This window comes from Neolamprologus brichardi, chromosome 10, assembly GCF_056152115.1.
Source record: "Neolamprologus brichardi isolate AB-2024 chromosome 10, ASM5615211v1, whole genome shotgun sequence".
In the NCBI taxonomy this organism is placed as follows: domain Eukaryota; kingdom Metazoa; phylum Chordata; class Actinopteri; order Cichliformes; family Cichlidae; genus Neolamprologus; species Neolamprologus brichardi.
Window position 1 is genome coordinate 21,846,274 of NC_142113.1, and position 133,300 is coordinate 21,979,573.

The following is a 133,300-nucleotide window of genomic DNA, read 5'->3' on the forward strand; positions in this document are numbered from 1 at the left end:
GTTAAAAACAGAGTTTGTTCAATTCTGACAAATTTGCTTGATTTCTTTTTTGTCAGCCTTTCTTGTAATTTCTTTAAGTGGTCTTTGGGAATCTTTTCTTAGCTTCTTTAAGGACATTCAAAGCTCTTTTTTGGATTCTGGCTGCCGTTTGTGACATTCTCTGTCAGGATGATCCCACAATGCTTTAATAATGCTGAGGTCTGGGGAGTTGTGTTCTTCTGTTCAGGTGTACAAAGATCCCAAACACATTAGGAGTGTGCTTGGGTCATTGTTATGAAGCCGACACCTATCAGATGCTTTCCAGATGATATGGTAATAGTGAATCAAAATCCTAATGTACTTTTCTGCATTCATGATTTTACCAATTTTGACCAGACCTCCAACACCACAGGTTGAAATGGAAACTAAACCATGACAGAGCTCCACATTGTTTTACAGATGGCTTAGATGCTGACTATTAATAATTTTGAGTAAAATGCAACTGAAATATATGTATATAGATTAGTTCAGTTCTTGTGTAATTTGGCACCCCTCAGTCTTTTCAGATTGTTTCCCTTCCCACTTCTTGACAGCCACCCATCCTTTGAGATGTTTTCCAGTGAGACTTTGGTTAACAGTGAATGGATTTTTTTTTTTTTTTTGCATATTTCTTATGGACAGCACTTTCAAATACTATTGAGCTGCTATAGATAGGTTTTTTTGAAAGCCTGCCATTTCATCTTTGTCCTCCACTTGTCCAGATTTTTTTTAAGAACACATTTCACACAATGGGAAGATATACATATTTTAGGTAATAGCTCTTCAGCAAACATCTCTGTTGTGGAAAAATACTTTTTTTTTATTCCTATCAAGCAGTGATATCTTTGGCATTGGCATTTGACAGCAAAATACACAAGGTACTTTTTTTCCCACTGGTTCACATAGTCACTGGTTCATTCCTTGAGTTAGTTGCCTTTTTAAGTGTGGATGCATCACAAGTCAGTTCAACAAATAAACAAATTATTCTTCTGAAAATGATCAGGTACAAGAACTGCACTGAAAAGAGTGAAAAAGCAGCAGTGCTCAAATATCACTTTAAAAATGCCAAAAGTCTTGCTCTTTGGAAACAAAATATAAAGAAATGAAACTGCATGTCACACTGCTGCACAGTAAGCTGTGGTGTTCATGGACAGGGGTAGGTTGGCACGCAGTACAGCCAGCAGAGTCACGTGAATAGCTCTACCTACTGTGACCTATGTGACCCACAACCCACCATCAAGACTCTGTGTATGAGTGATGTGTTGCATGAGGGTGTAGGGGAAAGAGAGGGCCGGGACATGCAGAGGCGACCACCAGAAGGTGAGAGCCAGGAAACATCTTGCTCTGCAGGCACCCTCATTTCCCACATGCTGACACAGGGTGATGTAGTGTTCGCAATGACAATGTTCCAGAGCACCACCAAGTCCTGGACAGTGCCAACCTTCCCCACTACAGGCATCCACTACAGGCATCATTGGGCAGCAAAATGTCAACCATGTCACAGTTTTGTGGAGAAGCTGGCTTCAGTGAGTATTCGAGGCTGATGTTCCCCCATCTTCCAAATCCCACTGCAAATAAAAAACACAACTTCTATGGAGGTCTCATTATTGGCATAATGTGATATTTTGAGACCTCTGGGTCTCTCCGTCAGTCCCCTGAGTGAAACTATGTAAAGTGCCTGTGTACAGGCTAGAATTAGTTAACGTTATTCTCGGCCACCGCCTCAGAAATTATGCAATATGTGGTGATGCATTATTTACATGTGTAGATGTGCTCCAATTAAAGTCCGTTTCAAGAATGAGTTTAGGACTATGATAGAAGGGCTGCATGTTAATGAGAAAACCCAATATTCTAGATGCCCCTAAGTTTTACTAGAAAGAGACAGCGTAACCTAACACAAAATGGGCAGATAGAGAACTAACGCAATGTACCATAAGGTCCATGCATTTAAATTGTTGCCAAATTTAACAAAGAGACATCAATTTAGGACATCATTTTGAGAATGGCAAAGACATAAAAGAACTTGCTTTTCATCTGCAAATTACAGTGTTATTCTACAGTATAAATGCTTGTCAGGCCAGGAGAAGTAAAACAAGCCTCGCTGGCCATTTGACTGGCAGCTGGAATAAAGGCGCACACAAAATCTGAGACAGTCCAAGTGACCGTGACAAATGCAGAATCTGTAAAACAAGAAGAGCGGAGGTTTTTACAGTTGGTGTTTGAGTGGGGACGGTGAAAACACATTTGTGTTTCTGCCAGCAGAGACTTGAGTTCTCACACAGCCAGATGGCTGGTACTGGTGCTGTCTTCATTCTCCTATCTGGGGCAGCTAAAATAGATAATTACACACCTTGGTGCCAGTAACTGGCTGCTACACATCAACTGAAGTGGATGAGTGTGACTGCTACCCATCAGTAGCACACTAAATGAGATATCTAGTTTATTACATTTAGCAACAATTAGTAAAGTGTTTTCAAGGTTTGTTAGAAATTGCATCTGTACACTTTCTTGTGTGTACATGTCTATACATAGGAATAGTAGTGGTACAATAGCTATATCAAGCTATATAGTTTATGTCTTCCATATTTCCAACTATATCCATAATCACATACTGTGTATGCTACCATTGTATATAGTGTATTATCTTACTTTTTTTTTTCTTCATTGATTGTACTTATTTGTATTTTTGTATTTCCTTCTGATATCTGTACCTGAGCTGAGGTGACGCAAAAATTTCCCCGTTGTGGGATCAATAAAGTCTTATCTTATCTTATCTTATCTTTCATTGAGCCTTTGCATTGATCTGGCCAGTCTGCAGCTTTTAAAGATGTTTACTCCCGAAGACATATACACAGTTAATGTGTTGATAATGGTGGTGAAGAGCAATGTCTAACATATTAGTGGTAAATCTCCAATAGGTTTTCAGTTGGGTTTGAGATCTGACCCCTTGTGTCTTATGGATGTGGCCATTAATATACTGGAAGAGCTGACTTCCATAAGGAGCCATTCAATAAAACCGATAACTCAGAATAACTTTGCATTGATTTACAGAGACATGGTCCCAAAGCATAACATAGCTACAAAATCACCAGTCTAGGGATAAAGGTTTCAGTTTTTTCCCCTGTCTCCAGTCTGTACATTGTGTACAAATAATCTGAAATAACCTTAAATACTTAAGGAGTAACCTTAAATACTTAAGGATAATTATAGGGTTAAAATCTACAATAACAACCAAGTACACAAACTAACACATTATTTCTCAACATGTAGAGTGGCAATTTAGAAAAAAAACTCCCTATACTACATTCAACAGAAAACTATAAATGCAATGGGTTGGAGCTGACTGAGCTGTAACAGTGTGCAGTGTCAAAGCACTGCAGGTACACTGTTCAAATGGAAACAAAATGTCTATGAGATGAAACTTCAGGACATATATGTTATTTTTCTTCCTACAACAAAAGATTTGAGCTATTTCCCATTTTAAGCATGTTTACTTGTGCTGGAAGAGTGCTGTTGGAAGTTTGTGTATACAGTGTAGGGTGCACTGCTAAATCAGTCTGCAGGTCAGAAAGGTGTCTCTCGAAGCCTCCCTACTGTCAGCCTGGAAGACAATTGAGCCTCATAAATACCCTCCTACAAGTCCACCATCTCTGTTATGAATTTATGGTAAGGTTTCTTTTTAGGCCCAGAGTCCATCGGGCTAAAATGAGCTGTGGGTCAGGAGGTGCTGCGTGTATTTTCCCAGTGGGAAAGGACACAGAACGTAATAAATGGCTTGTTAACCACAGGAGAAACCACATGGAAAGGAACAGCATGAGGAAAAAAGCCTGAGACTTAACAACAAAAATGGTGCAAAGGTCAGGAGGTCTGCAGCTACATTTCTCCTGTGGATAGCTAATAAATGAATAGCTAAGGAGAAATAGGTCAGGGGACATAAAAAACTCACATAGTCCTTTTGCATTCTGGCTAGCCTGGCCAATGCAAAATCATAAGGGAAGAAATGTTTTGATTTTCTAAATAGATAAATAAAATTCTTACTAATCTGCAGAAACCCCATTTTGACCAGCCAGTTTAAAAGCTGTGATTTTTAACCCCAGTTCATTTCCATAATATCGAAGTGTGCCAGTTACCTTGAGAGGAAAAAGACATGTAATTCTTTAGTCCAATAGCAGAACAGGTTAAGATTTAGTTTCCCAGCCTCTCAGTTACAGAGCATTTGATAAATAACCAGTCGACCTGCTGCTCTGTCTCAGTTATTAGTGTGTCTCAGAGGTGAAGTCACCAGAGGAAGACAAAAGGCTGCCAGATAGCTGTCACCAACACATCTGTCTTACCAGGTGTGACTCTTAATGCCATTTTATTTTGAGCCTCAGAGGGAAATAACACAGCTAATTGATAAGGTCTTTGGGTTCAAGCTGTTCTCATATCTTGATGGGCTTTTGCATTTAACCCTTTGGAGAAGGGGCAAGCACTGCAAGCATGCTATTAATTAAAGCCTGTGTCTGTGACTTTAAAGATGATACATTACAGCAAGTGGAGTTACACTTTGATTAATAAGCTTCCAGATACACAAACTGACAATCGTTAATCATCATTATTTTACGGCATCTCAATTGGAGTTTAATATAACACTCCACTAGGAGCTTAGCCATTAGTCACAGTATTTGTAGATAAAATAAAATATGATGTAAAATTTAATTATAGTTGTTTATCGTGCTTTGGGCATGTTCTCGTTTGACAAAACAATTCTATTTTCATGTCCACATGAAGTTTTTTTTTTTGCAGAGCTAAAACCAATAGAGAAAAATACATGTGAAAATGGCTACATGATGAGTTTTTCTCAATGCAATATGTGTTCTTTTTTTTTTTTTTTTTTAATAATAACCTGCTTAGCTGAGTGGTTTATTATTGTGACAACTTGTTCATTAAATTTATTTAGTTAAAAAAAAATCAGCTCTTGATTGATGGTTATCCAGTTGTTCCCATTATAGGTGACAGGTGTTCACATTCAACAATTTTAACTCCCTGCAGGCAAAATTTGTTTTGTTCATGAATGAATAGAGAGACATGCCACAGACCTGCTCCCCTTTTCCAAAAGTTATCGGTGACATTTTTAATTCATGTACCTTCCTTGCTTCTCCCTGAGGACAACTCTTTTTCTCTCTTTTATTGATATTTATGGTGTGATGCTGTCTGGGTGCGGGGACTGTGACAGCTCACTCTCCAAAGCAGCACTTGGATTGTTTGCTGCTGTGCGCAAAGCAATAACGTATTTGTCACCAAATGCCAAATGCAATACACTGCACTGTTCATCTTTTTGCGTTCCATTTTCTGTACAACAAAGTAAAAACATGTCCTACTTTCCCATGGCAGGTAAGAGATTATGTGGGGAAATCTGAAATATTTGGTAAAACTACAAGCCATTGCCCACAGGAACAAGTGGCTTAATGTTTCATTCATGAACGTAAATGAAAACATTAAACTTTTATCGTTACATGAGATTCAGAGAAATCTAGGACAATGCACCTATACCGCAACACAGATATGGAAACAAACTGATGTAACTAAAAAGAGACATTAAAGAATAAGGTTGAGGATAGAATGCTAGCACTTAAGTTTTAGAAAGAAAACGGGACAGTGTATCGCTCTATTTTATGTCTGAAATTCGGTGATTATCTGAACTTCCATGTATTTCGTTATATAGATAACATACTTACTGTGGAGTTTGTGAATTTTTTTAAAAATGCCTTATTTTAGACTGAATGCAGCAAGTCATTTACCAGTCAGTTGTTAAGCTAGTAGCTGTATTGTGTGAATAGGCTTTGACTGCATGCATAATACTGAGTTCTTCTAGAATAAAAGTTACACACTCACATGCATAAACACCAAAGTATACCCCGACACATTTAAATCTGAACAAACCCTGGCCCACCTATAGCTAGCTAGGAGTAGCAGTAGCATTAGAATCAGCAAATCACCATGGAGCTCATCTATTTACCAGACTTCCATGGTAAACTATCTTAGCCATGTAAAATCATGGATGGAAATAAACTTTGTTAACCTGAACAATTAAAAATGTATGTTATTTGGAGAACCCTCTTACATCGGTAAAATGGTGCATTCAGTTTTTTAGCTTCTCATTGTCACTCAGTTGCAAGGAACCTTGGTGCTCCTTAATGTTGCTGTTGTGAGCTGCTACCATATAAATAAAACTGAACTGAGCTGAATTTACTTGATTTTAACTGTGCTTTTAGAACTTGATAAACAGATGATATAGACAAGCTTTTTTTCAGTTAAGTCTTTAAGTTGCTTCAATGTTGGCCTTGATCAATCTTGATCAGTGCCTGTAGGTTGTACAAATTAGAGTAAAGAATCAATGAGATCACATCACACATATACTGGTCTCCCTGCACTGGCTTCCAGTCCATTTCAGGATCCAGTTTATAATTGTATTACTTGGTCTTTATAGACTCAATAATTTGGTGCCACACCTGTACTGTGAAGTAGTTGGACTTGAACGTCAAGGAAGGTGGTAGGGAAGCAGACTATGCAGACATTTCAGATTTCCAGAGGTGAGCAATTTATTTACAGTGAACTCAATTTAATGTGTAACTTAACAAAACTTCCCCCCCAAAGTAACTCAATTAACAAAACTCAACAGTACATGAATCTGATAACACAGCTCACCTCTCCTCTCTTAGCTGAATCTGGCTTTAAATAGGGCCATCAATTTCCCTTCAATTAGCCAGCCAGTACCACTCACTTGAACTGAGGGATCTAAAACTCTACACAGATGATTCAAAAAAGACACAAACCTCACACTTCTAATTAGCACATTTACACAACTAAATGGCTGTATTAACGAAAAGAAAAAGATCCAACAAATCCCTTTAGACCTCGAAACAAACAAATGGAAGCATTTCTATGGAAAAAGAAACCCCTCCACTTGGTTCGACCTGCTGATGTCATGTGTGACATCATCAGAACTTAAAATGAGGAAATGCTAGGCGGGCGTTTCCCCACACCTGACCCACATGAAGACTGAAAAGAAAGAACAAAGTAAGTATGAACAAATGACTTAATCTTTAACATAATAAAATATAAAGAAACATGTAACTGAGTGTTTGCCTTAATTTACAGACCGTTTGATTTGCCGGCATCAGAACGCTTACACAAACAAACCCGGGATAGTGAGTGCAGCAATGTGACCTGACAAATAGCAAATCATAGTCTCAGTCTCTTTGAGACTGAAGAAGTCACTTGGATGAGTGACGAAACGTTTCTCCCACTCAAAACGCTGTGTCCAGATAAACAGAATCAACCTTTTGGGATTTACTTATCTGGATGATTGAGGATGCATCAAGGCAAAATATACTAAAATGTACTAAAATATTTTCAGGCTTGTGCATTTTGGTTCACTTTAGGAAAAGTCATAACATTTCAGGCAAAATGAATTAAATTTAGGTTATTTTTGTAAAATCTGTAAACAGGTCAAATTTGACCTGTTTATTTTTGTAAGGGTTAAACCACTGTTAAAAATGTACTTGTTCTTGCTTGATTTCACATCTAGTTGAATAGGGTATTCTGACTTTTGTCGTGCAAACAGTCTTCTTTATTTCTACTATTGTTTATCAGATGATGATTTATTAAGCTTTATTGCATATTTTAGTGTACTTATTGGAGTTTTAGTGATTGTTAATTATATGTATATTTGACATAACTTGCAAAGCACTTTGGTCATCTGAGGTCATTTCAGACGTTTTATTGAAATAAACTTTCACTTGAGTTTTCCTTCATTTTTCATAGACTACCAATTACGTTGGTAATTAAAACATCAAACAAAACAAAAACACAAAACTATAAAAATAAGGACCATTAAGTAATAAACCACAGTTATTTAAAAAGGTAGATTTTATTGAAACCATTTGCTCTGGCATCTAAGAAAGGATTGTCATCTATCTGATACATATCTAAACGCTCGGAAATTGTGCATTGAATAATGATAAGTCTTTTTATAAATGGCTGTGTTACATGGGGCTATTACTGTTTGGCATAGTGCATTGGTGTCCTACAGTAGTTGGCAGAAACATTGGGAAAGATAGCTTGAAATGGAATCAGAACCATGAAAATAATATCCTTTTAACAACCCAGGCATCTGGATTGGGGAGATCATGGGGTTAAGCCTTGTTTAATATTTCTCCCACAACACTGAAGCCTTGTCAACAGAAATGTCTGTTCCATTCATTTATATCTCTTTAGGGTACAGACCTAATCACTGAATACATTAAATGTGATTGGCTGAATTTGTGCAGATAAATCTAACTTCTCGTAGATCTCATTCCTGACTAAGCCAATTTAATCGGATGGATGAAAATGAGAGCTCAGCCATGCTTTCGTAATAGTTTGCACTGTTATGTCCGATTTGTCACTCAGTGGTAGCAAGAAAGCATCACATGTCGGAGGTGCCTGGGGTTGGTTTGCCATTAAAAAGCTTCATTTTTATCAGCATTACACTGAGGGCAGTGAAACCACTGAATGGAATAAACCTAATTGGTATTTCCAAGGGTTTAATGGTGTGGCACTGTAGCTGTCCAGTCTTGTCTATTTTCAAATGAAAACACATTGTTCATTGTTAATACCGAAACAACCTAGGATTGGTGAATGTCAAAAAAAGCAGGTTTTGTTTTGTACTTGTAAACTTAACCAAGCCAAATGTGGTTAATGTGTGGAAAATGCCTCTTTGCTAATGCTTCAGTGTTATGTGGTAATTAGGGTTGGGAATTGATAAGATTTCGATTTCATGATCAATATCACTAATCAAATCAATTCCTTATCAATTCTCTTGTCAATTCTCATTGGGTTTTCATTGAGTTCTCTTTGGCTCTACTTTGAGAGTCACCATCATCACTAAGCAGCATATTAAAGACTTTACATTCGTTCAAATGAATTACATGCTGTGTGGTCAAATGTGTTTGTTGGAGGTATTTCCCCCTTTTTGTTGTGATCAGTGTTGGGGTCAATACTCAAAAGAGCTAATGTATTACCAATATTGCACAGAACACTTTTCTTAAAATCAGTGTAGAAACAGAGGCTTCAGTCTGACTGCTCACCAAAACTTTTGTTGCTCATTAAAGTTCAGGGTTTTAGCTGCTGGGCTGGGCTCGGTATGCACTCAGCTAACATCACAATGGGTCTTTGGCTAGCTTAGCATTAGCATGCAGATACTTGCAAATACCTGAAGTTGTGTTAGCAGCAAAATCCCATTCTTTCTGTCCCGAATGCAGTTTGCACTTTACCATTGCTGCTTCCTCGTGATGATACAATAAAAATAAAAGTAATGTCAATATCCACGCTGTAGACTAGGCAGCTATGTTCCTCTTTCAGCACAGCTGATTGGCAAGTGGAACCTATAAGCAGAATTGAAAGGCAAGCAGACTAACAATCCAGAAGAATTAAACTATTGGGAACTTGTTTTTCTAGAGAACAGCACAGATTACAGAAACACGTTATACCCAACACTGCTTATATACTTACAACAGTTTTACTCAATGACATGCAAATCAGTTTATAACTTTTATGTAATGTATAATGTGTTTTTGTTTTTATCTTTGGTTGATATCCTATATCTCGCCATTAAAATAAAATTACCATAAAAATTAGACTGTTTATGTCTGTGTGAGCAAACTTGCAAATTCAGCAGGGAATCAAATTATTATTCTCTCCACTCTATAGTTAAGTCCAAAAATATTTGGACAAAGACAACTTTTTTCAAATTTTGGTTCTGTACATTACCACAATGAATTTTAAATGAAACAACTCAGATGCAGTTGAAGTGGAGATGTTCAGCTTTAATTCAGTGGATTAAACAAAAAGATTGCATAAAAATGTGAGGAACTAAACCATTTTTAACACAATCTCGTCATTTCAGGGGCTCAAAGTAATTGGACAAATTAAGTAACTGAAACTAAAATGGTCTTTTCTAATACTTGATTGAAAACCATTTGCTGGAAATGACAACCTGAAGTCTTGAACTCATGGATATCACCAGATGTTGGGTTTCCTCTTTTTTAATGCTCTACCAGGCCTTTACTGCAGCGGCTTTCAGTTGCTTTTTGTTTGTGGGCATTTCTGTCCGAAGTGTAGTCTTTAATAAGTAAAATGCGTGCTCAGCTGGGTCAGGATCAGTGACTGACTTGGCCATTCAGGAATATTACACTTCTTTGCTGTATGTGTTGGGTCATTGTCCGTTTGCATTATGAAACGCGCCCAATCAATTTGACTGCATTTAACTGCACTTGAGCAGATAGTATGTCTCTGAACACCCCAGAATTAATTCGGCTGCTTCTGTCCATCGTCATTTTACATGTTTTTAGCAAAGTCCAATCTAGCTTTTTTTTATTCTGGAGGCTTATGAGTGACTTGTACGTCATTGTAGCAATTTCTCAGGTTTTTCCTGTTTTTTCATCACTTAAGGCTGGCTTGTTTCACCTACATGGAGAACTCCTTTGACTGCATGTTGTCTGTTCACAGCAAAATCTTCTAAATACAAGCACCACACCTTAAATCAATTCCAGGCCTTTTGTCTGCTTAAACCATGATGGCATAATGAAAGAATTGCCACACGTGCTCATGAAAGCATTAAGTCAATTGTCCAATTACTTTAGTCCCTTTAAAGAGAGGGTGGAACATGTTAAGGAGCTGAAACCTTTAAACACTTCATCCAATTTGAATGTGGATACCATCAAATGAAAGCTGAGCGTCTACACATTATGTCTATTTCTATTATATAACTATAACTGGAATATGTTTCAGTAAACAGGTAAAAAAAACTAAATTTGTGTCAGTGTCCAAATTCATATGGACCTAACTGCAGCTCTCCCAAAGTTTTCCAGCAATTTGGGATTGGCTTGCAATTCAGAAATTACTTAAATGGGCTCAAGCATGAGGTCATTTTAAAATCAATGTGAAAACATTCACTCAGTACTTTTAGTAACAAAAAAAAAGAGAAGTGGAAGCTGAAATTTCTGTTACATGGCTGACTGGCATAAAGGGCTGTCAGCTAAATTACACAAGGCAGCAAGCCGGCATTCAAAACAAAATTGCCATTTTGTATTTTTTCTTGAATTTAGTAGCAAAAAATATGGAATGATAAAAAAAAGAACTTCTGCTGTGATTACAATTTGTAAGGATTTCAGTTGACATTAATTTTGTATTTCTTACCACTATACAACAGGTTAAGGAACTAATGAGCTCTACGCATGAAAAAGTAACACATTTGTCTGCTTGAAGCTGTCTGCCCTGAGCTGCTGACCCTGATTTGATGCTTGGGGAGTTGAGTGTATCTTATTCTCAACAGCACTCACCTTGCCAACCTAACAACGACCCCTTACGCTCTCCACAGAGCCACACTAAGCTTTCAGGTTTCATAAACGGCAATAACTGGGCTGCCATGTTGGCAGGCTCCAGTGTTCTCCATCCTTAAAATCACTGGTGGCCTTCTTGGCAGCAGTTAACAGGTCTGCACAAAGAGAACAGACTGTTTCCAGATTTCTCTTGTCAGAGTCTCTCTATTTTCTGTGTGGTGGCTATTCATCATTATTAGCTAGAATTCAATTTGATGTTGCTCTCACTGTTCCCATTATTGACAACATAGCCTATTTCAGACTTTGCAGCAACTAGTTTGGATTATTTACTGCTGGGAGCTGTAGAAAGGTGCCAAATGGATCAAGCAGTGTAAAATACTTCTCAGCTGCACTGATTTTTGTAAAGTGGAACATCCTCAATGATCATAAAGTCTTGAACTGAAATCTAAATTCAGCAATTTAAAAAAAAACCCAGAAAAACAACTTTAATAAGTAAGTGGTTGAACTGTTGTATATGTAATAGACCTTAGTAAGAGTTACCACAGCTCTTACTTGCTCTGTGAGAATCACAGCAGTATGAAAGCAACCTAACACGCAGAAGGAGGAAATAATTGATCTTCTCAAAATCTATCAAATCTGGTGTCAGTGTATATCATCAGACCCTTTTTGAATGATGTGTAATCACAAAGTTTCACAAATCTGCCAGTAATAATATGATAACCATATCTGGTTTAAAATTATCCTATGTGTTCCTGATAGGTTTCCTCAGTTGTGGCTTTCACTGGAGATTATCTTCTTACATCTTTTGATAGCTATGTGGAAATTTCTTTCTGACCACTTACACTTTGCATCTTCTGCAGAAAGGCACAAAAAGTGTCATAAAAGCAAACCCCGCAATTGGATTTTATTGTGACAGAGAATGGAGTGAGTTAGTATCGTTTGTACCCTCTAAAAAAGTCCTGTAACTTCATAATACCATGTGAACCCACTGGTACTCACCATAGTTCAGCTCGTTCTTCCTCAGATTCCTCGGGGTGCTGAAGTGGAACATAAGAAGTCACGGTTCTGGTTGCATTCATGATGCACCTTCCTTGAAGGTTGCCACTGCAGACTGTTCTGAAAACTCCTGTCTGGTTTCTGGTCCATAACTGGAAAAAATGTATGACAAGGTATCCACACCATGAAAGTTGGAGATAGTAGGCAAACATAATGAATCATAATTATGGATCATTTGAGGAGTACTCTAAGGGTAGCTGTCATGCTAACAGTGTTCCACAAGGACATGGCCTTGAAGGCAAAACAAACCGAAAATCTTATTGTTTTTACCCCTCAACAATAAAAGGCTGATGGGGTATTCTTGTCACCCTGTCAGATGGGTGGCATGTACACCCAAGTTTGCAAATGCGATAACTCAATAACCAGGTGAAGCAGGATTTTCAACTTCATCCCATAGCTGCAACTACTAAAAATCTCATATAAATTTGTGAGCTCGACCTCAAGGTCAAGGTTAATATGTAAAGTTTATTGAAAATCTTGTGACTGCAAAACCCAAGATGTAAATCACCTAGGATTTTGATATTGATACCATAGGTGCATCAAGAATTTCAGACTAGTTTGAATTGCAGTCACCTCGACCTCAAGGTCAAGGTCACATATTACTAACTCGAGAAAGGAGCAATGTAGGATTTTCAAATTCATCCCACAGGTACAGATACTGAGAAGCTTTCACGAGTTTTCTGAAAAAAACCTAAGACTTTCCAATTTATACCACAGGCCAATGCCAGTATTTTTTTATGTCTATGGTTAAAGTCATGGAACTTTTTGATTGCACTTTGATAGGAAATAATATCTGGAAATTATTAAGATGTCTGGAAACCAGTAGGTGTTGAGGGCAATCGCCATCTCTGTTCTTTTAGATTACACAGGAGCAGCCTGCTCTGTGCAGTCAACTGAAACAAAACTGGGCATAAACTAAAGTGACAGAACTGCTATTGACTTTCATGGGAACAGAATTAACTTAAGTCTGTGCAATTTATTCCCCCCATGTAAGCTTTACTCCAGGCCTCGAGTGATCCCTCAAAGTCAGTTACAAAGTTTGGTAAGTAGCATAGCTAATGTCATTTGGAAATCAGTGCCAAACTGCTGAATTCAAGACTAATGTCAGCTAGTTAAACAGGTCTATGGACGATCAAATTCATCTAAATAATTAAAAAATAAACCAAGACCTGCAATTTTGAGCCTTTTTTGTGTCTTTAAGCTAACTGTTGTTGATGTTTCTCAACATTTTGCATTATGTGTTTGTATTGTTTAGTTATATGGTTGATAGGCAATATTTTTAGATTATAGTAACAAATAATAAAGGTTATATTTAAAAAAATATTAAGGTAAAATTAAAAATGTGGATTATCTATTATACATACATAATTCATTGAGCAACATATGACATTGCTTACCTGTGTCATCCTGTATTTGTTTTCCAAACATGCCATGCATAGAACAATTAATTTCACTGCTTGTATTAATAAGCATCCTATATTAATACAACAGGGGGTTACATTAATAGTCACAGCATTGTAGCGTGGCTAACGGGGTCTGATCGCAATGTGTAAAACCAACACAAAATTTATCACACAATGATGCACATACACAATGATGATTATACACATGTAGCTGTGTGTGTGAACAGACCTTGCTGTGTTAAAAGATGGTGATTTTGCACTGGTTTGATGAAGCATGTTTAAGCCTCTATTCCCACAGGGCACTTTAATTAACGTATTAAATATTACAAGATGGTGCAATATTAATGTCTCAGACATAGCGCCGTCCCATTTTCTTTTCCCAGTGTATACAAAAACACTACATAACATGCATGTATGTTTGCTTACATGTTTGCATTTATGCGCATAAAATATGCTTTCATGCGTTTGTGTATGTGGAGTGCATTTGAGGATTAATTTCATAGTTCGTACTAATGAAGTGTTGGAAGCATGTCTCTTTCAGTTGCAGCCAACTGCCAAAAGCACTGCAGAAAAGACGAATGATTTTTGTTTGTTTTGGGGTTTTTTTTTTTCATTTTGTTTTGGCACTTAAAATTTGGCATCCTGACTTGGGATTGAAAAATAGATGCTTCTGGAACTGATTCTGTGGAATAACAATCCAGTCTACTATCCAAGACCTTCAAACGGCACTGATGACACATTTTTCTGATTGAGTTGTCATGAGTTGACTGGCTTTATTGCTCTTGTAACAGCAGCAAAGATGCACAAGCTGTTGACAGCAGAAGCAGCCAAATATGAGTCAATATATCTAAATATATATCAGGTCAACAGAGACAAAAATAGATTCTGGTTTGGAATGTAACTGGAAAAAGATGACAGCATACTTTCACAGGGGCTCTTTTTCAGTTTTCCCAATACACTGATGTACTTATTTATTACAGTTTACATTTTCATTTATTACATTTTCATTTTCTTACATTTTCTAAACTTCCTAAATTCTAGAGAGACTTTAAAGTGAAAATAAAATCCTGATGGCCCTTATTTTTCACAAAGTGTTATGAAATTCTTTATTCACCCTTAGGCTTGTACTGTTTACAAACAGCTTTCCACTTGTGCCTCACAGAACTACACATGAACTTGTGCTCAATTTGAAAGTGTTGATACGTGAAATGAAATCAGATAAATTTATTTAACTACTGTAATTAATCCATGTAATTTATTTAAAAAGGAAATAGTGTACTATTAATTCCATTAAATCTAGCAGTGCTATTTTGCATTATTTTATTTACATTTACCATGCAAAAAAAAAAAAATCTGATACCATGCCACCCACTGATGGATGCAACAGGAAAAGTACCTGTTCGATCAGTCAAAGCTATGCCCCCAGCTTCTCTGTAAGGCAGTAACCTTTAATGTTTAAATGTATCCGGTTTCAGAAAGTGCAATTTGAATTAGCTTGAATTAAAATGTTAGTTTTACCACTCACTGCACTAAATCACTAGATTAGTTTTCTGCAGCATTAATCTCTAGTCTTGTTTGCAAAAGTGTTGTATTTTACTGTTTTATCTTCTTTATACATTTTTAATCACCATTTTATCATCGTCATCTGTTAATGTAAATGACTGGAATGCGGCACTAATTTTGTGGAGCGTACCCCGAAGCCAACTTCACAGAAAAAGTTGAAAAACACTGTTTTTCGACTGGGACTACAGGATTTGTTGAGCTAGCTAAGCAAAGAAAGCTTAGCTGTATTGAACTTCCTTTATAGAATACAACTCTGAAGGTGAGGGGGAACCACACCACAACCTCAACGAAATGCTTTTATATCACTTTCATTTTGGATTTTTTTTTTTTATCTTAAGCTCTAAACTGGAGCTAAGCTGCAGTTTAATTTTCACAGTAAGCTACAGAAGAATGGAAAGAAAGTCAATCAGGAACTGCACCAGAGAAAAAGTTATGTGTCAAGTGCTGCGGGACACAATTTTTAAAAATCCATGTAGAAATATGGCGAGTGGAGCTCTGAGCTCATCTTACCTCAAGTGATGCTCAGTGCTCATCATGCTTGACTGTCATTTGTTGACTGTCAGAATGAGCAGGAACTCATGATAGCAGTTTTTGAACAGCACTCAAAATGCACAACCATGCAGTAAGTTTAAAAATTGCATCATTATGTTTTTATGCCTCACAAATGATCAACTCATGCAAGAGCTCACTAAGTGATAAAAAATCAAACTCACCTATGCAACCGAGAGGTCAGTACTGGGTTGCTAAATGCTAATATGCTCATGAATGCTGCAGCTATGACTTCCACCCACAATGATGTGTGCTTGACCTTTTGCTTTTTCTGACAATCCATGCTGTGACTGCAAAAGGCCTATTGAGTTCAGTGTTTGAAAGGGGATGCACGGTGCAAGTTGAATGGTTATATTCACATTCAGTGTATGAAAAATGAATGTGAATGCTTAAAAACTGCTTTCTTTGTAATTGACAGCAGGGGGTAACTCTTGTGGTTGCAAAAAAGATCGCACAGTAGTTTATTAGAAGCAATCCTATTTCTCACTTGTTCAGTGCCAGATTGTCAGCATTTTAGTTTTTTTGTGGATCATCAAATAAATGTTTATATTAAGATAAAATGACCAAAACAAATATGTGGTTTTCAAATTCATCAATTAAAAGGAAAATGCTACCCAAACTTATCTGGCCCTATATAAAAAAAAAATCACTTTCCTTCCTTGTTAAGCAATGAATTAACTGCGATTTACCACATTTGTTGAAAAGCTGAGTTCAAGCTCATTAACCACACACATATCTGATCACTGTTAAACCTACTAAATCAAGAAATCGCTTAAATGAAACCTGTCTCACTAAGTGAAGTATTCTAAAGGTTAACACACAACGCCATGATCTAAAGAAACTGAGGAATAGCTGAGTCATTGACATCTATCAGTCTGGAATGGATTACAAAGCTAGAAAGCCACAAGAAACTATGCTATAGAGTCAATCAGTTAATGGACTGCAAGTATCACAGAAAGATGTACAGATAAACCAAAAGAACTTGGGGGTTTTAAACTCACTTGTTAGCCCCCTGTCCTGAGGAAACCAGATGACCAAAAATACTATAATTTTTTCAAGTTTATTTTACTGTTTACTAGTTATTAAATCATTTGATACTATGTTTCACTGGAATAAAGGACAATTCCAGCTAACTTTGTACCACTAGTAAAGTTTAGATGAGGCAATGTCTTTTATCCATCCATCACACTTAGCTCACTCTTCATTACAATAGACTCATACAGCATCTGCATCACTGCAGACATTGATTGACTATCTGTCAATCTCATGTTGCCTCTTCAGGCTGCGCCCAACTGGGCTCCATGGGCTAAGACCTGACTGCCAGGCACTCTCTCTTGAGTCCCTTTCCCAAAGCCTAGCTAATTCAATGAGATGTTTTTATATCATTTCTTTCATTTTATGCATTATCCCTCTCATCTATTACTACCAAATGTATACCACTAAGACACATAGCACTGACATGTAACAATTACAAAAACAGTTCTAAAAGCACCAACTTAAAATTTACTGATTTTAACAGATCAATGCTGACATCTAACTTCCTGATATTGCTAATCAAGTGCATTGATTTGAATAATTTAGTGATAAACACTTTTAATGGTTCTCATAACTGTACGCTGGTTTGTTGCAAATGAAGGAAATGTCATTTCCATTACCAAATACCAACCCCAGTCCATTAGCCTGTAGTTGCTCAGATTGATGTGTAAATTATAGGGTGAAGTGCTCAAGTGTTAACCATATCTGCAGCGTTGGTGCTGTGTGAATGAAAACATGATTATTCTTTTATGCTACTGAGCACTCATAACTGAAACAGTTGAGTCAAAATGTAGTTTGAGTGGACTTGCAGGGGCGTGAACATCATCAGGCCAGTTACACCCTTTATGCATCAAATATCCACTGCAACTTATAAAAAGAACTGTCCACCATCTTCTTGGAGTCACTAGGTGGGGAACAGTTGGGTGCGCCATCTGGTGATTGTGTTGTCCTGGATGATCTGATATCGTCGTGTTGGTGTTGTTCCCACATCATCATGAAAATGTTGTTACAGGTTCAACATTGCAAGTGACCAATCACATTGTTGTGACGTTATTCTTTTGCGCGCCAAGCCATTCGTGCATTTATGAAATTCCAATGTTGCAAGGATAATATCAATTCTGCTTACCGTTTATTAAACGGTTACAGTTATGGTTAGGGTCAGGGTCCGTTGATCAGCGGACAGAGGCAGTTTCTTGCAGCTTAAGTACAGTTTTTTGTTTTACGGCGGTTTGTCCCGAAGTCGCAAAAGTATGACGTCACAACATTCTGATTGGTCACTTGCAATGTTGATCCTGGAACAACATTTAGTATGATGATCTGGGAACAACACCAATACGACAATATCAGATCGTGCGTGTTGTCCTACTTGGGGACTTTAGCACGAGAACTGAAAGACTGAACTGCTGCTCAGCAGACAAAGTTCTCTTTTCAGATGAAAAGAAAATTGCCTCTTTTTGGGAACTCATGGTCCTAGTCTGTGGTGATTTAAGGTGAGTATATTTTAGAGCACTTCTATCTGCTGACAACTTTTACGGAAATGCCTATTTCTTTTTCCCACCAGGAATTAGCACCTACCCATGGTCTTAAAAGTACTATGAAATGGTTTGCTGACCATGTAATTACTGTGCTTAATTGGCCAGCTAATTCACCTCACATGTAACCCACAGAGACTGTATGGAGTATTGTCCAGAGGAATTTTTATATTAAAAAGTATAATCACCCAATGGAAAAACACAGACGACCTGTATTTGGGTTTCACTCTCTGCAGCAGCTTCAGCCTGCTCACTCCATGCCATCCTACATTGATACAACTGATGCAATTCATGGTAAAAGAACTCCAACCAAGTACTGAGTGTGTAAATGAACATGCTTTTCAGAAGTTGGACATTGCTGTATTGAAAATACTTGACTGATCTTAGAAAATATTCTAATAGCCTACCGTAAGGAGGTAGGAAAATCTCAGAAATATTATTCTTATTTTGTTACTTATTCAAATGACTTCCTTAGTCTTCCTCTTGGATGAGAAATGAAACGTTCCTCCCACCGATTCTGTTCATCCAGATGAACAGAATCAACTTTCTGGGAGGAGCTATAAGACACAGTCATCTAAATTAATGTGGAAAAAACAAAACAAACAAAAGAAACCTTTGATATATTTCACTTATTTACAATGAACATAGATTATATAAAGTTTTTAACCTTTTGAATTTAATTGTGAAAATTTTTCCCAATTTTCTATTTTTTTTAAGACACGTATGTAAATTGTAGCTAGAGAACAGCATGCTACGTTGTCGTTGTTTCAGTCAATTTACATGGTCAGCATGAACTTAACAGCTCTAAAATGTTATGTGTTATAGTTACTGTTACCAGTTGACATTCCGTGAGTTTGCTTTGTGACATTCCTGGAATGACAAGACCTCAAAAAATCTTTGGCTTACTTCAGTTAACAGAGATATAGCATTATATGTCTATTTACTAATCTTGTCAGTGTGATTGCAGAACCATGACACAGCTGAAGCTGGATCAGCCTTTTGTGCACAAAGACTTGTACCATTGTTTGCTCCACAATGCTTGGCAGTGTGCATCATTCAGCTGTGTTGCTGAGAAAATCATCCCGGCTAGTGGCAACAATGGCGATACACACGGCTGATCTGATTGCCGCGCAGGAGCGCTCGCTTTCATCTGTAATGCTGGAAAACAGATCATGTAGCTGCAGCTCTTATCTTAAAGATGGATGCTGACAGCCAACACAGGCTTTGTGTGCTTATTCCTGCTTTCTCCCCTAATCTCTATTTTCTCTTATGCACCTCTTGCTCATTGCTGCTGTTCTCTTCCCCATTACGTTTCTCTTCCACCTGTCTCTACACCTGCTTCATGTGTTAGCATGCCTTCTCTACCTGTAAAGTTCCTTTTCCTATCAGTAATAGCTAGTATTTAGTTATTTTGTCTCCTTATTTCCTCTTCTCCTTTCTGTCTTTATTCCTTCCCTCTATGCAGACATCCAGACTACTCATTTTTTCCATCCTCTAACCTCTCCCACTCTTTCCGCTCATTGCCTCGACCTCATCCTGCTCCCTTTCTCTCCTTTCATCCTAATTCAATACCTTTCCCTCTCTCAACACTGTTTATCACCTCTCCCTTACACTTCTATTCACACCCCATCAACCCATTTCTTATTTTATCTGTCTCTTTATCGCAGACTTTGTCCAGCTCAAAGAGTCACATGCAGACCCCATTCCCTGATCTTGAGAAGATAGCTGATCCCACTGATGCTATTTTAGGACCTGTCATGCATATTCTCCACCCTCTTCCTTTCCATGGAGAACTGGCAGCCACAAAGAGAGACATGAAACATGCATTCTTCCCTCCCAGCCAGACATTTTCCTTCTGACTGTGACTTTGAAATCAGTATAATTAACTGTATTGTCCGGGGGATGAGCTAGTCTGGCAGAAATAGCAGATTTGTCTCCATATGCCTTTTGGAAATAGATGATTTAATTGTCTTGAAGTTTTGTCAGAGGACCTGAAGTAGGTAGATGAGAAGTTTTTTGAGTTTTTTTAATGATTTTTTTAAACATTGCATATCTACATCCTTCACTGAGTACATAAAGGTCACCATAATTCTCATTTCCTATAACTGATTAGTCTCTGATCAAACCCCAGTCGGCACTCTAAGAACTAAATCATCACTATAATAGACATCGGCTGCATGAAAGTCCCCATAGTGCAATTGGTTACTTTATAAAGATTGGGAATATTACTGAGGACAGAGACCTTTACATGATGAAGCACACAAATTGCTTCTATATGATAACTGAAAACACATCCAATTTTTCACTTCCATTTCATTTATATGGTACCAAATCACAACAGCAGTTGCCTCACAATGCTTTATATTATAAGGTAAAGACCCTACAATAATGATAATAATGTAAAATATAAACATAGTTGTGCTAAAACACTGTGCTAAAACATTGTTGTGCTAAACATTGTTGTGCTAAACATTGTGTGCGTGTGGGTGTGTGTGTTTGTACTCACCTGTCATTTAAAGTCTTGACTTGCCCAACAGCAAGCATTGCCAGGTTTCTTGCTGATCACTGGCATGCTTGTTCAGCTCCTTCAGATGTCCTCATTAGCCTCATAGCCAGTGTTGGGGAGTAACGGAATACATGTACCGCCGTTACGTATTTAAAATACAAAATATGAGTAACTGTATTCCATTACAGTTACCGTTTAAAAAGGTGGTACAGTTACTTTGTTGAAATAAATGGATTACATGGCGGTACTTCCCTGTTTCATATTGTGGCGGGTCAGGCCTGTTTGGGTTTTGTTTAACAGCTACGTTCTGTTGTTCCAGGTGGCAGCGTTACGGTTGCCATGGCTACAGGGTGACGCTCTCTCTCTGTGTGTTTCCTGAGTGAGAGAGGCCTTTTTGTTGTTGTTCTGCTAAGCTAATAGGCAGAATGCTACCGGTATAGCTCTAAAGAATGTAGCATCATAGGCAGTGTAGTCCGTGCTGCAGGGAGAATGGACTGCCATACACGTTATGTGTCTGTGAGCAGGGAGGGAGAAAAAGAAAAAGTAGAGCTGTCATTGAGCAAAAACGGGAGCTGGAAGCATATAAATATAATAATAACCACTGCAGACAAGAAGAGTGCCTGACGAGCCCAGTTGTAAGTAAGCTATTAAGACTCGACTGTACACCGTGTTCGTGTTTTCCTCCGAAACAATAAGTTCCGTTGGAGCAGCCTTTCAATGCCTCTCTCTGTCTCTTGCTAGCAAAGTTGACCCAGACAACAAAGTAAAGCTAGTTTTCGGCTACGAGCCCAACACAGAACCCACCGTATTAGCCAGAGGTCCTTTACTACGGTTCGGAGCCGCGGACCTTCAGTAACAGTAATAAATCACAGCAATAGTACATTCATGTAGTTGTAAACAGCATGATAATATATTAAGTAATCCAAAGTATTCAGAATACGTTACTCTCATTGAGTAACATAACGGAATACGTTATAGAATACATTTTGGGGCATGTATTCTGTATTCTGTAATGGAATACATTTTAAAAGTAACCTTCCCAACACTGCTCATAGCACATGTTGTGTAGTGGGATGTGTACCTGGGTTATGGATTTTTTGTTTTCTTTACAGCATTTTTGCTTGTCATAGTCTTAAGAGCACAGGTGAGAGCATTAAATATGACTGTATTCTAGTTGAATCTGAAGAACTTTAGGTATGGTATGCAGTGAGCCCACTGTCATGGTTTTCCTGGTATACATGAAGGAACAAAACCATCAAGAACCATTTGCTTTGACCAGTAATTTTTCTACTTTGACATATCAAAATGTCAGGTGTAAAAACAGCTCAATTAACAGGGCAGCTATGGTTCAGGTGGTAAAGCAAACCATCTACCAGTAAATTGAATTTATCCCTGGTTTCTACAAACCATGTGTCGAAGTATCATAGTGAACCCTGACTTGCCATCGGAGTGTGTGTGTGTGTGTTAGCTAAAAGTGCTAAGATATAAATATAACCATATGTGTGTGATTGGATGACTAGGACTATGGGCGCTCAAACTAAGTAAAAATGTGCTACATAATTACCAGTCCATTCGTATTGGTGGTTAAGCTGATAATTTTTTCTTGACAACACCAGGATAAGTAATGTAATTTATCAAAATCATAAGAAAAAATCATCCTTTTGGGCTATATGTAAATCTTTTCTGCAGCTTTGGGACAAAAACAACTTTATATACTAGTCAGTAAATAGTGTTTAACAAATGGAGTGGAGTTAATTGAAATTTTTTCGGGACTATGGTACGATACTATATGTAGATTTGTGCTGTTTGGTGTCAAGTAGAAAAAAGAATGCATTGCACATAAGCAATGGATTTTTTTTTTCAATCCATTGTGGGTCTTTAGAAATAGTGCATATTAATATTAATTTTACTCTTTGCCATTTGCCTCCAAATTAAATTATAGAGTAACTCCAGAGAGAAGTAGTTCCACGAGTTATTTTAGTTATCACACTGTAGAAAAAACAGTGTTACAGAACTCCAGACTGGGTTGTTATCAGCCTTTATTAATCCCATATACAGGACCAGAGGCATCTTTCTATATCTTGTAGCGGAATCATTGAGCATCATTATCGTCTGTTGTAATCAGGGGTTAAAGTGGGCTGGAACATTTCAAAGACATTCTGGCACCTTCAGTTAATGACCAATTAAATCTGATGGGCAGGTTAATGCATATTACTGCGGAATGAGTTAATTTTTCATGTGCTGCAGTCTAGCCTTGCTTCAGTGACAGTATGGAGATTCTTGTTCGGTAATGTGAAAATAACCCCATCCCACAGTCCACATACACCCTCATCGCCCTTTTCTTCTCCCCCTGAATGTTTTATGGTGCAGATATAAAAAAAGTTACTTTCTGTAGAGAAAAGGAACAAGCATCAGTGGCGTCGGATTTTAAAATCAGATACTGGATCTATATGCGAAGTGTTGCTCAATTATGTCTTTGTGAGAAGTCCTGCAAAACTAACTAGACTATACAAATGTTCTGTTATTTAAAGGTTATATCAAGATGTTGTAATGTTAATATTAGCAGTATAAGTGCAGGTTAAATTGATTAGTTCACAGTACTTTGGTGAAGTTTATAGTAATATGTTATACTGGGCTGGTCGAGAGCAGCTGTGGTGTTCATGGTCAGTGTTAGTTTACATCAAGGGTAGCCAAAATCAGATTATATTAAAGGTGATGAGTGCAAATAAATTCACTCATTAAATTCTACCTTTTATACTAGTTTTAGTATAAAAGCCACAAAAGCTTGTGAAGCATCTGCTTATATCTTGTTGAATTCAGCTAGCTAAACCCACAAAGAACAGTGACTAGCAGCTTGGGTCAAATGATAGACACAAAGTAAAGCCTACAGGAGCTCACAAAGCAAGATATTATGTGACTTTCTAATCAATTTTTCCCACATTGCACCAGTGCACCAGATTTTATGATACCCCAAGCTGCTAAATCCCACTTTAACTCCTGGTTATAATGAGTGATAAATGGAAAGCAAGACAAATTATATGACTGACAATCTCAGGTGGTAAATACTACAGGAAGCTGGCAAATGGAGCTTTGTTCTGATGCCTAAATCTCTCTAAACTCGCAAATAACTTGTGTGCCACTGTCAATAGCTCAACTATCACTAGGTAGAAAGAAAGCATCACCTGCTAGGCCTCCTGGGCTGATAACGTTCATAGCTCGTTTTCAGAGCTAGCATCCAAACGCCCTGCAAAAATGTACAGCAAATCAGGGTGATGCTAAAAAATACTTTTAGTGTGATGCCACTGAAATGCACATAAGGAGCTGCTGGCCACTCAAGTGCTCATCCATGAAGCTTTAATATCAACTGAATACTGAAGATTTGAATATATCACTGCTGCTTTTAATAATGCCACAGAAGCTTATGAGAACCCAAACAAGTGAAATGTGCTGAAAACGTTGAACTCTGTAAGATTTTGAGAATAAATGAAACTCATAGAACACTGTACAGAATGTCTGGTTTATTGGTTGTACTCATACATTTTTAAAATTACTATATGCTTCGTATCTAAAGACTCTCAGATGAACTGTACTGTCTCTAAAGGCAGACATAAGTGACGCCTTGAATACAGAGCAACTCTCACCAGCAGTGATTGTTTGACAATTCAATTTGATGAACTCTGAAAAGTAAATCTATAATTTATATAATAAAGACTTTCGTAATGCCACGGTTACTAAAGCAGGATTTAACCTTTCAGGAGAATTTGTGGTGAAGTTTTATTCCATGAGCTATGTGCTCCTGATGAGAGTTGCTTTGTTTTGCCAGAGCTCAGTCAAACTGCAGTTTAGTTTTTATTTGATAATGTTATACACCGGTGGAGGAACAACAGACACTATCAACACAGTTGTGCTTATCTTTTTTCATTTTTTTCTTTTTTTTTTTCTGTCAAATATCAGTTTTTAACATAATCTTTTTCACAAGAACAGACTAAGTCAAATCTGTTATAAGTTTTGTATACCAACATGCTCACAATGCTTCTGAACCATTTTTTCTTTTTTTTAATTTTCATTTGTTGTTTTTCTGTATGTGTGTGTGTATGTGTGTGTGTGTCAGATCAACATACATCAAAACCGACGCCTCTTTTTGTTTCGTACAGTATCTGCCGGGTCTGCCATGTTGTATTAGAATATTATGATATTCTTTGCGATTAGCAGGCTTATAAAGGCAGGAGGAAAATAAAAAGAACTGCAGTCATGTACACAGGCTTCACTTCACACAGGCAAGAAAATCACAAACCGTAATAGGTGCAATCCAAAATAATCTCAGTCAACAAACATATAAACAATTCATTCTCCCATCCTTTACATACGTCTGTCTGAAAACAAGATTGCAGTCATTCTTTATCAAAAAATTTACATTTCTACTGAACTGAAAATCACCTCTTGTGCTTCGAAGATGAAAACTGACCAGACAAATCTACAAAAACAACAAATGCTTGAATAATGACAGACACCTTATTTGTGACTGTGATCTACGTGTAAGTTAATTAACTTTCTTTCATTTAAAATACTTTCTTGCGTATGTTTCTGTATTACATTATATTTTTTTGTAAATTGTGCAACAACGTCTTTAGTCTACTCTAGAAGGCCACCAGGTGTCTTGGTATATGTCTCCCTCTTTGTCCGTTCAGCAACGTTTCGAATCACAGCTTATGAAAATCTGTGCTTGGAAATGCTCTTAGGTTTTCATGACAGTTGACCTTGTTGTTGAATCATCTCTAAGTAAGAAAAAAACGATGTACTGATGGGTAGAGTCAAGCAAACAGAATCCATAAAGTCAACTTATTTTTGCACTTCAGCGTAGCTGAATATGGACAGCAAAACCCAAACTATTGCACATGTTAAAATATATTAAACATATTAAAAAATTACAAACAATATGCTAAAAACTAAAAGCTAGACCCTCACATTACACATAAACTATGTTTGCTCTTGTGTTTTAGTTCGATGATAATTGTACCAGCAATTAAAAACACACAATTTATGGGTTAAATGTGAATCAGTCTTAAGTATGCTACCTACTCTAAAAAATTTAAATCAGCCAGAGACAAAACTGTTTTTCTGTCTATATGTATGGATGTACGTTTGGTTCACACCAAGCAAACATATACAAAGATTTATACATAAATTCTCTCATCTATGTACGCCGTGAACTGGCTTTGTACTCAGCTAATCTTGGATCGCCTTGCATTGATTAGCCAGACTATGACAAGAAGTCGTGATCTTCAGCTTTATCTTCTGGGTGTTTACGTCCTCATGAAAAGAACAGTATCAGAAATTTATGGTACGATCATAAACCTTCCCAGCTCACCCCATACAACTCAAATGCTACAATACCTGATTTAAATTTGACATTTTTCCACCTTTAAGGTCATCTCCTTAGTTCCAGTACTGGTTTTAGATCACTCCTTTGACTCTCCTATCTGACCACTTGTAATGTATCCTGCTGTGAGTTCACAATGTGCCAACATCAAATCAATGTCATTAATCAAACACATAGTGTTGATGTCTTAGGTATGCTCAGAACTATGCTCACCATTTTTTAACATTGATTGGGTTTTGTACTTTGTCCACCGGGGTTAGACGACATTGAGTTTTAACAAGTTCCGCAGTGATGCCCAAACGATGATCTATAAGCGTAGCTCAGCCAAATTTAAATAGGGGATGGTTTGAGAATTCCAAGGTTGCGCTAAGGAGTAGTGGGATCGTATGTTTGAATGTATAATTTTTAATCAGTGTCACCCTTTTTGTCAGGCTTTTAATGCAGTAGACATAGCGGCTTGATAGGTTTTATCCTAAAATTTACCCGAAAAGAAGCCACACTATCAACTCAAGTCCTCAAATTACAATTATTAGTAAGTGGTTCTTAAAGGTTGCCAGGTAAATCTGTCGCAACGATGATGTTGCACCTAAAATCTCCTTGTGGTTGCTTTGGTATCTCATATATTGCTGAAGTAGTGATGCCTACTTTTCTGCAAACACTCACGAACTACTAGCCGAGTGCAAATGGGAAACAGAGAATGTACAAATAACCTTTAAGTTATGCCTCACTGCTGCAGCTAACATGTTTCAAAAGGCACAACTTTTAATTTGAAGGCAACCATCTCCATTTTTACTTTGTGTTGCACTTTTCACAGTTTCTTTCAGCACTCAGAGATTATTTGGCAGGCATTTGTAAACAAGTCAGCATCCTCCATGCGTTCATCTGCTAGCAACCAAAGCAATTGCAAGGACGTTTTCAGTGGCATATCATATACCTCTTTCCAACCAGTTTCACCTACCAACCTCTATCATCTGGACTACCCACCAGTCTGGTATTACACATTTTTCCCTAAAAACCTGCTTGCTAGGGTGTTATTAAACAGGCTGTAGGTCTGCATGACTTGGGCTTTAGCAACTAATTTCACAGCGACTGCCATCACCCTCCAACAACCATTTGCTAGTCCGAATTTTTACCACATATAGGCCCAGTAGTTACCAGATGGTCACTGCCCCAGGTCCCAGTCACACATTCACACGTTTCTAGGCCGTGTGAGTGGGACCTGAGACTACCATGACCCAAGACCTACTGAAGCAGTTTCTTGTGATCTTCAGACTGTATATTCTTGGGGGGGAAATCCTCAGTTTTGCTTGGGACAAATGATAAGTCAAGAACATAAAATTCTTTGATGAAAAGTTTTTTGTTGTTGTTGTGTGGGTTTAGAACTACTGTCCTGCTGCATTTTCCTGCATCTGCTAAAGGGGATTTATACACTGTTCTTCTGAAATGGAAAAATGGATGTAAACACCCTCAAAGTACTTTTATAGTCACTGTTTCATTTCAAATCAAGTTCAGAACCAAAACAGCAAAAACATATGACTATTCTAACACTCCATTGTATTCTGGTTGAAAATCAGCATCATAATCGTCAGTGATTGTGACACAGATGAGTGTGCTAGAGAAGTCCATTTATGACACTGTTGTTTGGAAAAAAAAAACAATATAAATATGAGATCTGTTATAGATATATCTTATATTTCCCTAATCCCTGATAGCCCAACGCTAAATGACAAAACAATAAAAACAATAATGGCTGTATTACATTAGTGTCAGTCTACTGCACATTAAGAACAGAGTAGCAGCAATGCCTCATGGATTTGCATGTTATATACAGAGAGCATAATACATTTTTCTGGTTAGGTATGATTTATGGTGTTTATTTACATATGATATGTAGCCTGGATTAACATATTTCAACTTCAACGCAAAAGATCAATGACTTCAAAATGAAAATGTAATATTCCAGTAATGTAGAAAAATAAATTATATTACTTGTATTGACATGAGGAGAATGATTGGTTTATATCTAGCACCTATTGCAACCACTTACTCTATACTATAATGAGCTTTAGCAGACATATGGTTATGACTATCCCTGGCACTCTTACTCCCACTTAACTTCTCTCACAGGAAATACATTATATGGGCAGAATAAGTGCTCGACGGTGTATTAAATTAAAGGGCATTTGATAAAAAAATAAGTGTAATAAAACATTTTAAATCATCCTTCTTATTAACATATCAGGGATTGTTTTAAATTAACTGAAATTTGACAAGTATACATTATGCATATTTTACTCTTAGTTGTGTGTGCTTTTTTTTCTAGCTTTGCAAAAAGCTGTGATTGTTTATAGATCGCACTCCTCTGCACTTTTATAACCCTCAAAGATAAATACAAGTCCAGCCAAGTCTGTGTAATATAATTATTTTCATTTTCACCTCTGTTTTAATATATATATATATATAATTTTATTTTTTTAATCAAAAGGTCAATCTGAAATTTCAACAATATAAAGAAACTCATTTAGATGTATAGCTTCCTAATGCTAACATCTTTTATCACAGCTACCCAACTATTCAGAAAAACTGTGATTTTATTGAATGCCTTGACCAACACATGTACCAATTTATCAGCTACTTCCTCATGAAGGAAAATACCTTCATGACAAAAATAGAATAATTCTGTCTCATAATCAGAAGCCTTCTCATCGATGTGAATCCCACCACTTTTAATACATATCTACAAAAACAGTGATATATAGTTATCAACTCTTCTTTTACATTTGCAGTTAGTATTGTAATAATAATGAACTAACCTGGCAATGAAAAAGTAAACGGCAGCTTTAAATGACCAATAACAATATGAAATCTAAAGACAAATGCCTTATAATTGCACCATCAGTGAACGTTTCTGTGCTTTTGCCATTGCTGTCCATCATAAATTTTGCACCCTGACATAATTGGTATATGACTCTGGCAGTAACTTTTTATTCAGCAAGGACTTTGAAGGAATAACAATCATCTTCCAGGGGATATTAACTCATGTTTTTAAATTGTGTTGCTTTAATATAGCAGTTGACTGTCTACACTGCAATACATCCCGCAGACCCTGACAGAGCCAAGTAGTAGGTAAATGAATACATGATAATGACTAATTTTGACTGAATAGAAGAGCAGCTTGTCTTTGTCAGTAACCCAGGAGCTTCATTAGTAATTGTAAACAAGAGTCACATCTATCAGCTCTATCAACAGACTCTATCATCAATAACTATTGATTAGCTTGTCAACAGTCAGTGTAGAAGGCATCTGTCTGTGTTCACTGGGTAAGCAAATACAGCAGGCCCCTTTCATCCTTTCCATATTTATTGTGCCATATTAAGCGTAGTTTAAATGACACCGTGCTTGATTGCTCTGTGTCAGTATGTGAATAAAAGTTTGACTGCTTTGTTCATTTTGGAATGTAATTATGCTGCAGTGAATATGATTTTCAGTACATGGGAAAAAATGTGTATGTGTGTGCTATATTTTTATTGACCTTCACTGAACCTCTGGTACCTTCACTCTTCTGCTTCCCCTTCACACAGTAATGTGGGTATTGCTCTACATCTAACCAACATTGTGAAGATCTATGCAAAAGTTACTTGCTGATAAAACTGTGCCTACACCAGCTCGGACGTCTCCAGAAGTTGTTTAAAAGTAATTAACCCAGATTTTCATGCCATCCTGTCATTAGACATTTTTGCGTGCATTTATAGTGAGAGCACTGTTGGAACAGTATGAAGTGTTTTTGGGTCCCAATGTGGACTTATGTGTGACCTCTAGGCCACCCGGGTGCAAACAGACACAAAACACGCACACTCACATAAACACACACATCTAAGGAGCTTGGAAAGAAAACCTTTCACCTTTCATCCAAGAAGCTTCTTCAGTTTGACACTTCTCGCTTTTCTTTCAACCTCCTTAGATTACCATGACCTGGATGACTGAGAACCTTCACAGACATAAACACATACAATCACATACTAGACCAGTGCTTATCTGCTTTGACTAAAACCGTGGCTCTTGCGATGGTTTTTCAGTGAATGATGACCGATTACAGCATGTGCAGTCCAGCAGCCATCAATAGCCCCAAGTGTAGCCATCAGCAAGCCTTCTGGTGGTTGATCATTTCATGGACATTGTCTTTATCCACTTGTATTGGTCCTCTGGGATAAATTATTCAAAGTTCTGAAGGCATTCAGTTAGTTACAGCACACCTACAGTACATACAGTAGGCCTAATCTACATAAACACACATACAAAGCCTACTACCATACATACGTCAATAATAGAACAGTCTCTTGTTTCTTTATCATTCCTTCGAGCTTCTGTTTAGACTCTCAGCGCACTGGCATAAAAGTAAGGTTTCTTCCAGAAACTTGATTTAAATAAGTTTAGTGTTCTCTCCCCTTTGTTGCAAAATTTATGATCAAAAAACACTTGAACTGATTCTTGGCCTCATGTGTTTGCTCCTTCAGCTGTGTTTCCTGCCTCAGAGACGATATTTTCTCAGCAGGTCAGCCTGCCACATGTACTTCCTCTCGGGGAACCTCTCTGGGATCTTAATCTTGCGGAAGTCTTGAATGCACTTTTCCAACTCCTCCTCAACTGTGAGCTTCTCTTTTGTGGGCCTCTTCTTGCAGCTGCTGGTGTCACGGGAGCTGGTTGTGAGAGTGCGCAGCAAGTCACTCTTGCGTCGTTGTTCAGACTGCTGGACCATGGTGACAGGGCCCTTTTTCAGCGGCCTGTCCAGGGTTTGGACATTGGCACGGGGATGCGACTGGCGACTTACTGGGCCACAGATGACTGTTCCCTGGGGAGAGCTGGCCTCTGACTGGCTCTCAGAGCTAGAGGTGGAGAGCTCATTAAAGGAGGTGCCGCTCTCGCCCTCGCCGTCACCTTTGTGGTTCTTGCAGCAGCAGTCACATGGAGGGGACGACCAACGTGATGGACCACCTGGAGAGAGAGGGAAGCAGAGCGGGAGCTAATATTAGATGCTACTTTTTCCACCTTTTCTTTTCTTTTAAGACCAATCATTGTGAAGAGAAAAATGAGACAGTGGCACAAAGAGTGGCACAAATTACAGAGACAGGAGAAGAAAGGAAAAGTAACAAGCGCTACAGACAGACAAAGACGAAAAGTCAGCTAATGCCAAATGGCAATCACATTAGGACAAAGTGACATGACATCGGGGACAGCTGGCTGGCCTCCAGTCATAGAAGTGAGTTGGCTGACTATGTGACAAGCTTGTATTGTTCAGAGAACTACCCTCATAGATTCCCACTGTCATATGAAACAAGTGGAGGAGCTAAAGCCTTTTGAAAACAGACAATGAAGGTCCAGATTTACACGTTGTAGCCTACATGTATTCATACTAAAACAGTAGGAAGAAGAGCCAGGACAATAAACAATCTTCTACACTGCAAATATGTGTGTAACCGAGGAAGAAAAAAAACAATGTGAGCAATGGTCAGTTTTAAGACAAACAGATAGCAGATTGCACAAGTTTGATTCCCGTGAAATGTGTAGTCTTATTTGCCATCATACTGTATTAATCTCTTTAACAATGAAACCAAGGGACAATGCACAGTTGTGGTTAGTTTAAACAGTGAAAACCACAATTAAACCAAATTTATGTAGCACATTGGAATCAATGTGAGCCAATCTACATCAATAAAGTACAACTTGTATGTAGACACATTGTATTCTGGTTATATTCCTATATAAAAAGGAGATTTTACAACACAACACCAGTTTAGCTCAGCGGGTTAGCAGGTGCCCATCTGCTGTGTGGCCAGAGACCAGCAGCCTGGGTTTGAGTCTGACCTCTGGCCCTTTACTGCATGTCTTCTTTACTGTCACTATCCAATAGTGACCAAAAAATAATATTAACCTCCTAAGACCCAAACTCTTCCATGGCATGCGTTTTTAATTTCTCTTTGATATTTGGGTTGATTGGGACCTGATGAATGTAAAAACAAAGTTATACCAGATTTTTTTTTTCCTAATTTTTGTTTCTAAGAAAAATGAGAGCCACATATGAGGATATTCATTTAAAATTTCAATAGAACAGTTGCAGTATAATTTTCTCGTAAGTGGATATCAGGCCATTGTAGAGCAAGATTTAGTATTTTGGTCTAAATAACCCAAAATGTAATGTCCACATATGTGGACGCCAGGTCCTAGAAGGTTAAAAAAAATAGGTTCTAAGAATCTATAAAGGAAATTCTACTTTAAGTCAAAGTTTTGGCCTGACTCTGAATGCAAGCAGTGATTTTGAAGGTGAATTTCTGTGTATATAGATGGCAACAGACAACAGATTTTTGGTGATTTATGATACTTGTTTTTTCCATTATCTCCAGCGGACTGCATGTAATGGCAAACTGCAGACAGTTATCAGACTGACACCGTTTTATTGCCATTTTATAATTGTCTTGATGCACATAGACACATTGAAGGCAGGAACTGACAGTGAGTGCTCTCAGACCTGGTTCTTATCTTTGAAGTAACCATGTCAACCCTGACTGACAACCAACAAGCCATGTCTCATTGTCAATCATGGCAACAAAATTGCAAGTTTATTGTACTCGGTCATAATAATTTTTGTTGTGGTGTGTCCACTTTTTTCCCTGGTGTGACTGTAGCATGAAAGACCCCATATTTAGTATTTCCTCTTTCACCTTTTTGTGTATTTGAAAGCTCCACAAAGTTACAGGTCCAAAACGTGTAACTTCTCACTTTCTGTCATTGTTTCTGTTGTACGAAGACAAATCTTCATGCACTTCATGAACTAAAATCCAAGTTGGCTTTTATTATTATATAACTGTTGGAAAATTGTTAGTTAGCGACGCTAGCCACTTTGCATATGGCTAACATTACCTTTAGCTTTGATGGATTCCTGTGAAGAATGCTGCAAAGCTAAGGAGCTATCAGAAACTGTAGAAACTTTAAGATAATTTAACAATGAGTATTGACTGGATGTGGGTTATTGTATTTTCCTGCTTTGTTTTGATTCACTCTAATTTAAGCTGATGTTGTTTGAAACACGTATTAAGAAAATTGTGGACTTTATTAGTGTTAATGGGGTTAAGCGAGCGGTCTCACATAATTGATTGACTCCAGAATGGAAGCAGTTCCTCAATTTAACCTCTGCGAGAGCGTACAATAACCTGAAACACTCAGGAACCAGAGCAGTGCCACACCTCTCCCTGCAGGAAGCAGCCATTTATTTTTCATGCTAACCTCCTGAATAATTGAACGGGTATCTGTTGCTGATGGACTTCTCTCTGTTTAGCGAAGCAAGAGATCAAAACCCTCGAGGCTAACACACACATGCCCCCACCTCCCTTTCTGATTTTGAGCCCCACCCCTCACCTCCCCTCAGCTCCACACACGAGCTCTGACAGGACTCAGCTTTCCACGCATCTTCTGCTCATCACATTCAATAATACCATTGTTTCTTTTCATGCTGCTGAGCATTTCACTTCAAACAAGATTGTAGAAGACTATAAATAACTCTGCTTAAAATAAATGCCCCCCTGCTTTTAATACCCTTTATACTCAGCAGCATACTTGGCTTGTTTCTAGACAGCAGAATGGAAAACAATTGATCCATCCAAGATTTGTTCCTTCTATTGTTCCTCATAAATAGTCGCAGCTCATCATAACTACATTTTTGTGAGTATAGTTAGAATAGAAATTTATAGTAGAAGTTATATTTTGCTGTGTATGTTGTAAACAGCTTTGACACTGAATCCAAAGCGCACACACAAATACACTGCTGCCTGCTGTATATTAAACAAAATTCACCTTTCAAAGTCCTTGACAGAAATGGAACACAACACTCTACCAGCAGTGAATCTCTTTAATTACCACTGGCATTTAGAGATTTAAACTTCCATGTGCACAAACACGATGCTATGCACACATTCACAGAAAAGATAGAACATATGATATTTCATTTCAACTTGCAGTTTTACAGGTATAAACACAATTAGAATGAGATCAGAAGAAATAAAAAAGATGCACTCCTGGCTGCAACGTAGAGGATTTAACCCCGTGATAGCCATCTCGTCCCAGCTTTTTTACTGGACACATGAGTTAATTTATGTCACTCTGAGTGAAAGGCTCCCCCCAATCAGTGAGATGCAGGCTTGTAATTGGTGACATGAAAAATGCCCTTATACCCTGGAGAATTGTCAAATCTGCTAGTAGCCAATCTGCCTGTCCACATAAATTTAACACAATGGGCACCACTGTTACAACAAATCAGTAAAAGAGTGTGTCGTGTGTGTGTTTGTGTGTGTCCCTGTGGCTTTGCGTCTGTGCATTTGATATATGACATTCTGTTTAATCTTTGGCATTTGGTAATTATATCCAGGTCTATTTAGCTTTTTATCCTGTAAGTCTTGACATTGACATGGTGCTTTAATTCACAGGTATTGTGAGTAGCTATTAGCCTTGCGATCATTAAAGACTACAAGGAGGAATCTGATTTATCACTTTGACTAGCTGCATTTCCTGTCAAAGCTTTTACTTCAGAGAGAAATTGGTTGGCCAAAAAATCTAATTGAAGACACTGCTTATAAGAACTTACAAGAACAATCCAAACCCTGGTCATCAAAATTAAGGAAATAAATTCACGGTATGTCTCTTATCGTCATGTGAGCACTGTAATTACATGTAATTACATTACTTTCTCCTTTTTTGCACTTGCTCCTAGCCATTGATTTGTATTACATATGTAAACTACAGGGTGGGCCATTTATATGGATACACCGTAATAACATGGGAATGGTTGGTGATATTAAAGTCCTGTTTGTGGCACATTAGTATATGTGAGGGGGCAAACTCCTCCAGATGGGTGGTGACCATGGTGGCCATTTAGAAGTCGGCCATCTTGGATACAACTTTTGTTTTTTCAATAGGAAGAGGGCCATGTGACACATCAAACTTATTGGTAATGTCACAAGAAAAACAATGGTGTGCTTGGTTTCAACGTAACTTTATTCTTTCATGAGTTATTTACAAGTTTCTGACCACTTATAAAATGTGTTCAATGTGCTGCCCATTGTGTTGGATTGTCAATGCAACCCTCTTCTCCCACTCTTCACACACTGATAGCAACACCTCAGGAGAAATGCCAGCACTGGCATCCAGTATCCGTAGTTTCAGGTGCTGCACATCTCGTATCTTCACACCATAGACAATTGCCTTCAGATTACTCCAAAGATAAAAGTCTAAGGGGGTCAGATCGGAAGACCTTGGGGGTCATTCAACTGGCCCACGACAACCAATCCACTTTCCAGGAAACTGTTCATCTAGGAATGCTCGGACCTGGCACCCATAATGTGGTGGTGCACCATCTTGCTGGAAAAACTCAACGTGCCAGCTTCAGTGGATAAAGAGGGAAACACATCATCATGTAGCAATTTCAAATATCTAGTGGCCTTGAGGTTGGTTGGTTTCAACATAACTTCTCTTTGTTCACAGCCATTGACATGTCGAAGAGGTTAACATGTGAGGAGCGGATCGAAATTGTGTTGATATCTGGTGAACGCAGTAACCGGGTCATTGCAGCAGATTTCAATGCAAGACACCCTACGAGATGTGCAGCACCTGAAACTACGGATACTGGATGCCTGTGCTGGCATTTCTCCTGCAGTGTTGCTATCAGTGTGTGAAGGGTGGGAGAAGAGGGTTGCGTTGACAATCCAACACAATGGGCAGCACATTGAACACATTTTACAAGTGGTCACCAGCTGTCAACACAGAGAAACTTGTAAATAACTCATGAAAGAATAAAGTTACGTTGAAACCAAGCACACCATTGTTTTTCTTGTGACATTACCAATAAGTTTGATGTGTCACATGGCCCTCTTCCTATTGAAAAAACAAAAGTTGTATCCAAGATGGCCGACTTCTAAATGGCCACCATGGTCACCACCCATCTGGAGGAGTTTGCCCCCTCACATATACTAATGTGCCACAAACAGGACTTTAATATCACCAAACATTCCCATGTTATTACGGTGTATCCATATAAATGGCCCACCCTGTACATCTTTGCATCACACTATAAAAACTTGGCAGTGTAACTGATCCAAGCACATTGTCACAACCCTGTGAGGTCAGACTTCATTCATATAGAACTGGGTTAATATTTCTGTTAATTCTCTGTTAATACCACGATCATTTATGGGTTTTTTTTTCCAATGAGTATTGCACTGATTTCCAAGTTTTCTCTGATCTGCAAATAAGAGCAATCTCATTTACCTTAAGTGTGATATCTCAGATGCCCTCAGTCCAATTTTGCATCACCATAGATGCATTTTGACAGTGTGTTCTACAGCTTCAAAATTTACACTGATGGAAGCGTTATAATTAAAGGTCAAGGTTTTAGTGTTTGAAAGGCTAGAGCTGCTACACAAACTGATTTTAATTATACTGGGTAGGAGTGATTCATCTTGTTGCTGATTGTCCCAAAGGATGCTTGCATCCATCACTCGGGTTAAAATTTGTAATTAAAAGTTTGCTTGTTCTTTTTTGCCTGAGGTTGTCTGAACCGTACGAGCTGAGATAAATATCCTTGCATCATCTACCTAATGAGCAATGACCATGTAGAGTGAGTCTTTAAGCCAATGGTGTGACCTATTGTAATGTGATGACATCTGTGCTGTATAACGGGTGACCTTGCATGAGTTGTATTCAACTCTAACCTAATTTCATCGTAAAAAAAAGGCCAGGTACGATTATTGTCACCTTAGATGAGTTAAGTTAGTGAGACGTTCTCTCCATGGTTACATGAAACTCTTCTAAATGAGCCTCGCTGTCAAAACCTAACCAGAAATGCATGCATTCCCACCTATCCCAGCTGTTACAGGACAAACCAGTCTATTTCAGGGTCAGCTGACCCAACATTCATATCTTTAGATTGTGAGAGGAAACTAGACAAAAGTTGTCAAGTCCACACAGAAAGGCCAGCTGGTGGATTTGCGCTATAGACCTGGAGGTGACGGTGCTACCCACATGCCACCAAAAGAGAGAAGAAAAGAAAACATCTTCCATTCAGTGCTTTTTCAATCCACATGAAAATAAAAGCAGAAAATTATACTTTTAACTTCGTTGAGGAAATAATAAAATAGGTTAGGCCTATAAATTAGACTCACTAACAGGACAAAAAGAAAACTACTGACTTTATTTGTACCAAAATAATACAAATTATCATGTGCATTCTCAACATTTCTCTCACCATAAAATATGTGAAATGGTGTCAGAATCGTGGTGCTGGGCACATCTTAAGGCTGATTTATAAAATCCACTCTTTACACTCAATTAATTCATGCAGCTGTTGTTTTCACAGAAGATAGACACAGAAATGGAATATGCAGTACAATGTGTAGTATTAGAGTCCAGCTGCACAGTTAGATCAAAAAACAAAATAAATTAAATTAAATTAAAAACAGGTCAGAGAGGTGGCCATGTTACCCAGTATAAACTCGTATCCTGGGTTGAGTTTGTGAATTAGAAGTAATCGAGAAAAGGGCCTTGATCGCCAAACAGCTCCAGTGACAGACAGTAAAACTGTTGTGTTATTGAGCCTCTTCTGATCGTGTTAAACTAATAAATCGAAAGCAGAGAAATTTCTGTTATTTCCTCAAAGGTACCTTGGGTTAAAAAGAAATTTGTTTTCAGTAACGCCGACTCAGATATAAGTCACAAAATATTATCTTTAAACCATGCACTCCTTCAGTCAGTTGAAGCATGTGTAATCCATGAGACAATATGTATGTAAATGCTATCTATATTATCCTGTGCAGTATACGTTTGGCATTGTGTGAACTAACGTAAGCCTCATACATACATTGCTTCAGGGCTGAGTGCATGATGGTGTGTGCTTCTGTTAGTGCAGATAGAATTCCGTACTTTGTGTGTTAATGCTAATAAGTAACATGCAATATATGGTATACTGACTAGTGCGTATGTGTGTGTGTGTGTGTGTGTGTGTGTGTGTGTGTGTGTGTCTGAGGGAGAGAGGTATACATCAACAGTTCGCATGCCCGCCTTTGGTCATCCCTCAGTGTGTAAGCGATATTGGCCTTGGAACTAATATCTGTACACTGTTGGGCAGAAAAGGGGATTCTGGTGTCAGGGCGGGCTCCCATTCAAGTCATCAGAGGTGTCAGGCTGTCAGCTATGCCTCTGGCCAGAGTCACTCAGAACACACACTGCTTTGGGTGTGTGTCTGCAGGAGACGTATTCTATGTGAAGCAGATGATTTATGTGATCTCGTGTTGTTTCTTTTCCGGGCAGGTGGGCAGGAGGTCGGACCAAAGTCTAATGACTGTCACATGGTATTACATGCACACACAAACACACCGTGCTTCCTGACAGGTGCCTGATGTATTAATCTCAGCAGGGCCCTCCACAACTTGTGTTAGCTCTGGCCAGTAAAAAGACTGAGCTTGTCACAGCACACACAGCACATATAAAATGAAATTAATGTTCTTATTACTAATCCATACATTATCTATAATTTATTTCCAACAGCAATTATTTAAAAAGGCTTGCTCATTTTCTTTATCAAGCAGAATTACAACATGTTTTCTAATGTGGTTTTGTTGAAGGGTCCAGTAATTATGTTTTAACAGTTAGGGTGGTCATGCAAGCATACAGTACTGTGCAAGATGACCTCATACTGCTTGAATAATGTTGAAATCTGGGGCTTTGTAGAGTAAAGTCCATGACTGATAGTATTCCAATGTGTGTTTTTCTACCCAGGTATGCTTTAACTGCAAAGGCAGTCTGTTCAGGATCATTGTCATGCTGAGAAATGAAGCTGGTGCCAATCAAATGCTCTACAGATAGTATTGTATGGTGGATCAAAATCTGACAGTACTTTTCTGTGTTAATAATTCCATCAATTTTGACAAGATCCCCAATATCACTGGCTGAAATACAGCTACAAACCACAACATCTCTCAGTTTCTCTGTCAGGTCTTTGCTGGATTATCACCAAAAAAAAAGAAAAAGAAATTCTGAAAATGGTACAAAGTACAAGGACTAAACTAAAGATGTAGTCGATTTCCTAAGAAACGCATTGGAAGCCCTTTATAAAGCCTGGAGAACTACTTCTGAAGACCACTTTAAAAAATTACAAAAAACTCTGGCTCCTTGGAAGCAAAATATGAGGAAATAAGGGGTGACTCAAGACGTTGGCACACTACTGCAGTATAAGCTGAGATATTCTAAAATAGAACATTACCATATATACCTAATCATTTTTCATGTAATTTGTCTTTACTGAGAAAATCTTAGTTGGCATTTTGCACACCGCACTTAGTGACAGGTGGTGCTTCATCACCCTGATGAAGAGAATAGCAGTCCAAAAACACATAAACATACTTTTAAATGTCTCTAACAGCCCATGCAGCAGCATTCAGTGCCATTGTTTCCAAATATGCGTGACATGTTCAAACAGCCTCGGATATTTACCCAAATATGCTGGTTTGCTTTTGAAAAATACAAATCTGCTCTTCTTAAACAGAGCTCCAAGCACACAAGGCAGAGGCTGTTGGAGTATTTGGTGGTCATAAAAATATGAAAGGACTTTTTAATGACTCTTGAATGAGCAGATAGAGACATGCTGCACATTCATTTTGGAGCCTTTGGAGCCAAAAAGCATTCTCTTTTAATTTGTTTTCTTGTTGCATCTCCATTTTTCTCTGCACTTCCTTCCCTTCTCTCCTTCTCTTGCCATGCCTCCCTCCTTTACTCTCTCTCCTAAAGCCTGTATCGATGGGTTGGCGCATCAGTGGAAGTGTATGGACGATTGCCCTCGGATTGATTTCTGTCATATAGCCTCTCAGCACTGGGAGGCTGTTCACTGGAGATAAATGATGTTGGCACAACAAAAGCAAATAAACCTCTTCTATCTATCACTCCCTCACTCTGTCAGTTTTTTCTGCCTCCCACCTCCCCTCTGCTGTCTGCATCACTCTGTTTCTGTGTCATGCTCCCTACCTGGGTCTCTCTCTCTCTCTCTGTCCTCCCTTTGCTTTATTAGTTCCCCCGCCTTCTTCTATCAGTCTTTCTGTCTCAGAATAAGGCTTCTGCTATTTCCATAAGTTTTTGTAGTATTTTGTTTATTCTCTCTAATTATAGTGCTTCGCACCACATCTTGGCATATCAGCTGCCCCTTGACAAAAGGTTTTCTGTCAGATACCTGTATGGTTCCTCAACCTTTCTAATGGAGCGCTTCAGTGAAGCGTTACAGCCAAGTTACTTAACAAACAACAAACAAATGATTAAATCTTTATGGAATTATAACAGCAGAAAATACATGAGCAGCTCGAAATGAAAACTCACTCATTCGAGTTGAAACACATTAATCACAGTCTTTTTGACTGAGATTGTAATTTTACACATTATGTCTTTAAGGGGTATTTTAACAAGGAACTGCCCCAACAAGTTCTTTTGGTGTACCCACCTCCACTCCTCCTCTTACATCTCTTCTAATTCTTTTTGGTTAAAGTTTTCAGAAATGCCTGAATGCTTCTAGTTGAATTCTCTTGAGAAATGGGAGTCAGAATGCATCATGGTCACACCCATTAATCCTTTGTGATGGATGTTCCTCTGTATGAAAGTTGAGCGCTGGTACAAAATGGAAGCGACGTCAAAGACTGACAGTGACGGTTTGCGAGTCGCTTGGAACGGCCCTGTGCTCTAATCGTCTCTGAGATCATTTTAATTTTGCAAACTAAACTTTTTTTACTTTAACTGAGACCAAAATCTAGTCAGCCGAGGCAGTTTTTGGTGTCTAGAGCACGAAGAACATTATGCCAAATAGCAAGTAGGAGTAATGCAATAATGAACTGTGTGTAATATAGCACTGTAATGTGCTATATTACACACACTCATTGTGTATGTGTGTTTTTTTTAATATGATGCATGGATTCAGCCTGTAATTCGATCACAAACTCAGCCGTTTACTTTCACTCAGTGTCAGATAATTTCCTCACAAGAGCACTCAAATAAGCTGAAATAATCCCACAAAGTTGATTCAGTTCATCTGGATGCAGCATTTTCCATGAGAGAAATGTTCCATCACTCATCCAAGTCACTTATTCAGTCTCAGCTGACTGCTGGTTTCCCCAGACTGCATAACGACTGCATAACAAAACTAGCACCATTGCCTAACAATGAGTCACAAGATCAGTTTCGTGATTATTAATATGCAAATTATTATGACTACTGATCAGTGGCCATGAGTGCTATTCACAGAGAGTTGGGGAAGTGCTCTAATGGCAGCACGGTACAATGGTGAATCTCTTCCTCAGTTCAAATAAGTTGTTCCCTTCTTCCATGCATGATCTCCGTGACTCCCCATCCAGGTTGTGCAGGTTCTCATCAGTGAAAGAGTGGCTACAGTAAGTAGACTGTAGATCTCTAGCTGGACAAGGTGGCTCTTATATGTTGTACCACCCATTAGCATCGTTTGTTTTCCCAGGTGTATAATTTACAGCAATCCTCTTGGCATTTAACTGCGTATGCTATATTGCTCTGTTTGTGCCAGGGATCTTGATCCTTGGTGTTGATCCATTTTTGGCATATTGTGTTTTGGGATTTTGAGGCCACCAAGATGTTGTTTTTTGTAAATATGTGTCTCATTCCTTTCCTATGAAAAACACTCGGTACATGAACCAAATACACTGAGCCAAATAAATTATTGATCATGCATCAAGACAACACACCCTGGCTGATTGGGACCCACACCCAGTTTCACACCTTGGCTCAGGCGATTAGAGGATCATCAGGGGGTCCTTTTGTCCCTCTGTGGGGGGATACTCCCACTAGGTTTAAATCTGGGACTCCCCACCATTTGACCTTAGAACTGGAGAAGCATCTCGGATGAGAGGTGAAACGTCTTCAAGCAACTTAAAGAAGTCCAGACGCTTTTCTTTGCAAGCTCCTTTGACTACGATGACCTGGATGACTGAGAACCTTCACAGACAACACACCATAACAGTGGGAGCAGCTCACAGCTGAAGATATTTACGTGTCAGCAGCCTAACTTAAAGGCAAAGAAAGCTTAAACTGCTGTAAGTGCTTTAAAACTTGCACAACTTAGTGACAATAACCGGTGAAGTGTCACCTTCAATCCATGCTGATACTTTGTTTTTGCGTGTTTTGATTTCTAACCATTTATATGTCTTTTCAGAAATGTAAAATAAATACAACCTATAAGCTAAATGTACCATTCAGAATAAAAATGTTAAATAACAAATGTTTACTTATGAGTAGTATGCAGACATTGGATTAGATGTTTTCTTTTCTAAAGCTCTACTGGGAAAGTTTGGCTTAACACGAGCTTCACCAGGCACGCTGAGTTTTTAAAATAAATGCCTTTTCCTTTCAGCTAGCCCTCGAGTTCATGTTTCTCTACAATTGAATTGGTTGGAATTTCAGTCTGTCATGGTCACTGATTTTGGTCTCCGGGTTTTCACTTTAGGTTTTTTGCACTGTTTAATGTTAAATGTTTTCTGTTTGGTGTCTCTGTTGTTCTAATGTTGTAAGTATTTGAATTACTGCGTTTCCGATGACTATTTTGATTTTGTTATCATTAAAGTATCTTGAGCTAAAGTTGTATTTATGTTTTTGTGTCCAGCGTTCGTGGAGATTGAATTCCTGTTAAGAAGATTTGCTTTTCTTGTGTTAGTTTTTATCCTTGGCTCTTTCATTCAGCTTCAGTTCCCACTTTGTGTTTGTTATTTGTGTTTCGTTCTGGCTGCATCTCTTCACTTGGCTTAAGTACTCTGGTCTTTGTTTCCTTTTGGATTTACGTTTTGATTTAGCTATTATGGCTCACTTTTTGTTGCACCTCCAGCATCCTGTATTTGGGGTCTTAACTAAACACTAAATGCAAATATATGAGACTACTGTGCATAACCGTGCGGTATTCATGCAAGACAGTTTATTTCCGCACGAAGTTTCAAGACTGAAATTCGGACTGCAGGCTTAGGATGCTGCATATCGTTCTCTCTTTTTTCTTTTTTTTTTGTTCGTGCCATTGGTCCACCCGATGAAAATGGATCATATATTTTAGTGCACAATGTCACAAGGATAAGTTACAAGTGTCTGTATCAGAAGGCTTACACTGCCACGCTGCCAAGAACCTCAGCAATCAGGAGACGAGTGGTTTGAACGGCTGATAATTCATTATGTAGTTTCAAACTGAATTACTAATGTTTCTCAACCCAGCATTACTGCAATCCCTGGGAAAGTAGAGATTATATAACTGAGGCGATCCAAGCAAAAACAAAGCTAAGAGAAAGTAAGAGTTTGCTCTTCCTTTGAGCATCAAACCGATCTGAGGCACCATAGAGAATCAATCAGAAAATAGGGGAAAATGAGACTCTGGCTGCACTCTTTGCGATTTTCTGGGGATGTGAGTCTATTTTCTGGTTCAGAGTTGGCATCACTGTTATATAGTGTATGTTATTTTAGCTCAGAAGCTCAGACAAATGCGTTTTTGGATCCACAAGTCAGTCGGCTTTTCATCGTTAGTAGAGAAGCTTCTGGTGCTCTCATGGCTTCCCAAGAAAGTTCTGTCCCTTAGAAACTAAGTAAGTAATTGTTTTCCCAATCACCTTTAGGTGACAAACATAATCGCTGGCTAAAATATTTACAATACTGATTTTTTACTGTGTTTTTTTTTTTTTTGCTGGGTAATTGCTGTCAACGTGTTTTACTATTACATCTTACTTAATTTATAAGTTTTACAAGAAGCACATATTTAAATGAAGAGTTTCTGTCTGGTTAGATGTTTTAAAAATATGTGCACAAGATTTTTTTTTTCTTGGCTCCATGCGGAGGTCAATAGAACAACAATTACAGTTGGCAGTGATTCAGCATCTTGCTCAAGGACGCTTCAGCGCGATAGATGCTGGTCAAGTCAGGAGTCCGGACCTGCAGCAGCCTGCTTTACATCTCTGTCTAGCTATTAGCTGTGGGAAGAAGCTTGGTTGGTCAGATATTGATTAAACTCTTCCTGGCCCCAGGAATGAGCTCTTGGTAAAGATGTCAGCTGTCAAATGAAAATTCAGCATATTCTGAATTAAAGAGGCATTCTTCCTTAACTGTGCTGTTTGTTCAAAGAATATTTGCAAGGTTAGCACAGTAGATAATTGGAATGAAGCGTTTCTCCTCCATCTCCGTCTTTCTCATAATGCAGCATTATTAGTCCCTTGCAAAGCAGTGTGAGCTGATGCATTTGACTATCCTCTTAAACAGGCCTCTTCTTTAATGCCAGCATTTTCTTACCCCTTCATTTTCAGACTCTGTCTCTTTGTGAGTGCGTTTCTGCACTCATTTTTGTTTTGTGTGTCTGCCGGGTGGAAACGCTCGTCTTACCGAGCAGGTGTTACATTTGGCTTCTGAGAGTGACACTACATGCTGACAGGAGTTTCCATTTCTTGCAGCACCCCCTGAAGGGTTTTTGTGTCCCTCATTCTTCCCGCTTATTTCCTCGCTCTCTTTCTCTTAGAGTGTCTGTAAATTCCATATTATAAAATACAGTGTGTCTATTGTTAGACTGCAGTCATCGAAAAGTGCATATATAACACAAAGCCAGAGACTTCTGCAGATGAGAAAAAACTTAAAGGATTAATTATTCTAGATTACAAAAGGTATTTCTGCAAATTGATTAAACTTCTTGTTGCACTTACTTTTTCTCCTTTCAGTTTCATCTCAAATGTAAAATTTGAGATGCAAAGAGTATTTGCAGAATGAAGGAGAATGAGAAATTGAAATCTGACATAAACTAGTGGTGCCCTGTACTAACATGCTCTAGAACTAATTGTAGCAATGGGCACTTGAGTAATTTGAAATACTTCAGAGTAGCTGTGCTGACGCAGGCACAGTGAAACTTTCCTCTTGAAGACCAGTCCTACTGATTACTAATCAAGCCTCCTCCTCCTCTCCAAATGTTCAAAAAGGTTAAATTTGAGAGATTTCTTTTTTAAAACAGACACCAGCCTATGCTAGCATTCATTAATAACCACCACATCCAGACTGCCCTCTTAAACTTTCATCATGATGCAAACTAATGATCCCTCTCTGAGACTCTGTGTTTCCCAGCTCATGCTGAATGCCAGGCCATCAGTGCTCATACACTTACTGTTTATATTTACAAGTTTAATTAGCCTGCCTACATTAATAAATATGAAAAAGGACAAACTCAAAGCACAGACTGCAAGTTAGTAGCTTCTACTAATTCTACGTTACATTCTACCTTGCCTTCCAATTATGGCTACATACAGCTCACATATCAAAGTAATGTACGTAGTGTTAGGCACTCAGACTTTCACTGACATAACAGGCTTTTGCATGCATGTCACAAGTAAAAAAAAAACAACAATTAAAACTTTAAAGCACTGACAGAGCTGAATAACATTGTCCAGTAACAACACAGTTGTCTGCTGGGAAACCTAATCTCCTAATCCAGTTTTTTCTGGTTCAGATCTGATACCAATACCCTGGCTGTAGGTATCTGTGGATATGGAGTGCAATACCAGTGCAGTACCAGCCTTAATTAATAATCTTTGTTTCTCACACTGAGGAAGATATTCACTAGGCTGGACTTAAAGGCGTTAGTATCTTTGTAGCACAAAATGGAATAAGTAAATAAATCCAACAATATAAGTTCACTGCATTTTTTGGTATTCGGTAATGAAATAAGTAATGAAAGCATACCCAGGATAAACATGGTGAAAAAAATTAATGTGTCAGTGTCATTCATCCGATTTATTTCTACTGATCTTATTTTGGATCAAGGTGAGATTCATTAAGCAGCAAACTGCTCTCATTTACACAGTAGTTTCTCCTTTTTCATCCTCACACACAGGTGTGCAGCTAATAGGACACAGCTGAAGTGAGATATTTAATCACACTGACAACAGTGTGCTTTCTTAGCATAAGCATAATAAAAGCCTACAAATGAGCATCAAACTGAAAGAACGCTCTTCTAGCTTTTACATCAGCACAGCCCAAACACGATGAGAAATGAAGAGACAGAAAGCATTGTTGTTCTATGTTCGTTCACTTTGATCACAGTTTGTAGTCAAGTAAAAACATTTCCCAACATATAAGTAGAATTTTTCTGAAATAGCCTTCCACCAAACTACTGTCCCTCTGCTGCTTGCTTCTTCTTTTGTATGTTAGCTCTGCTGCTTGTTGCTGGTAGGATGTAGTAAGCTCAGAACAACATAATGTTGAACTGAATGGATCAGGTGATAAACTGTCACTGATATCCAATCCTGCTTTTTGAGTCAGTGTCAGATCAATGCCTATTCAAATCACAGATCACTGCATTCCTAGTACTGACATATTATTTGACACATGACATCCACCGAAACATTGATGCCGACCAGTGGATCCACCCATAGCACCAGCTTGTGGCAGCTGGCAGCTTGAATGAATCAGTATTTTTAAAATATGTATTGCATTTCTCATACATAATGAATTATTTTGGTTACTTATGTGCAGATACAGTTACAGCAGTCAATAAATACACAATTATTATTAAATACTTTTGACCCATTTGCTGATTTTCCACAAATCTAGCCTTCATTCATGTACTGCCATGCTTTTAAAAATAACAACTTAAAACACAACATTGACACAAAGGGTAAAAATATCTCTCAGACTTAGAAAATGGCTCGTAAGACAAAAAAACTGTGGCAGTAATGACCGCAGCAGTTTATGCAAATCAGGATTTTATTTATATGATTTGAAAAAAGCTAAGCTAATTCCCAGTGACTGCAAACATCCACATGAATGTGGAAATAAAGTCACAGGTGACTAATGGGAGCCTATGAAAAAATAGAGTGGTTTTTAATCTGAATCCATCCAAGCAGAGCAGCATGAAGCAGCGGAAAATGTTGCAAGCATGCAGTAGGCATTAAGAGGAAATGCAGCGCATGCAGATGATGACACACGGCATTAAAAGTCAAACTAATCATCTGAGAGGAAGGTAAAGTACAAATGTTTGACAGACAAAGGGGTGCAAAACAATGATGCAGACAATGCAAAAGTCATCATTATCTGGTCCTTGATGTCCTTTGGAAAAGATGATTTTTCTATGGCTAAAAAGTCACAGAATTAGCAAATGTTGGATGTTTATTAAATATTTAGATAAAGTACACTGCTGGCATTTGTTTACTCTGAATACACAGCTACAGGCAAAGGTTTGTGGCAGTAAGTGTACACGGGATAGTGCAGCCAGTGAACCAAAATGCCGTGGCACAGTGCAGATCTGTGCAGATGATATCTGTACCAACAAACTAGCTGTAATCTGCAAACAATTGTTTTGGCATTATCGCCTCCCAGGAGGAGACCCGCAGTCCACTATATCTGTCCCTCTGTCATACACAGTCTCATTATCAATCTACGACACAGACAAGGCTTTTAAAATGTAATTGCTTATAGATTGCTCAACGTTTCTGTTGTAATACTGACATTATCTCGACTCTGGCATTGTTTCAGTTGCATCTGGATGACTGCAAACTCGAGGTTAAATGGCACTTCGTTTAATTTTAACTCCTCTATTAGCAACATCATTTGCACAGGTGGACATTCATTTTTCATCTTCCTGAAGATGACTACTATTTTTCCATCATTACCAACATCAACTCTTTCCTTTTCTCACATAAGTCATCAGTCTTGTTCAGCTATCATCCACTTGCTTCATCCATCTTCAATCAGTTTCCTCCTTTGTCTCGCAAATCTGTCATCTAACCCCATGCCTTTCTGCCAACAAAATCAAATGTCTGTGCATACTTCGTCCTCTGTTTTTTTTTCTATGTGCTGTCACTATTTTTTCTTCCCTCTTTTCATTTTACTTGTTTTTGTTGATGGCCAGAGTAAATGAGTGATGGTAATGTTTTAGTAGCATTTTTACTTTGATGCTGGATCCTGTAGTCTGACAGCACTTTTGGGGGTCCATAATAAAGAGCATTAACCTTGGTCTAGGCCTTAAGATCAATGACAAAGTTTTCTACACTGTCTGTACATGTGATGCAAGACAATAGCCACATGCTAGTTCACCTCAACTTGTAAAATTACAGTAATTTCACCCTTCTGAGAGGCCTATTTATCAGTTACACCCGCTATAGGGCTCAGTTTTTGCTGGCAGGCACTAAAGATTTTTTTAAAAGCTTAAAATTGTGAAAAGTTTAGCAAGAATTATGGCTTCCATTGCTGACATTTTTCTTTATGTTTTCATCAACAAGACTGCTCAGGAGGCTAAAGACAGCGTGCAGCAGTAACATCCCAGGAGACTGGTTCTTTTTGAGCAGCAATAATAATAAAAAGTATTGTAAATTAAACTACCATCTTGGGGGGGGGGGGGGGGTTGTTTTTTTTTTAAGTCATGAAGGTTCCCAGCAGTTAAACTGGTGAATTGTGTTTTTTATTTCTCCAAACCCAGTTCCAATAATGCTGTATGATTCTCTGTAAAAATGTAAATAAAAAAGAATTAAATGATCATTAAATATCTGCATTTTATTCATAATAGAACATAAAAACAATATACAACGTTTTAGCAAATAAAAGTCATTTAGAGCTTGATGGCACCAACATATTTCAAAATAGTTAAGACAGGGCCATGATTACCACTGTGTAGCATCCCCTCTTTTAAACAGTAGTCTGTATATGTCTGGGAACTGAGGTGACCAGCTGCTGGAAAAGAAATGTTGTACCGTTCTTGTCTGATATAGGAATCTATAGAGTTCAAGATCTGGACTGCAGGCAGTCGTCATCTGGACAGGAGCAGATGTTGCTCTAAATCCTCTATACACTTTTCAGCATTGATGTGCAAGCTGTCAATTCCATACACTAACACATCCCAATCAGATTTGCACTGGGCATTAACAACAAGCTGGATAGACCCTGTCCTCTTTAGTCCAGAGGAACTAGTGTCAATGTTTTCCAAAAATAATTTCACATTGCAATTTTCATCTGACGACGGAACAGTTTTTCACTTCAGTCCATTCTGAAAGAGCTTTGGCCCAGAGAAGCTTTGGCATCCAATATTGACTTTTAACCTTGATCCTGGCGCACAGAGATTTCTCCAGATTCTCCGAACCTTTTGATGATGTTCTGTACTGTAGATGATAACATATTCAAACTCAAACCGAGGAAGATTATTCTGAAACAACTTCACAATATATAGATGCTTTTTTTTTTTTTTTTTTACCGATTAGTAAACCTTTGCCCAGCTTGACTTCTGAAAAACTCTGCCTCTCTAAGAAGCTCTTTTAGATCCAATCATCTTACTGACCTGTTGCCAATTAACCTACATAGTTGTAAAATGAGTTTAGCAGTTCACATGACTGGCACTAATTTCCCCTGTGCGGTCTGCGGAAGGGCGTTTAAAGTCTTTGGGCAATGAATGTGTTGCATGTGTGAACAGTAGATGAATAAAGCAAATACGCGAAATGGTGGACGGTCAAATCTGAAATAAATTTTTTCAAAATCAGTTCAGAAAATGAATTGCAGCAACACTTCTGCCCCATCTCTGAATTACAAATAATTCAAAGATCAGACAAGAGTTTAAAACAAACATGAGCAATTCTGGATTCAGACAGAATCAATGTAGATGTCCGTGGCAGACGGTTGGAGTGATGAAAGGGCTGACTCAAAAGTAGAAACATCAAAAGATTTAAGAAAGACTGTTGGCTCTGAAAGGTATACAGACTGATCAATATAGCCGTGGTGTTTAATCCTTTCGCGTCCTGGCAGGGTTCTCTGTATTTGGCCTCTTTATCTTTCATTCCATCATCATCTCTTTTTACTCGATCTGTTTTACTCTTTCTAAGCGGGTTGCCACATGGCGATTGTCTTTCTTTACTGGGAGGAAAAGCTGAGATAGGAAACAGATGCGATGAGCTCTGGAGAGATTTGGTATGAGGCCAGCCAGGATAATTTTCAATTGAGGCATTTAGGCAGGGTGTTAGCACTACATCACTTCATATTGTGAATATCTCTCTTCTGTGCTTTCGCTCCTTGCAGGTGGCTGTGAGACGGCAAGCTTTCGAGAGTTTACCATCTTATCCCCACGAACTCTCTGAAAACAAAACACTACTCGAGAATTGCTTTTCCCCCTTTACACACCACTTCAAGCATCCATTTCACATTAAGAGCCTCCGTCTGGAGCACCATCTGTAAACGGCTCATCGCTGTTGTCCCATCTCACCTGGAGTATTCCCGGCAGGGATGATTTAAAGAAAACAGCACAGGATAGAGTGTGCAAGAAAACGAGTGTTTGGTGGACCAAAAGGAATTTTTCCCTCGTAGGGACGTGACAGTCTTTAGCGTAACCTACTGTAAATCTCAGCATGTTGATGTTCTCACTGCACGTAGCTTTTATCTTATCATTCTGTTTCCTTGCTTCTCTGTCAGTCATTCATTATGTTGAGAATGTGCTGGCATTTTATCAAAGCAGGAGGCATCAGTGTTCCCTGTGTGAGGCCACTCTTTTTTTAAAAAAAAAAAAAAGTAAACACAGTTTCTACTGTAGCACCACTCATAAAGAAAAATTAGAGAAAAATGGAAGTGGAACAGCCTGGGCAAGCAAACCCCAGTTCATGCACGTATTGGCTTGTCTGAAAGGGCACTTTTTATCGGCTTGTGCAAATGTGTGTAAACAAATGGGTATACATCATTATTTGAAATATTTAGGTGTACAGGCCGGATCTAATGATGTTATTATCAGTAGGATAGTGACAAAGCTGGACTGCTGTTTACCAACCATGCCAGTTCAAAGGCTGTACAGCCTTCAAGGCAGCAGCTTTGAAATAGAATTGGAACTGGAGCATTTTTTGGAGAACCGAAAGCCCTGGACAGCTTCCCAGGGGCCTCATTAGGGACTATGTATGATGGGTAGTTGGAGTAAGTAGGGCACAGCTACCGAAAGCACAGACAGCACAAAATCACACATGTATGTTTCTCTTTTTACCCACACACATTCATACAAGTACGTTCAGGCACACAGCAGGTGCCGGGAGAGAGCCTGACAGAGCACAGAAGTAATTGGCAGTAAAATGATATGTCAGGTCTTCTGTGTGCAGAAAGTGTCAGGCAAATCGCAGAAACAAATTTAGACAGATGAAAAGATAAACAAACTGTGTGATTGACACTTCTTGACAGAAAGATGAGCGAACTGAAGTGAGTGTTTGCAGTTCTCTGATGGTATTTTTTTTTTCTCAGTTTAGTTTAATAATTTCAAGTGCTTAGTTTTTTGTTTCCTTCATGAGTTTGTATTATGTGTATACATTTAAGTGTCTTTGAGTGTGTGGTGGATCATTAGCTGCAACAGCTTTGGCTTATTGTGACTTTTAGAGCATCTCCAGAGTTGATCTCATGTTAAGTGTCATTAAGCCACTCGTCTTTTCACACAGCTGGGGTGAGCCTGAATGTGTATATCTCAATGTGTGACTGAGAGGGAGCATGTTTGTGAGCTGCAGTGTGTGTGTACGTGTGTGTGTGTGGGTGGGTGGGTGTGTGTGGGTGTGTGAATATAGTGGAAGCAGGCTGTGTTCCGTCATCCTACATTTAGCTCTTCTACAGCTCACTGGCAGAGCTCCATATGGTGTCTTTCAGTTTCTACCTCATACACCCATCACATTGTGTGATTTATGCTTTTTTAATAGGTAGCCCACCATACATACACACACAAACAGGACCCAAAGCAGTCACACTTCACAGTCACGCACGTCTCTCTGAAAGTAGACATTTAGTCAAAACTGCTGAATGAGGTACGTACGTGATTTTCAATACATGAGCAAGCCTTTTATTTTCAGTAAACCACATAGAATATGATATGGTAGAGAAAGAGATACTGAACAATTATAATACATTTATTATGATGATGTTGCAGATTTTAAGCTAATGGTAAAAGCATCACAAGTTAAATTATAATATGAATTTTAGAACTTTATCGGTTTTAGTCTAATTGATCTGTCTGTCTGTGCTCGACATGCAGCTGGGACTGCTCAGCACATGCAGCTGAGACACCAGCAGCACAGAGGTTTTTTATGCCTTTGAGCTACTCAGTCATCTGGCATCCATTTAGAGCTGCAGCATAACAGACACAGAGGCATTGTTTATGCAAATGCATTCTAATGCATATATACTGTGTGCCACCAGTTATTTCTGACACACAGTAGCGCTTGTTTGCCATCGAATCCTTGGTTAACTCCACCTTTCTGTGCTGAATATAAAAATATAAGTTTTAACATATAACATAGTCGTTGTAGATATTTTAGCTTTTAGACTGTGGCTGCCATTTTTGACAGGTGCTTATTGAATTATCTCATTCCGTCGTGTCCTTTTCTTCTGAATGCCTGTTGATTGGATTAGGCAGGGGAATTAAAGCTATTGTTTCAACGCATTCACACTCCCAGCCTGTAACATGGGGATACTTATTCGGGTCATTTTGACACACAAGACACACCATTGGCCTAATTTTTATACTATAGCATAGTGCTCCAAAATAACATCTTTGTAGGTGAGGAAGTACAAAAAAAAAAATAAATAAAAAATGTCCACAAAGGAAGCAACAGAGATGTCAGTCACAAGGATCACACGAGTGTCACCTGAAGAGACGGGAGTTTGTGAACCATGTAGGGTTTTTAAGTTTCATTTTCAGTCACTGTTTAAGCACTGAAACTAAACAATGAACCATGATGACAATAACAAGAAAAACACAGGAAAAAAAATTGTCTATCTATCTCAAATTTTGAAGACTGGTTTAAACTTTGAAAAGAAAAAAGTAAAGAGTGCCTAAAAACATAGAATCAAGGAGTCCTGATGAAGTGGCTACACATGACAAATTAACTGTTTATTCATGGCAGTTCACTCAACTTCTAATATTTGCACATTAAATGTGTGCTAATGGAAATGAGTATTAATTTGTAATAGTATAAAAGGCAAAAGTGGACCGGAATGATCAAGAATGGCGTTCTAGCACCTCAAATCAATAAATAATTAAATCTGATTAGCATATTCATACATGTGTTCTGCAGCCTGGTGTTGCTTCCAGTTGACTACGTATATGGGGATGCTTGCTCCATAATGAGAAAATGGCACCCCTTGCAACCTCAACACATTCTTTTCTCCATGTGTCCCTGTTATGTGTTCTTGGTGCAGATGTCAAAGTTGTGTTGGCGATCCTTCCACATCTAGCTGGTGCTACTAAAGGGGAGTTTGTCACAAACAGAGCGATGTTATTTCAAGTGGCTGGTAAAATCAAACGCAACAAATATCAGCAGACAAAAACTTTGTTTCTGCGACATTGTATCTCAGTAGCGATGTAGTTAGTGTACAGTTCATGTGTTTCCCAGAGAGAGTTGGGAAAAAAAAGAACGTTAGGCTAATGTGTGACACTCTCAGAGACGGAGAATGATGAAAGAAAGAGAGGAAATGAGAGAAGAATGGGGAATTATTTTTAAAGTTAAGGACTGCTCAGCGAGTGGAAATTTAAAGCTTGAATGCCTCAATTTATTTCAGAAAATTTAAAACCAGATGATGGATCTATCTGTGGAGGAAGTAAAGTTCTTTTTCAAACTGTGAAACATGTTGTAATATATGCAAAATGTGTTTTTTCAAAGGATCCAAAATATAAGGCAAGTTAGTGCAGGTTAGTAGTAGTTACTGGTTAGTTTGTAGTACTGTTGTGAAGTTTACAGTGTTGCAAAAAAAGCCTTGTGCACAGCAGCCGGTGGTGTTCGTAGGTTTCAAAGTTAGGTTGCACTAAGAGCAGCAGTTTAATCATTTAAAATGATGATGCTGATTAGATTCACTTACAAGTTTGACCTTTTATGACAGCTTTATTTTGTCTTGGGCTTGGAAATCAGCCATAATAGGCTATCAAAACATCTGTTCATATGTTGGCACTTAGCTGGCTAAAGCAGCAGCACAGGTCAGCTGATCTGCAGACTGTACTTAAAGAAAAATCTGCCAGAATTCACAATACAAATTATTGTCACTCATTCCCAATTGATTCTTCTCCCCACGCTGCTCTCATTAGGGTTTCCCAACCTGCCGAATACCACTTTAACCCCTGATAATAGGCTCTATTTCACTTACCATTTAACACCCTTTGTAATAATGTGGTCTTAGTCTGTTATTGTTGATTTTTGATTGACCTTTTCTTCTACCCACAATCAAAGTAACTTTGTAAAACCTTTTTTCATTTCTACCTGCTTGTTCTATCAGTCTTGCTTTTCAGTCCAGACTTACGTGTTAACAAGTTACAACGTCATATGGCTCTTCAGGTTTGTTGGCAGTAAATGGGCCAAAGAATTAATGCGAAATGATTCTGAACAGTCATATGATGATTATAAACGATGTTGCCTGTTTTGGTGGCTTTCATGTAAACCACAATGGCAAAAGTGCATCAGAAAACAGAGACCTGGGCCAATGTGGCAGCTGGAAGAAAGTGGTCAGATTAAAGTGGTCATAAATATCTAAACCAATAGATGCCCTTTTAATTCCTCCTTGAAGGATCAAACACATGTTTAATACGCAATCAAACCCAGCCTGAAGTAAAGCCAGTAAATGCAGTGGCATTTCAAAATTGCGCTTCAACCATTATCCCCTACTGAGTTGGACTCTCTTTTCTTACGATTATTACACATTTAACCATCGCATTAACTACAAGGCTGTTTCACGCCATATGTTAATGCACACTCTGCTTCTTCTGTTTGTGTAATTTCCTACAAACTGAGAGTAGCACACAAAAAATACACTCCATGACAGACACTGGATGGTTTCAAGATTAAAAAACTCACCAGGATAATTTTCCAAATGGACGTATCTACAGAGTTTCGGAGGCTAACACCAAAAGTGCATCAACAATTGCAGCATGGGTCTTAATTGTAAGAAGCGAGTCCTGGTGGATTTTGTTTTTGTTTTTTTCCTTTTTTGCATTTGTGCTTGAAGAATTTCGTGTGTCAGATCCCTTAGGCAATACTTCTAACTCAGCAAGACAACACAGGGAACAACATCTTTCTGTGCTCCCTCTTATGTCTCTTTCCCAGCTATGCTCTGGTGACCATATGTCACTTTTCATGTACAATTGGATTTTAAGGACTCTTACACAGCTCTCCTCCCGTCCCGCCACTCTCCATCCATCCAACTGTCCTCCTGAGATACACCACATGCCTAATCTCCTAATTGGTAGGTAGTATTGGCCATTGCCTGAGCAATGACAGGGTGGAATCGATAAGGAGCACAATGCTAAACGACTTGTCCTGCTGTTTCTCTCGTTCTCCATTTCTCACTCTCTGCCCGTTTTGCTGTTATCCTCTCTGTTTAAATTCACAGTATCCAAGGCAACAGCCATTCAATCTCAATGCTGCGGCGAAATAAACACTCCTTTAATTTGTCTTTATTACTGCCCCGTTGTTCTTTTCTTCATCTCTTTCCCCATATTTCGCACGTACTTGAAATGGAATAGTGAGCAGGGTTTGCAAAATGTCTTTCCATGCTCCATCAGCTTAGAGGTAATCAATTGAAACCTGGTTCTCAATCAATGCCACTAATTCCCTCACACCACCACCCCCTCCCCCAAGTCCCCGCCGCTCTCAAATGATGCATTATTCACTGAATGACATAGTGTGGCCTGTTTGATGAACAGTCCTTTAATGGACTTTGATGACCGATGTAAATGGATGGAGCATCGTGCTCGAGAAGAGATGGGATGAGAGAAAGGGGTCATACGGTACACTATTTAGCAAAACAAGGATACATCTATTAATTTTTTTTTTTGACACCAGAGGTGGAGAGAGGCAAAGTTACAGAAAAAAGAAAGACGACTGTGTTGGTAGAAGAGTTGCTTATCAGTTCTACTCCTTCCCTGTCCTTCTTTTTACTGTGTAATAAGCAAATTAACACCATAATTGCTATCAACAACTTGACTGTCATCATCTAACAGTCTAACAGACAGAATCTGACAGACTCCTGGAGCAGCACCGTACTATGGATACACATTTATGTCTTTGCAACACGGCACTTTTCATGCACCATTTGAATAAAGGGACCTCTATTCCAAGCTGTGTGAATACAATGCACTTCTTGGGCCACTGTAATGTCTCAGCTTCTCAAATATGTGCATGCATACAGAGCAGAAAATGAATAAATTCCCCTGGGTGAAACATGTAGGTTTGAAAATCTTATTTGAAGCCAGCAGTGAACGGTCCCACCAGATTATTTTCCTAAGCGGAGCCTGAAAATGGTAACAATCAGTGATTTCTAGTGCAGGGCAGAACTTCATAAAGCTCTGTCATGGTTGACCAAATACCAGTAAACAAAGAAAAAAACGCAGATGATGGATGTTCTCTCTCACGGCACAAAATGAAAAACCCGCACAAGTTCATGTAAAGAAAAAGAGGATAATAAAGAAAGCGAAATTTGGTTTATAAAATGTTTTTATCTTATGATCAATATCTGTTGGGGTAATCTGTCTATGACAGACCAAACCGCTTTCCGTAACTTGTAATGTCTAACCCATGATTTTTTTGTTTTGTTTTGTTTGCTGTTTCTTTTGATTCCATCCTAAAAAATAAGGAGCTTTTGGTTTCCAACTTGATTGAGGCCAGAGTCTTTCTGTGTGGATGTCTTGACCATCATAGAACAGAGGTGGTGGCCTACAACACTAATATTTAGCCAACACTAACCCGTCCTTGAGATCCAATTCCCCACTCACACCTTACGGTCATGACTCAAACGAATGCAGGTTAATGACTCATGGGGGAAACAAGGTTCTGCATTGATCCTACACAGCCTACAGACAGCTTTGCAGACAGCCCTCTACATGCTGTAGCTGTTTGCTATCACCAGGCAGCAGTGCCACAAATAACCAGTCTGTGGGCAACTCTTGCTCGTGCTGTTGTTGTTCCTTGCCAGCAATTGAAATAGCTAATGAAAAGTGTCGTCTGTGCTTCTCATTCTATATTTTTGTTTTATCTTTTTTTCAAAATTTTTCAAAATTCTCTGGTTTTTGGTGAACTTGTTACACCAAAAACTAGCATTATCCATGTCAAGCTACTCACTGTTGTTTTTTAGAGGACTGCACTCAAGCACATTTGCATAGGTTAAAAATCCATCAGCTTAAGCTCTGCAAAGTAAAATACTTACGCAAATCGACACGTAAATCATAAATTTACCATAACATGGTCACAGAGCAGGCCAACAACCATAGGGACTATTTCCAAAGTGAAAACCCCACAAAGGGTTAAATACACTTTCTCGATCAGAGATGAAATGTCTTCAAAAACTAAAAAAAAACCAAAAAAAAACGCAAGTCTAGTTGGTTGAACTGAAGTACTCAAAAACCTTTCTCTTTGGATTTTCATGTAACTCAAAACTGATGGTAAGTGTGCATATTAGCATTAATTATGGCCTGCCTCTCTTTGATCTGTGGTCAGTCCTGTGATGGACTGGCAACGTCACTTCTGTCAACTGGGATAGGCTCCAGTTTCAAAATATATAGATGCATAGATGTCATAAATAAGCTGGAACTTCTGAGCTGTGAAATAAAAACACATATTTTGTCTTTGTGTGTGTGTGCTATAAAAACAAACATCCAGAGGTGAAATGGTTCCCCACTTTAAAATCAGCATCCTGAATAGCGTCATCTTGCTAGAACATATAGGCTAAAATGACTGTACTCACCCATTATGAGTAGTTTCCTTTTCTTGCTTCCCAAATTACAATAGCATGTCTAAAATCTCTGCGAGCTAAGAATAGCAGCTTTTTATTTCAAACAGGCTGCTAAAATTCCTCCTTGTGTGCAGCCTCTAATTAGGACATTTTCTGGGCCTAATAATCTGTGAATGTTCCTGAAAAGCTCTTACTGTTATCTAGACCAATTAAAATATGAAATACAAAACAACCTTGAAAGACCCCTTAGGTAGTCTCGTCTTGTGCTCGTCGGGCTTTCTGTCAAAAGCTAAAAGAAGAGCATATTTACATCTTGGAAACATTCATTATACGAACACTGAGCCAGTATTTCTGTGGTAAAGATTGTGGATGATGGGTTAATCACTTCAGTTGGATCAGCTCAGAATCAGCCTGTAGCTGTTGTAACCTACAACAGCCCTTTCTCCATTTTCAAACCAATGTCACTTTTAAACAGCGACATGCGGGGGAATTTTGTAGCAGAAGCACTTCAGATATTTTTCAGTCTGACAGTGTCATGTTTGGTCATTAAAGCTTGTTTTAATTGAGCTCTAATCACCTTGTCAACGTTTATAAATGTTGTGTTGTTATGAGTGTATTGTCACAATCTTTTTTTTCTGCATTTTATGGCCAGCAAAAATAGATGTGTCAAATAGGTGCTACATTAAACTTTAAGAGTTAAAGTCATATTTGATCCACTTGTCCCACTCCATAGAGTAGATGCAAATAAAAAATATGCTTTACTTTTGGATTTGGGGACTGCTTTCAATGCTCTATCTCTAATAACATCTGTAGGTTGTTTCCAGAGAGCCCTAATCTAGACCAGGCATTATAGAAAGGGATTTGAGTGTCACAATGTAGAATAGGTAAACAGGCCGAGACTGCCGACTACACACAATCAGGCCTTCCGGGCTGATGGATGAAATGGCTTACAGAGGACACAAGCTCTGTGACATTGATGGACAGTCTGATATTGCCTCCCTAATCTTTCCTCCACTCACACACACTCACATACACATTTCTCTGTGTCCCTCTCATTTGTCTTTCTAACTTTTTCTTTTTGCTTTTCTCACTTCTGCCCTGACTCATACTTTTTGGCTCGGGCTCTCTCCCGTTTCTCTTTTCTTCCTTTATTATCTCTCGCTTGCCCATTCCTTGTCTCATCATGCCCTTATGGGCTCTCATCTTATCTTATTCCATTGTTTTCTGACTGCTCTGCACCTCGATCGCTTGCTCTACCCCTTTATTTGGCTCTGTTCCTGCTGCTGCCTCTGTCCTTGTGTGCACACACCGACATGCAGATTCCTGTAATCATTCCACGACATCAAACAGCCACTACTTTGCATGAAGGACACAGCTGAAAGACATCTGCCAGCAAACTACAAATCCCCAAAATATTGACAAAAGCACATACTACATGCGTCGATTAAAAAGTGTATAAAAACAACATAAATATATTTTATAATAGAGTGAATAATTTAGTAGCATATGACGTGGATCGATCTATCTATCTATCTATCCATCCATCCATCCATTCATCCTTTCCCGGGCCACCTCCTCCAGCTCATCTGAAGGGGATAATGAGGCATTCCTAGGGCTGAGAGACATAGTGTCCTGGGTCTTCCCCAGGGGTTCCTCCCAGTAGGACATGCCTGAAACACCTCACCTCGGGAGGCGTCCTGGACAGATGCCCAAATCACCTCCACTCCTTTAGCGGTGTGGAGCAGTAGCAGCTCATCTCAGATGACCGTATGCATAAGGAAGAGTCCAGTGTCTCTCCAAACACTTCCATTCTAAATCTCATTCTTTCTGTCACTACCCACAGCTCGTGGTCATAGGTGAGGATTGGAATGTAGATTGTCCAGTACATCGACAGTTTTGCATTTACACTCGTCTCTCTTCACCTGTTTCTCCCATCACTGGAAACTAAGATCCCGAGATGCTTAAGCTCCTCCACTTGAGGTTTCAAAATCATGAAGGAAAAAAAAAAGCCAGTAACTGTGAATAATCCATGAGCCAATCATAACTGAAGTGGGTTGTATTGGTAGTGATCCTTATAGCTCTCCATCAGCGGGGCACTTCACAAAATCAATTCGCCACTTCTTCAACTCATCATTCTCAGGAAATTTAAATGAGACTGTGCACTTCTGCAAACTCTGTCATCCCTGCTGTAGTTACTAACTGGATGCTATTAAAGATATAGATGTAGTAAGCTAAAGAAATACATTTTGGAGGCAGCAGGAGGACCGCTGACACTAATTGGCTCCAGTATTTCTTACATCATTGTGATAAGAAAGCTCAGTCACAGTGTGACATAGTGCTGTGAGTCATACATGTCCAAAATATCCAAGAATTTCCAAGTTCTCCAAAACATAATAACTACACTAACACGTTTATTATCATTTAGTAATTTAAGCTAAGCTTTGTGTGTCAGTAAGATTACACAAAAATACCATCTAACATTTAAAGAAATCTGCTAGAAATCTGAAGCAGAGGAAGCAAAGCATCCATTAAATACAATTTTGGCTCCAGGTGAGATCTGTTGACCTCAACGCTGAGTGCAGCCTCCAGATGCTCTTCTGTTTTAGTAATAACTTAATGTGTCCACTGACCGCATCTAATATTACAGAGGTTTAACTTGGGTTCACTTATTGTTTTCTGTGTTTTTCCTAACGTGTTGTGTGTACTTACTGGCACTCCTCATGACAAGAAGGAATAACTTCTATCTTTCAATAAAATACAACACTGCTTTATGTCTTGGGATAAATAAATACACAGGAAGGCCTAATCACTTTCACACTTCCACACTGTGCCATTTTCATTACAAATACATATCTAATTAAACCACAGCCTGAGGTATTCCTTTGCCACATTTCTAAAGGGAATTACGTTTTTTTTTTTCTTCGTGTTGATATTTTTGTGTTTTGCTTTTGTTTTTCATTTTACCTGTGACCTCATTTGATCTCTGGCCTGGTTGTGCAGAAAATGGGAGTTTTCACACTGCATGGTTTGGAGAAGTGGAAAATAGCGCGGCACTCTCATCCAACCTGACTACAGCCCAGTGTTTGATTAAAGCAATCAATCGAGAGCAATAGTTAGAGAGAGAGAGAGAGAAAGGAGAGGGGCCCATGTGTAGATTGCGGGTCAGACAAAGCAAAACAGACAAGGACTCTGAAGCACACTCTACTTCACTCTTGTACTCATCTGGAGAACGTGTAGGACGAATATCAAAAAGAACACTGAATTGTCCTGGAGGGGAGATAAAAGAACAACAAGAACACACAAATCCCTACTGGACCACAGTTTCTTTCCCTGACTTATGTTGTGGTTTGTTGGTGAGTGTGGGTGGGTGGTTTTGGTTTGACGTTAGCTTGCTCCAGTGCTCTCTGTTGACAAATCTTTAGTTCTCAGTAGTGCATTATTGCCCCCCTCCAATAACAGCTCAAAAGTGAAACCCAGGTCAGGTAAATTGTTTGGGAATTGAAAGCACATCCAGTATCATTGGGCTATGATTGTGAGATGTAATCATCTAAAGAGTGTGTGTCTTTCTTTTTTTTTTAAAGGACGACTAGAATTAATGAATAACTGATGTGCAGTTTAGAATGCTTGCAGAGTACAAATTTCATAAGTCATATCCTTCCTCACATCATAGCAACAACTGTTGCCAAAGTCCAGTTAATAGGACTGCATATTAATGTGGATATTACACAACACTTTCATCAAAGGCTCTCATTGGGTATCAGCGAAGCCAGACGAAAATAAATCAAGTAACTTGTTGGAAATGAACTGATCTGACCAAATGACTTTGTCGAAACATAATGATGTAACCCAAGTTTTGGAGGCGAGATATGTTGCACATGTCTGGTGGAAATACTCTGTCTGGGAGCAGCCCCAGAATCAGAATGACTGAATAATGATCTCAGAGACAGAGAGATTGATCCAGTCTTCCATCACTGTAATGAGAGACTATAAGACATCCCAAACACTCTTTTCGGGCTCCCTTAAGAACTGGCAGCAGACATTGAACAATTTTCTTTTGCTGACAGAGATTTTTAAGGCCCCAGCAGAGGCTTTGACGGAGGTCCCTTCACATTAAACAACAAGCCACAACATTATTTCTCCAAATCCTTTGAGAAAGGTACATACAGTTACTGATGAGGCAAGGGATTAGGCTTTCAAATCAAACATCTGGATCAACTGGGACATAGATTTCCCAGGGTGACCACATATAAACATATAGATGTTGGATTGCTAAAGAACACTGAGGCAAATTTGGAACACAAGTATAGATGATGACAACACGGAGATGATTTAAAAGAAGTCACTGAATCCTTTTTGTTATGCTTTTTTTGGGGGTGCTTGTTTTCTTTTTTCTTATTCAATATGTTCACCAAAAACTTAACTTAGTGGTACGGCAAGTTACTTTTTGATAATAGCTGTTTAAAACAGCAGAAATAATTTTCCATATAGTACTGTAAAAAAAAGTCCTGAGTCATCCCCAAGGAGCTTGACTTCTTGGAATGTTTTACACTGGTCTCGAGCAATAGTTTTCCGAGTTTTTGTGTTGGACATTGGCAGTTTTGACACTCATTTTTATGTGAAGTCCTTGTACCTTACCATTTTCAGAGCATTTTTGTTTTTGTTTAGCCGCTTAACACTTGATCTTTGAATCATTCAAGGGCTAAATAATAGTACCTAATTAAAGGGATCAATTGGTGTTGTGTCTACACATACGTATAATACGTATACCTATTTTTAGGAACTTTGCCATCTTTCACAAAAACATGTCATTTTGCTACCATTATTTCTTTAGCTTACCATATTTCAGCATGGACTGCAATCTCTGAGGAAACGGTACAAGTAAAGGATAAAAGAAGCAGTAGTTGGTGTAAAACCTACAGCAGGTGAAAAGAATCTGAAAGTACTTTTCTTGAGAAAAAGGAAAAAGTCTAGCAAGACCTGACACAGCACCTGAGAGATACATCTGATCAGTTGATCCAACTACTATTCACTGAAGCCTCATCGAAAATGGAAAAGAAAAAAGGAAGAAAAGGCTGATGTATGCCAAATTAAATAAGAAAATCAGTGGAAACAGGTCTTATGGAGCGATGAATCCAAACTGTGGTTCAAATCACAAAACACGGTAAAGTCTCGATCGTGGTTTGGAGCTTACATATAAAATGAACAAAAACAAAATGTTGCATCGAGCCCTCTAAATTTCACCATAAAATATTCTTTCTGCATGAAAATTATTTTTATATGTTTTATAGCTTTCATTTCCACACATCAACTGTGGTTCACAAATTATCATTTCAGTTAAATTACTCAAAGAAAAACTGTTCGGGATGCGGGGTTGCCATTTTGCGAGCAAAAGGCATAATCCATGTAGCATTATGCTGGGTTTGTTTGATATGCAAATTGCTGTGAAGTTCAAGGGATCAATCTGGCATCAAAGACATGTCCAGCATGCTCATTTTAGAGACAGACGAAGCTGCATGAGACATCGCTCTACTTTTTTCCCCCCTCACAATCTCTACCTTTCAGTAGATGATCTCCACTGGCCTCTGTCTCTCTCACGTGTTATGTCATGTTCACTGTTGTCGTGTCTGCTGTCATCACATTCACCTAAGTAACTTTTGACCTATGCTAGATGTTCTGGGTATTTGCATGAATGCTTTTGCTATGATGGGAGTTGCATCAATCAACAAAAAGTACAGCAAACGATCAATTTACACACAAAATAGATGTGAAAAGCCCAAACAACTATCGTAATGAAAGCAAACACTACACTAAGCATCACGACATTTCAAGTATGGTGTAAATATATGAAATATACTTTTTTCAAATTGCAGGCAAATGTCCACTTCAGCTCAAGGACAAACTGATTAGACTTCGATGCTCAAAGATCAAATGCAACTGCGATGTCACAAAACACGCCTTTGGCTGTAACTCAAGAATTCACACTAATTATGATGAAATTCCACACACACGTCTAACTCAGTAAAATGATGATGTGATGACATTTCATATTTAAAAATGAAAAGGTCAAGTCTGGATATGAATACAAGCTGCCACATCTTCAATTTCACACAGCTGTGATGCGATGATTCTAAATGTTGTGTGAGCAGATTTCTCGCTGTTTCACATCCTGCTTGTGGTAAAATAAAATGTTGTATGTTGTGGCAAGTTTAGACCTTGGTTCATGCAATGTTCATGTCAAGGATCATCACTGGCTCCACTGATGCAAAGACCAAGCCGAAGGTTTTGCTGTGTGGTAGTTTCTAAAGGCACGTCAAGTCATAAGCATGACCAACAGCACGTTCTTTATTACCCTCTCTGTTACAGGCTTGTGCACCATGAATTACTTGTTCAGGGTCATGCTGTGAACACCAGTTTATACTGTAACGTCTTGTAACGTCTCCCCACCCATAGTGTTTGAAAAAATTTGTTCCCTGCAAATTTATCCTTTTTCCCAAAAGGTAATTCGCTTTTAAGGGTTGTCATTTTGACACAGAGGAGGCAATTCAGTTGCAGATGGTGCTTAAGGTGTTTACAGTACAGCACTTCCAGGGAGGGCTCTGAGAGTGGTACAAGGTGACTACTTTAGCTGGGATTGTGGCCAAATTTAAATCAGGCACAACTTTTGTTTTTTATAGCCAGTCACAGAACCTCAGATGGAGCCTCCCTCTTCTCTCCTTATTTTAACCTTCATCGTTCCCTCTACTCAATTTCTTCATTTATCTTCCATACTGTCCCATTTCTACTGCTCTCCATCACTCTAGTAAGCCTATGCATCACCTACTCCTGATTCCCGAGTACTGCAATAGATTATTTATTCAGAGAGAACTCTATAAATCATGTCATCCTGACCAGCATGTGATGCCCACTGAAGGGGAGAGAGAAATGAGTGCATGTGAGAGAATTTGCTCCCTCAAGAATATTGTGACACAAGTGCTGTTAGCTTTCTTTCAGAGAAAACCCTGAATGCTGAAAAGAAGAAGGCCAAACATGCAAGTTGTGCTGTCTGTACTGAATACTGATGAAACTTTAAAGAGGGCATTCAGTGTTTTAATGCAGAGCTGTATTTAAATGTTTATAACATATATATTTTAGATATGCAAACAAAATGTGCACGATTAAGATGATAAAGCAGATGCTGTAAAAGGTTGGAGATGAGGCCAGAATAATAGAAAAGGAGGGATTTTGATATTGATAAAAGATGCAAGTATATAAAAACAAGTTGCAACATCACACAGAACACAACATGTTAAGGTTTCTCACATTAGCTACATTGTTACATGCATGTTTTTTTAAAATTTATTTTAATTTAAAACCTTCTAATTGAAGAGTTAAGGCTGACCCTTTACGCAGTAAAATTACGCAAAAGCGATTAACCACTAGGTATTGGATTCATTTCCCTCGTATCTTTTTGATACTTGAATTTAGCTCTAAACTAATCAGGTTAAATCATTCACACAGTCCTTCTTTTGAAACTGATGTAAACGAGAACGTGAGTGAGTGTACATGTGGTTGACAGTAAAGACTAATAACCTATAGATGAACTGATCTATAGGTGGTAGTAATTTGGCAAAAACATGGGAAACATGAAAAAAAGAAAAACACTGTGCTTGCTATTCTGAGTATAAACAATGCAGAAATATGTTAAATGGCAATAAAACATTTGTTAGTTTTTTATACCATTCACACCAAATGCAGTTTCAAAGACAAACTCTTAAGCAACAAAATATAACTTTTCTCAAAAAGGGCTGTGACAATTTGAAAATATTTACGTCTCCTGGTGAGTGCTTCTTTAAACTTTTGGAACAAGCACACTAAAGATGTCAAACGCTGAGCCAGGTGATGGTTGATGACAGAGCAGCTGCATCTGATTGGTGTCACGCACCTCAAGATTTTTGTCAGTGCAGCGGCAGTGTCAGTGTGGCTATAGATAGGTTAGCAGACGCGAGATAACGAAGAGCTCCCTCTCTCATCACCTGTCTGCGCAGACAGGGATGCTAAAACAGACTCTAAGAGAAACAGCAAAGTACAGAAAGTGAGAAATGGGAAAATTGGGTAGAAGCAGCGATAAGGTGGCTGTCTTTCAAAGAGAGTTAATGATAAAAGGACACAGGCAGTGAGAGAGATGGAAAAGAGAGTGACTTTGCGAGCCAAATGAGAACATGGCCATATATATAATTGCAGCCATTACCATCATTAGTCTTGTACTCAGATTCACTTGGCTCACACTCTGGCCTCACTCTTGCCAGCCTGCACAATGCCCCTAAAATAGCCCAGTGTTTTAAATTATGCATGGTGATAGAAATAGGCAAACTGCAGCAGGACATTTCCCTTTCTTTCTCACTAGCATATTGCTCCTTTATAAAAGTTAGAAAACAGTGAAGAGAAATGTACTACGGGGACAGATATTTTGTTATTCAATAACGCTTGATATGGCACACTCTATGATATGCTTATATGATTTTGATTTATTACAGGTACGGGAGGTCAAGATACCCTTCACTTGCTGCTTTGGTGCGCTCTGACAAGTGACAAATGGAGTGAAAAAATAATTTGCGTATACAATAAGATAAAATGTGGAAATCTCTGATATACCAGTACCATCCATATGTTTAATGGCTGTGTATTTTCTAGTAAAGCCTCACCCATGCAGAATTTCTACTGTCATACCCACAAATGATTGAAGCTTAAAATTTGCTATAATGGTAAGGGTAACATCACAGGTAACCTCAAAATGAGCCACTTAAAAGGCCTTTTTAAAATGATTTTTAATGTAGTTCTAATCTGTTTATACATTCAGTGACATAATTGTATATACATATAGAGAGAGAGAGAAAAAGAGAGAGAGACAGAGAGAGAGTTGTACAGACATCTTTGACACTTTTAGCTCCCATTTCACCAATTATTAATTTTTGTGTTTTGGTTGTTTGGCACTGGGTGATTGGAAACTGGGGGGTTACACATTTTTTGCTGAAATAACTGCCTGGCTCATAAGAGAGATGAGAGCTACTCAGAACACCGAGCCTTTGGGCCATAAAACTGACAGAGAACATTGGTAAAAGCAACTTTAATAGTCCAAAGAGGAATTCTAGGATGGAAGAGTTGCCTCACTAACATCTCATACTAAGGCAGAAACATTACTTGTACAATTCTAACAAGCATGAAATTAGACCTGGTGATATTGCAACATGGATCAAAGTCTTATGGTACATTCTGCATTCATAACTGAATGAAATGCAGCCCCAAACCATCACAGAGCCTCCACCATGTTTTACAGATGGCTGTAGACAGTGTTGTATCTATCTCCTGACCTTCTATGTATGTGCTGACAACGATTTCACCCAGAAATTTCCTATTTGTATTCATCACTCTGCAAGTTTTCACTGATTTTCAGTCCTGTTCTTGTGTAGTTTGGATTACCTCAGCCTTCTCCTGTTTTCCTTCCTTAAAAATGGCTTCTTGACAGCCACTCTTTGCTGTATTTTTTCCTGTTTCTTAAGGACATGACTTTCAGACACTTCTTTGTCTGTCTTTGTCCTTGTTTTGTTAATGGACACACAGTACTCCATTCTGAGATATGACAAGTTTTCACCTAATAAGTCTTTTCTATGAAATCTATACAGATGTTTGTTTGTTTTTTCCAAACTGAATGCTGTTTTCCTATCATTGTGTTTTTTGTCAACTGTTGCATATGACTCACCCTCTTTTCTTTGCTATGGGTTTCCCAAAGGACAGTTGGAACATTTTTAATCTTGCATCTTGTAAGCCCGTCGTGTCATTCTTCAAGTCACTGGAGCATTCTATGTGCTGACACAAATGAGGGGTTTTAGGCGCAAAGAAGGACTGACATTATATTGAATGCGCTAATTAAAAATTATGGAAATTAATAACTGGAAAAGTTATTAATATCAGAGTTACTAATTCCTCCTAGTGTTTTATTAACTGGTCACAGATGACTAAAAAGAGCAGGTTATGCATGTTTTTGTTTATATTGTATTTTCCATGACATCAGCCTTCGCTGTGCAGCAGAGTGACTTTTAAACACCAGTTATTAAGAATGCAAATGATGTTAGGTTCACTTTATAAGGTACAGAGAGCAGCAGTAGAGAGCACACACACACACGCACACACAAAATAATGTTAGCTGCTACCATTAAAAGCATTAGAGGACAGGGATTGAATCATTAACTTTGCAATTAGTGAAAACCCCACTTTACCACCTGAGCCACTGGTAGAGTGGCACTGGAAAAAGGAGTCCAGCAAAAATAACGGTAGTGGTTTGAAGACAAAGCATAGGTATTAGGTTTGTAAGATGCAATGCTACCATTGTACAGATACAAATAAAACCTTTGTGAAACCTTTCAAGTTTCCTGTATGTCTGCAGCGATTTTCTAAAGAAGTTAAAAAGAATCCATGCTAGCATGAAATGTTTACACAAAAGAAGAAGAAGGACACTAAAGAAACTATGAAATAAAGCATTGCACACATATGCCAAAACATTCTACAGCTTAATAATAAATGCAACTAATCATCTAAAATTCTTTGAATGAGTTATGGCCAAGGTAACAGCCATGCAAAGCCATGCTTAACAGCTTTAGGGTTAAAACCAGCATTAAGATTAAGCATTAACTTTTTTTTTCAGCAACAGTTGATCATCCACTGAATCAAATGCCTTAGAAATATCCACAAAAAAGTCAGAATAGTGTTGTCTCCTGTCCAAGGCAGCAATGAGGTGTGGCAACAGCCTGTGCCCAATTTTAAAGGCAGACTGAAAATCACCTGAGACATCATCATCACGTAAAACTTTTTTAAATGCAAAGAGATTTGAGGATCTTAGCCAGGGTTGAAAGTTTGGAGATTTGGGTGATACATTAATGGATTGCCAGCTTTAAGTAACGGGTAAACACAGGCTGCTTTCCACATTTTAGATATAGAAAATAGAACTAGAAATAGAACTGGACTGAAGCTTCAGATAAATAATGTGAGTGTTTGGCTCTCCTATAACATTTGCAGATCTTTAAATGATAAGAATCCAGAAAATATGGGCCTCCAGACATGTTATCAAAGCATTTCAATCTGAAAAACATTTGCATTTAAACAAATCTGCCATGAGCATTTATCTTCAAGCCATCAATTATAGATCTAGCACAAATGAACCTCCCATTAAATTTACTGTAGCAAGTTTATTAAGTCAGATAGTTTTTGCATATAACTGTGACACACCTTTCATGAGTAGTGCCAAAAAATCTGTAAATTTGATACAGTTCACTTTTCAGTACAACACAAATTCTTCAGTGCCATGTCAGTTTTGATGTTTTGTTTATTCTTATCACGGCCGAGTGTGAAGCGGCAGCGATGAGCATTAGCACCTTCAAGTATGAAGCCAATGGTCCACAGTCAGAAAAGGGTGAAGTGCCTACTCCACGTTGGGAAAGAGTTGCTGTTCGAAATGGAGGACATCCAGTACTCCAGGGTTTTGTTCACAAGTGAGTAAATGACACAGAATGGTGGATCATCTAGAGCAGGGATGGGAAATTCATTTTTCCAAGCGACTGATGAGACACTAGTTATGGAGAGCCGCATCAATAAGCTTATAAAGTGACTAATATAAAGTGAATAATATAAAATGAATATTTAGCAGAATTAAGTTCAGCTTATTGGTGCAGCCCTTCACAGCAGTTCCAGTTTCTAATGTGGCCCCTTTGGAAAATCAGTTGCCCACTCCCAATCTAGAATAACATGGATGTTCATGTGTTCCAGTCCTCATCTATGGTAACGAAGTGTGGGTAGTCACCGAAAGAATGAGATCACAGGTAGAAGTGCTGGAAATGAGCATCCTTTGTAAAATATCTGGGTGTTTATTCAGAGATTGGGTGAGGGACATTAAGAAGGGGCTCAGCATAAAGTGCCTACTCCTCCACATCAAAGGGAGCCAGTAGAGGTGATTCAATTGACCGGAGTATGGTTATACTATTTCATATTCCTTCCTAAGGTAATGCTGTAACATAATAAAAGGTTGACTACAGAAATTCATTGGGATTTTTTTACCTCTCGGGTAAGAAATCTAAAGCATGTGTGTAACACTGTAAAATGTGTCATTCAACTTTTTAAAAGATAATTTAGCAAATTCTTAGTTGTAGCATATTATATCAAGATATATCCAGCTATTTTCTATACCCCCTCACCAGCTGAGTTATGATTTGGCCAAAAACTATACATCTCTTGTCAATCCTGTTGGTATCAAGATTATAAGATTATAACTGCGGACAGCTTTTAACAAGCTAACTAAAATAAAATTTGACATCATGCTGTGCAAAATGGCAACATGTATTCACAGTACAGTCATCTACATCCGTAGTTGGAAGTTGCTGAGTCATACATGTTCTCAAAGTTATGAATGAACTATGAACCACTGAATTCAGTTTCATCGCTGAAAATCTGCACCTGTTTTACTGCATCCTGGATTCTAACAGATGTCTACGCATTTTTTTAATACTTTAATTATAAAGTTTAGTATCTGTGCTTCGTTGGGTCTGTTTGACCTGCTAAATGAATTCTGCCTTCAACCTAAAAGCAATGCTATTGTTTTCTTTCTTCAAAAACGAGGCCCATCACTTATGGAGATGATATTTGAGAAAGATACATGTAGATAAGAACCAGCTGCTGATAAGAGAGGATAGTGAAAAGATGAAAGCTATTCTTCAAACAGATGCTTGGCTAAGTATTCACGTATCACATTTTTAACAACACACTGGTTTACTGGCACCTTAATTAGAATTTCATGTCATTTACTTTCACAGGTGAGGGCACAGTGGGTCTTTATATTCTGTAAATTGGATGAACCATTCTAATTGTCAGAATTAATGCAGTTTCAAGCAGAAAGGGAATTGCCATTATAATCTTCTTTTCACACTGCTTTCTTCCTTTCATTTACTGTGTGCTTAACTCACCAATGTTCAATGAAAAAGCCAAGTAAACAGCATTTGAACAATCTTAATTTTGTTTGCTGTCATTTCAGCAGTGCAGTACATTGCCCCACAGTACTTTCTGACCACAGTGACAACTCCTAGCATCATTTCATCTTGGCATCTAATAGAATTTAATATATTGCTGCACATTCCAAATGTTCTAATTATTTTCATTATCTCTACTTTACTTCTTCATTAATTAAAAAAAAACACACATAACCTTTTTTTTTTTCACTGAGCGAATCTTTCTCGATTTGAAAGCTGAGGTAATATGTAATATGTAAAACACACAACTTTAAGACCATTTTTGACTTCAATAACAGTAGAGCAATTCTAATTTTCCACTAGAATTCATCCTGTTTAACTCTGGATAGATTTACTTTAAGTGAAATTTGCGTGTGTGTGTGTGTGTGTGTGTGTGTGTGTGTGTGTGTGTGTGTGTGCGCGCGCGTGTGTGTGTGCGCGCGCGTGTGTGTGTGCGCGCGCGTGTGTGTGTGTGTGTGTGTGCATACCTTGCAGGCCTAGGACATTCATCAGATGTGTCCAAGACCCAGCTCTATGATGAAAACATTGACAAAATTGAATGCTTCAATGTGAAAATTGATTCTTGTGAGGCACGTACAACTGGTTATACTTTTATTTTTTTACTGCAGTAAAGAGGAATGTTTGTGTGTGTGTGCGTGTGTGTGTGTGTGTGTGTGTGTGTGAGAGAGAGAGAGAGAGAGAGAGAGAGAGAGAGAAAGAGAGAGAGAGAGAGAGAAAGAGAAATTTAGAGCAAGAGAGAGCAAATGAGAGAGTCAGAACCCCTCACTCACAGGGCATAAGACCAAGTGACCTGCCACTGTGGACTTATGTCCTCAGGGTTGTCTTCTTGGTTACCTCTCCACTGCCCTGCCAATAGCTAGACCCTAGGCTCATTTCTATCCCACCACACCTGGGGTGTGGCTTTAAATGCAGGCTGTGCTGCTGGGAAAGTATCCTCCTTGACCCCAATATAATGCCCTCAAGAAGCTATCAGTGGACCTGTGGGAAGCTAGGTTGCACCGATAATGGTAAGTGTTCAGATGTCACAGCTGCAGGTTTGCTAGGGGGCAGCTCACTGAGCCATGCAGGTTTTGAAGTCGCTTTGTGCCTCCTTCTGCTTTTTATTTTTCTTAGACTCTTTACTCGGTTTAGGTTCACTGTCTAGCACTGTCTTTTTTTTAGTTTCTTTTTTCCTCCTCGGGTATCTTTTTCTTGATGGTTTTTATTTATTCTTATTCTTTTGGCCCTGATCTACATGTATTAGTCCTTGCTAATTACCTATCAATAAAAGGCTTTCTTAAGGGTTATTTTAGAAGGCACTTGACCCATTTAATTTTTTGTTTTCTGGAAATGCAATTAAGAAGGAGAGAAATGAAACAACAGCTAAGCATAATAAGAACACCATTCAACCAGCTGCCACTGCCAAACTACAGTAGACATCAATGTTTATGTAATTGGAACAGTGGTCTTTTGTAATTGGGTTGCTTTTCTCACAATATTATAGGGAAATTGGAAAAGTGACTAACATACAAAGGGAAAGTAATTGTACTGTTCATACAGTAATTATCTTTCTATGTAATGCACACCAGCTCACAAACAGAAGCTGAAAATGTACCGACAGGCAGGAGCAGACTGAGACAATAACAGGCTGGGAATTTGATTCCATCCAAGGCCACCACATTACTAATTTTGAGGGCCGAATTGTTAATGCCAGGAACCAGATTAGATATTTGGCAGTTATTTTCATCTGGGGTAGAGTTATCCTGATTAATAAAAAAAAATAGGACTGACCAACTCTACACAAGCTTACATGTTTTAAGTAGTTGTGTTTCATCAGAGCAGGCAAGCCAGCAAGCTGTGGTTGGCTACTGGCTCTGGAAGCAAGATCATCTCTGCTTACTTCAATTCTACTCAAATCTGTAGGATATCTTGAGTGTGCCCATGACCTATTAACAGTGGCTTAAACTTGTCAAGCTGAGAACAGCCAGCAGCTTTTTCTGGTTGCTCGCATATGCATGACCTCCAATCTTTTAAAGGAAGATGGGAGACCAGCATGCTAGACAAGCTGCTACTGGCTTTGCTGTAGCTGATCTGAGAACAGTAAATTTCTGCAGATTTGAGAAACAAAAGTTAACAAGCTTCTGGTTTTCACAATCTTAAAAAATCTATTTTCTCTTTTTAACTACCTTGGCTATCAAGTCTCATTTAAGAAACCTTTGGCAGGTTAGCAAGGAAAACCTTGGTGATGGAGAGCAGACATCAACGCTTGTTATATCCAGTTGAATAAAACAGCCAAGTAAAACAGGTACAGGTTCCAACAGCACTTTATAATTAATAAATAAAAAAATCACTTGCTTGATAGAATGCAATACATATATTCTTACAGTATGTAAAATGTTACCACTAGATGTCAGTAGACTACAGATTGCAATCAAAAAAAGTCTGTTTTCTTACTTGTCCCACTTAAAATGAATAAGTGTGTAAAAGGTCAGTCCACTGTTTATGTCAACTGTAAATATGTGTCCATATTTATTTACTAGGAGGAAGCTGTAAAATTTTGTGAAAGTAGTCCTATACAGGTCGATGAGTTGGTGAAGCTCTTTTCTGATTGATGACGGTGATACTGAGGTGAGTTGTTGAGGATGTCCTTAACTTGTCAGTATGTGTGGCTGTTTTTGCTGCTGTTAGTCAGTATTAGTGAACGTCTCAGTGAAGTAGATCTAATGTTGTTGGATTCAGCCACCAGAAGAGAATGAGGTTTTATCCAGATCGGTCGTGTTGTATCTGGAGATGATGCTGGAGATTAAAGAGAATACAATCATTTTTGCTTGCCTTTCTATAAAAGTTACCACACACCACTGGTTTTAAAAATCCTCCACCATCAGTGTACAGGAAATCTGAGTGTACCTTTCCTATAACCTAGTATGCTGGTGGCAGGACAGATGGCACAAATAATAAAACAAAAAATCAGTGTTTAGAAATTTTATTTAGTATATAACAGTGTAATAGTAAAGGTTTGTTAAACACATTAATAGTTGGGTTATGTTTGAGGATCTTTGCCCCAATTTTATGCAGCTAAGTTCAATCATGTGTATGTGTATTTTGTGCCTTTAAGAGTCTCTGCAGGTCCTCTTTCTGATTGGAGGAACTGTTTTGAGCTGACTTTGACCTGGCAGCTGCTGACTGGCCCCCAATATCAACTGGGTGTTTCAAAAACCTTGTCTCCAGGAGTTGTTCCTCTGGCAGCAGCAGCAGGATTTGTATATAGTATTGTAAATAGACTGTAAATAGCACTGAAGCAGACTGGGTAAACCGCCTATTTAATTTTTGTAGGTTTTCTCTTTATTATTAAATTAGGGAGTAAGAGATAGTGCTTGTCTTTTGTTCGGTTTTGTTTCATGTAGGTTTTAAGTACTAAGTGGTTAAGTAAACTTCTTTGGAATAGCTTGTCTTGTTTTTGGCCTTTGTTCACATTAGAGTTTATGCTTTCAGTTTTAGTGTTATTGGTAGCAATAAACCTCAACTTTAACAGCCGATTGGTTGTTGGGTCTGGCTTTGTGGGCCAGGGCAGGGACACCCTTTTTAACCCTTATGATGCGCTCCTATACCCCTAGACCAGGACATAACATAAAGTGGGGGCTTGTCCGCTGTGTTTTTCTACCCATCTTTGTTTTTTGGTTCATTCTTTTTGCTCATTGTATTTTGTAGGTTGTCTATAGACTTTGGTTGGCAGTTTTCTTGGGGTGAGAGAAGTAGCCTAGCCACATGGCATTCAATGGATGATTTTACATGATGTAAAAATGGGCAAAGTGTTAATACTGTGGCTGTGTCTGTTTTTAAAAAGCTGAAAATAAATTCCTCACTTGAATTCCATACTTGAACATTGGTATATCTCACCTAGCCTGGGTATTTGTTCATTTTAGAGTTAACTATTACATTTTGTTTCCTGAATTACAAGTAGTGGAATGAACTATCCCCAGGTTATCTGTCAGAATTGTTAGACTTTCGTGCCCCGGATCATTTATTTGGCCAGTTGACAAGCAACATTTTTTTGTCCTTGGATCCAGACTGGCAATTAAGGCTGACTGGTCTTTCTCAGTTAAAGCTGAAACAGTAGAACTGCTTCCACTTCTAGAACCTGTCATCTGCCTCACTAACAGTGCTCATAACTCTACTACAATCATAGCTCTTCCAATTGTTATTTACACATTAGGCCAAATTTGACAAGACAAATTATTGGCAACTGTATTAATGACCCCTATAGATGATCTTGCCTAATCAACTTAATTGGTTCTTACTGATTAAACCCTTTTTAGCATTGACATTTGGTCAGTGTTTTTTTGTGATTAAACATGGTAGGCTGACTTGATTTGATTTTATATCCATAACCTCTAGATGCCACTTGACAATAAAACATAACCATGTGTTATAATAAGCTGCTTTCTCAAATTATATTTTTTATTGAAGGACGTATGTGCACTTAAACCTTTAAAATAAGCAGCCATAAGCGTCTGTAGCATAGAATCATAAAAGTGTTTGAGAACTTTAGAGTAAGGCATTCAGGCAGACATTAATGGGGTGAAAGAATAGTTGAAATATGAGAAAATAAACAACAGTAGCTGAAGTTCTTGCCCTGTGCTGTATCTGGTGTCTCCCCTCATCTCTTGTGCTTCATCCCTGTTCTCCATAGATGAAAGGTGCTTCTGACTCCTTGTCATGCATTAGCATTCAGACTCCCACCTTCCCCCTTATCTGCTGTCAAAACAGCCACCTCTAACTTCCACAGAGAAACACTTTGACCACACATCAATGACAAGCCTTCTTATCAATGGTCTAAACAAGCTTGGTGCACGTCAAAAATCACAGACAGCGGGAGTTGCAAGAAAAAGGAATGGGGAATGTGCCTCTGCAGAGTGAGCCACACAAACACAGAGCGAAAGAAAGAGCAGTGAGCGTGTCTGACATTTCTAGCGCTGGTATTTTGCTGTATGAGGCCTAGAGGGAGTGGAATTGAAGAAGCACACCCACCCACTCACCCTGCCATCCCCCTCCCCCTTGTTTTCCTCCATGCAGCCACATATCTATCCTCAAAATTTGTTTGGGGCATCTTTGCAATGACTTGCTTGAACCAATAAAACATGCAGGGGGTGAGGACTTGTCATAGAGCGGCTCAGCAACACAGAGCATGTAGGAGAGCGAGAAAGAGAGACAGAGAGACGGAATAACATAAAGAGACAAGGCAAGTGATGGAAGGACAATTTCAAGGGCTAAGGGCTTGTCACGATGAAGCACACATCTTGTGTCGCTGCAGGGGGCAGTAAGAGGGCTATAAAATTTGCATGTCTGCCACTGGAATGGTGTGTGGGAAAAATCAGAGAAATAGTTTGGACGCCGGGAGAATGTCAGTGACTTTGTTTTGGAGAATACTACAGTTACTCACTGCCTCCATACTTTTAAGAATATGTCTTTTTGTTGTTTGATGACCCTGACTTTTGTTGTTGTATTAAACACCTATGACACCTATGTCCTGCAAGTAATTACTTTAAAAAAGCAATTAGTGACATAAGAGTTTGGGCTTCAACAATGCGTCCTTTTCACTCCTGTTGCAGTTTCCAAGTGTGCTTATGCTGAAGATCTGCACAAATCCATTTCTCCCTGCACTTGCAGCAGCAAAATGAATAGCTAGAAGAAATAATGGGTGATGGAGAGATGAAGAGAATTAAATAAGGAAAAAGAGAAGCTGTCTATTCATAACAAGGGATCAGGTCACCTGAAAACACTAGCTCAAAATCCAAGTTTATTTGAATTTAAGTGTTTAAAGTTTTTTTTTCTTTGCTATACTTGTATATAAAGCATGTTACAGCAGCACATAGTGAGAGCCAACAAAATTAGCAATCTAATGGTTTAAGCAGAGTTCTAACCTCAATTTTTTTTAGTTCATCTCTGTTCAAATCTTTCAACAGACTAACATGAACTGGAAACATACACTTTACTTTTAGACAACAAGTCCGATCAGTCTACTTATAAAAGTACACAGATTATAATTTCACAATCCCCTTTTAGTTATTTTTATTTTATCTTCTACATTGAAGAAAAACAGTACTGCTGTTTTAGTAACTGTAATGATGTATCTGCATCTCTGTCAGTGTTCAAATCATTCATTAAGACAGAACAACAAATACTTAGCAATGGTTTTTGGTTACAATTTTACTATTCTTTTTTAGGGCATATTAGGACACGTTAGTTGCAATGAGGAGCTTTAAAGTAAAATCAGTTCAATCAAAGAAAATATATACAAAGTGTTGGTTTAATCATGTACATGGTCATCAGAATAATTCATGTATTCATATTTTTTCATCAGCATTGCTTAGTCAGCTTGTTTAGCTAATGCTTAAAAGTCTGACTCTATGATCTCAGCAAAATGCTGACAGTGATCAATGAGTACAACATGAAATTGCCCTAGCTTATAAACCTTTGTCACCCTTCCTTCTCTTCATTTTTACCCTCTTTTCCCTCTGCTTTCTATATATGTTGCATCAGCACAGTAAATATGCTGTCGGCAAGTCGTAGTTTAAAGGTCATGTACAGTCTTTGCAGAGAACGGGGGCTGAGGGCTAAATGGCATTCTCAGTCTGGGCACTGTGTATGGCCAGAGGGGGGGTTCACAAGGTCTGATGAAAACAAATCCATCACTTTGCTGTCCAGGCAACAGACCACAGAACTGACTAAAGGGGTGTAGGAGAGCCTTGGGTTACACAGGCGGACAGAGGGATGGATGGAAATGAAAGGTTTGTGTGCATTGTGTTGTGATGTGATGCGATAATAAGCAAAGCTGAGCCAGCAGGTCAGTGACGGTAGTGGTAGAAGTACGATAAGAATATTGCATTATTTTCTGCTTAGGATGTTAAAAGTATAATATTTATATATCTGGGACTGTTCCTGGAATCACTCGCCCAGTTTAGGGGTCACTGCCCTAAGTGCTCCAATTACTATATACTGTACAACAACTACAATTTAGTAATCCACAGCAGTTTTAGATTGATCACTGTAACAGATATCGAAACAACTGTAAACTGCACATTCACTTACAATTAGGATTCTCTGCACATCTTCCAGGAAAATGCAGCTGAATCCGTTGCTTCTCAGCTCAAGGAAAGCAAACTTCCAAAGGTCAAAACAGGGTGGATCATGCTGAATAATTCACAGCCTTTACTTGCGCAAAGAAGCTATGTTTTTGACACTACTTCATCAGAGTAATCCCATTATATTCACTTGTAGCCCAGAATTCCTTTGCGCACTAGTTGATTTGTTATTTTTTGCATATGTCACACTTACGTTTCAGATCATCTAAAAAAAAATCAACATTGGACAAAGATAATCTGAATAAATACAAAATGGAGTTTTTAAATAATGATTTTATTTAGTAAGGGGAAAAAGCTAACCATGCCTACATGGCCCTATGCAAAAAATGTATAGCCCTTCTAAACCTACTAGAACTGCAATCAGGCATTTGTGGTAACAGTCTTTCATATCACTGTGGAGGAATTTCTCCCACTCGAAACTGTAGGCTTTTCAAGCATGTTCAAGTTCATGCTAAAGCATCTTAGGTTTTTTTTTGGTTTTTTACGAACATGGTTATGAAAATATATTATGAGTCGCTATTCAACTCATTCAAAAGTGGAAGATGTTAGAGGGTTAATAATAGTACAGTTTAGGTTTGGGGTCTTTTTAACTAAAATAAAAATAGTTTAAATAGTTTCTAACACTTTTTATTATATTGAATTTGCCATAGAAAAGCAATTACACAAGTCATTGTAATGCATTTTTGCAGTGGGTTTTCAGGTCTGTTTGGGTCTTCCTGAGCCTAGCATTAAACTCCCATTAATTCTTTACAATTATAGTGGCCATGACTGGTCAACAGAGATATATATTTTATACACGGGGACTAACAACACACTACAAGCTGCATCTCGAGAGATTCTTTGATAATAGAGTGATGACCTTGCTGGGGGATGCCGCTGAGCTTCCTTATAGCCTTGTGATCATCAAGGTTCCACAATGTCTTCATTAAAGAATATGACTCATTCAATTTACACCTTTTTACCACCTCCTTTGATACCCTTTAATAATGTATGAATGCCTTCAGCGTATTCAGACATTAGTTAACTCCAGTTATCTTTTCAAAGGGTTACGATGGGGGCTGGAGCCAACCCTAACTGAAAGTTATACCATGGGCATGTCACCGGTCAATCATAGGCCAGAAACATGGTAGAAGATAATGCTATGTCCCATTCACATTCATTTTGTTTGGACCATGAGGAAGAAACTGGGTTCTTGCATAGGATTTCTGTATGTTTACCAAACACAAAAAGATGAGAACATGTAGCAGTAAAATATAGATGTGACATTTGTTAGTTGATGAATTTTTATACTTTGTGTTAAGATATTGTGCATATTATGATTTTATATCAGTGTTAAGGATGACCAGGCCAAATTATTCTGTTGATGCACCTTCACTTTCAAACACAGTAACACCTGCTATCAACAGAACTTAGCCACTCTTAGCAGAAAATAGCTTCATTCAGACAGCTGATTGGACAAGAGTGCTGACTCCATCAAGTCTCAAGAAGTTTAGTCAGACAGTGTAATTGCTAATCGTTCAAGCTTGAGACACATCTAACAAGGCGTGCTGGACCCCCTTGGATTGGCTACATACCATTCACTGGGACTCTCTGACTGCGCTGAAAGAGATAGACTGTCCGCTGAGACCAAAATAATGCACATCGTGCCTCTAATGGGCTAATGGGGGAGTGTGGAAAAGATTGGAAAACAGTCTCCACTCTGACTGCTGCAGTTAAAGGAAAACCCCTAGAAACGTATGTGGTGATTACAAGATGGAAGAAGAAAAAGAAAGAAAATATGGAACTGGAAGGAGAAAAAAACAGTGGGAAAACAGTGGGAACCAGATCAAGTGAAGTAATCAAAAGATTAAGAAGGTAAAAAGAAAGTGAGATGTGCAGCAGTATTAGAAACAGTATAGTAGTCATAAGGAAGTGAGTGATAAGTACAAAAAGGGAAAGAGATAGAAAGCTGGACAGTAATTATAAAGATAGAAAAAGAGTGAGGCAGACAGAGAAGAAGAAAGATAGTGAAAAGGTCTGAGATATGGTGTTTGGGGAAGACAGAAACTGTTAAAGCACTAAGAGGCTGGGCGGAAAAGCAATTTAGAGCTCTAATCAGATTGCTATTGAATGTGCAGGAATTAGACTTTGCCCCAAAGCTGTCTTGGATATGACCAGACACACTTAGACTCCAACACCAAGTAGAGTTTGGCTGTTGTCAACCAGACAACAAAGTGGCAAAGAATGCCCGAGAAACCAGCCGTGTGTGTGTGTGTGTGTGTGTGTGTGTATGCGCATACGTGTGTGTGTGTGTGTGTGTGTGTGTGTGTGTGTGTGTATGCGCATACGTGTGTGTGTGTGTGTGTGTGTGTAGTATGTGATTTTTGGGGCTGGGATTGCCATTTGACTCTGTGTCTTGATGGTGCGTGTGTGTCTATGCTTGCCTGCATGCCAATATGTTTTGTATTTCTTTCTGTCTCTTGTAAGATGAGACTGCAGTTCAGTAGATTAGTGAACTGTGTGAATTAGTTTAACACATTTATATTGGTTGTGGTGAAATAGACATGCAAGCTCTTTTTGGTTTTTGTTGTTGTTGTTCATAGCAATGTTTTTAAATGTGCAGAAAGAACTAACATGGAATTCAATCTATCTCTAACTCAGTGGTATTAAAATTGCAAAAAGGAATAAAAGAAAGCAATAATTGTGATAATATGTTGCCATTTAACTGATGTGGCACTTGGAACACTAGATATTAAAAATTACAAAGAAAGTAAACTGGCTGTATTTTGCTGGGTTCTCTTCTGGCTCTTTGTTTTCCAATAGCCACACAATTTCTAGGCTGACAGCCCTTCCCATCATGTCCTATCTGTCTGAACTTCAGTCCAGGACAGGCCGCTTAGCAAAGCGGGATTTTTTTTCAACATAATTCGCTGTCAGGCCAAATTGGTGCAGTGGTCTGAATTTGAGCATTGTGGACGATGGAGAAGGAGAAGGGGCATAATGAGGAAAGCAACACAGAGTAAAAAGGCGAAGCAAGTTAAGCAGAGAGGATCAGGGGATAATAGAAAGCCAAACAAAGGTTGTTTTTTTCAACTGGGGGTGCTTAAGGACATCCAAAAAAGAAAAGAGTGTGAAAGATAGCCAAAGACTAAGAGTGGCAGTGGAGAGGAGAGGCAGATGGAGAGATGAGAAGCAAAACAAAAAAAGAGGAGATAACAGGAAAAGTTAATAGAGGTGTGAAAACAAATGCTGAATAGCCACAAGTGATTTTTCAGCTTTGTTGATTCTTATTAGCAGGCTCAACTGTTTAGTCCTGAATCAATGAGGACTTTTGGAGATGCTGCCTCTCGGCTATTCTACTTTCTTTCCACACTGCTGCTGATAAAGTGACATTCTTCATGTTATTGTGCTTGTGTGCATAGGTGTGTGTGTGTGTGTGTGTGTGTGTGTGTGTGTGTGTGTGTGTGTGTGGGTGGGTGGGTGGGTGGGTGTGGGTGGGTGTGGAATGAAGAGGTGGCGTGCCATTCCGCACCATGTGAGTGAATGTGGAAACAAAAATACATCCAACTGATGAGATACAGTACATTCTGCCTCCCTCCCGCCTCTCTCCTCTCTTTCTCTGTGTATTTCCCATCATCTCTTTCTCTGTGGTCTCTCTCTCTCCTCCATAACTTCTTTTATCTGTTTGTAACCTGACTACTTTGATGTGTGCGAGATTTTGAGAGAAAAAAAAAGTCTTCAACTCCTTCCAAAAGCCCCAAACAGGGAAAGAAACGTTTGAAGAGAGAAGGCAAACTTGCCTAATGGTGTGTGGGTGGGTGGAAAGCACAGATCCTGGCTATACGTAAAAGCTAAATGATTTTTATCCTGTAATATAAAGGAAATTAAACCAACAACGTAATTACATTGCTCATCTGAGCTATAATTTTTTATAACAGACGTTCAGAATGTAACTGCAAATGTCTCATAATATACAACAGGAGCATCTGTCCACATATGGCCATCACCACAACAGGCTCAGACACAGAAAGTTGCAGCAGGTTTATAAGAGGAAACTGCATTTGAATGTCTCCCACCACCGCAAGAGACTGAATATTAAACACTGTGTAGAAAAACAGGGCGAGATAAATGAGCTATGCCCCAATTCCAGAGCAATTTCATATGGTTATGTTCGATACCGCTGAACACAACCCACTTCCCAGAAGACTCAAATGAATGGTATTTTCAGATCCAAAGAAGTGTGATAGAAGAATAAACATGAAACTTACTTCATCAAAGGTAGTGCCATATTTAATTGTTATGGCCCTGGGTCTTGGAGGGAGTGAGACTGCCTTTTTTGTTGTTGTTGTTCATGCAAATCCAAGTGTGCTAGGACTCGTGGATGATTGGTTACTTGGAGACTTGTGCCGGTCCTCTTCTACGCAGATTGCAGTGTAACAGTCCACACAGACAATTGGCTGCCCGGGGATCCTGTGATACTCCAAGAGGCAATCAGTGGCTGATCATGCTCACGGACCGGCATAAACCGGTCCGTGGCGCAAAAAAGGTTGGGGACCGCTGCTCTAGTGCACCTGCTGTTAACTTCATTGAAACCAAAGCAGCTGAAACTGATTAAAAACCCTCTCTGCATTTTAACAGTCCAGATCAAGTTTTTAATGAAGTGGCTAACCTTAAACGTAAAAGCTAAGGGATAACTAAGGCAAGTTAACGTCACAAAATTCTAATCAAAGCAAGCTAGCGTTACAAAACTCTAATCAGGCTAAGTTCAAGCATGCACCGAGGTTAACACACAAAGTTCAGCACTATGAACAACTCCAACAAACAAAGCTCGAAGAGGGAGGCACAAAGGGCAAACTGCATATTCACAGCTAAGCAGAAGCCACTGAGTGAAGGACCTTCAGTGGCTGATCATGCTCACCTGCGGCTACAAAAGGCTGGAGGTCCTTCACTCAGTGGCTTCTGCTTAGCTGTGAATATGCAGTTTGCCCTTTGTGCCTCCCTCTTCGAGCTTTGTTTGTTGGAGTTGTTCATAGTGCTGAACTTTGTGTGTTAACCTCGGTGCATGCTTGAACTTAGCCTGATTAGAGTTTTGTAACGCTAGCTTGCTTTGATTAGAATTTTGTGACGTTAACTTGCCTTAGTTATCCCTTAGCTTTTACGTTTAAGGTTAGCCACTTCATTAAAAACTTGATCTGGACTGTTAAAATGCAGAGAGGGTTTTTAATCAGTTTCAGCTGCTTTGGTTTCAATGAAGTTAACAGCAGGTGCACTAAAGCAGCGGTCCCCAACCTTTTTTGCGCCACGGACCGGTTTATGCCCGACAATATTTTCACGGACCCGCCTTTAAGGTGTCACGGATAAATACAACAAAATAAAACTAGTACCGGTACCGAAAAAAAGATTTATTCATAACACACGTGAAAGGATCCAGGAAAACCAAGTTAACGATAAAAACGATAACAAAATAACGCTGAAAACTGATAAAAACCCTGAAAACACCTGAGCCTCAACTCTCGCGGCCCGGTAACAAACGACTCACGGAGGGTTGGGGACCACTGCACTAGAGGGCCAACAATGAGACAACCTCCAAAACAGGAATGATTTTAGAATTGGAGGCCACTGATATTTTATTTCCTTAACTTTTCTGACAGTTTTTTCTTTGTTAGTTTTGCATTTTGCATAAATAATTTTAAAAAAACAACAACTTTGCAGTGGGGATATTCATTTCTTGACCTGAGAAAAGCCTTTGATACAATTGACCATAACATATTGTTCCAAAAAAATGGAAATTAATGGTATGAGAGGGGCATAAAACAAACAAACAAAAAAAAAAAAAGTTATCTTGATAATAGTCAGGCAGTGTGTACAAATTGGTCAATCAAAATCTGTGTGCTTGAATATAACTTGTGGTATCCCACAAGGTCCAGTATTGGGTCCCATACTGTTTACTATGTATATAAGTGACATCTGTAGAGTGGCAAACATAGTATGGTTTGTTGTTTTTGTACATGATACAAACATTTTTTGTTCTGGGGAACACTTAAAACAGCTCTTTGATGTTGACAAAAAAGTAAATAATAAACTTAAATTTTGGTTGGATTAAAAAAACGTTATGAATTAAACTAAGTAACAATATTGCACAATTTAAGAACAAATATGAGCAATACATAATTGATGTATAATTTGTTTTGTCTGGGGTTTTTTTGTTTGTTTGTTTGTTTTTATCTGTGCTATTGTATAAAATGGGAATATCATTATGTTGGAGACATGAGAGAGTATTTGTCTGTGGGTGCATGTGTATTGTTACCATTTTGTAGGCAAACTAAAGGGCAGGACTGGATAAGCCACTGCTTCTTCATGCTCCCTTTTAATCACCTTTTGTTTTTGATTTACAGACCATTTTCAGTCTCCTCTGTTTGTTTTGTTGAAAATTTAATAATTCGAAATCAAAAGAGTAAAGAAAGAAAGTCAGTAACTCGTTCTGGTGTTTTTTGTGTTTGTCCAGGTCATATATGTCTAGATTCTTTAAATCGTCAAGCTCCACAAAGAACACACTGAGGTGTTTGTCCCTCTGGGTGCAATGTGTGAGTGCACTGTGCACACCGGTTTAGGTCAGCTTAGTATGTCATCATCCTGTCCCGTTTACCTTAGTGGACATCTGCTATGAGGTGGCATTAGAGGGCACTGAAGTGTCACTGATAAATGTGAAGCAGAATGTGCATCCCTGTCCATCAGCTGGGTACTCTGAGCCCTACAAACGCATGCTTGTAAATCATCTTGGCAACATACTCCAGCGACTACCTGTGGCCTGAAAGAGGCTGTAATCCACTGATATCAAAAGGACTTGGGATGTGTAATCGTGACATGAAGAGCAAAACAGATTTGTCAAAGTCAGTCCTCAATATGTCTCATTCTTTCAATAAGGAAAACACGCCACGTGCTTGTTGTAAAGATACTAAATTATGCAACAAAACCTTAAACCATATTAGATCATGACATCAAAATTCATTTGCATTTATAACATGTCATTTCATCATCCTCTATGCGAGCACATCCTTGTTTCACAGTTAATGCTAGACATGAAAAGATATATATACAAAACAACCTTGAGCTAAATAAAAAATAAATAAATCCACTGGTATTAAATTTGTGTTTACTAAAGGTTTTTTTAGACTTTTGTTAACATCCACCCTGCCTTTAGGGGCTAATTTTTATTTGTTTTTCCCCAGATATATTCATTCATTTAACCTGCTTGTACATGCGCATTACTGGGACTGTTCGTGTCATTGGTAAACTGGTCAAAATAATCACACTGAGAAAGGGGGGAAAGAATGGTAGATGTTATTTGTATGCTAAAAATGTGTAATTTTAGCCCCTATTAGGTGGTTGCCAGGCAATAATAAATCAAGTATAATTCAACTTTTTTGTATCTTAATTTGATTTTACTCTAACAAAAATTATACTATTTTTTATAACATGTTAACAGATGTATAATTGCTAAAACCAGGCTGTTTTACCCTATTCTGGGGTGGTTTCTTGGCAACATGATGATACTATAATTTATGACATAGTTAAGAACCTTCAGTGGCCTATAATGGACCTGTGTGTCTTCCTCCTAATGGTCTAGGAAAAGTTTGCAGACAAAGAAATAAACAATCATACAGACAGAGCGTATTATAGCAAGATATCTAACTTACTTTCACTTTTGCACTATACTACAGAAGACAGCACAGCCTAAGATACTGCTAATATTTGTTTTTTCTTTATTCACCCAATTTCCTTTCTTGCCTTTTTTACTCCCTTATCTAAAAGCTTACCTTACAAGGGGCATTGCATCCCTTCTTCTTCTTCCTTTACCATATATACTTAAATCAGTTTGGTAATACTTTTACTTTTAACCACCTGACTTTAAAAGCATTAACATTATCTTAAGTGCAGTACTTTGTACTGTACTTCAAATTCCCAGTTGCTCCCCTGTTAGTGATTAAGAACATACGGCTGATGGGTATGGGTAGATTGATGGAGTATCGCTGTTTTATAGAATATCCAGAAACTCATGTATTGTCACCATCTCTCAGAAGTCACACAATTCTCAGAAAGCACTGCAAAGAAAGGATACGTGCCACAAGCTATAAGCTCAACACTCTAATCTAGCAAACATTGTACTTCAAAAGTTTCTTCTATGCATTAAGTACAAAGCAAATACATTCCATGACATGCCAAATATCAAATTAAAACCGCAAAGCTCCCAGCAGTCTTTCAAGTCCATGCCTTTGACATTTTATACTTCAGAGTTCCTAATAAAATAAAGTTGAAATGAAAAGGCTTTTTGTTGTCTGAATAAAAGCAAAGGTGCATAGTCTTGGGCAGTGGGACATAATCTTGTCATGTCAATTAACAGCATGAGAAACACAGAAGCTACTTTTACATAAAATTTTTAATTTGCCTCACTGTGTACATACATCTTTTTTTTTAAATAAACTCTTTTAACCATTTAACCTTTTTCTTTCACCTTATCGATAGCAGCCCAGTTGGCATTTACAACACAATTTGGTTTACCTAAAGGTTAGGTGGATGGTTACATGCAGAATGTTCATGAGCACAAGACACAGTGTCCAATTGCTTCAGTGAAGCTGCTCTGTAGTGAGCTGTTGTTCTGAAAACTCCCCTGAGGTGATGATATGAATATAAATTGTGCTGCTATAAAGAGCATGCTTGAGGAGGAATATTAAGATTAATTTCCTGGATAAGGTAAAGTTGCTGATTATAAAGCGGCAACAACCTCACTCACACTTCACTGTTATTAAGGGAGGATTCGCCCTCCAGCCACGGAGGGTATTGGTGGCATTTTGCTTAAAAGAAATTCAAACGCATTCACTCTATCTGCCATTGTGTGCCTCCCTCCTTCTCACGGAAAGCGAACTCTAATTAATTCATTAATAGCATGCAATTGTAAAGTTGTTTTAAACCAAAGTTCTCTATTATTATTATCTGTGTCTCTGCGACACTATATTTTCTTTCAAGGAAATGACTGAACATTAGCCAAATAGTTATGCATTGTATATGAATTATAGGTCTATGTGTTCGTTTGTAGACATGTGTCTGTATGTGTGATGTCACACATACAGACACATGTCACACATACAGACATGTCTGTATTCATGATATATCAGAATCAAGATATATCATGATTCTGATATATCAAACAGAATCATGATATATCTTATGAAGAAGAAATGACGAATCTGTTACCTATGTACACATCGAACAGTCTGGCGAGACTGTAGATCTTTTTTTTCAGTGTTAAGGTTTCCAGTCAATGTTTATGGTACTAACTCGTAGAGGAACTCAACCTGCTCTGCTCGAATGATATGCTGTTCTGTAACACCGTCACTGTGGTGGTGCTGCTGTATACAGAGAGTTAATTAGAACTTAGTTCATTAAAAAAGCAGCTGTAATTTACTACTAGTGAACAAAAACAGCATAGTTGCAATTTACAAAACAAGCCAGTGAGCCAAAGCCACTTGAAATCTCTTTTAAATACAAATCTGAATTTTAATAGTAATAATTGAAATACTAAAAAGGAAAGGAGCTTCACTTTAAATATTTTTGGTGTGAAATCATTGTAGAAATCATTCTCTAAATATCTCTTATTTAAGAGGACCTAATGACATTTATGTTTCTTACTGAGTGTTCATCCTTTGTGTAGGTTTTAAGGTGATGAGGACCGCTGGTTAAATACCATGTTTCTAAGATTTTTAGGGTCGAGAATTTAGAAGTAGGATACACGCAAAGGCTGACACAGTGCACATTTGTCAGAACTACTTTTTCTTAAATCATGGTGAGAGAAAGACAGTGCAGTTAGATGGCGCTTCAAAAGACAGCTTCATTTTGAGTTAACTATCCCTCACCTAGTGTTGATAATGGTAGACTCTCGCATAAGAGAGCACTCTGGACAAGATGTTCAGGTAACTGTACAAAATATCTTGGTCATGTCTTTCTTTTGGCACTAGACATACAGTGTGGCCTAATTGTCATCAAATGCAATCATCCAGTCACTCCTCTAATGTCAGGCAGATGGTCAGCACTTACCCAATCATGTACTAACATGCAAATTAGTGTGTCTGTTGTTGGAAGCGGCTGGTGTCATTTTGTGCTTTTATGCAAATCAAGTTTCCATAGAAATCATAAATTGAACCAATCTTTTAGTTCAGATATTATAAAATCACTAAATACAGAGGTGAATACAGCTTGCATCTTTCTTGATAACATAAGGCGAAAGGCTACAGCAAACAGCGCATTAGGGACACTGTGGGACTAAGAACAAAACCCACATACAACCTCTTTAACTCATGAAACAAGCGAGACAAGCGGAGAAATAAATAGCCTACTTAATCACTTGCAAATTCCATGTGAGGAAACATGCTGAAAATGGAAATATAACCACGCAGTCAGACGGCATAATTGCATTCTGTTTTGCCCATAACAATTTACTCAACACGGCAGCATCTTTCAGGATGAAGCATTACACCATGTTCAACATAAAATATTGCACTATTTCTTTACGTTTGTCCGGTACAATATCCACTCACAGTCCGATATCTGTCTCTTTCCCTTTTTTTTATTCAAATAAATAATGGAGGATCTGGTGTGACTACGATGAAAGTTATATAATTGCTGCCAAGTGAAGATTAAAAATAAGAAATCTTGGATTGTGCTCCTGCTTTGATATTATCAGATCACATTTTGAAGCTGTCATTGTGTCAACACAAAGCTCATACTTTTAATCATGGTGCGCTCATGAAGAAGTCATAACAAATAACATTAGGGGAATTAAAAACATGACAAACAAGCGGGAACTCCATCAACAGCTCCTTCTACCCGCACTCTTACTTATGCACCAGGCGATCTTCTTCCTGTTCATTTCAGCTCTGGGCCCCAGGCTGGGTGTTGCAGAAATCAGGATGAAACATCCATGCTATATATCTTTTCCACTGTATAGTATGCTGTGAAGCTAGTGGTCCCCAGAGCACGCTGGAACACACATAAATTGAATTCAACAGAGAATTCCATTTGGGACCAGACATTTCCTGGAGCCATCAGCACTGGTATCATAATGTACAAAAGACACCCAGTATGTTTCAGCCAGAACAATCATGACTTCAAAGGCCCCCACCCTGAAAGAGACTGTGAAGAATCTTTTTGTTTTTTAGGCAAACCTCAAGGTCATTTCTCTCTCAGAGATTCTACACTGAGAGTTACTTTTGGGTGCTTTTAGACTGCTTTAAAAAGAACACTGGTGAAAACAAGACTCGTTTGCTCTTTCATCTCGTCTTTTCACAGTGTCCCACTTGTTCTTTGATCATGTGATGTGCCCTCTGACAATAAGAGGAGAAACAATCTAAATCTGCAAAAAGTCCTTAAGAGCAGTGTGTTGATGAATGTTAGTTTTTCTTTCAAACTTGGTGAGGCTTCAGGAAATCTGAGTTTCAGATCACATCTCAAAACTCTAAAGGTCACATTTGTCCAGTTACATGACAGATTGCATTTGCCAACACAATGGGCTACACACCACAGCAGCAAGATGTTTTGAAAGGTTTTATTTTGTTGAATAATTTATAGATTAGTTTAGATTATTGTATAATCTTAGATTATTTTATTATTTAATTTTCGTCTAGTACAGAAACGTATTTTGCACAGACTAGTATTTGGTTAGGATATTGGTTCACAAGCTGGTCTCTGGTTCATCCCTAGTTAGTTGCTTTTTTTTTTTTAGAATATATCATTAATACAAATATGCTGCTTTGTACAGTTTAGCCATTAAAAATTACTTGTTATATATTTATTACACTTGACAGCAGTTTGTAATCTAATGACTCTCACTTTGATCTGAAATAAGACTTGTGAAAATAAATCAGATGCAATACATTTTTTTTTTACCTGGGGCTGTTTTCATTTATTATTCAAATAATAAATACCAAAGATTCCACAGATTTAATTTGGGAATTTTTCCAATTTAGGGAAGCTGTTTAAGTCGAACTTAATGTTTTTTTTAAAAACATTAAAACAGCGAGTTTCTGCTGAGGAATACAGATTTTTTAATTAAACACTGGCACTGGCAGATACCCAAAACCAAGTTATTGGTAGTGATCAGAATCAGGAAAAAGCTGGACCATTCACATCTTTAAATATTATACAATATCTTATAAACACTTAAATAATAATCATTTGATTGTCTCTCACCAAATCTTTAAATTAGAGGTTATAGCTAATTTTAATAATTATTTTTGTTGTTATTGTTGTTATTTGGTAACAATTCTTATACACATTTTCACATACCTTTGCACCATAAGTGCAACTACCTCATGGCTATGACCTTTTTTCTTTGAAATTAGAAGGTGTAATATGTGTGCAGTATTTGGGAAAATGTTCCACTCATTCACCCGTTCACTGGCCGCTCAGGCACCAGCAGCAGTCAGCTATGCTGTGATGTTTGCCTGACCTAGACTAACTGGTAACCGTTTGGTATTCACTATCCATATGAGGGCCACTTCAGCACATGGGAAGAAGGTGCCAGATCAATCCATAAACTGCGTGATCTTCTCAACCACTGGCCAGAACCACCCCACTCATATGTTCATTATGCAGACAATAAGAAAATGGGTTGAGTGTAATAAAGTTATTACCTGCCACTGCAGTTATTTGTTTGTGTGTCTGTATTTCTGCATGCATTTCTGTATTTCTGAGCATCTGTGTGTGTGTGTATGTTTGTGTCTGTGTGTTTATGCATACATGAGGGCCATTTCTGCTGCCAGCATGAGCTGTGGAGTGTCTGAGTCTCCAGAGGCACTGGCAGCCAATAGCTTCCCTGTCAAAGCGCTGCCTTATCTGATGATCCATGAGCGCGTGAAGCAGCAGTGAAAGCCAGCCCATGAAGTGGAAATATCACTTAATAATACCAGATCAGATAACCTCTTTCATAACACATGACCTTACAATTTATGGTGCATATAACGCCGTGGAATCACGAGGAACATTTCCTGGGCAAACAGAGATTATTGGCTGGCTTAGACAAATGTTTGCACCAGCTGAAGAAACTAAGGGGTAGCAGTGACTGATTGACTCGCTCATTCACTGTTGAGAGGCCTTTCAGAAAGACTTATATGGGAACTGCCCAACTGGAGTTTGTTAGACGCAAAAGCCAAAGACAGTTGGGAGAACACTGTTCCAGAGTTATTCTAAATCATTTCCCAAGTATAAAATTAACATTTACAAGAAATATTAAATCCCAGGGAAGATAGTTTAGATAAAATGTGTCATTTCAAAGTGATTACAAGTAATAAAATTGCTAATAATTAAAAAAAATGTTAAGAAGATAGGGGGAGGGGGAGAAGAAGATCCCATTGAGTCTACAATGGAATTTCTTATATCAGTAACAAGAAATTCCCTTAGCTGGCCCATTGGAAAGAATTTAGAGAGTGACTTTTAAATTCTGCTTCGTAAAGTGTTTTTTCTGTAGAATTTAAACGTTGGTATAGATTCAAATGTCAAGTTTTTTGCAGTTTCTTTTTTATGCATTCCCTAAAACAACAGCAAACTGTATGACCACAGCAATTTTGTGAGTTGTCTTCAGTTGTTACCATGCACTCACAGCATTTAGGCTCTACAAGTAGAGCAGAGTGATTCACAGACCATTTTTGAAGGTTTTTTTTCCTCCTGGGCAAGCTGCCCTGCATTGTTGATGGAGGTTGCTGCAGTTGTGTGCACAGCCCATAAGGAAGACTGCAGACATTAGTAAGGGCTTTTTATGATTTCAATATTGCTGTTTTTATGCTTGAAAAAAAAAAAGAATGATCAATCAAAGAAAATGCAAAAGAAGTGGTCTTTGCAACAAGAATATGAAGGAAACACCAGTTTTTAAGTATACAGGTTAATTGTTGACATGTTGTTATTTGTTAGTGCAAATGAAATAAAACAACCATTTCCATTTCAAACAAACACAGATCCTGAAATGTGGGGTGTGACTGACTTAAATTCACTAAAAGCTGGAAGAAACAGACTCAACGACGTTACAGCAGAGTGGACAACAACAGCGCGCGGCAATTTAAAATAAAGCAGACATGAACTTTGATTATTGCTGCACCAGAACCTCCGGTGAGTCTATCAGTGTGAAAGTTGCTCCAAGCTGAATTCAAAAACAGAGCCATCACATCCTGCCGCAGAGGCTTCCAGTACCTCGCCTCTCCAAAATGAAGTCGTTCTGACTCGCATTCATCACACCATAACCAAGTTGATCACAGGAAGTCCTCCGCTCAGCGTGAATGCACAAAGTCATCACTTCAGTTGACTGGTGGCTGCACGCAATATATGAGAAGCATCCATTCACATTAGCACCCCACCCACTCATACCACATCACTCACATTCTCTCTCGGCTACTCCATACTGATAATGGATTCCTGTCTTACCGTAAGCATTTGACTGTGTGTGTGTGTGTGTGTGTGTGTGTGTGTGTGTGTGTGTGTGCGTGCAGGTGGGTGGACAGGCACGCATTACTTATCTTGTGGGGACCTACTGTAAATTTCTAATAGAATGTCATTGTGGAAAAGCTTAGTGAAAGGTTAAGGTTAAGTTAAGATTAAGGTAATGCTAGAGTCGAACAAGTTGTAGTTACAGTAATGTTAGTAAGTCTGCAGGAAGTGAAAGCGAGTCAGTGTATTGCCCTTTGAAGCTATGAAAACATGCTGTCTCAGCAGCAGTATGTGTGTCTAGAAAACATAATGTGCTCCATTTTGTCGATACTTTTGGATAAGAGTGTCTTGATTTCAATATCTGAATGTCATATATGGTCATTCGGTGCCTTACTGAGATAAATATACATGCTGAACATAAAACTGGAGAGTCAATATAAACTGACATGCCAGAAATGTGACAGACACGATCTCCTTTCAGCTGTTTACTTTATGTTACAGAGAGACACACGCAATTACACAGGCTGACAATTTCCTCTTAAGAATGAGGGTTACAATATGAGACACATCTATCTGTGTAAGCAGGAGGACCAAAATACATCACTGTCACTGAAACAGAATGGGAGGGATGGGTATACAAAAGCAAATAGTTCAAAACCACTTGGATTTAAAAGCAAACTTCACGAAGAAAACCAACTAAAGGCTAAATGTTAACTGGGGAAAAAAGAGGGAAATAACACCAAAACTGGGAGATTTAAAAAAAAAACCAAGTTGCTCCAAGGCCACCTGATGCTTTTAATACACGTTATAATCAAGGCTGAGATGTGTCTATATCCTTGCTGGTTAGTCAATTGCATCTTCAACTTGTAATGTGTGCCTCCAAAGCAATGATTATAAGATTGATTATAGGTTTGAATGAAGCAACATTCATTTTACCAGTTTTCTTTTAGCTTCCATCAATGATTTGATGATTTACGTGTCCAAAAACTGAGATTAAGTTCCAATTGTTAAAAAGAAATCAAATATTGCTTTTTTTCTCATTACTTTTACTTAATAAAAAAAATAAAATAATAATAATGATTTAGCATCGCAAAGCTTTAAAATACTTGTGCACAGACATTTATTACCCTTCCATTGTGTTTCTATCTTCCTTGTCTCTCATCCTGCTCTCTCCTCTAATTTATCCGTACTTCTGATTGGCTGCAGAAGCCTCAGTGCTACACATATAAAGCCAAAAAAGACAGAGCATGCAGTTAGCAGTTGACGCCTCAGTCCCTCCGTCACCTCTAACAGCACTGGTATCCTTCTGCTGCTTCTCCAGTTTCTATTTATGAATTACGAGCTGAGTTGGGAGTTACTGGCAGTTTTTTAGTTTGATTAGTTTATCTTACTAATATTAGTTTAGGGGAGAAGATGGACTCTATTGTGTGGCTGGCTCATGGTCTTCTTTTGTTTGTTTTCCTCCCCATCTCCCTTGTTTGTGTTTGTGATTTGTAAGTAATCAAACTTTCATTATTAAAAGTTTGTTGAACTGAAGCAGTTTAGGGATGGATTTAGGGACCGTGACAACAGAAACGTCTAAAAAGTGCAGCATAACGGGAATTATTTTCTTTTTCACTTTCTTGTTTTTTTTAACTATCAGAACATGATGCCTACATTAACAACAGTGCAACTCAACAGTCCAGACAGATATTCAGAGATTCAGTTGCATTGCGCTAGGAGCAAATGCTGCTTCGAAATGCAAGCGTCAGTCAGAGATGAATATCAGGCTCAATTCTACCATCAAGCCAGGGTCTTTCTGTGTGGAGTTTGCATGTTCTCCCCCTGTTTGCATGAGTTCTCCCTGGGTACTCTGGCTTCCTCCAACAGTCCAAAGACATGCAGTTAATTGGAAACACTAAATTGTGAATGTGAGTGTCACCTTGAGGTTACTGCTGAAGCCACATTATGATTGGACAGTGAGCGTCTGCGCACATCCACCTGATAGAAGACCTAAAAAATTATAGTGGGATTAAATACCCCATCTGGCCTGGAAACACATCAGGATTACCCAGGAAGACCTGAAGGACATGGGTGGGGAAAAGGGCATATGGACTACATGCATAGTTTGCTTCAACTGCACTGATTTAGACTGATGAATCTGTTGAGATGCAAGATGGGTCTTGTCCCGTACCAGTTCTGTAAGCAGTGTGTGTGTTTCTGTGTGAATTTAAGATAGTTCTAAATCATCTAAACGTCACTAGAAATTCATGATTTAAGTCACTGTTGCCTCTGCCATGTGAAAAGTTAAAGATAAAAGGCAGACTGGGGTCAATTTTTTTCAGGATTGTATTATTGCTTTCAGTAGGAGCGTCAGCTGGGGGAAGTTGTAGGAAGGAAACAAGAAGAAACAGACAAATGTTTTTTTTTGTCATGAAGTATGCTCTAATTGTGGGTAATAGAGCCCTGGAGATCACAGTTTGGTCACCACATTATACATCACCATATTGTAAGATCACTTCATGTGTTCATGTAATTTTTCAGTGGACGGTGTCTTAGTGTGCATGCAAGCTATAATATAACAGGAACAACTGAAACAAAGTTTCAAAAGAGGCCTATGGATTTCTTAAAAACTTTGCTGACTGTCTCTTCACACACCTGGGCAACACTTGCTCACAATTGAGAGCAGGAAGATGGACCCAGCCTCCCTTACAACCAACTCAGTCCTACCCACCCTTTTTGATCTGACCTTTAAAAAATTTCTTTAGTATTTATGCTACATGTGGTTAATGTAAGAGGCGACCAAGAGACCAAGAAGTGCATCTTTTCATCCTTAATGTAACTGGGCTACTGTATTTTCATTCCTGTTGGTTGTTGTTTGTCTCTACCTATATTTCTTTGGTGGTAGTAAGCATTAGAAAGGGTTTGAGAATCTACTGAAGAAACAAGGAAATAAAAAGCTTGAGTTGGTGGGAGAAGAGCAAAAAATAAAACACCGCAGAATGAAAAGGACCAACAGGACTGTTGTTTTCTCTGCCCCTGATTTTATTCCTCAGGCACTTGGAACGAAAAAGTGAAGCAAAGAGCAATAATGATAAGGACAGAGAATAGAAAGAAATGGCAGCAATTCTTCCAGAAAGAAAGGATGAAATCACAGCTAAACCCATTTCTTGCAGGATGAAGGGGGCTAAGGAGAGGCAAATACAAACGGGAATATAGTCAGCAAACAACAAAGGTCTCAAGCACCTACCAAACACTCCCATCGTGGGTGGGGGAAATACAGGGAGGGAAATAGAGAGACGAAGGCTAATAAGCGAAATGACTACACAATGAGACAGAAGCTCAACCCTGAATTTAAAAAAAAAAGAAACATCTGTCAGCAGCTGCAACACTGGCAGCTATATCACTCTGTTCACTTCAGGTCTAATGTTTGGAATCAGTAAAACAAGCAGTTGCAGATTGTTTACGGAAGAGAGGAGGCTGTGCTCTCACCACAACACCACAATGTTTTAAATGCTCGGGAGAAAACTGAAACCTATCTGATCTGCATGACTGGCTCAGAATCAAATCCTTAAAGCAGCAGGAAATATGGAAGAGGAAGGTGAGACCTGAGAAGACAAACAAAAAACTGAGAAAAATATGCTTGTGCCCTATATGCTCAACGCCCACTTGTAGATTTCATTCCAAAGCATATTTCTGTGTTGCCACTGAGCCATATCTAAGCATCCATTGATAGTTTTCAATAGCGTTAGCTGTAAAACTGCTAAAAACAGAAAACTTTGTAATGCAGCAGACATATACTGAAACCATTACTGGAAAGTTAGCTGTGCTCTGATTAGCCATCATGTATTTGTTTCTCTGCTGTCCCTTTTTCTGTTTTGCTTCCCTTTTTTAAAAAATGTATTTAGTTCAAGTTATCAGTGTTTGGAAGGAGGGCATTGCATGTAGCTGTACATCACAGATTACTAGTTACGCAGTTTTGAATGTAATGAGTAAGCATTTTAATGTGGACTACATTTTCACCACAGTCTAGATCGGAATGCTTTACGCTGCACAGTAATGTTTCCCGATTTGAAAAGGGAAAACATTATTGTATTCCAAGGAACAACAGTGCCGGCAGCCTGGCCTCGTTCACTGGTTGCAAAAAGATTGGACTGGCAGACAAAAAGTGGTTGAAATTTTTAAAAAGGAAAATAGAAAAGAACTAGTCAAAAACAGTGCTACATTTTGTGCTTACTACAAAATGAATTGAACCGTGCTAATGTGAATGAATCCCCCTCTTCATGGTGTTGCATTCAAGTTCATTATAGTAACTTTGCTAACCCACGTTGTATGCAAATGTAAATGAAGGTATTCCTGCAGAACAAAAGCATGCAATGCAACAAGATGACAAATAATGTACACATTTTTTATAAGAGGTAATTAGAATATTTTTGGATGTATCCCATCTCGGTAACTGTAACTGATTACAAATGCATTTTTTTGTAATTTAATCATCCAAAGAGTTGCTTATATAATATACATAGAATATTCTGTTGCACTGAAAACTTTATTAACAAATATCCAGAAGGCCCATGTGGTGTGCTTAACAGCACAGAATTACGATGCCCTAAGTGTTACAGTGAGAACACAAACCACCTGACCAGTAAACAGGAGCTGGAAATCAAAAATCCAAACAAGGCAAAGTCCTCCAAAGGCCTTGAGAAGGTATTAACACTAGCATACTACCCAAAATCACACACACGATAAAAAAAAACATTTTTAAAGAGATTGTAAGTTCAAAAGTAAATTGAATAGTTATTTTAAATATTCATTTTTGGATTAATGGTTGCCAATTTCATATAAATATTTTTCTTTAGCGTTTGTCTGTTTTTGAGTCTAATTTTGGTTGGTTGGTTTGCGCATTGTGGCACATCTCTCCAGCCGCACAATGTTTTTTAGCTGAAAAAAAGAAACAAAGCATAGCTGATCACGTATTCATCGTGTATTCATCCGTGAAAGAGAAGTGAGGCTGGGTGAAGTTAAGAAGTAGAACAAAGACGAGCGTCTGCAAAGGGCGAATGATGTCTGATAACAGAAGGCAGAGTGACATTTGTTTTCGAGTGTCGCACGAAAACAGGGGAGTGAACTCTGAAAAGGCTAGTGTCCCCTGTTACACCTCTCACTCACACACACACACACACACACACACACACACACACACACACACACACACACACAAAAGAAAATATAACACACACACACTCCTAATCAGGATGAATGAGATTTGCGCTTCAACAAGGACATGTCATTATATTATGAGACAACTACATTATTGCTCTGATCCTACCATTTTAACAGCTTAGTGTGTGCGTGTGTATGTGTATTTCTGTGTGTGCGTGTGTTTGTGTGTGTGTGCATGACAGTCTTAATTATTAAAATGGGATCATTGCACCTAAATGTCAGCCTGTAACAGTTTTAATTGGCTAAATGAGTTTCTGAAGTGATGGATGTAGATAATTGTCTTGCTCCATTTGCTTGTTTCTCATCCCAGCACACACAAGCACGTTCATGTACAAATGAGCCTGCTGCACTCCTGAGATCATATCAGTCCCTGGCATGGCTGGCACTTGCATGCAGACACAAAGACAGGTCTGCAGATTGGACTTTTGTTAGCGTTGGTGCCTTGGTTGTGTTGACTTTTGTAAAGGCGCACACTGCTTACTAATCCCTCTAAAGCTTTGGCCAGGTTAATCTAGTAGTAAACAATGTGTCTCTGGGCCAGAATGCTGTCTGATCTTATCTATACAGTCTGTGCGAGTGTGTACTTGCATGCATTTGTGCATATGTGCTGCGGGATGTTTACACTTTGATGCGGTTGCTGTTGTCCCACAAAACCAATTTATCAACAGACCTCCTGTCTGCAGACCATAATCACACAGGTTCACAGCCAGCAAATCATCTTCTACACACAGGTAATACTGGCTTGTGCGGTTAGGAGACCATTATACAGGTTGTATGTGTACATAGGGCTCTCAGTAGCAAACCATTACTTTTTCAAACAAACAGCCAGGGACCTGTTTTGGGCTGCCACGGACTGGGCAGTCTACTGTGAACAGCTCTCAGTAATTCATTATAGCATGAATAGTAAACAAGACTGTGGGCTAGATGGGATTACAGTGGACGCTTTGGTTTTCTAAAAATCCTCCTAGTTATCAGTCGAAAAACACCTGTTCATTTTCACTGGACTTTGATCAGGCAAAGCTAACCAAAAACCCAAGAAGTGATTATTCAGTGGTCTTTCTGTTTTTATTCACACATATACAGTGGAAGCCCGACTTACGAATACCCCGTTAAACGAAAAATTCAAGTTACGAAGGCACTGAACGGCAATATTTCTGCCCGTGTTACGGCAAAATGCCCATGTTACAAAATCCACTGGCTCTGATTGGCCGAGCCCACAATACCCACAATGCCTTCCGAATCATGTGACAACCCCTTGGCTTTCGTAATTGCACTTCGCTGTTCCACTTGAACGACGTATTATTATTTTATTTATCAATTAGCCCATAGCCTATTGTTCAGCATCGCCTCACTCAAAAGGCGCGATGGGTGCTTGTTTTATTTTTTTTTTATGTTCATTAATTTGTGGATGCTTTTTTTTTAATTAGATGCCACTGATATAAAAATCCTTAATAAAATAGTATGGATAATAATAATATTATAACACAATAATATATGGAACATGTCAAAATGATCTTAACAAGTTATATTTAGCATAAAAATATAACTAGAACTACCACAGAGGATTCCTGTGGTAGTTCTAGTTAGGTCCCACACAGATGAGACAAATAGGCTGCAGCCTATGAAGGCATGTGCATGTAAACAAGCTGAAAATTCTGCTTTCTAGAGAAGAGAGAGAGGTGCAACTGTGTTCAGGTATGAACTCTGATCTCAGTGTGATATATTTACCCTGTAAATCCCCCTCAGTCTTAAAAGGGAGCTACAGATGAAAGCAAAGAAAACAGATTACAGCAGAAATGTTGAGGCGATGAGGTGGCTTAACGTTCAGCATGGTATGTCTAATAATTTGTGTGCATGGTAGGCGTTACTTTGTAATGAAGCATTGCGCAAAATTCATTCTGGCTGAAATTAATAGGCAGTAGGTACGCCACACAACAGTGAAAAGATTGCCGGTATCTGTTGATACACTAAGTGTGTTTAAGTGAGCGGTCCGATTTATAATCTTTTCTCTAATGAGAGCCATTTTTCATCTGTGAGCTGTTTATATAAAGTTAACCTTCGAGCGTGTGTGAGGGGAGGAGGGATCATGTGTGCATGCATGCCATGCATATGCTTACAGCATGTGTGTGTGTTTTAATGGACAGGGAGCTTCACAGATACTTAGGAATGAAATGGCGATGACAGTATGCTCTAGCAAGCAGCTGAGTACCCTGACATGACAAAGAGGGATTACTAATGAGACACAGTGTAGAAGTTTGGAATAATCCTTAACAGTGGTACTGCCTGCTAAAAGTGTTTAACTGCTTAAATATAGAATATACTCCTTTAAGACATTCACAACTGTAAAATTACCCAGACACTCTTCTCTGGAAGCTCCATGACTTATGGTTTCAGGTATCTGTTTAAGATGTCACTGTAATGGCTTGAGATTAATTATTTCTCCTCTTTTGGGCTCTAGCACATTCAGGATAAGGACATTTGACAATTATTTGCATCTTTTCTCTCAGTGGTAAAGGAAGGAAATTTGAAACAAAGCCTTTTCTAAGACCAAGACACATTCGGCTGGTATCACAAGTTACCTTTACAATTTCTGCCAGAGATAATTTCCTCTGGAGTTACTACACCAGTGCCTCTAGCTATCTTAATACACATAAAGACTTCATTGCTGCTTCTAAATGAAATGGCACTGTCATTCTGCCCCCAGGAAGATATAAAGCACCGAGGAATGAAATTACAAGGGTATGACCATATGCTCAAACGGGATGTGGACCACTGCTGTGTGAGCGACAATGTGTGATTCTAATGAGGCACAACAGAATAAGAAATGGTTCCAAACATGATCAAACTGTGAGGTTTCTTTGTGAAGTTTTCTTCCCGATGGAGCTGAATGCAGGTACTGATGAATTAAAAAGATGAAGCACCTTGGACGGGACTCAGAAAGTGCCACATTACAACCCCCTTCATTTAACTCCAACTTATGAAGGTAAATGTTTGTTTTAATCCATCAATAATTAATCAATAGTAATCAGGCCCCATCTTAAAGACCTCATTGTACCATATCACACAAGTAGAGCTCTTTGCTCTTAGACTGATAGCTTACTTGTGGTTCCAAGGATATTTAAAAGTAGAATGAGAAGCAGAGTCTGCAGCCTTCTAGATGCCTCCTATGTAGAACCAGCTTCAAGTCTGTATTTAGGAGATAGACACCCTCTTTAGTTTTAAGATTAGGCCAGAAACTTTCCTTTTTAATAAAACATATAGTTAGTGCTGGCTCAGATTACCTGCATTAGATCTTGTCTGATATGGGCTTCCTAGGATGCACTGAGTGTTTCTACTTCACTCACCTTTTTTCACCACTGTGTGTTATTACACAACTCTGCTTTTAATCATTAGTTATCATTAATCTTTGGCTTTTTTCCACAGTGCGTCTTTTGTCTCACTTCCATCACTCCCAACTAGTTACAGCAGATGGCTGCCCCCTTTCTCACATCCCTTTCTGTGCCTCGTTCTGCTTAGAGGTTTCTTCCTGTTAAAGGGGGTTTTTCCTTCCCACCGTAGCCAAATGCTTGCTCAAATGGGATCGTCTGATTCTTGAGGTTTTCTCTGAATAAAGAAACTTCTTTACGTTTTTGAAACTTCAAGGAACTTAAAGACAACAAATTGACAAGATCAATAACATGACTGTTTCAAAACAACAACTTAAAGGGAATCCTCAAAGGGGGGGATTAGAGGGAAGTGTAAGAATAAAACTATCATTTAATGACAAACATGATCCACTAAGAGCAGTTTCAGAGATTAGCATCCATCTCATTGTATCCTTATACTTCTTCTATCCACAGTCACCAACAGATGCACATTTCCTAGCCATGAAGCTGCAATCGGTGTATTCATATCAATCATAGCACCTGTTTTAGTTGAACTTGCAGAACACTGAATACTTCTAGACTGACTGAACTGGCAGCTCGTCAGCATCCTCAAAGATGAGGATCGCAACTGTTGGTCTGCTTTCAGAGGCAGAAACAGCTGTAGTGGATGGTTTGCTGCCTAGCTAGAAAATAGGGGTGGGTTTTAATAATCGATTCATTGATTAAAATCGATTCTGGCTTGGATAACGTGATATCGATTCATTAAAATCCTGAATCGATTTTTTTATATAAATGTATTTTGCCTAAAATCCCAGAATCTCAGGTGGAACGTCACAAAATTTTGACAACCACCAAACATTTAAAACAGTAAATGAGAGCAGGTACACGGCTTCTGCACAAAGACGTAAACAAAAGCACAGATCTGCAGATCAGAATCAGTGAGATGTCGCCTTTCTCACCCGACGGCACGGGCACGGTTGGGGCTGAAAGCCGACAGCTCGCTGATTCTGATGTTTCGGCGGGTCCGCGCTTTGTGTTTACCCCCTTTTTGCGCCGATTCTAAAGCTGTTAGTTTTATCTCTCTCCAAACAATACTGACCGAACCAGCAGCAAAAGAAGATCCAAACTAAGCTTCACATAACCATAGTCATGGACTCCCTCTTACTTTTGCTGTTTTATACTTGCTGTATACCCTTTACATTGCATTTACAGCCAATCTGGAATGGCACATAGCAGGGTTATTAAAGCATTGATGCAATGCACGAGCCAGCTGGTGGGTTGAGTTTGTGAAGAGGCTCTCCAGCTGCAGTTTCTGTCATTATGGCAACGCTCCACACCTCGTCGCACCACAGTGCACTTATTTCAACACAACGGGGAAAGAGCATCAGCATTATATCAGCTGTGCCACCGCCGCAGAGAGAATAGAGTGCCAGGAGTCACAGAGGAAAAGAAAATGGACTGATAGACGGCTAAGAGAGTAGGGAGTCACCGAGGACTTAGGAAAGCTTGTTGTTGATGCTCCACTGTTACTTTGTTTTGTTTGTGTATTTCTTCCTCTTTCTTTGTCTCTGAGCTTGGTAATTCCCCATATTCTCCAGTGGGAGGGGATCATGGAAAGTTACTCTAGCTACACCAAACATCTAAGGGAGAAGTTCAAAATGAGGCTACGCAAACAAGTACTTCTTTCTATATGACCTACTTGGCCTTTCCTTGTTTCCTTGTTGGCCGCTTGCTTTTATATGTGCCAAATTAATTAGAAAAGGTGAGTAAACTCTATTTCAAAAGTGAAAATTTAGTTCATTTTTTGTTTGCCCTACACTACTTTTAGAGTTTACCTTTAAGTAACTCTTTTCTTTCTTATCTTATCATTTTTTTCCTTCTCTCCCTCTTAGAGCTCTATTGTGGTTTTAACTGAGACAGCTTTAAAAAAGAAAAAAACACACACAGCTGTAGCAGTTAGAATAGCCAGTTCCCAGGTCTGTCTACATATACTGAGCCTTGAGAAACCCCCTTTTCTTTATATCTTGCTAAGATAATGGGAAATAGTTAGAGCAATTTATTAAAACATGCAAAGATATGTTGAAATTCATTATCAAAAACTGAGACTTACAAGTCTAACTTTCCAGATGGTATTGCAAGGTGGATCAAACTCCATATCCATCAGTTTTGACAAGATTCCCAACACCACTGGCTGAGATACAGCCCAAAACCATGATAGAGCCTCTACCTTGTTTTACCGATGAATGTTGACACTCACTGTTGTACCTCTCCTGTGACATGCTCTGTACATATTGATGAGAATTTGAACATTCGACTTTAAACAGTTGACCTGTTGCCACTGATTTTCAGTCCCATTCTTGTGTAATTTAGCATACTTCACTCTTTTCTCCCTGCTTCCCTTCATATTAAGAATGGTTTCTTGAAGCCAGCTTCACAATAAGATTTCAGCAAACAGTATAGATGACCAGGTGCATCTCCCCGGTCCTTTGTCAGATTTTTTTCCCTATTTTACAATTTCCTAAAGACATGATATTTTGCTTTGCTTGTTTTTATTTCTGCAGCTTTTTCTTTTTGACCTGCAATAGTCCCGTTTCCAGAAGCTCATTAAGGATACTCTGCCCACCGTGCATGCTGAGATATGTCAAGTTCTTGGCTAATAGCACTTTGGGAATCAGCTTATTGGTATTTTATGCCTGTCAAACTGTATTATCTTTGGCATTTTTGTAGATTCGACAAAAGAGAAAAAAAACTGGAGCAAATTTTGTGTGTTTGCAACAAGCTGCTAGTAACAAAGTGCTCAACGCTGGTTCTTTTCTAAGTCTGTTATTCATCCATTGAGCTTGGTGCCTTTTTATGTCTTTTATGTTTTGTATGATTCATAGGTCACTGATAAGCAGCTTAAGAAACATAAAAACATTCCTGTGAAAATGGTCAAACCAGCTATTTTCTGAAGTAATAAAGATGTATGTAGAGAGAGCGACCGAGAGCAAGCAGTATCAGCAGCAGTTATACAAACAGAAATATTTGTAAGAAGAAAAGAAAAGTGTCCGTATCTGTATTTGTCCCTTTTTTCAGGCACTGAACTGTACTCCCCACCTGCTTCCTCTCCTATTCTGTCTCACTCTAAATAACGCAAACTTGAGGTGTGTGGTGGTGGACTCCCCTGTGGTGCTGAGGCCAGGGTAGCAGCTGTCTCTATCAAGACTCTCCTCAGAGCTGTCATGGCCTGTCTGCTCCTCAGCTAATCACTTCCTACAGGCCTGCAGCACGGGGGCCGCTGCTGCTAATGTCATCACTGACTGGTCTGGGAGAAGCTTGCAGGATTAGCATGATGTAGTTTCACATGGCGATGAGTGTGTCTTTCCGTGTATGTTAGAGTGGTAGAGTGCAGGTGGTTTTAGCTGGCGGCTCAACGGGTGTGCGAATGCCTCAGGTAGTGCAACATGGGTCACGCATTATCACATACACACACGCAAGCACAGACACCGTAATTGCTGCCACCTGCCAAATCACATTTGCCACACAAGGAGTTACTCGTCTGTGCGTAAAAAGCTAATGGCATAGTGTGTCACACGCCAGCATACATGGTCGCATGAAAGTGGCCATTTGTGATGACACATAATTCACTCACTGGCATGTTCTGCGGAGGTAAAAATAAAGCCTCGATGGAAAAACATCCTGATCCAACAAAATCATTTTTTTCTGAAGACTTTAAATATTTCTTTTTTTTGCCACATGGTAGATGTTGTTTTGCTTGAAGGTTCTGCTGTGGTCAACGTTAGCAATTCACTGAAGTAACTGTCACAAGAGATGATTATCAGTCACTTCAGCCATGCAACAAATTGCTAAATACACTTTGCATTGTAAGGCTTCAGAGACTATTCAGAATTTGAATAGCCTGAAACAGAAAGAGATTGATAGGTACAATTAGATGAGAAGAGGATACAGGGTGATGGATAACAAGCAAACGGAGGATTGGAAGAGATAAAGGAGGTTCAGCTTATGGCAAGAAAATACAATTTCCCTGAGTGAAGGCTGACAATGTTGGGAATAGAAGGTAAGTTACCTTTTCATCCACTGTTGCAGTGCCCCTAAGCAAAGCATCTGGAGTCACTTAAAAAGTACAGCCGATAGATTTGCTTCCTTAACATGTTTTTACAGGACAAATATCCAATCATTTTTTAAATAGTGCAGATTAATACAAATGACATACTCATACAATTCACTTTTTCTACTTATAGCCATGATTTAAATACACAAAAGGATGGTCTCAGGGAAACTGCACATCTAGATCAGGATAAGAAGAAGAAAATGGTTGGATGCATGGATGCATGATTGGGTGGATGGAGTTTTAAACTGTCGATGATATGAACCAGTTTATGAAGTGGCAGGTGAAATATGTCTTAATTAATCTGTTTGAGATTCCAGTATGTGGTGTCATGATGCCAGGATCCAAAGAGCTCTTGAAATATTTTGAATTAATTATGTTACCTTTAGGGAAATCAAGTACAAGTGGTGTAGATTTCAAGCAACTGCCATTACATTCAGCACCAACAAATTCAACTCAGGAAGACGAGGATGCAGAAAGACGTCTCCAAGAACCCTAAAACGCCATCACAGGATCTGCACATAACTTTAGTAATTTTTGGTGTCACACTGTATCTATCTACTGTCTGAGCTATCTTAGCAGCACAATTATTTTTTCTTGCCAAAGTAACAGTAGACTTTGGTACAGTTTGGTGCAGGAGATGCTGAAATGCTCTGTTTGGCCTAAAGTATGGTGGTGTAAATGTTATGGCTCAGGACAGCTTTGCTGCTTATCTGATGGAAATTTACAAGTTAGAGCTGCTGTCTGTGAACAAATATGCAAAATGTATCTCATATCTTTCCTAAAGGGGAACATATTAGTTTCGGACGTCAGGGCTTTTAGACAAAAACCTTTATTAAAACGCTTCATTAAAAGACCGGATTTCATGATCAAGTGTTTGTCCAAATGTGTCTAAAGATCAGTCATTTCTGTTGTGTGTGGGGTTTTTTAAATCCTCTGTGTGTGTTCTAAATATAAAATAACAAGATAGCTGACAATCAAGACTGTTTCTGTGCAAAGATTTATCCATGGAAAAAACGGAGGAAAAAAACTTGACACAGCATTGTCTTGTTTAGCCTGCTTTCCCTGAAGATACTCATTTGACTAAAACAAGCAATTAGGTTTTTGGTAACACTAGCTAGCTAATTGTAGGGTGCTTTGGTACACCACCCACTGGGAGGCCTAAGGGAAATGATTCACAGCTGGTAATGGTAACATAGATGTGTCAGGTAGATTGCCTACATGGCCAAAGCTCTTTAAACAACTGAACATTGCACCGACAGCAAATGCGCTTTTTGCAGAGCTCATCACAAAACAACAGGCCTCCGTGTTATGCCGTAACAACTTCCACTTTTCAGGGAATACTCTTAACAACATTTTGGAACCTAGCTGCAGAGATTTGGGCCATTCAGCCACATAAGCATTAGTAAGGCAGTGAAATTGGTAAGACCTGCAGCTGATGATGCCATTCATCCAAAAGATGTTAAGTGAGGTTAAAGGAAGGGCTAAATACACAGCAGACGTTTGTTTTTGTTTTTTTCTTTTCCAGAACACTGTGGGAAAAATCTTTTTTTATGGAATTTGCTCAGCGCAGGGGTCATTACTAAGGTGAAACAAGTAAAATCTTTCCTAAAAAATAAACAGCCTAAGATGACAAGTAAGCAAAAGTAGGCACACATAACTTAACAGGCTGAACGGTAGTGTACACTAAAAAGGCTGATAGAATACCTCAAATGAGGAATGAGAAATCTGGAGATAAAATAAACAATTACAAAGTCACACAGACAAAGATGTGAATAAGAAGCAAGACAGAAGGCGTGACGCTTCAGTGAGGCATATAAAGGCAACTGGTGCCGCCACAGCGCTCCTTACCCCTGCGGCGCATGTAGCAAAATGAAGCTGAGGAGAGGGACAGTGGGAACCGAGACAAGAGAGAAGAGTTGGGTATGACTGACTAGAGCAAAATGAGGTGACATGAAAAGAAAAGAGACAGAAGACAGACAATGAAGGAGAGTGTGTGTGTGTGTGTGTGTGTGTGTGTGTGTGTGCATGCGTAGTAGGGGCGGGGGAGACAGGGGGGCTGATGAGCGAGCCAAAAATGTGACAGGCAGATAAGCATGGGACTGTCAGTGACTGCAGTGATTCCACAGCATTATACAAGCTCCGTAATGCTTACCTGTGTGCATATCTACTGTGAAGTGAAGTACAGGCCAAAGCACATCTGCCACTGTTTGTGAACTCTCCTTTGAGCATGTGGCCTCTAACAAGCTGAACATTTGTCAACAAAGCCAGGAAGCATTTGTTGTTTGTCAGTAAGCAAGGAAAGGCAGCAACACAGATATTGTATAAGCAATGTGAGTGATGTGTGTGTGTGTGTGTGTGTGTGTGTGTGTGTGTGTGTGTGTGTGTGTGTGTGTGTGTGTGTGTGTGTGTGTGTGTGTGTGTTCATCTGAGCAGCCCTCAACACCACTTTATTTAGCTTGTTAGTGCTACTTCTGAAGGTTATGAGAGCCAAGAGCCTTCGAGTCATTGTGCTTTATGTCGGCATTTAATGCAGAGCTCTGGACACAGTTCTGCAAATCGTTTTTATGTTTGATTGTTCATTTGTTTTCTTTTGTTTTTGTTTTGTTTTTTTAATTACTCCAGTTTGCTCTGGGACCACATGTTCATTTGGCTGATGTGATTAGCACTGGTTTTCCCCAAGGCCGCTGATGAATGCATGACTCTGTGTCTTTTGAAACCAGGGGCTCTGGCCCTCATCCCAGAGGTGGAAAAAAATGCAGTTAGGTCCATCAGTTTGCTTGTTTTTTCCTTTTTCATTTATTTATTTTTTTCAAATATATAATTTTCTACACCACTATACTAGATTCTGAGGTGACTGTAGCTCAGGAGGTAGAGCAGGTCCTCTACTAATCAGAAGGTTGATGGTTTCATCCCTGGCTGTTCCAGTGTGCATGCCAAATATCCCTGGGCAAGATACTAACCACAAGATGTTCTCTGATGCATCCATAGGAGTATGAATGTTTGCGACTGTTAGATAGAAAGCACTTCAGCAGAAGCTGTTATGGATGGGGTAAGTTACATAAAGCGTTTTGAGTGCTCAAGCAAAGTAGAAAAGTGCTACATAAGAACCAGTCCACTTACCATTCCAAATTAATCAACAAGTGACACAACACGCAGAAGATACTAGAATTGAATGACAAGCAGTTTTATGTGTGTGACGTGAGGACACACGTACACAAGAGGGGACAATATTTGTTAGGCTGAAAGCCCCAAATAAACCTTTCACAGAGGGGGGGCAAATCAACAATTTGATTCTCTTTTAAAAGAATGGATAACAGAAAGGCCAGATTAGACTTTGTTGAGAATATCTAAAACAACCTACAAGATCAGACAAGATTAAAAATAGCCGAATGAATTATGTGAGGAGAAAAAACTAAAAGGAAAGAAAGCTCATGTCAAACAGGCTGCCATTAGTGTTTGTTGATAAAGTGACTCCTCATACAAATAGAAGGATGAATTGTGAAGTGTACGGTGCTATACTGTCCTTTGCACTTTGCAGTACAAATGGATAATGACCCAATGCATACTGTAAAAGCAACCCAAGGGTTTCTCAATGCAATGGCCAAGTCAGTCACCTGATCTCAACCCATTAAAGCATGTTTCTCAGTTAGTAAATACAAAACCAAGTGCAAAGACCCACAAACAAGTCTCAGCTGATGGTAAAGCCCTAGCAGAGCATCTCAAGGGACAAAACACAGTATCTTGTTATGTCCCTGGATTCTAAACATCAGGCACTCATTTAAAAATGTCTGAAAGATGTTAGTTTGTCCAGTTACTTTCGAGCCTCTGAAAATGTTGGACTGTGTGTACCAATTACTATAAATCCTAAACACTAAAAACAAAACTTTAGTTAAACCCCTTGAATTAAATTATGAAAGTCTGCATTTCAATCACACCTTGAATGTTTGATTTAAAATTCTCCATAGTTGTGGACAAAGGCAAAACAGTCAGGTCCATAAGTTTGGGGGCAATGACAAGTTTGTCGATGCACAAAAAAAGATTATTGTAATATTTAATAAAGGCCTTATTTCATTGTATGAATATGTTTAAAAAATAAGCGTTTTAGAATGTAATGTTAAATGTAAAAATGTGTGCAGATTAGCTCAGAACTCTTTTCGCTTGCCAAACATCTGGAGGATTGGGCATTGAGATGAGACAACAAAGCCAGTGGTGCTAAAAAAACTGGGTTAGATGCCTACCTTTTGAAATACAAAATCGTATGAATATAAAACAGTGTCCAATGCTTTATTGCAGTTTTTTAAAGTAGGAGAACAGTCTGCTATGTAATTACAAATGTCTTGGGAATGAGGATGGAATAGGAATTTAGAACATGGCTGCTGCTAAAAACTGCAAAAGACAAGCTGATTTGCACTGTTTTCTTTTTCTGCTGGGATAAAAAGGATGCCAGTCAGAAGTCTGCATAGAATATAATGTAATTATCGGCAAAATGAACACGTATTCACAAAATACTAAACCGAGAGATTGCAGCATTACGAGTGTTACCTGGGAGATAAGTCAGGGTCACAACTCTTATTTTTTAGAACTGTAACCTTTTTTTAACAACACTGAAACATATTCTCCTTTATTTTTTCACGTGACGAAATCTGGCACAACACTGCTGTCAGCTTTAAAATGTTTTATTTGCATCTATATTCACGATGCTGTCCTCTGTACCTTGCTTATGTGACAAGACTTAAATTTAATATAAAACTGTTGATACATTCAGTTCTGTCCATTAGTTTTTGGACAGTTGCACATATAGACCAGCACAGTTTTAATTGAAATAGCCAAGATGTGATTGAACTGCAGACTTTCAGCTTTAACTCAAAAAAGTTTCATAAAAGAAGTGCAATCATTTTTTAGGACTTGCAGCCATTTTTATACATAGTCCTTTTCAGAGGCTCAGAAGTAATCTGAATTGAATGACAAGACGTTTTATGGCCAAATGAGGTCTCTTCCCTTATTATTCCATGGCAAATTATGCATATAAAACATGTTGAGTTGATTCCAAGCGTTGAACTTGTAATTTGTAGTTTCAGCTTTTCTCTGACATCTCAAGATGAGGTCCGCAGAGATGTCCGTGCAAATAAAGGAGGCCATCATTAAACTGGAAACCCCAAATAGAGCTATGAGGGAGATAGGAAAAACTTTAAGAGTGGAAAAATCAACAATCTGGTACATAGAAAGACCACAGAAGACAACTAAAGTGCATGACTGCAGGACTATTTCTTTGAAATATCCATCCAATAACCAACAAACTGATTTTTTATTTAAAACACTCTGTATAGGTGTACAGAGGCAAAATGTAAAGAAAAATGTGCCATTTTCCAAAAAACCTATGAACCAAACACTGTTTCCACATTAAGAAACTGAACGGGATGGTAACTATGAGCAGTATAGGATCCCATAGTCTTTACATGTACTCATAATGCTATAATATAATTCCTGATCAAATGCAGTGAGGTAGTTGAGTGACTTGGTTTTATCTTAGAATATGTCAAATCAAATCTGAGGCCTTTTTATTTCCAGAATTGTTCTCGGTTTCTTAAAAATGCCCCCCTGCTACCATTTCAGGGGTTGTGTGTCAAAAGCTTTGTCATCTAAGTAGTCAGGTACTGAAAACTTAAGCACATCCACAGTATCAGTATGACATTTGTTATCAATTATATACTCTCAGATTAAAAAATATGGATGTTTTTGTTGCCTCGTAAAATCTTATGAGAGCCAGTATAACAGTTATGATGACATCTTCTTTACTACCACTCTGCCAGCAGCTACTGAGCAGCAAAGATGGCAAAATGGAAGGAAAGCAGTAGCAAAAGCTATGAGGGAATGCGAGAAGTTGAAAAGATGGGCTGGATAAAAGCAGAGAGGAGGTGGAATAGCAAATTGTACCATGATAAGAAATGGCAAGCATTGATGAATCACTGCTCTCACAACTGCCTTGGCTCAGATGGTTGTGAAATGTTTAAAATCTGGTTAAATCGTTTGAAATATAAGAGCCCACTGAAGGCTGCAGCATGCTGTAATAGATTTGAACACGCCAGAATCGGAACACAGACTAGCCTGTCAATCATGTGTTAGCTGCAAAGGTTTCACTGCTTCCAGGGAGAAGTGGAAAACCTTTGCTTAACCTCAATTACAGGAAATGATCTCTAATGGGTTTCGCTCCACAAAACTTCAGACTTCAACTGAGAATGCAAACCTGACTCTGCAGCTGTGCTTGCATTTAAAGAAGAAGATCCAGGCTACCTATAGGGCACAGAAATGTGGAATCCATGCAAGGAATTTATATATCATGGTTCTTTATCATGGAAATCTTCCAGGCTGCTGGTCAACGAGCAAATCTGCTGGCAGAAGTCAGGTGTAAGAGCACTGCCACACAGACAATCGGATCTCACCACCCACTATAAAGTGACTGGCACGCTCACACCACTCAAAAGAGTCCACAGCTAGGAAGGCCCACCCATCCCCACAGCCAGATATTCCCCTCACGCCAGCTGACAACCCATGTGCGCCTTCTAGCGGCGTTCCAAGTTTGCGTGTGCGTGCACGCCTGCAAACGGTGACCTTTCGTTCACTAAAGCACCACTGTGACTTACGGTAGAAAACGTATTCTGTGTAGCTGGACCAGATCTTGTCCTCTGTGTGCTGGTTGACGAACGAAGCTGTGACTGACGAGTTGCAGGCCACCATTTGGAAACCACACTCCGACAGCATGTCAAAAGCTCTCTCCAGGTGCTTGAACTTGAGGTAAAACCGGGAGGTGTACCGATCCGGGGTCCTGTCCGGGTCCCTGCTCTCGTTCAGCGTCTCCCCAAACACTTCTTTGGCAAGGGCTACCCTCCCGCATATTAGTATCCGAGGTACCCTCCTGAACTTGGCGTCACTCTGACTCTCACGGCCCATGGTACACGACCCTCGATACCCCACAGTAATGAACCCGCTCTTTCTGTCCGCGGGAACGAGAGAGGGTGGCGGGCACTGCCGGTGGTCGCTACCCTGGGACCCATCTTCATAGTCGCTGTGGAAGTAGTCGTCCGGGCTTTGCTTGATATCCTCAGGGGTGAGCAGCTTCACCAGGTCGGGCAGCTGGAAGTATTCAGCCTCTTTTCTGAGCCTCCCTTTTTCCGGGAAGTGGTCCGGGAGGACAACTTGCTTATCCCGGAGGTAGTCCAACACGTACCGGAATAAAAAGCCATCTCTGTCAATGAAATATCGACCCTTGGGGTCTCTTGCTAAGTCGTTAGATGCGTCTTTTTTAGAAGAAAATAGCTTACCGAGCAGCGAATTCGGGGTGCTCACCAAAGTTGAGTGACGCGTGTAATAAACCTGTCCCCCGACGTTTAATTCAACAACATCTGGGAAACTGTTCTGAACTGATGCCTGCTCTTTGGGATTAGTCCTGCAGTTTAGACTCAGCGCCATCGTTTCCGTCATGAACAGCTCCAAGCAGGCTACACACCTCCTTCAACCACAAGTCTCAAAAAAGAAGGAAAGAAAGAAAAAAGCGATGGGTCGGTGTCAAAAGTTGCCCGAGCTGTGCCCCCTGTTATTTTGACGCAGGACCTCCAACTTCATCTCACAGCGATCCGAATGAGCATTTTTCATGGCTGCATTGCCATTATCACCTACCAGTCTTTAACAGTTGTCGAAAATGGAGAGGGAGATGTCACTTCGTAGTCTCGAATAAGCAAAACTGAAATGAGCAACTTGAATGGAGTAAAGAATCGTCGTTGTAAGAGAGGATGAGTGTATTCTGGCGCATCAAAAAGCTGACTGCATTAGTGGTTGTGGGACTCCCTTCGCCTCTGGGAAAAGAGCATTAGCCTACATGGAAAACCAGTGAGTGCTGGAAGAAGGCTATTTGACCGGATGGAGGGGGGGAAAGCACTTGCCTTGCTTGCCTTTTTAGTTTTTGAAAGTAACATCCAATAGAAATATGTCCTTTTCCATAAACGCACGTAACCAGAAAAAAAGTCGAACAACTTATTTTAGAATCTAGCCCGAAATGAAAAAGGTGCAAATGCGACGCTGTCACTTTTCTCTTTTTGTTTTGTTGGGTTTTTTTTTTCTTTAACTTCCTTTCAAGAGCAGACGATTTTGAAGGTTGTAGAGACTGACAGGTGGAGGAAAAAAGCCTTTCAGTGACGAGAAACCTCGCAGAGATTGCAAACACAGTCCTCTAATCATTTTGTCTGTAGCTTGTCACAACATCCAGACATGTCGCCTGGTGCGCGCTGATTTAAAGTACCCTCCTATTCATTAAAAAAACACAATAAAACCCATATACGACTCTTTTTCTTTTCTTTTTTTATGTCCTGAAGAGGTGTTAAAACCTCCGTTTGGATTTCTTTTTCTTTCTTTAAAGCAGTAGAAAGGACCGAACCACTGTTGGCTGCATTGCCGGGAACTGTCCGCGGTACTGAAACGAGCATCTCTCTCTCTCTCTCTTTCTCTCTCTCTCTCTCTCTCTCTCCCTCAGCCCCTTCCCCCCTCCCTCAGCACACACACACTAACATACACTCTCCTCACTCTCCTTCGCATACACTTGTACCGCCTCCCTTCCCCTACAGAGTTGGGTGGTGTCTTCAGTGTTGCCCCTTCTCTCCTACATGTACCCGCATGCAAACACAGGCATCTGTGTAAGTAAACCCCGCATGTGAGCAAAAATCATTTGTCCCTATTTGAATATACAGCACACTAAAGTTTGCTATATTAACCTATGCCATTTGTAATACTAGCACCGCTGTATGCAAATGTGGGGAAACTGGTGCTGTCGTAGGTTAAGGAGCTGCAATGAAAAATCTATTTTTTTAAGATTTCCCAGCCGCTTACAGTGCATAGAGGAAGAAATGTTCCATCCATCGCTGTGCCATTATTATAACGAGAGCACAATGCTGTAATTTGACCCGCAGCTTGAATCCATTTGCATGGCATTTAGTTTAAATACATCATTACAGGACACGTTTATTTTACCATAGTGCGTTACTGTCGTGCAACATATTTGCAGCTTCCACTTTAGAACTGTTTTACAAATTGAAATCCAAAGTCCAAATACCTACATTCAAAATTCAGATAAACGCTTGCGAAAAAAGAAATAAAAAACACATTTGATTTGAAAAATTGTGTGAGCCTTCAGCATTTGCTTTGTAAAATGAACAACAGCGCCTCCCTATGTTTTCCCTCCCAAGTTCCTTTTTCAGTGCCATGGACATATCCTCGCACAGAGAGGTGATGGAATTAGGGGGTGAAAGGTTTTTGGTTTACAGTTCGTGTAAATTAATGCATTTATGCATGCTGCGCTAGTTTTGCATTTGCAAAGTTTCCAGACAGACATTCCAAGGCTTGGATTGTCACTTTTCTGTTTCTGGGGAAGTTTTACAAAGAGAGATCTTTTTTTCTTTCTTTTTTTTCAATCAAAATTTTATGTCATGGGGACAAAAGTAGTCAGCACTATACATGACCATTATACAGAATTCAGTTACTGCATGGTGAAAGTGTTGCAGAACCAAAGAGGGACTTGTGTATAAGAAGTCTGGGTGAGAATGAAGTAGTCTGCTGAATCTCAGAAAGTCCAAATCATTTTTGTATTTTATTGATTGGTTGATTGATTGATTTATGACCTAATGCCTTCAGCAGCCTTTTATTTTCCTTTGGAGCTCATCTGTCCACTTTTAACCAACCTTGCTGTAAGCAAAACTGCATTTTCAGGCATATTCCTTAACTGTTGTGTCCACCCTACCACTGAGAAAATGATGCCATTACTTTTTTATTTCAGTGCTAATTCTAATTTTCATCAATTTTAACTGTAGCTTAAAGCAACATAGCCACAGAGGCAATCAAATGCAGCAGATAAATTTAAAAAGTAAAGTCACTAAAACATTTATACTGGAATTGATTCTCTTTCATTTGGTATTAATGCACAATCTCATCCTGCATTCAGTGCTTTTAGCGCTATTAATGCCTTTCTATGGGATGCAGTGTCATGTGGGTTTTTTAAAAGCACTTTTAAACTTTTAATCTTGCTTTAACACAACACCCACACTTCACAGGTTTTGCACAAAAATTACTGGAAATGAAATTCTTAGAGAGAAAAAAGTGACCATTTGGTTTTTTTATTTTTATTTTTTGGTTTTATTGCTTGAGAATTAAACCACCAGGTTTACCATCAATTTAGCTGTAAAGTCGCACAAAAATTCCTATAAAGTACAATCATGCAAACAGACACGCATACACACACGCAGAAAGAGAGGAGGTGTGCCCAGCTGGGACATCAGCAGTCACCCAGAAGTAGGCCATGTCGGCTGCGTCTTCATAAATACATGTGGGCACTACAACACTCCCCGCTGTGGTGCTATTTAAAGAGCAGACGATTGACCACCTGTAAGGAGTTGAACCTGCTTGTGCTGACAAAATTAATTTCACCTTAGCTTTCTTTGTCCCCAAAGAGCACTTGATTCACTGGTGTAGTCTTCCGAAACACACAGCAAGACCGTCACCAGACACATTCATCTATGGTTTGTGCACCGTACCTGCATTTCAGGTCACAATGTACAGTATCAACTTAGGTTTGAATTATTTCAAATAATTTATTTCATTTAAATCCAGAAAATCAGTTTTTGGAAATTATCTTTTGCAGGATTCTGATTTATTCTGTTAGGGTTATAATGTCAAACTTACTGGGTTTTCATAAAACATGCTTGTGCAGTAGTTGCAATTTCCAAATTATGTCCTTGCTCTCCATGTTTTTAAAATCCTTTTAGTTTCACATTAACAAATTCAAAATATACACAAACATTCACTCTGCGAGCACAGCGGCAACATTAATAATTTATGGTTTTTCAGACAGAGACATTATATCACAGAGATTTTTAATTTTTCACTTGAAAAAGAAAGCGACTCGGTGAGCACTCCTCTTCCTTGATACAGATCAACTGGCAGCACAGTTATTTTCTTCCTGTGCAGTGCAGAGAAAACTATTAAAGGGAAATTTTCAGGCCAGTCACAGATGGTTGAAATAAACAGCATACTACTCCCACTTCCATCTCTCATTACAGCCACACCGAATGATGCCAGGCCTTAGATGGGAAATCTGCAAGTACAGCAGGCAGACATTCAATGCATAAATTCAGCCGACTCAGAGAGGACGATGAAAACCTTAGTTATCTCTCAAACGTGTACTTTAACTTTTTTTTATTTACGTATAGACAGCTATTTATTATTTGCAAAATTTCACTAGGAAAAAACTCAAGCATGTTGGCACTGAATTCTGCAAGAGAGCAGTCATTTCAGTCAGATACACGAGGAAAGTGATTATTGGTGTTCTTTAAAGCATATTAGTGTTAGCATCATTTTTGAATTAATCGTTGCTACCAATAGGGAGCCATCAAGTTTATTGAATCACTGTGAAATTAAAGGGCCTGAGAGCAATGTGTGCACTTTTGCTTGTATAACTAATGATGTGGGCAAATAAATCTGCGCAGTCTCATTGCAATAGCCTGACTTCACTTTAATGACAAGTAAAATCAGATTCTATGGCATATGTAATTTTTAGGGTTAACATTCAGTTTAAGGTTAGATTAAGAGTTAATCAGATAGTGGATAGGGTTAGAGTTAGGTTAAGTGGATTATACTATATGGAAGCTAATGTCCTCTAAGGTGAGACGAGGCTGTGTCTGTGTGTGCATGAATGATTTTCTTAAAAACTAAACCGATTAGTCATAAAATTCTGACCACACACAGGTGAAGTGAATAGCAATGATTACCTCTTCATCATGGCAGCTGGTAGTTGGTGGGACGCATGAGGGAGCAAGTAAACATTTTGTCCCCACGGGGCAAGCATAAGGATTTTGGCGAGTTTGACAAGGGCCAAATTGTATTGGCTGGACGATTGTCTCAGACCATGTACACCCTTTCATGGAAACCGTATTCCCTGATGCTCGTGACATCTTTCAGCAGGATTTGTGCACTGCCACAAAGATAAAATGGTTTGATGAGCACAACAATGAGTTTTAGCTGTTATCGTGACCTCCAAATTCCCCAGATCTCAATTTACTTAAGCATCCATGGGACATGCTGGACAAACAACTCGAATCCATGGCATCCTGCGTTGCCCACCTCGTAACTTACAGGATGCCACAGCAGACCTCCAGGGGTCTAGTGAAGTCCATTCCTCATCAGGTCAGGGCTGTTTTGGCAGGAAAAGGAGGACCAACACAATATTAGGCAGGTGGTCATATTGTTATGCCTGATCCGTGTATGTATGTATATGTGTGGGAAATGTGGAAAAAATACAGCTGGTGGCTTCTATTTTGCATATGACCAGAAGGTGGAATGGCAGAAATTAAGAGCCTGCTCATTGCAAAAACCTTTTATTTTGATGTTGACAATCACCCTGTGGCAAAACACTGCATTAAACAGACTTAAACGTGCCTTTAAACATTGCTGAGCAATTTTTTGGCTTGTTTTAGAAGCACACTAATGAACTCATTATCGTTAAGGAATATTTTGTCTCTCTGATATCAATCTTCAAACATCAATTCAATGAAGTCCTTGTAGGAGTCGGTAACAAATCCCGATGCCCCAGATTTGGTATCTAAACAAGATATTTTTAGCTGGTTCCAACAAACAGATCTAATGTGGGAGTCAGTTGCACTGAGGAAGTAGACTGAACTGTTTGACACAATCATCATATCTCATGATACAATGTCAGTAATGTGACCCACAAACAATTTTCAGCAGAGAGTAATCCTCTGTGGTTCAAAATGTCAAGACTGACAAATTGAGGGCATGTCTATGAATTTTGACAGTTTTATATCCTCTTGCCAATGGAGCAATATAATTTCAGCAACATGGGATTTTTTTTTTTTTAGTATTATTCATTTCAGCAGGTTAAAAATGACTTTGGTCTTGGTTTGTGTCACTTTGTTGCTCTACTCTTGAAAACCTCTCCTTATCCAGTCTCTGCACAAGGCCATGAAGCTATTCCCTGCTAAACTAGGCCCACTGCTCTCCCTGGAGACATGGCTAGTTACCAGGAAGCCCACTAAACATTAAGGGCTCTGGCAGCCAGAGCAGAGTGGCTTGGTGAGGGACAGACGAGCAACTCCTGGAGCCAGAATAAGAAGAGGACTGCAAGACACCACAGAGAGCTGGGAAGTTGAACGCCTCAGCTTGTCTTTTGGCCAGCAACATAGCAGCAGAGCTGTCATCCCACTCACTAACATTGACGCTGCAGGTGTCTTGTGTGTGTGTGTGTGTGTGTGTGTGTGTGTGTGTGTGTGTGTGTGTGTGTGTGTGTGTGTGTGTGTGTGTGTGTGCATGTGTCTGTGTTGCACTACTTTTTGTACAGGAGAAGGCATCAAGCGGGTGGATCCTTGCAGCCAAGTCTAAACAGAGCATCACAATCTAAGATCCAAAGATATTTTGGATGCAACCAACTGAGCCAGGGCTTTGTGTGAGTGTATCTGCACAGAGATGACTGTAGGTCTTACTGCTAAATTAAGCTCTGATCAAGAACATTTCTATAATAGTTTCCTGTGTTTGTTGTATACATCCAGTTGACACACATCCTGTGTGATGTTCAGTGTTTACATAATTGTTTTGGGTTTTAGCTTGAAATCTTCTCAATGGGAACACACTTTGTTACAAACAACTTGCTAATACCAGGTTTAACCCCAATTCTGCCTTCAGAACTGCTTTGATTGTCCATGGCATCGATTCAACAAGATGCTTTGGTCCATATCAATATGATAGTATCACACAGTTGCTGGTGAGTGTGTAGATCATTTGAGTACAGTTAACTTATCGTCACAGTCAAGAAATCACTTTGAGATGAGATGAGCTTCGAAGCAGCCATTAGAAAAAGAGCATGTTGTGGACATAAAGGGAGGGACGTGTTTAAGAACAATACTCAGATAGGCTGTGGCATAAATGGTGCACAGTTGCTACTGAGGGGCCCAAAGTGTGTTAAGAAAAGGTCACAAGCCTGAATCATTGATACAAAGCAAGATGGATCCATGCTTTGGTTTTGCTGGCACCAAATTCTCATCTTACCACCTGAACCATCACATAAATCGAGACCCATCTGACCAGGCAATGTTTTTCCAATCCTCTGTGACATCCATACAGAACAATGTTGGTGAGCCAGTGTGCATTATAGCCTCCATTTCCTGTTCTTAGCTGACAGGAATGGCATCCAATGTGATTTTCTCCGCTGCTGTGGCCCATCTGCTTCAAGGTTGTGCATTCAGAGATATTCTTCTGCATACCTTTTGGTTGCCGAATTACTTCCTATCAACTCGGAGCAGTCTGGCCATTTTCCTCTAAGCTCTAACACGATGCATTTTCACTCAGAGAACTGCCACTCACTGGATATTTGCTCTGTTTCTTTTCACTTGGACTGCTCACTGTGAGCCCTAGAGATGGTTTTGTAGGTAAACCCCAGCAGATCACCCGTTTCTGATACACTCAGACCTGCTCGTCTGGCACAAACAATGTTCAAAATGACTTAAATGATCTTTCATCCTTATTCTGATGCTTGGTTTGAGCTTCAGCGGGTTGTTTTTACCATGCCTAAGTGACTAAATGCATTGAGTTACTTCCAGGTGATTGGCTGTTTAGATATCAAGAGAGTATACACTGCATATTGTTCCAGCAAGAATTCACTTGTGTGGTTTCTTCTAGACCAGTGTTTACATTTTAATAATAATATTAATAACTTATATTATGAATATATAGGTATTAATGCATCTGCATTTCTTTGTTTATTTCATACATGTGCTATGAGATTAGTTTCTTTGTAGATACATTGTATTTCAAACTCTTAAATGATAGATGGTATTTATTATTGCATTCGGTGTCTCACAGATGCAAATTAGTATTTCCAATTTAGATTTTGATCCATAGTTTTAATTTAGGTATCCTGCTGTTTTTCTAAGTATTTTAGGTTTTTTTTTGTTTGTTTGTTTTTTAGCTTTTTTAAAAGTTTGGTTTGTGCTGTCATAGCATTAATGTATTCATGTTGAAGGCCTCGTTTTTTAGAGGTCGACGATCTTTTGCTGAATTCAAGGCTCCTATCTCATGTACTACGGCTTCCACAGAGAACAAGACGAGATACAAAAGGATTACAAGACTGCATCCCAGTTTGGCGCACAACACTTACCTTCCATTATTTGTGATTTTCACTCATTAGAATCGGTGTGTTTTCCTCTAACTGTTAAGGGGGACTGTGTTAGAATGTTACATAGTAGACAAGTAGACGAGCTAACTATAGGCTTCACAAAAAGTGATAAACAATCCATCCATCCATAAATTCACCATCCAACCACCTTCTAAAATTTTTACCTTGTCAGCGTATTCCCCAAGATGAACTAGAGCCAAACCAAGTTGGCCAAGAGGAGAGATACACTATGTTCAGGTCAGTGCTCTATCTAAGGTGCAGCTAAAATATATATATATATATATATATATATATATATATATATATATGAAATATTAACAACGATCAGATATTTAAACATGTCCAATAAATCTCTCAGTTACAATACCCTCCCAAGTTTTAACTTCAGGGATACTGTATCAGACAGATTTCTGTTTTCCTTTTCACGAGATGTGCTTAACCCTGGAGAACCCATGGGGTCAGATCCGACCCTATTGGTTTACTAGGGAACCCATGGGGTAAAATTTGACCCCATGGGTTCTCCAGGGTTAAGGCAGTCTGATCATAACTGACTGTAGAAATATAACTGAACTTATTAATTTATTAATCAGCCTATTTTCTGACCGGAAAGGAGTATTGCTGTTAAAAATGAAAATAGTAGCCAGACCTTTCTCCTAAAGTTCTTTTTCACTTCTTGGAACAAATCTAGAAACTTTGCACATGAAGAGATAATCAAACTTGTATGCAGTGTTAAAACCAGGAGGTTTTCAGTGTATCTTACAGTAGCTGGCGCTTGATTCAATTTGCACCATGTGGGACTCAGAAAGCAGTTGGCCAGGATCAAGTTGTGGGTGTAGTGAAAGGATGGGAGGGGGTGGAGGATCTGACAGCTCCACAGTGAAGGAAGAAATCTCTGTTCATTTGTTAAAAAAGAAAAAAAAATCCGTTGAGTCAGACTGTGTGTAAGTGCATACTGACTCATCTTCCTATGTGGATTACATCAGACACAGATAAGCTTTAGTAAAATGTACAGATCAGCCATGCAGTCAGGTTGATGCCATGTACTGTACATCCAAGGAAATTACAAAGGATATTCAGGAGCAAGTTACAGTAAAGTCCATATTTCTTAATACAGGCAGCAGCAGGGTGCATAACAAAGTGTTGACAAAAAAATCTCCTGAAACAACAGAAACAGTAGAAAATAGGAGCAAATGGTCAGTGATCACAATGGCAACATTTCTCTGTTTTAAGAAGAATATATCCTGAAGGTGAATACTGATATCAAGCAGCTTATGAGAGATATCTGCAATGAGGAGAATCTTCCCACATCTGCACCAGGCTCTGCATGTCTGAGGCAGCTCCTTGCACAGCACAGTAGAGTTCTCCAAGCCTAAAGGGATGTTGACCCTGTTGATTTGGTAAACCATGCAGATGAGATGTTGCTAAGCATCCGCTCTCTCTCTCTGCCAGCACAAAGGCCATGGGAACACTGTGGAGGGGGTAGCTAGCCATTCTGGTGTACTGGTGTGGTGTGTATATTTGCCTCTCCCTGTGTGTAAGACAGTGTGTGTCTGTGTGTTACATCACAATGTCTCTCTTGCTCCTGCTTACAGACTCTTGGGATTAAAGGGTGGTTTCCACAGGTCCTCAGTGTGTGACAAATCTTTTGATAGGGCCAAATCTCCACAAGTCCTTTGAACTGTAAAACCCCTTTAAAGGTATAGCATCCAATTTTGCTCTTCAGCTGTTCATGTTTTAATGCTTTAAATGTGTTTCATTTGTCTTTATATCCAATCCAGCACTTGGATGCAGTTCAATATTACAGTAGAGGGGGCGAAGAAGCAGTCAAGTAGTGTATGAAGCCCTCAGCAGACACAGTGAAAATGAATCATTTATGTGTGTAAGAAAATGAAGGTGACAGTTAGTAGAAGATTTGGGTCTCAGTTCGCTTCTGCCATCATTAATTTCCTCAGAAAGACAGAACATCCAGTGGGGAGTCACCCCACACACAGAACAAGTCAACAAGAATTAAAAATCTTGGAAACGATTGCAGCTTTAGTCACAGTTTACAATGCAGTTCACTCTCTGTGGAAGTCAGGAGTTGCAGTACAACTTTATTAATTTCATGTTCTTATCTCGTTCTGCTGTTAAAGCACAGACCACGCTGATTGTTTCTGGCTTATAATTCTGGCTTTCATACTTGGTTTTTTTTTTCATTAATGATTTGAAATCTCATTAAGATATTACCAGTCCAGTTGGTGCTTATTAGCATTGAAGACAAAAATAGTAAGGCTCGGGTTTTTGTGCCCGTCCCTCAGAATGAGCCAGTGTTTTTATCTCTCCTCCTGCTGATAGTCAACAGTCATACAGAGAGAAATCTCTCATTATGGGACACATATTTATTATTCCATTGGCAGTAATTATAATACTGTGATGCATGTAATGAAAGAGGCATGTAGCTGTTATTTCTCCTAAATGACACTGATGCGTTTGAAGGAAAGAAAGGTCTGAAAGGATAGCTATCATGGTATATGAAGTGGTACTTGTACAGCACTTTACTACTATTCATACTGAGCACTTGAAGTGCTTTTAAGCACTTTTAAGCAACAAATAACATTCCCACATTTGCAAATATATCCCAGATATACTGATTATTGACTTGGGATTCAGTATCTCGACAAAGGAGACTTTGAAATGTAGGCCAGAGGAGCTGAGGAATTGACCACTGACCTTCCAATTAATAGATGACCTACTATCTCCAGATCCAAAGCCACTGGTCATAAACTTCTCACCATAAACTTCATTACCAAATCCCATGTGAGTAACTGTGGTAACTGGGAATTCATGGCAATAAAGGGCAAGACAGTGAACAACATTCAAATACCGACGTCTCTCCTTTAAGCTGCATTCATATAAAAAGAAACACACACATCTAAGCATCAGCTCACTGGGCTAAAAATAATATATGTTCATCATATCTCAAAGTGAATGGAATCATCATGGCCAACCTTGTGAGAGAAGTAAACTGCAAAGTAAAACTTGGAAGGATGTCTGTGAGGGAAGCATAGAAATAAGAGGGAGAACCAAAGCCATGCAGCTATTCATAATATGAGGTTTATTTTAGAAGCTCCTAAATCTGTTTTGACAGGTAGAACACTCGTGGGTCGAATGGTGCTGTCCCTTTATGCTAACCAGAGGCAGGAAGGAAAAAAGCTGGCAAAAGTCCACACTACACATTAAAATGCTTCAATTCTTATCTCTCATTTTGCAAACAAAGGTTTACATTGAACCATAGCTACCTTGCATAATTTTGTGTAATACAGGTCAAGAAAGCATTGAGAGCTAACCTCATACATCATTGGTATATCACAGAAGACAACGTATTGTTGCATATTATATTGAAGATAATGCGTGCTGACTAACTCTCTTTTTTAAAAACCTCAAGAGGGTAAAAATCTCATTTTGGAATAAACTTCTCAAACTCTTCAGGTCTTCTATTGTCATTTTAGTGCTCGTGTAGCTAACTCATAGAATGGAGAAAGCTGCTCCAGCGAACCAGATGCCTACCAATTTATGATCTGTGCAGCAGTCATATAGGGCAGGAGGAAATGAATTCGATGAATTAACTGAAGTTAACCTTGTAAATGTTCTCAAGATTCATTTCTTTAGAGCTCTGTGTGCTTTGTGAAGCCCCATCATTTGCGTTAAAATGTAACTGAGAATGCAGTTTAGCTGTAATGGAAATTAATTTTAGGAGACAGGATTAGTTCTGTGCTCATTAAAATGTTCAGTATGCATTACTTAATAGAAAAAATACCTACCATCTGCATAGTTTTCTTTCAGGGGAACATATTATAAGATTTATAAGTTTTTCCTTGCTTGATGCAGGTGAAATCTTAATCGGGGGTGTAGTAGGTGGTTGAAGACGAAGGTTTGCTTCAGTAGAGGAAATTCAATGGTTTTAATCCACTCATCCAGGCAGGCAGTGACAGCAGGATTATAACAGAGACTTTTTATAAGAGGGCAATTATGACAGCATATGGCAATACAGTACCCTAAATTCAATTACCCTCTCTGGCACTTTTCAATTTTCTTTAATTAAGTGGATTAAAAAGAAAGGCATGTTCCTCAAGTTTAAAGATGATTAAAAGTCTAAAGAAAGATGAGAGGCAATGAAGGGGAAGCAACTCATTTCTGCTTATGATTAGTCATGGGTGTTTGCTGTAAGAATTCATGTTCCCTGCATCAAATTGATTTTGTTCTTCATAAGACAGAAATGATCCATGCCAGGGCTGCACAGCATGAGAAGGGTTTTTAATGACATTCTTCTGTTGTTGTTTTTAATGACAGTCTTTTGTTGTTTTTTATGCACTTTGGTTGATTGTTTTTTGGGAAAGGAGTTGACCTGTTTCTTGTACAAAAATAGCGTGTAAAAGATTCATCCTGGAGCAATCTTGAAGCAAGTGATAAAAACATACACTGACCAGCAACTCTGTTAGGTATGTCTGTTCAACACAAATGTTTAATCAGCAAGCAATGGTTGATTGGTGGCAGCAATTCAATGTATTTATCCATGTATATGTGATCAAGATCGCCCTCTGAGTTCAAATCGAACATCAGAATAGGGAAGAAAAGGTTATTTAGGTGATGTTAAAACTTTAAACGTGGCAGGGTTGTTAGTACCAGAGGGGGAGGGGCTTAGTATTTCGGAAACTGTTGGGATTTTTTTCCCACGCCACCATCTCTAGGGTTTACAGAGAATGGTCTGAAAAAGAGAAAATATTGAGTGAACAGCAACTCTCTGAACGAAAATTCCTTCAAGCTGAGAGGATGATGACAGTAACTCAAATAACCGCTCGTTGCGAACAAGGTGTGCAAAACAGCATTTCTGAATATGTAAGACATTAAACCCTGAAGCAGATGGACTACCACAGCAGAAGACCACACTGGGTACCACTCCTGTCAGCAACGCACACGAGTATTGAACGACTGAAGACTGAAAATTTGTCGCCGGGTCTGATGAGTCTTGATTTGAGCTAATTTTAGGATCAGAATTTAGTGTAAACAGTATGAAAGCATGACACCATACTGGCTTGTGTTGGCAGTTCCTGCTGGTGGTGGTATAGTGGTGTGGAGGATACTTTTTTACTCATTTTAGACCCCTTCACACCAACTAATTATTGTTTAAACACCAAAGCCTAAATGAGCATTGTTGCTGACAACATGCAGCAGTGTACCCATCTCCTGATGGCTGCTTCAAGCAGAATAACCATGCCACTTCACAAAGCTAAAAAACAGAAAAAAGGAAATGATTTTAGCATGACAGTGAGTTTACTGTACTCTAATAACTTCCACTGTCAGCAGATCTCAATCCAATAGAGCACCTTTGGGATGTGTTTCATTGTATCGTGGAGGTATAGCAAATGCTGGGATCTGAGCATTGTTTTTACCAGCGAGATAAAATGTGACAGATGGTACCAGATCAGTAGATTTCTTCCGCACAACCTTGGCTAGACAACAGTTTTGTTACAATATTGACCAAAAAAGGCTTTTCTGTATATTATTGCCTAAAGACAGAGGGGACTTGGTATGTCTGCCGTGAATAATGATAAATCTCTGGTTCATGCACTTCTGTAGCATTTTTATCATTCATCATTCTGTAAAGAAGAATGTAACTCTAGGCTAGGTAGGGAGCCAGGTGTAATTCAGCTGCCTTTCACACTGCACCAGTTAATTTATGTCAAGAAATTCACATATTCCTATTATGATTGCCAGGAGTGTTTTTTGTTTCAGTGAAGCAGAAATAATCCAGTTTTAATAAGCGCTGGGTAAGAGATCGAGATAGTAGTAATGGAAGGAGACTGTTTAATAACAGTCATCTGAATTCATATCAGTTTTGTTGTTCCTGTTGGCTTTTTCTGTTGCATACTGGTCTTGACCACTCTAAAGATAGAGAGCACTGGATCAAGAATGTATAGGCACCAATAATATGTTTTTCTTCTTACATTTCTACATTTGTGTGTTTCCATGTCCCACATGTCAAACCCATGTGCATCTGCAATGTTCACTCAGTTCCCATTTCCTCCCTTCCCTATTTCCTCTCAGCAGAGGTCATCAGCACATTACTTTCCATTATCTGCCGTCATCATCAAAGAGGATGGGTTCGCCGGAGTATTTCTATAGCGGTGCAGTCCTCCTGCATAAGCATACTGATTGATCTGTTTCTCAACAAAACCTGCTACCTTTGTTCTTACCACGAGCTCAGTGCGTGTCCTCTTAAATTATCTCACACATCCTGTCTCTATTTGGTATCACTAGAGAATCATTTACTCAGAATATGAGTCAGAACCTAATAGGGTTACATACCAGATGTAAGCACAATAAACAACACTTGAATTCATAAGAAGTAAAATTCGTTGTTTGTGAGACTTTGTTAAGCAAAGCTATACAAGGATTTTATCATTTTACGTCATAAAAATGTGTTCCTGTTCTATTTCTGTGCACACTTCTAATTCTTTCCTGCAGCTCATCTTCCATTTTGTATGGGTCACTATGGAAACACAATTCATCAGCTTGTTCTCATGATATTTGCACCAGAGCCATCATGTTATATATCTATATCTATATATATATTATTTAAAAATAAATTAATAATGATAATAATAATTTACTAAGAGGGAAAATTGCATGATTTTATGTTGTTTGACATTTCAAACTGACTGTATTTATCAGACAGCCACTACTACACACTTGATCTTTGGATATGGTGCATATGTAAATGCTCATATCAATACAGCAACAAAATCATTGTGTATAAGCCTCTTTAATCCCTGAGAAAAAAGTCACCGCAGCCCAGAAAACACAGAAACTAACAGTAATTGCCTTTATTTGCGATGTGCGTAAACCGAGAAGTGACTGAAGTGTATACAAAGTTAAAATATATATTTCCTGGTCTTCTGTTTTGTTTTGTTTTTCTTCCTTTTGGTAGCAAGTGATTTTTATGGACGTGTAGTACCATCAATCGCCGGCAGGATGCGCCAGATATTCTGCGAGCAGGAATTTGTCAGTGGTCCCAACAATTTCCTGTTAGCGACGGCTGGTCCCGGAAGATTTACCTTTCTCCTGACACGTAGCAGCCGCAGCGAAGTTGGCAGGGCTCTGGGCAGAGTTATCACACAGCACAGGTAAGAGTTTGCACGACCGTGGTGTTTCATAGCGTGAGAATAGTGATTAAGTTTGAAAAGTTGGATTGAGTAGTAAGCCGTCGCTGATATTTTGTGTAAGTTAGGTCTGTGCCGGCTATTATGGCTAGCATTAGCTAACCAATTAGCTGCAGAGTTAACGGTACGTTAGCCTCCCAAAGATTAGTAGCTCAGTGTGTACCGAAAGCATCAGTTATTCATCTACGTGTCCGTGGTCGTAGCTGTTGAACCATTTTATAGATGGAACAGTTACTAACAGTAAGCCAAGAAAATGCTTGAAGCATACAGCTTACGGTATTGGTTTGTTTTGTTAGCCGCTTAAGCACTGCTGCATTTAGGGACCCAACTAGCGTTAATTGTTGTGAGGCTTATTGTTATATCTTATTGTTAACAAACAAATGGAAGGTAAAAATGTTTTTTTTAAAAATATGACTACTACTGTCACGTGGCGTTGTTTGTGTATTTAGGCTTGAAATTTGGTCGCTGCGCATTTGTGTACGATGACGTGTTTAAAGGTGTCAGGTAATTAACGTAAAAAGATTAAACGCAACTAAATGCAAAGGTTGGCATTTCGCATAACAGCACTGAGTATTTCTAATTGATATTGATAGCTTACGTAGGAAGCTGGCATTGTTAAGCGAGTCTATGCTGTGCAGTGTAAGAGTGTTTTATCTGTATATAGAGCAGACGCATTAAAATAACTTTTCACGCTGGTCGACTGTGTTCCATTTTCTTTTACTTTCAGAGTAAGAGATGTCGGGTTTTGACAACTTTAACACAGACTTTTACCAGTCCAGCTACAGTGTAGATGACCAAAGCCAAGCCGGCTATGGCTACAGCAACACTGACAACCCCTACAATAAGTAAGTGTATGAAGCCATTTTTAATTGATCATTTCTCACCTGCTGGTACACTATTACTGGGCCATTTCAGGTGCTCAAAACGAATCTCCTGATCTTTTGGAAACTTGTGTATTTGACATGTAGTGCCATGTAAAAGTATTTTTCGCCTTCCTGATTTCCTATTTTTTGCATATTTGTCACACAAATCATCAAACAGATTTTAATATTAGACAAAGATTACCTGAGTAAATACAAAAGAGACGTTTCTAAGGCTTTTTTTTTCTTAAATTAAGTTTCCAGTTACTGATTATTGTGTATTTCCCAGGCCATATGGTCAATATGATTACTCCCAGCCCATGGGCTACTCATCCCCAGGAGTAATGCAGCCCCAGCAACCATACACCGGACAAATCTTCCAGCCCGCACAGACCTACACACCATCAGCATCACAGTCCATGTACAGTAACAGTTTTGATGATGAGCCACCACTGCTAGAAGGTATGTCAAGCACCAAGACTACATGCCAATGTGTTGTGTTATGTCTGTCTGTCTATCAGCAAGATTGAGAAAAAATATTTCATTCAAGTCTCAATACTATAGAGAACCAGAGCGAAAGAGTAATCCATTAAATTATCTCGATTGCATTCTGTGAAATGTATCTCAATAGTTATTCCAGTTATTCTTTCTTTTTAAGCAAGGAAACTGACTAGTATGGTTGTTATCATTTGCTGAGAAAAATCATTTTACTTCTTGTTTCATAATACTATAAATTGAATGGCTTTGTTGAACTGAGTCAGCTACTGCAAGTACTGTTTGTCAGCCTTTCAAGGTAGTGTAGGAGGAGCTCCAGTTGAAGTCCCAACATGCAAAAGTTTAGCATTGTTGAAATCAGCCTTCAGTATCATCTCTGATATTCAGCAGAGAAACTGTCTCTCAAAGCATGAAATTAGAGTTTCACTCGCCTGTTGAAGTTGCTTCCAGACTCAGAAAATTTCATGACTACAAAACGATTTGATAGAATAAAAGCATTGATGGATCAAATGATGGAGTTCGGCCAAGTGTCTGCGTAACTGGCAGGCTTGATTTTTCTGATTGTTCTTGGCAAACCTATTGTTTTATTTTGCCTCTACTTACATGCTTGAGAAAGACTGCAGACATTTAGTTTTGTTTTTTTGTTTTTTGAAGTGTTTCTGACTGTAGTGTTTGTAGATATTTGGTTTCAGTACTTTCTGTAGTCTTACAGTACCTTATCCCCAAAACTGGTATAAGTATATAAATCTGTACTCTGGGAAATCAGCACATTGTGTTTGAAATCAGTTGAAATTTTTGGTGTTAGTTTATCAAAATCCGGGTTAAAGACCTAAACTTGCATCTCTGCATTTAGAAATATGCTTCCATTATCTGTCAATTGACGATGATGATAATTTGTGTATGTGTAGCTGCTCCACAAACGCACAATATGTGCACTTGCCCACCAAGATGCATTTATATTGCAGTGTTGCTTATATGTGGAGATGCTTACACAAAACTATAAAAAGGTAGATTCAGTCTAATACAATTTACTCTGATGACTGATGATTACTCTGACCACCATCAATCCTGAACGTTGACTATTGGCACAACACTACTTTACTTGACTTTGTCCTGTAGTTGAAACTGGATTCATCATATCTTCTCTGTACTCTTCTGTAATATGATCAGAATTCAGGGTAGAAAAAAATAATACTGAACTGGTAATGTTTCATTGTGAGTTTCGTTTTAGGACTGAGCCATTATTTAGTTGGAAAATCTACAATTACGATTCAGATTTCAGGTGTGAAGACACACCTGAAAGCATTTCATCGAAGAAATCCCCGGTTGAGTATTTGTGGAAGACAGATGTGTTTGGAACCAATAGGGCCTGGTGTTTATATAGAAAATAGTATAGTATAAATATCTGAAATGTCTCATCTCTTCTTCTCTTAGAATTAGGAATCAATTTTGACCACATCTGGCAGAAGACCCTGACGGTTCTCCATCCAATGAAAGTAGCAGATGGCAGCATCATGAACGAGACAGACTTGGCCGGGCCTATGGTGTTTTGTTTGGCCTTTGGAGCAACACTTCTTCTGGTAAATCATTTGGTTGATTTTTAGGTGAAAAATAAAAAGAAGATAAACTGGTAAAGACAAGCAATAATACTTAAAAATAATAAAATATTGGCTACTACATTAATAAAAGTGCCAAGTTTTAATTATAATTTGGGTAGATTGGTATCGATGTGTCAGAGGCTGTGTAGTCTTTTACATTACAAACTGTTAGCGCTTTCAGTAATGAAATTATCAGTAGAGTAAGTGTTCTGGTTTTGTTCAGTTGAGCGTGCTCAAGTTATGAGAAAACTATGAATCTTTGTTTACCATGCAATCTTTTTTTTATGAGACTTATGCACAAGGCCTTCATCGTGAGCTTCTGCTTCATTAGACTGTACCAAATTCATAGCTTTGATATCCACAGTAATTTTGTTTTTGTTTTACTTTTTTTAGTTTGAGTCTCATTATAATCTTGTGATCACAATCTCCTAGTGTGATCATCGAGTTAGATCTCAGTGTAAATGGCTGCTTCCAATCAAATCTGAGTCATGCAAATGGCTTTTTATTTATCAGCTATAGTTGAAACAGCACACAACTGCTGTGTAGTCAAATTATTTTTGTGTGTGTTCTGGCAATTAAATTACTGTTAAAAAAAAGAAAAGCACAGAGCATATAACTGTACAAACTCAATGTGTGAACTGTTGGTGAGTGTAGTCCATATCTAATTATGTGGATCTTTTTTTTTCCCCTCCTCTCTGTTTACAGTCAGGTAAAATCCAGTTTGGTTATGTGTATGGCATCAGTGCGATTGGCTGCCTTGGCATGTACTGCCTACTCAACCTCATGAGTATGACAGGCGTGTCGTTTGGCTGCGTGGCCAGCGTGCTGGGATACTGCCTCCTCCCCATGATCATTCTCTCAAGTTTTGGAGTTCTCTTCTCTTTACAGTGAGTATACAGGAAAACAAAAAGGTTTATGATTGTTAATTTAGCCTGCAAATCTGGCAAAAGGACTTTTAAAAAGATATAGTATTTATTTACTAGATTAATATACAATCTAGTATTTTAAAATAAAGAGTTTTGTCGTATTATTGTAGTACAGCCCGTAAATAACATCAGTTATTAGTAGTAAGTCTAACTTTCTGCTTATTTTTTGTCCTCTCTAGAGGCATGATGGGAATTATACTAACAGCAACAATCATTAGCTGGTGCAGTTTCTCAGCCTCGAAGATCTTCATCTCAGCATTGGCCATGGATGGGCAGCAGCTGTTGGTTGCTTACCCATGCGCTCTGCTTTATGGGGTTTTTGCGCTCATCTCCGTCTTCTAAAAACCGCAATTCATCAACAGTTTCAAATAACTGTTCCCCAGTTTCTGTAATGTCGGCCTAATTGGCATAAGTGTAATTAGTGAAATTATTGGCTAATAATGCTGTTACTACAGAAAAGCAGGCGCTCCTGCCTAAATTGGTACCAGGATTTTTTTTTCTGTCTTCTTTTATTGGCCTCCACCTTTCCCCACATTACAACTTGACCATTCGCAAGCTGGACTATATGGTGTCACACATGACTTCTCGTCACCTTCCTCGCCTGATATGCGTCTTACAGGAGAAGACTGTCAACAAGCGTGCTGGGAGGGGGGATTTTCTGTGGACAGAGTTGAGCCTTAAATGGTCTTGTACAGTCCTGTGATTTTTAAGGACATTAAGGGAACAAAAACTGCAGTTTTCAAGAATAAAAATGAACCCTGCAACCTAATCTGAATTCAGCTAAAATCCCATTTGTCCTGATTTTTGTAAAAGCTTTTATGAGCGTTTTCTGTCTCCCATATATTGAGCAACAACAAGACTAAGGGAAACACCCACTTTCATTCTGCACAGGACTACATTAACAGCGATGGGGTTGTCTCCTCCGCAACATCGCATTTTCTTCGCAACCGAAGAGCCACAAACTTTATCGAGTGTGTCAGTTTTTGAACAGAAAGACAGCAGCTCTGCTATATCTAATGTATTTTATTATATTCTTTGGAGATTCCTTTGAGTTTTGATGCCTTTTCAGGAAGACAATAACAGTTTGCACAAAAACACTGCTCCCAAACCAAACCAGTTTGATCAAATGCTCAGAATTAATATTGGTAGAGATGCTGTATGTCTAGGTACAAGTGTCTCTATAGGTTTTCGTTCTTGTATGTATCCCTTTTCATCTCTTAAATCTTTATTTTTAGAGACGACTCACTTAATGCTTTGATGTGTCATCTGTTGTTCATGTCTTCTTATGCACATTAAAGTTGTTTTTGAAGGTTGCCTGCTGTGTGGGTAAATGTTTCGGTGGTCACCCTAAGAAATTCTACGACCTCTATGAAGACTGAAAAAAACATTTTATTTGGGCCACGGACCCACTGTTGTTCGTTGGCTGGCAGAGAAAGAAACATTCAACGTTCTCCTACAGTGCTAAAGCTTGGCCAAGTGAGGGCACTGTCTGCCTACAACTACAGACCCTCAGCTTCAGGTGTAGCCCATCTGCTATGTG

The 133,300-nt window shown here is 38.8% G+C and overlaps 2 protein-coding genes across 2 annotated transcripts; one reads left to right on the forward strand and one right to left on the reverse strand.

Annotated features, from left to right (window-relative positions):
- Nucleotides 1-24,528: 24,528 nt before the first annotated feature.
- On the reverse strand, nt 24,529-113,906 carry kctd16b (potassium channel tetramerization domain containing 16b). Its single transcript, XM_006784960.2, has 2 exons — nt 112,101-113,906; nt 24,529-31,397 (listed from the first exon to the last, which is right to left on the reverse strand). The coding sequence occupies exons 1-2, from the start codon at nt 112,936-112,938 to the stop codon at nt 30,934-30,936; spliced, it is 1,302 nt and encodes a 433-aa protein (XP_006785023.1). The 5' UTR covers nt 112,939-113,906; the 3' UTR covers nt 24,529-30,933.
- Nucleotides 113,907-127,756: 13,850 nt separating this feature from the next.
- On the forward strand, nt 127,757-133,073 carry yipf5 (Yip1 domain family, member 5). Its single transcript, XM_006784961.2, has 6 exons — nt 127,757-127,845; nt 128,609-128,726; nt 129,031-129,203; nt 130,671-130,816; nt 131,540-131,721; nt 131,940-133,073. Exons 2-6 carry the CDS (start codon nt 128,617-128,619, stop codon nt 132,100-132,102), a joined length of 774 nt encoding a protein of 257 aa, XP_006785024.1. The 5' UTR covers nt 127,757-127,845; nt 128,609-128,616; the 3' UTR covers nt 132,103-133,073.
- The last annotated feature ends 227 nt before the right edge of the window (nt 133,074-133,300 follow it).

Coding starts and splice junctions, on each gene's coding strand:
- kctd16b (XM_006784960.2), bottom strand. CDS start 112,938: ATGACGGAAACGATGGCGCTGAGTCTAAACTGCAGGACTAATCCCAAA. Junction 31,398..112,100: donor CACAGAATACGTTTTCTACC/GTAAGTCACAGT, acceptor CTCTCTCTCCAG/GTGGTCCATCACGTTGGTCG.
- yipf5 (XM_006784961.2), top strand. CDS start 128,617: ATGTCGGGTTTTGACAACTTTAACACAGACTTTTACCAGTCCAGCTAC. Junction 128,727..129,030: donor ACTGACAACCCCTACAATAA/GTAAGTGTATGA, acceptor TGTATTTCCCAG/GCCATATGGTCAATATGATT. Junction 131,722..131,939: donor GGAGTTCTCTTCTCTTTACA/GTGAGTATACAG, acceptor TGTCCTCTCTAG/AGGCATGATGGGAATTATAC.